The sequence below is a fragment of the Hyperoodon ampullatus genome, assembly GCF_949752795.1.
Source record: "Hyperoodon ampullatus genome assembly, chromosome: 15".
NCBI classification, from domain to species: Eukaryota; Metazoa; Chordata; class Mammalia; order Artiodactyla; family Ziphiidae; genus Hyperoodon; species Hyperoodon ampullatus.
This window is the reverse complement of record NC_136928.1, coordinates 9,807,748-9,948,791: the sequence shown is the minus strand read 5'-3', so window position 1 is coordinate 9,948,791 and position 141,044 is coordinate 9,807,748. Positions and strand designations below refer to the sequence as shown.

At 49.2% G+C, this 141,044-nt stretch overlaps 9 protein-coding genes across 13 annotated transcripts; 5 read left to right on the top strand and 4 right to left on the bottom strand.

Annotated features, from left to right (window-relative positions):
* Window positions 1-31,165: 31,165 nt before the first annotated feature.
* On the top strand, window positions 31,166-39,102 carry SFTPB (surfactant protein B; the record flags this gene model as incomplete). Its single annotated transcript, XM_079720375.1, has 10 exons — window positions 31,166-31,229; window positions 31,797-31,927; window positions 32,489-32,560; window positions 32,921-33,046; window positions 33,635-33,787; window positions 33,999-34,082; window positions 37,145-37,328; window positions 37,486-37,646; window positions 38,438-38,518; window positions 39,040-39,102. The coding sequence occupies 10 exons, from the start codon at window positions 31,166-31,168 to the stop codon at window positions 39,100-39,102; spliced, it is 1,119 nt and encodes a 372-aa protein (XP_079576501.1).
* A 14,717-nt stretch (window positions 39,103-53,819) lies between these two features.
* On the bottom strand, window positions 53,820-81,604 carry USP39 (ubiquitin specific peptidase 39; the record flags this gene model as incomplete). Its single annotated transcript, XM_079720598.1, has 13 exons — window positions 53,820-54,323; window positions 55,173-55,259; window positions 56,947-57,082; window positions 61,850-61,992; window positions 66,992-67,180; window positions 67,907-67,974; window positions 68,866-68,943; window positions 70,568-70,793; window positions 74,086-74,238; window positions 75,468-75,604; window positions 76,786-76,880; window positions 78,367-78,436; window positions 81,337-81,604. The coding sequence occupies 13 exons, from the start codon at window positions 81,602-81,604 to the stop codon at window positions 54,276-54,278; spliced, it is 1,698 nt and encodes a 565-aa protein (XP_079576724.1). The 3' UTR covers window positions 53,820-54,275.
* A 1,021-nt stretch (window positions 81,605-82,625) lies between these two features.
* On the top strand, window positions 82,626-85,395 carry LOC307063965 (UPF0561 protein C2orf68 homolog; the record flags this gene model as incomplete). Its single annotated transcript, XM_079720374.1, has 6 exons — window positions 82,626-82,874; window positions 82,937-83,025; window positions 83,068-83,262; window positions 83,567-83,685; window positions 84,576-84,727; window positions 85,094-85,395. 6 exons carry the CDS (start codon window positions 82,626-82,628, stop codon window positions 85,214-85,216), a joined length of 927 nt encoding a protein of 308 aa, XP_079576500.1. The 3' UTR covers window positions 85,217-85,395.
* A 7,017-nt stretch (window positions 85,396-92,412) lies between these two features.
* On the top strand, window positions 92,413-95,381 carry TMEM150A (transmembrane protein 150A; the record flags this gene model as incomplete). The annotated part of the gene is made up of 7 exons (XM_079721099.1): window positions 92,413-92,477; window positions 92,918-92,965; window positions 93,306-93,392; window positions 94,030-94,097; window positions 94,402-94,529; window positions 94,745-94,922; window positions 95,143-95,381. The coding sequence occupies 7 exons, from the start codon at window positions 92,413-92,415 to the stop codon at window positions 95,379-95,381; spliced, it is 813 nt and encodes a 270-aa protein (XP_079577225.1).
* A 1,182-nt stretch (window positions 95,382-96,563) lies between these two features.
* On the bottom strand, window positions 96,564-107,652 carry RNF181 (ring finger protein 181). Of its 4 annotated transcripts, XM_079720993.1 has the most exons (6): window positions 107,615-107,649; window positions 98,717-98,935; window positions 97,527-97,657; window positions 97,234-97,343; window positions 96,976-97,050; window positions 96,564-96,707 (listed from the first exon to the last, which is right to left on the bottom strand). In XM_079720993.1, the coding sequence occupies exons 2-6, from the start codon at window positions 98,899-98,901 to the stop codon at window positions 96,648-96,650; spliced, it is 561 nt and encodes a 186-aa protein (XP_079577119.1). In that variant the 5' UTR covers window positions 98,902-98,935; window positions 107,615-107,649; the 3' UTR covers window positions 96,564-96,647. The 4 variants fall into 4 exon arrangements, with proteins under 4 accessions (XP_079577119.1, XP_079577120.1, XP_079577121.1 ...); XM_079720994.1 differs by lacking the exon at window positions 96,976-97,050 and having other exon boundaries at window positions 107,615-107,652; XM_079720995.1 differs by lacking the exon at window positions 107,615-107,649 and having other exon boundaries at window positions 98,721-98,910.
* VAMP5 (vesicle associated membrane protein 5) lies at window positions 100,900-104,825 on the bottom strand. Its single transcript, XM_079720943.1, has 3 exons — window positions 104,813-104,825; window positions 101,723-101,860; window positions 100,900-101,243 (listed from the first exon to the last, which is right to left on the bottom strand). The coding sequence occupies exons 2-3, from the start codon at window positions 101,804-101,806 to the stop codon at window positions 101,034-101,036; spliced, it is 294 nt and encodes a 97-aa protein (XP_079577069.1). The 5' UTR covers window positions 101,807-101,860; window positions 104,813-104,825; the 3' UTR covers window positions 100,900-101,033.
* Window positions 107,653-110,250: 2,598 nt separating the features above from the next.
* On the bottom strand, window positions 110,251-113,798 carry VAMP8 (vesicle associated membrane protein 8). 2 transcript variants are annotated; one of them, XM_079720824.1, is made up of 3 exons: window positions 113,729-113,798; window positions 111,984-112,142; window positions 110,251-110,708 (listed from the first exon to the last, which is right to left on the bottom strand). In XM_079720824.1, exons 1-3 carry the CDS (start codon window positions 113,729-113,731, stop codon window positions 110,568-110,570), a joined length of 303 nt encoding a protein of 100 aa, XP_079576950.1. In that variant the 5' UTR covers window positions 113,732-113,798; the 3' UTR covers window positions 110,251-110,567. The 2 variants fall into 2 exon arrangements, with proteins under 2 accessions (XP_079576950.1, XP_079576949.1); XM_079720823.1 differs by lacking the exon at window positions 113,729-113,798 and adding an exon at window positions 112,986-113,563.
* Window positions 113,799-123,543: 9,745 nt separating this feature from the next.
* Window positions 123,544-125,949, top strand: LOC307063964 (vitamin K-dependent gamma-carboxylase-like; the record flags this gene model as incomplete). The annotated part of the gene is made up of 4 exons (XM_079720373.1): window positions 123,544-123,586; window positions 123,980-124,150; window positions 125,505-125,734; window positions 125,923-125,949. The coding sequence occupies 4 exons, from the start codon at window positions 123,544-123,546 to the stop codon at window positions 125,947-125,949; spliced, it is 471 nt and encodes a 156-aa protein (XP_079576499.1).
* Window positions 125,950-125,990: 41 nt separating this feature from the next.
* On the top strand, window positions 125,991-133,606 carry LOC307064108 (vitamin K-dependent gamma-carboxylase; the record flags this gene model as incomplete). The annotated part of the gene is made up of 12 exons (XM_079720597.1): window positions 125,991-126,156; window positions 127,816-127,894; window positions 128,322-128,428; window positions 129,296-129,459; window positions 129,809-130,074; window positions 130,223-130,354; window positions 130,745-130,896; window positions 131,339-131,508; window positions 131,724-131,854; window positions 132,477-132,624; window positions 132,808-133,003; window positions 133,414-133,606. The coding sequence occupies exons 1-12, from the start codon at window positions 126,002-126,004 to the stop codon at window positions 133,604-133,606; spliced, it is 1,893 nt and encodes a 630-aa protein (XP_079576723.1). The 5' UTR covers window positions 125,991-126,001.
* Window positions 133,607-141,044: the final 7,438 nt, after the last annotated feature.

Genomic DNA, 141,044 nt, shown 5'->3' with positions numbered 1-141,044 from the left:
ATGTAACACATTAATGTCACAAATTTTCATTCAGCCCCAGCTCCCACTTTTTTTTTTAATTAATTAATTAATTTATTTATATGCCTACAGGATCTCTTAGTTCCCTAACCAGGGATTGAACCCACGCCCCCAGCAGTGGAAGCACAGAGTCTCAACCACTGGACTCCCAGGGAAGTTCCCATCTCTCACTTCTTTAATTTCTAGTTCTAGAAAACCGGTGGAGTAGGAATCCATTAATGCCCCAGAGAAGACAACACAGGGAATTTCCTGGCAGTTTAGTGGTTAGGACTCCGTGCTTTCACTGCTGAGGGTCTGGGTTCAATCCCTAGTCAGGGAACTAAGATCCTACAAGCTGAGTGGCCAAAAAAAAAAAAAGAGAGAGAGCGAGAGAGACTATATAAAGGTAGAAAGACTGATCCATATTAATTATTAAATATTACTAAATATTTATGGATGAGATTATACTTTAGAACGATTTCTAACTCCAAAAGTCTAAAATTTTAAATGTATTAAGGGTGACCCTTATTTAACCAGAATGGCTTGGTTAACTGAACTCCAGCCCCTGGGCTGGTCCAAGCTCTTCTGCCATCCCTGGGGATGAAGGACTGTCGCTGCCATTGTAAACAAAGGGTGGCAGGAGAGGCTGGGTCTCTTCCCAGCTGGCTTTGCGGGGTCCTGGAGCCCAGTGACCTTGACCACGGACCCTATAACCACCTCCCAACTACCCTCCTCCACCCTCCCCCACCAGCTTCCTGAGCCCGGGTTAGGTCTGCTTCCACTGTCCCAACTCACACCCTGATGCAGGACTTAATAGATGCACACTTTATGATTTCTACAACACTTGACATTCTCATCGCATCTAATATGTTTCAACCTGGGACCCCTTACCCTTCTGGACCAGCATTCTCGGCCTCTTTCTCTGCTTCTACTCACGGGAAAGATGACTCCTACAGACGAACACACTCCCTTGGGTTACCTCCGAGCTAAATCCCTACGATATAATTCCACCTCTCTGTCTCCCACTGTGTGCTGACGCCACATCTCACGTGTATATGCATTATTGCAGTTTACACAGTGTACCTTGGTTATTTATTTCTGTGACAGTGTCCCCTGGGGGTAAGACCTGTTTGACGGGGTGTTTTTAAAATCCCAGCACCCAGCCCAGCATCACACATGCTGTCTGCAGGAAGTGTGTGTGTCCCTGAAGCCTTCTCCTCACCGGCCAAGATAGAACCTGTTTGAGGAAGATGGAAAAAGTGCTCTGTGAGCAGGATTGTGAAATGACAGGGATGACGTGAGGGGCTTTCGAAACCCTGGGAAGGAGCACCCACGTGAACTACAGCCCCTGGCTATTCTTGGCCACAGGCAGTTCAGGTTTTGAGTCAGGACAGCTGCCCGGAGCCTGCAGTCAACCGGGGACATGGCCGTCCTGGCCCGTGCAGGCCTCTGCTGCCCTCTGGTGGCCCCCAGGGCCTCAGCTGAGCAGGGTCCCCAAGGCCTCCAGCTTCTGCTCTCTGGGAGACTTCTCAACTCCAATGGAGAAGACAGAGGTGTTTCACTGGACACCCCCCCCCCAACTTCACAGCTGTCTGGGAAATGCCTCTTTGCAACATGGTGCCAGGCACAGCTAAGAATAGAGCCTTAGGTGTTGTTCAACTCAGAGCTTTGCAGTTTAACTCATGGTGTGATCTTCAGTGGCCTCCTTCACCTATCGGAGGCAGTTTTCTCATCTGTAAAATGGGAATGATAATACAGATCCTACCTTATGTGGGTTTTGTGCAGAGTAAAGAAAATAATCCATGAAAATCGTTTAGCACAGTACCTGGCACACAGGAAAGACCCAAGGCAGTAACTATTGCTATTATTATAACAGAGAATCTTGGTGGCTCTCTTGTCTCATTTCTCTACTCTCTCTGTCATCCCCTTTCTCCATGAAACCTTCTCTCCAGTAGTCTGTCTCCCCCAGCCCACCTCCTGCCTGCTACCGCCTCCCAGTGCTGGCAAAGAATCTGCAGCCAAGGAAATAATTAGGATGCCCGTGGTGGCCTAGACATCTGCAAGACCAAAATATGATGACAAGTGAAATGCACCAGGCCTGGCTCAGGGACTCCTGGCTTGGCTGGAGAAACTGAACAGAACTGCCACGCTCCCCCCAGCCCACCCAGGTCCGCCTACTCAGGGAAATAGGGCCAGGTGCCAGTGTTTTCTGCCTTGGATGGTCTGGAAGCCCCAAACCTGGCCAGTCTGGGGAGGTGGGGGTGAGGTGCTCGGTGGAAGGAGAATGAAGTCAATTTAGGAAAAGATGAATTTTTCTGCACCACCTCCTCCACTGTTTTCCCTTTTCTTTGTACTTTTCCTCATTAAAAAATTTTAACTTACTGGGCTTCCCTGGTAGGGCAGTGGTTAAGAATCCACCTGCCAGTGCAGTGGACACGGGTTCGAGCCCTGGTCTAGGAAATCCCACATGCTGCGGAGCAACTAAGCCCGTGAGCCACAACTACTGAACCTGCGCTCTAGAGCCCGTGAGCCACAACTACTGAAGCCTGCACGCCTAGAGCCTGTGCTCTGCAACAAGAGAAGCCACCGCAATGAGAAGCCAGCGCACTGCAACGAAGAGTAGCCCCCGCTCGCCACAACTAGAGAAAGCCCACGTGCAGCAACAAAGACCCAACGCAGCCAAAGATAAATAAATAAAATAAATAAATTTATTTTAAAAAATTTTAATGTACTGCGATAATGCCATTAAACATGTTATTGTAGAAATTTTGGAATATACAGGAAAGTATTGAGAAGAAAATCAAAACCACCTATAATACATTCACATATTCGGTAGATATTTGTAAGAAGTGACAAGATCCTGGGAATGGAAAGGTGAATAAGAGACCGCGTCTCAACCCTCCCAGAAATCACGCTTAGGTAAGGCAATCCCATCATCCTGAGACAACCAACTACAGTAAGTCCCCTACATATGAACGAGTTCCGTTCCAAGTGCACATTCGTAAGTCCAACAAAGTTAGCCTAGGTACCCAACTAATACAATCAGCTATATAGTACTGTACTGTTATAGGTTTATAATACTTTTCACACAAATAATACATTTAAAAAAAACCACAAAAAATAAGGAAAACATTTTTAATCTTACAGTACCTTGAAAAGTACAGTAGTACAGTACAACAGCTGGCATACATACAGGGCTGGCATCGAGTGAACAGGCAAGAAGAGTTACTGACTGGAGGAGGGAGGGGAGGTGGGAGATGGTAGAGCTGAAAGATCGTCAGCAACAGGAGACGGAGGGCAAGCTGCAATTCCACTCACGCCTAACGTGATTGGACAGGCGAACACACGTCCGCGTCTTTGAAAGTTCACAACTTGAAGGTTCGTATGTAGGGGACTTACTGTACTTATAATAGTCTGATGTGCTTCCTCAAGTCTTTTTCCTAAATATATGTAAATATATATCTAGTTATTTTAAACAACACAGAGATCATACTGTCTATATCTATACATACTATCTATCAAAAAAATTCTGGCATGAATTAATAGCTGTGTAGTCCAATGTATAAGTGTAATATAATCTAACCAATCTCAGTTTGTCAGTTATTAGCTCCTTTCCAATTTTTTTTTGTGGCAATTCTAAATAACACTATGTGAAAAGTTGTTTTAGTTAATTCTTCTGACCTGCTCTATTTCTCTAGGGTATTTTCGTAGGAAAGGAATCATTGGATCAAATGGAATAAATGTTAGAAACAAAAAAAAAAAAACAAAGAAACACTGAATTGGTTATAAAGTAATATGTGCATTTTGAAAAATAATTGACTAACTACAGAAAAATACAAAGAAGAAAATAACGCTCACCTGTAATTCCATACCTGCAGGTAATCTCTGCTAATATTCTTGAGATGTATTTTGCCAGATTTGTAACTGTATATAAACGTTTTTAAATTCAGTCAGACAGAATTCATCTGGTAGCTAGAGTAGTCCATTTTTCTGTGAACATATACATAATATTTTTTCCAGAATAGAATTTTACTGTAAATATTTTGATTCTGTACTGTAATCTTTCAGTGATATATTATGTTACTTTCCATTTGCATAAATACGTTTCTACCACATCATTTTTAACCGCTGCATGGTTGTATACTATGATTTATTATAGTTGTATACTATGATTTATTAAATTAGTCCTCTATTTTTAGACATCTAGGTTATATACATTTTCTGCTATTAGAAACCATGTGATAAATACTCGTACCTGTGCATTTTCATGTGTTTTTAAGATTTTAAAAGACTACTTGTCCCTAAAGTTCTCTAGTTATCTGTTTCAAGGGAAAAAAACCATACATACTGACTGTTCCACGTGGATATTATATTTTTTGAAGTTTTGCTCTATTTCCTGCATTGACTTTATTTCCCTTTGTAAGCCTGTTCTGCTTTTGTTTGCCTTGATTTTTCTTTCTTATTCATACAGAGCATTTCCTCAATCATTAGCTGATCTTTGGCTGTTCATGTATAAAAGGGTGATATTAAAAAGCTGATTGGGGCTTCCCTGGTGGCGCAGTGGTTGGGAGTCCGCCTACCGATGCAGGGGACACGGCTTCATGCCCCGGTCCGGGAAGATCCCACATGCCGCGGAGCGGCTGGGCCCGTGAGCCACGGCCGCTGAGCCTGCGCGTCCTGAGCATGCGCTCCGCCACGGGAGAGGCCACAGCAGTGAGAGGCCCGCGTACCGCAAAAAAAAAAAAAAAAAAGCTGATTGGAAGCTTCCAGGTTAAGAGACCAGGTTGAGCGCACACACACAATATTCCTCCTGAACCCCACCACCGTTATAGTAAAGAGATTAAAGGGGGCGGGAGAGAGAGACATCAAAAAGCATAGAAAACAGGAGACGGGACCATGGCAGCCAAACTTTGGAAGTTGGAAAACAGGTGGGTAAGGAGGGATTGATCGAACAGAGCACAGGAGGAGCTGATGCCAGAGGTGGGGAAAACTAAGAACCACTGCATCTCTGCTACGAGATTTTCAAGAGATCAGGAGATGGCAGCCCCCAGAAACTCTCGGAGGGAGGGCTCAGGGGCCTGAACCGAGGAGGATGAGGGGGAAGCTGTGTGAGAGGCAGCTGCTCCTTCCTTCCCTGCCCTGCAACACTGGGCAGCTCCTTTCCCTACTCGTTCAAGCCCGGAAGTGTCTTCTCTGGAAACGGGGATACTGAGGGTCTCAGGCCAGACAGAGGTCACTGGCACAGGCGAGGGTGGGAGCTGCAGGAGAGGAGAGAGTGGGTTTGCTGTGTGCTGAGAGCTGAGGCCCCCTGGCTCTCCTTCCCCACCGGCCCTGAGAACAGCCCAGCTAGACCTTTACCTCCAGGCGGGAGGTTTGAGAAAACTTCTCCAGGGAATCTGAGATCCCACAAGGAAAGACCTAAAGCCCTTCACACACACACACACACACACACACACACACACACACACACACAGAACAGTAAACAGCCCAGGAACAGACAATATATGTGTGTGTCAAGAGAGGACTATTATAATGTTAATATAGTAACATCTTCAGAGAGATGAGAAAAGGTACTGTATCCATCAAATATTCTATCAATAGGAATACGATGCTTTTTTTTTCAAAGTGCATTAAGAGAATTTTAAAAAGCTTTTAAAGGTGAAAATTGATAGCAGCATTGAAAACCTCAACAGAAAGAAAAAAACTGAGGAAATTTCCCAGAAGAAGAACAAAAAGAGAAAATTGGAGAACCCAGAAGAGGAAGCCCAACTTCCAAATCACTCTGAGTTCCAGAAGGCGAGATCAGGAAAAAACAAAAGGAAGGAACCAATAAAGAAACAAATTAAGAAAATTACCCAGAACTAAAGGGTGTACATTTCCAGATTGAAAGGGCTGGTATATACCCAGACAAACAGATTAAAATGGACCTACACCAAGGTATACTGTTGGGACACTTGAGAGTATGGGGGAATGAGAGGAGATCTGACAAGAGTCAGAGAGAAAAAAACAGAACGTGTGAAAAAGGATCAGAACCAGAATGGCTTCTGACTGCTTCATAGCTACCTTAAAAGCAAGAATGCATTGAGGCAATTTTACAAGGAAAATTATTTCCAATCTAGATATTTAAACCTCGAAAAATCTCAGTGAAGTAGGGAGAGGAAAAAAGACATTTTCAGACATGCAAAGTCCCAAAAAATTTACCTAGAATACAGCCTTTCTCCAAAAGCTACTGGAGGATATGCTGGACCACAGCAAGAAAGTCCAGAAGGGAGGAGGCAGGAAACCAGGAAACAAGGCAGGAAGAGGAGGGCATCCAGGATGACTAGAAGGGAGAGTGGGGAGGGAGCTGGGCACTTGATGTGGTGGGTGATAGGCACCAACGGGCACAGTGAAGGCTGCCATCCCCAAGGTGCCCGCTTCCTTACACCATCTGAGGACAGAAAGATGCCCGGGGCGTCTGGCCCAGGCTCCGCTGCTCATCTGGACTTGGCTGATGAAGTAAGGTCCTGTTCTCCACTCCAGGAGGGAGGTTCAGCTTCGCCCCACACGTGTTCTGCTCTGACCTGCTCCTGAGAGCGGGGGATGTGAGCGGCTGTCCTCTGACCGCATCTCGGCTGGAGATCCAGCCTGGTCCACACGAAGGCCCAGCCAAATCCCCCGCTCTGTGGTGGCCCTGATCTTTCAAGGTCCACTCGTGACCTCACCCAGTGACTTCTGCAAAGGGTCTCTGGGAAACTCCCAGGGAGGCTGAAGACAGACTTTGTTCAGCTTCTCCTCTCCTAGGAGCTTGTGTCCAGTGGTGCAAACTGCCCTTCCCTCACACAGAGAGCTCTGAGCTTGTCACTCCGTGATTCATAACTAAATCATACGCTGCTTAGATAGGAAGAGATTTACTGGGGATAAAACTATAGAGAAAGCAAGAGGATGATCAAGACAAAGGTCCAGATAGTGTTACAGGGAGAGCGGATGGGATGCCACACCAAGGGGACCAGGGGTCTCTCAGGTACCGGGTAATGTTCTATCCTTCTACCTGCTGCTGGGTCCCTGGTGGACTGGTGGTGCATCTTATTGTCACTCTTTTTTTTTTTTTTTTTTTTTTTTGGGCTGAGCGGCTTGCGGAATCTCAGTTCCCCAACCAGAAATTGAACCCAGGCCATGGCAGTGAGAGCCTGGAATCCTAACCACAAGGCCACCAGGGAACTCTTGTCACTCTTGAAACTGTACCTATACATTTTATGCTCTCCTCTGTGTATATGACATGTCACAATTTTAACAATTTAAAGCCGGCTGGAAGCTCTGTGCGGGGCAGCAGAGCTTGTAGACTCCACACTTCATTCCAGGGTTATTCAGCAGGACTCAGCCATTTCCTTCATTAATTTAATCATCCCGTTTTCAAGTTCCTGCCTCGCCCCTGCCTCTGCTGTGCCCGGTGTCCTCAAGTCCAGTATGCCTTGGCTCAGTTTCTCCAGAGCAGAAATGCCTTGCCTTCTGCTGGCGTCAGTACGGGGGTCTGCAGGATCAAATGCAGACTTTTAGCCAATCCACTTGTATTCAGCCCTACCCCTGACCCAACCCTACTTTTCACATTTAGAAAACCCAGGGCCTCTGATCCCTGAACTAGTCAGCAGCTCTATGGAGTGAATCAGCTTGCTTTTTTTTTTAATTGAAGTATAATTGACATATAATATTGTGTAAGTTTAAGGTGCACAAACGTTAAGGTGATACACCTATATTGCAATATGGTTACCTCCTGTGGTGTTAGCTAACACCTCTAGCACCTTACAAAAGTATATTTCTTTTCTGTGGTAGGAACAACTATGATCTAGTGTCCTAGCAACTCTGAAGTTTATAATACAGTGTTGTTGACTCTAATCACTACTCTATGCAATAGAATTCATCTGTTCTTCCTCTGAAGGCAGTTGGGTGTTTGCATTCCCCCATCACCGAGTTTTGTTTCATCCGTCAACACCGCATCTTCTGAATCTGTTGACATCTCTCACCTATGTTGTCTTTGCCTGTCTTCTCTTTGGCCGGCTGCTCAGCCTCCCCCAACCTCATGGCGACAGAGTTCCCAGGCTCATCCCCGCACTCTCCTATTTGTCTATAACTGTTCCCGAGGTAAGCCCATCTCTCCCAAGGTATTCATCTGTCCCCATGGGCACCTGATACAAGCTGAGTCCATCAGATTCTCCTTCCAAGAATTTGGAATACTGACCTGAGTGGCAAAGACTGGGGCTCCTTAGAAGTAACTGTATTTTAGCAGCTCTCGAGAGCAAGCAGTGATACCCAAAGTATTGTCTCAGGCCAGAGGAGGTCTGTCCATTGTTCTCAGGCCTCAACAAGGTAAGCACAGAAATTGAGTGAGCGTTGAAAAACTTTTATGGCAATTTAACAAAGTAACTTTATGTTTGTTAAACCCAAGAATTTAAAACAGGGTTAGGGGGCTTCCCTGGTGGCGCAGTGGTTGAGAGTCCGCCTGCCGATGCAGGGGACACAGGTTCGTGTCCCGGTCCGGGAGGATCCCACATGCCGCAGGGCAGCTGGGCCCGTGAGTTATGGCCACTGGGCCTGCACGTCCGAAGCCTGTGCTCCGCAAGCGGAGAGGCCACAACAGTGAGAGGCCCACGTATAGCAAAAAATAATTTAAAAAAATAAAATGGGGTTAGTATTATGTATATCTTTGAAAATTTCATTTTTCTAGTCATTTGCTTTTATTGCGTTTTTCAAAAGCATTGGAATGTGATGTTTGGAATTTTGAAAAACCTGATCCTTCAACCACAGAGAGTTTGAGCAACTCTTTTCTAAAAGGAAAGTTCGCAAACCCATTGCTAGCCATCCTGGATCTGGCTTTATCTGGCCCTGCCTGAGGTCAAGTGCTCCAGCTCTGCCCAGAAGCCGTGAGCCACTCCCAGTCTTACCAGTAAATTACCTATCAACTTAAGCTAACCAGAGGCAATTCTGATATTTGCTGCAAAAAGAGATTGTAATTAGTACAATCATTATCCCACTCTGCAGATATGAAAAACAAGGCTCAGAGATGTTAACTAACTCACCCACAGGCCCCAGACTAGTAGCTAGCAGGAGCTAGGATTCCAACTGAAGTCAGCCTGCTTCCAAGACTCAGCTTTTCCACTGCTGCCCTGAAACTTTGAAAGCGCCACACGGAGTCAGATACATTTGGTATTGGTGAGAGATGGGGAAGCAGGAGTCCTATATATCATTGGTGGAAATGTCGACTGGTAAAAAGAAAAAAAATTTTGGAAGGGAATCCTGACAACCCCTATGAGAATTTTAAATGCCCATACTCTTTAATTTTTGAAGGAATTTATCCTACATACATACTTGCACATGTGTGCAAAGGCGCCTGATCTAGGATAATCATTACAGGTTTGTTTTTCTAGCACAAAATTGGAAACAATCAATTTAATAGAGAACCAGTTAAAATAAATTATTGTACATCCATACAATAAAGTAATGCGGCCATTAAATACAATAAGGCAACTATATTTGTACTGAGATCGAACAATCACCAAGTAATATTAAGTAGAAACAAACAAGCACTATACAGAACAGTATATATAGAATACACTCATTTTGTTAAAAAAAAATAGAGAGAGAGGGAGGCAGGGGACATATACATGTTCCCACACGCACTAAAAATTTCTGAAATGATACATAAGGAACTGGTAATAAGTTTTGACTTTGGGAAGGTGACCCAGGAGACTGGGTTTGGGGTGGGACTGAGACTTACATTTCCACATACATCCTTCTCTACCTTTAAAATTTTTTTAAACTAAATTCTTTGAGCTGTTAGCTCTGTGACTTGGGTTCATTCCAGGGGTCCCTGTCTCTGGGAGCAGTGGCCAGGATATACTTCACTCCCCGTTGAGTTGGCACCTTCTGGGGTCAGGACATCTGCTCCCTGGGTTGGCCCAGGGCTCTCAGGTACCCCAAGCTCTGAAAGGGCAATGGCCTATCTGGACAGGCAATGATTCTGCGTGGGAGTGCAGGGTGGCCTGAGACAAAATGCTTTTGGCAATTCTTTCCCCTGGCAGCTCTTTCCCCTGGTTTTTATGTAAATGGTAAGGCAAACATCAACTTAGACGTGGAACATTTGGATATAACATGATTTAGGGAGCAGCTATTATTTTTACCACCCATATCAATTCATCCTTCTGGAATTTGTACGTTAACTTCCCTCTGGGATCAACCTCCTCTCCCATGGAATTTCTGGGGTCATGGACCCCAACCTTAAGCAGGGAATGAGCAGCACAGCCCAAGCTGGGACAGTCAGAGCCCTGAATTCCCCGGCTCTGGGATTAGTTCAGGCAAAAAAAGAAACATGACCCAATGCAAGCAGTGGTGATCCTGCTGAGATTCCTGGGCAAGAAACACACACTCTTCCTACCTGCACCAAGGAAGCAGGGCTCAAGCTGAGGCTGCCATCTTACCCTCCTGGGCCCAAAACTTGTTTCAGGGCTTCCCTGGTGGTGCAGTGGTTGAGAGTCTGCCTGCCGATGAAGGGGACACGGGTTCGTGCCCCGGTCCAGGAAGATCCCGCATGCCGCAGAGCGGCTGGGCACGTGAGCCATGGCCGCTGAGCCTGCGCGTCCGGAGCCTGTGCTCCTCAACGGGAGAGGACACGACAGTGAGAGGCCCGCGTACCGCAAAAAACAAAACAAAACAAAACAAAAAAACTTGTTTCACACCCAGTGTACTCCTTAGCAAACGGGACCACCAACTACGCAGATGCTTAAACCACGAACCTGGGAATCATCTAACCTCGTCCCTCAGCTCCACGATGCTCTACACATAACTCATCAGTAAGACCTGTTACTTTTACTTCCAAAACATATCTTGAATTTATTCACCTTCTCCATCTTCACTCTCATGGCCTGTGATGGTCATCAGTGTGGTCCAGCTTTTCTCCTCCTGGGGATATGGGAGGATGACACTTTCCCACCCCATTTGAAGTTAGGCATGCCTGTATGACTTACTTAGCCAATAACATGGAAAGGATGAGGCATCTGTCACTTCTGGTGGGGAATTTTAAGAGCCAGTACACTTCCCTTCCTCCTGCCATGGGGATTGTGGAAATTGTGTAGAGATGGGGACCCTGTCAACCTGAGTCCCTGAGCCATGAATACGAGCAGAGCCCATCTGCTGACTCGCAAAAAAACTGAAAATAAATATTTGTTCTGTTAAGCCATTGAGGTTAGGATCTGTTTGTTACTACAGTGCAACCTAGCCCATCCTGTCTGATATACTCTCTCGTCCAAGTCACCCAAACTCCTGCCGTAGCCTCCTACTATACTCTTCTCTCCTTCCACACAGCAGAGTAACCTCTTTACGACTTAAGTCAGATCCCATCACACCTTCCTTCAAACTTTTTGGCAGCTTCCCATTGTACTTGGAAGAAAATCCGCACTCCTTCCTACAGCCACAGGATTTGATCCCTGCCTGTCTCTCTGACCCGGTCTCCCACCCTGTCTTCCTCATTCATTACAGCCAGTCCCCCTCGACTCCTTGCTGTCTCTAAGGCAGGGAGCCCTATCCTGCCCCAGAGCTTTCACAGATTGCCGTTCCCTCTGCCTGGAATCCTTTCCCACACTATTCACATAGCTGACTCCTTCTCATCCTTCAAGCCTCAGCTTAAATGACACATCCTCAGGGAGGCTTCTACCCTGTTTGTTCATTTCCTTGTTAGCTTTTACCAAAAGTTGGAATTACATTTGTTTTTCACATGTATTTACTTGTTTATTCACTAAGTTGTAAGCTCTGTGGGGGCCGTGTCAGCTCTCAATACATATGTGTTGAGCAGAGGAATGAGTGAGAAGGAATTGCAAAGGCTAATGCATAAGCCGATCTAAGGCTGTGGTGGTCATGGGGCTAGTAAATACCAGGCTGACCAATTCAGCCTGCCCTACAGGGTGGCTTCTTTCAGGAGACAGGGGCCAAACCTCGCAAGTCCTTCTATTCCCCTCAGGAGCTAAAGTGCCTCTGAGATACTGGGGCTTCTTCAGAGGGCCCAGCTTGGGCTCTGTCTTCCCTGTCAGCTATGACAGCTCACCCAGTGACAGCCCAGCCTGGAGCAGGTCCAGCTGGGGCTGAGGAGCGGGCAGCCAGTCCCAGCAGGGAAACAGCCAGCTGCTGCCATCACAGAGAGCATTGGCCTGGCCAGCTCTCTAGAAATTGCCAAGGTCAAGGTCGGGTGCTTCCATCCCCTAGAGATGTAGAAATCTGGGGACAGGTCAGTCCAGTCCAGTATTTCCTTCCACCCCACTACTGGGATCACTGACCTTGGTCTGGAGCTCCCCGATTTCCAGCCACCCAACCCATAGGCCCCTCCGTGCATCACTGCTTTCAAAGGACCCTCAGGCCTCCAAACCCCTCTCCTCCCAACACACTTCTGAGTTGGACTGGGCGGGCCTTATCCTGTGTCAAAGACAAGGACACTGTGGCTCAGGAGGTCAAGGGTCTCTTCCCACTCAGCATGTGAGTTGACCAATGAACTGGATGCCAACGTAGAGCCCCATCCCAGAGTCAGTGCCTTATCCCAGTGGAACCTTCCTCACGAGCGACATGCCTGGCAGGGTCCATAGCCTCTGCCCTGGCATTGATCACATCTAAGTGTCACTTGCTCTCGGGGACCCTTTGCCCTGTGAACTCTGATCTCGTTCCCTGGTGTTGGGAGCAATTTAGCCTCTTCAGCTGCTGCCTCGGCTGATTTCCCTGGAACCCAGCTCTTTCCTGCCTGAATCCATGGTGGTCATTTTCACGTCGGGCCTTGGATACACTCCCTGCTGGTCCAGCTCACTCACCAGACCTCACAGATGGCCTGACCAAGCAAACCACTGTCCTCACACCCACAGAACACCCCTCATCCTCCAACAAGGAAGGCTGAGGCCCTGGGGGGTCCAACCACAAGCTTCATCAGCCACTTGTGGCAAGCAGGGCTCCAGATTCCCTTCCCTTAGAGGTTCCCACAGGCCTGGGAGGAAGGAACGGGGAGGTACCGCAGGGAGACCAGAAGGCTGGTCTGGAGCAGGTACAGGCAGGGAGACCAGAAGGCTGGTCTGGAGCAGATGCAGGCAGGGGAGCTGCCCGAGGAACCTGGGCAAGGCCGGGGACAGGGGAGGGTGGGGAGGAGCCCACAGAGGGGCTGGCTCTTCCCTTTGACTAGGGCAGGACAAGGTGGGCACCCGGTAGAGTTCTGCTAATCAGATTACAGCAGGCAGAGGAGACTCAGGAAGTAGGAGAGAATGAAAGCTGGGATTTTTTTTTTTTTTTGGCGAAATACAACATTTGTTTTTAAAGGACATTCAATAGGTCCAAGTGAAAGCTGGCAGAATGTCCTTTGGAACCTGAACGACCTGTACCTGTGAGCACACCAGGGTACCCTGTGCAGAGGCCCAGCAAGTGCACTGCACAACCCTAGGGCCCCCTTCACATGGCACGGATGGTGAACCTGAATACTTACTACAGTCCTCTGGCAGGTGGCAGGCAGGTGTCTTAAGGAAGGAAAGAAGGCGGTCTTTTCTGATCCTCTAGGGCTAGTGGCAGGGCTTCAAGTAAGTACTTCCAGGAGGCTTGAAATGAACTTCTCCTCTTCAGAAGTTAAAATCTCTCTAGTGTAAACATGCCTACTCTACTCATTTGCATGACAGCCCTTTCTTCCTGGAGTATGCAAAGGTGGCAATTAATTAGCATCCATTCTTAATTACAGAGGCCCAAATTCAGGAAGACAGATTTTTTCTTACATGCTTTGAGGTCGTGGGGGTCGAGTAGGGAGCGTATTCAACAACTTTGTGCCGTCAATAGCTCCAGTAATTCCTAGGCCTTATTTTAGGCAATACTTGAATTTGGGAATTATATGACAATTCACAGTTTGCATGCCTTCACATGGAGAGTGTTCACAAACTTTTCTGGAGTTGTTTTCTTAATTTATTTGTGTATTTATTTATTTTTGGCTGCCTTGGGTCTTCGTTGCTGCGTGCGCCTTTCTCTAGTTGTGTCAAGCGGGGGCTCCTGTTCGTTGCGGTGCGCTGGCTTCTCATTGCAGTGGCTTCTCTTGTTGCGGAGCACGGGCTCTAGAGCGCAGGCTCAGTAGTTGTGGTGCACGGGCTTAATTGCTCCACGGCATGTGGCATCTTCCCGGACCAGGGCTCGAACTTGTGTCCCCTGCATTGGCAGGCGGATTCTTAACCACTTCTCCACTGGGGAAGTCCCTGGAGTTGTTTTCTTCACTGGCTGCCCTCAGGAATCTTTATTCCCGATGTCCACACATTCTAAACCAGCATCCCTATTTCTCCAATTTAATGGAGCATTGACTACTCAGACCCAATTCACATTTAACACCACTGGTCATTAACAGACACGCTCTAAAAAGAGTGTTCTCAGAGTCATGAATACACTTGTGTGCTCTGAGAATCACCAAAAGAAGACCTAGCAGGCAATGTTTCCCCAACAAAGATAAGGGTCTCCAATGACCTGAAGAGATGCTTGCCACATAGACCAGACATCAAAGCATTAAATGAAGGCATGACCGAGGAAGAATTGTGGGCAGAGGCCAGTTGTCTACAGGCTGTCACCGGGGAGCCCTGTGTCACCAACTACAGTGACCATCCACTTATTTCCTGAGCAACAGTTTCTGATCGACATGAAGACCTCTCTCTGGATATTTCATGAAGATAACATTTGGCAAGTAAATAGCAAATAGGATTGTTTGCTTTCTTTATACTATGTAAGAGGGAACATCCCCCCGGTGACCCAGCCCTCAGTGGCAGCTCCCCAAGGGCTTGTCCATTGGGAAGTCCAATGTTGACCCCAATGTGTCACCTCACCACCTGGGCTGGAAGCTGGTTCCCACAGTCCCCTTCCTCATGTGCTCCCAGGTTAGACCTTGTCGATGAGAGAATCTTGCCCTGGACTTAGAATGCAAGAGTGAAGCAGAAGCCATTTTTCTCGGAGGCTTGGTCAGATGCAAGTGCATCACAGAACTTCAGGAGCTCCCACTTCCTGCCACTGTCTCCCCTCACACTCCAGGGCCACTGTCTCCCCTCACACTCCAGGGCTGCAAGCTGAGGTCCCCAAGACGCAGAACGGCTTCTGTTTTCCTGATGGCTTGACCGATGCCATGGCCTTCAAGATCTCTCTGCTCTCTGGCTCAACGATCAGCTTCACGCGGGCCCTCTCCTGACTCCCTTCCCACCCCTGCTCAGCACTGACCCACGCAGAGAGCTCAGAGTCCTTCCTCAAGCTCCCGGGGCCTCTGTGTGTGCAGCAGACCTCACAGGACGCTTAGAGTTTACCTCACATCAGCACCAATGGTATGATGAAACGTCAGACACCATGATTCTTATAAGTTGCTCCATCTCTTTTTTCCACCCCTATGCAGTTTCAGGCCTGCTTCGTGAGCCCTGTTAAAACAGAAGTCACCAACTCTAGGTTGTAAGCTTCAACAGACTGAAGAGCTGCCAGACACCTTGAAGCTTCCACCTTTCCTTTCTCCAGCCTCTGTCAATAGAAAGGATGAGTATACAGAGTGATTTCCCACCGCCCCAGCCTCATCCTCCCTTAGAAGGAAAATGTTGCTATACTTCCTATTCCTTTCATTCATTTTCTCCTACTGCACTAGAGTTCGTCCTCAAAATTGGATATTACTGACTCTGAAAGATTATATTTTAGGTTGGTGTGTGTATTTGCTATAATTGCTGTGTAACAAATTACCCCAAAACTTAGCTGCTTAAAACTTTTATTATCTCACTGTTTCTGTGGGTCAGGAGTTAGGAGTGGCTTAGTTGGATGGTTCTGCCTCATGGATTCCCAGGAGGTGGCAGATAAAATGTCAGTCAGGACCCCAGTCACCTGAGAGCTTGCCTGGAGCCAGAGGGTCTGCTTCCAAGATGGCACCTGCACAAAGCTGTTGGCAGGAGGCTTCAGATCTTCAACACATGGCCTTTTCATGAGGCTGCTTGAGTGTCTTCATGGGCATGTCAGCTAAATTTCCCCAGAGCGAGTGATCCAAGAGATAGAGCTTTCACGATCTAGTCTCAAAAGTCACCAACCATCAGTTCCTCCATATTCTGTTCATTAGAAATGAGTTACTAAGTCAGCCCACACTCAAAGGGAAGGGAATTAAGCTTCACTTTTTTTTTAAACATCTTTATTGGAGTATAATTGCTTCACAATGGTGTGCTAGTTTCTGCTTTATAACAAAGTGAATCAGCTATACATATACATATGTTCCCATATCTCTTCCCTCTTGCGTCTCCCTCCCTCCCACCCTCCCTATCGTACCCCTCTAGGTGGTCACAAAGCACCAAGCTGATCTCCCTGTGCTATGCAGCTTCTTCCCACTAGCTATCTATTTTACATTTGGTAGCGTATATATGTCTAAGCTTCACTTTTTAAAGAGCAGAATTTCAAGGAATTTGTGGGCATATCTTAAAACCACCAAAGTGTGAAAAGAATACAAGCATAAGGCGTTAAAATACCTATGTTCTAATTTTACATCTAAATGCTAAAGGACTTGGACACGTCCCTTCATCTCTCTAGATCTAGTTCCCCAAAATGAGAAGACTGACTTCAATGACCACTAAGGTTTTGTCTCCGGTTAGTCCGTGTCTCAGTGCTCCAGCGCTCAAGACCCTAGGCCTTGAACCCAGACCTCAGGCAACCTCTTCCTCCCCTCCCCGCCCCTCTCTTGCTGCAAGCTCTTGGCCCCAGGTGGAGCCTCCACTCATCGGCACCCAGTCCGAGTTCATCAGCATTTCTGGGTGGTACCCAGGCATCAGTAGGTTTCACGGCTCCCCAGTGGTTCCAGCGTGCCGCCATGATTAAGGAGCACCCCTCTAACTCTCAGTGGGAACCCCTACATAGGTATCTTTTCGACAAATCAAATAACATTGCATGTAACAAATTACTGATTTGTCTCTTCCCTTTGGTGTACATGTACTTTGAGAGATCTTACACTGCCCAGAGCACAGGTATTCAATGTCCAGTTAATTACTCTCGGGGTCTGATGTTTCTAAGAGAACATTTTGCTCCATGTTACCTCAGAGAACTACTTACAAAAGTTTAGAAAATTAAAGTTTTGTTCAGGGCCAGGATAGAACTTCTTATAGAAGTTTTCCCTGCTCAGGGTTTCTCATCGTGGTACTGCTTCTGTGGGAAAATTGATCCAATTTTTATCTTTTTGACTTACACCACCTTTTCCTAGAATATAAACTGCTATAAGTTTAAACAATGCCTGCCTTTTTTTTTTTTTTTTTTTTTTTGCTTGTGTATGTGCACGTGTGAGAAAAGTCAACATTCTCCAAGACGGCAGAGCCCGGCGCTGGGCTTTTCTGACCCTGAATTAGTATCTTTCCCACGTGTGCTCCACCTCAGTAAGTCACTGGGCCAGCTTGCCCAGGCCTGAGGGGTTTCCTGGGATACAGGACTTTCAGTGTGAAAACTGAGAAAGTTCCAGAAAACTAAGACAGTCAGCCCCCCTACAAGTGTTGGGGTCTTTAAGCACTGTCTCTATCTTTTAATAGTTCTGGAAGCTTCTCATGGACAGGATGTTTTACAGCCTCCTGAGCGTGGTGAATGCCTGCTGACTGCCTGAACACCTAGTGGAGAAGGAATCAGAGCTGCCTTGTTAAGAAGCAGGGCAGGGGCAGGGGCTTCGCTGACAGAAACAGGGGTATCAAAAGCACCCCTCTGCACCGTGAGGCTCTTAGATATCAGCTGGTAGAGCCCAAGGCCTAGGAAATGGAGCGAGCTGACTTCTATCAGCCATCTCCAAATACCTGGGTGCCTATCATGGAGGAAAGGAGCGTGACCTGTTGTCTGTCCGGGACCACTGAATGACACCCCTGGGTGCACATGGGAAACACAGAGGGGACTCAGCAACCTGCCTCCCAGAGATTCTGATTGCCTTGGTCTGGGGTGGGACCCAGATTTGCACACACATATACATTTCTTGACCTTTCCCCTTTCTGGGCAGGAAATTTCTCCCCTGGCTGTAAAAAAAATTGTGTCTTCTAAACTTCTCTACTTCTCTCTCTGAGGTTACCTTGAGCAAAAATGACCTCGATAAATCAGACCCTTTTGCTGTATCAGTGGCAATCAGGTTATAGATTCTCTTCCTAGGAGGTTCTAACACAAAAAGTTCAAACCACTCTTACTATCCTGGGATAAACCATAATGGAAAAGAATATTTAAAAAATATATTTAAAAATATTTTTTTAAAAAAAGAATGTCTCTATGCGTATAACTGAGTCACTGTGCTGTACAGCAGAGATGGGCATAGCACCGTAAATCAACTCTCCTTCAATTAAACAAAATATATTTTTTAAAAAGTTCACACCACTCTTCACCATCTGTGAATACATTGTCCGGGTCACGGATGTGGAAGCGTGTCCTGGATTCCCCTGCCCTCCCAGCTCTCTCCTGGGCTTCTCCTCACCTGGATCCCCAGCGTCAGGAGGTTTGCTTGGCCCCCGGCCTCCTGGTCCCACTCCCCCCTTGTTTCTGTCATTTCAGGGATGCAAGAATTTCCCACACACACACCTAAGCCCAAGTGGAGGCTCCCACGCTATCCTTGTGGAGCTGCCTCACCTGGCAAGCCCATTAGACGGTGATGAATCCTGGCCAGACTGGGCTGATCACTCTCTCTCTCTCTCTCTCTCTCTCTCGCTCGCTCTCAAATCTAGGGCTCAGCCCTAGGGCCTCTGGTCAGATGTATCTGGAAGGTTACAAATCTCAAGACCTGTGGTTGCCATGTAGGGAAAGACCATTTGAGGCCACGAGCAACAATGGTCCAACTGGGAGACCAAGTCTGCGGATGAATAACCAAGACAGGTGACCAGGCAGCCCGGGTGCGGGGGGCTGAGACAGTGACTTAGCGCCCACTCTGTTCCACAAGGTTCCCGGTGCCTGTTCTCATCCTCCCGCTACCCTCAGGTCCTGCGGGATCCTTGCCCTAACCTCCTCTTTAGCTGAGCCAGCTTCACAGATGTCTGTCGCTTGCCACCCCACAACCCCTGGGAGAGTCACCGACGTCCACCGCCCCCCACAGGTCCCTTCTTGGAACATAAATCTGGGCCTTTCCTGCTCCAACAAGATCCCCTGAGCCCGTTATTTTCTGGCTCGCTTTCAACTCCGAAGAGGGCCTGCACCCCGTTCCCCGTGGGTCTGCTCCCCGGGAGTTAGAGGAGAGGCGGCCTCCTAGCTGTGGCTTCTGCACAGCCCGGGGTCCTGGCCCACATCTCCGCTTCCTGGAGCGCGGGCCTCGCCCCGCCTCATCCTCCTCCCCCGGAGACATTTTAGAGCACATTTCGGTGGAACACTTGAAAAGAGTAAACAGTGGTTTCCGCGCATTCCTGTCAGGCTTTGTTTCTCGAGACTGAAGAGTCTTGAATCCAACGGCTGCCCACTCCCCACGCAGCATTCCCTGACTCTGGCCTGAACCTTTGCGGGTGGGCTGAGGACTGCTCAGGTCGCCCATTATTAGGCTTTCAGCGCCCACGTCCATCATCCCTCTCAAACCCTCTCTGGCCCTGGAGTGAGAATCCAAGTCCAGCAACAGGGAAGGGCACTCAGCACTCAGGCCCGGGCAGCCCTGACCACTGCACCACCCTGCCTCGTCCTGGCCGCAGCCCCAGATGGCCCCCCTGGACCTCATCCTCAGCAACGCCTCGGCTTTGTCCCAACCCTGTTAGGGCCCAGGGACCTGGCTTCTCCTCTTCTGGGATGTGGTGTGGGCCTCAGGGGAGACGGAGAACAATGCTGGGCCCTTATCAACAGCTAATCCCATCCTGGCTGGCTCCTGGACTTCCCTTCTCAGAAATGCCAACTCTTATTTTAACACATGGCGTGTTCCCTTCTGAGTCACCTCAGCCCTACTTGTGTGCGGCCAGAGCAGTGACAGTCCCTCCCTAACGCACACCTCGGCCAAGCTCTTCTGCTAGAGCGCAGAGCAAACACCTTCGAGTCCGTCCGGAACGGGCCTGGCTTCCTTCTGCTCTGTCACGAGCTCCTGGCGCCACACAATGCAGGAGCTGGAAGAGACCCTAGAAATCACCAGATCCCACCCCCTCATTTACAGCTAAGTTAACCAAAGCCCAGAGAGGGCAGGACTCTACTCAAGGTCACACAGCAAGGTCAGGATTCCTGGTCCAGACCCTTGCTTTCTATGTATGTTACTTCTCAGAGGACATGACGTGGGGAGAGAAAAACTGGGGGGAGTTTGTGGCTGTTCAAGTTTGTTCCTATTTAGGTTTCCATCCTGCACTTGCCCAGAAGGGGTGCTTGTCCCACCTCAGGGGTCAGCACTGGGGCTTCACTCAGCAGCAGGAAGTCTCAGGCACCCCAAGTATCAGAAAGGACTTTGACAAGAAGGGGGCGCGGGCCTCCCTGGTGGCGCAGTGGTTGAGAGTCCGCCTGCCGATGCAGGGGATACGGGTTCGTGCCCCGGTCTGGGAGGATCCCATATGCCGCGGAGCGGCTGGGCCCGTGAGCCATGGCTGCTGAGCCTGCGCATCCGGAGCCTGTGCTCCGCAACGGGAGAGGCCACAACAGTGAGAGGCCCGCATACCACAAAAAAAAAAAAAAAAAAAAAAAAAAAAAAGAAGGGGGCGTATCAGGAACCCCCATGAATCAGAACGTCCAAGCATCCTGACTGTGGTACTTAACAGGAGAAAGTGCTAAGTGGCCGGGTAAACGGCTAATAATACAAGAGTTGGTGTCATGGGGAAGTCCACGCACCAGCCCTTTGCAGGCACATCCACAGCCCTGGCAGATGAGAGCAGGTCCAGGACGACCTCCCAGAGGCCCTGCCGGTGCTTTACCATCACTGATCCCGTTCTGTTCTGAGACTCAGTGAGAAGGAGTTCTATCAAAGCGAAAAGGGGTTGGGGGTTAACGCCCAGTTACCTTGCATTCATCCCTGCACCCCCTTTTAACGCATCAGCATGTGGGCTCTGGAGGCGCTCTGCCTGGGTTCAGATCCTGGATCCACCAGCGACTAGCTGTGCATGAAAGAGAAAAGGACCCTGGTCAAGTCTGTCACCCTCTCCCTAAAGTGTGTATAGTAATAGACCCTTCCTCCCCGGGTAGGTTTAAGCATTAAAGCATTTGGATCACTGCCTGGCATGTGATCGCTTAGCTATCATCATCATTATTATTATTTTAAGCCTCAGCAGATATGATCTCTTTGCTTCAGCCCCCTTACGTGTGTCACCCAAGGGCCAGTATTGTGAAAGCAAGAAATGTAAGTCCTGGGAGATCTCTCTGGCGGTCCTATGGGTAAGACTCCACGATTCCACCGCAGACGGCACGGGTTCGATCCCTGCTTGGGGTACTAAGATCCTGCTGCGTGCAGCTCTGGGGATGTCTGTGAAACATAGGAACATAAACCAGAAGCTGTAGTCAGAACATTCCAAAACTGGAATAGAGGATTTGGTCAGTCTGATGTGTGTTCTACAATTCAGCTAAAACCTCTAAGGAACATTTACGTGTGTCTTGCTCAATATGTGCCCCAATACTTCCCTTCTTTCTACTTCTGTGTTGTGATAAACGTAGAGGTTTTTCTCTGACAGGTGAAAAGACCGAAGACCAAAGAGTTTGGGCTCTGGCCTGGGGGAGGTTTCAAATTTTGGATAATCAGAAACCTGACACATTTTGCAATACCCTTTTTTTTCAAACTGCAGTATAGTTGATTTACAATGTTGTGTTAATTTCTGCTTGTCAGAAAAGTGATTCAGTTATACACATATATACATTTTTTAATATTCTTTTCCATTACGGTTTATCACAGGACAGTGAATATAGTTCCCTGTGCTGTAGAGTAGGACCTTGCTGTTTATCCATTCTATCTATAACAGTTTGTGTAATGCCTTTCTAAAAGCATTTTTTACCTACGTATATTTCATTACAAACTTGTTTTTAATTTTTTTATTTTTCATTCTGAAATAATTTTAGACGTAAGAAACATTGCAAAAACAGTAGAAAAAATTTTCTGAGTCCGCTTCACCTAGCTTTCCCAAATGGTAACATCTTCTATAACCTCAGCATAATTATCAAGACCAGGATATGAACACTGATACGACACTACTAACTTATCTCCAGACGTTATTCCAACTTTGTCAATCGCCCCACTGGGATTCTGCCCAGGATCCAATACAGCCTCACACACAGCAGTGAGTGGTCATGTCCCCTCCATCTCCTCCAGTCGGGAACAGTTCCCTCAAGCTTTGTCCTTCCTGAGCATAACACTTTGGAAGAGCAGTGGCCAGTTGTTTTGTAGAATGTTCCTCACTCTGGGCGTGCCAGGTGCTTTCCCATGATTAGACTGAGGTTCCGCATTTTGGGCACAAACACCACAGAGGAGATGTTGTGTCCTTCTCAGCACATCACACCAGGAGCCACGTGAAGCTGATACGTCTCATTCCTGCTAATAGGAACTTTCACCCCTTGGATATGGTGGTGCCTATCAGATTTATCCACTGGAAATTTCCTCTCTTTCCCTTTGTAATTTATAAGTATTTTGTGGGGACATATCTTGAGACTATGCATGTAAGTCTGGTTTCTCATCATAATTTCCCCCACTAATTTTAACATTCATCGATGATTCTTTGTTATTTTTAGTTTTTAATTTTTTATTGAAGTATAGTTGATTTACAATGTTGTGTTAGTTTCAGGTGTACAGCACAGTGAAAATATATATGTATATATATATATATATATATATATAATCTTTTTCAGCTTCTTTTCCCTTATAGGTTCTTACAAAATATTGACTATAGTTTCCTATGCTATGCAGTAGGTCCTTGTTGGTTCTCTGTTTTATATATAGTCGTGCGCACATGTCAATCCCATCCTCCTAAATGATCCCTCCCCCGCTTCCCCTTCAGTCATCATAAGTCTGTTTTCTATGTCTGTGGGTCTGTTCGTCAACGATTCCTGTCTGCAACACTTACTGTGTTGTCGGCCAAATGGTGATGTCCTATCTCCATCATTCCTTCTGCGTTTATTCATTGGAATTCTTTTGTAAGGAAGAGCTTTCTCTTCTTCTTCATTTATTTATTTATGCAATTATTTGCATCGATGTGGAGTCATGGATATTTGCTTTATTCTAGGAGTTATAATATATTACTATCATTATTTCGTTACTAAAATCGTCTCCGATTTGGCCATTGGGAGTCCCTTCAGCGTGGCCCCTATGTCCTTTAGTCATAGCCTCATCATTTCTGAGCACTTTTTCTAGCACAGCAAAATCTTCCAAGGTCATTTTTATTTTCCCTGCTCCAGCCCTAGAATCAGCCATTTCTTCAAGGAGCCCTGAATTTTTTTTTTTCTCATTAGTGGATGGTACTTGGAAACTAAGATCTAGAGGCCAGTATATGCATAGCTACTGGGGTATCATTATTGTTAGTCCCTTCCAGAGGACAAACCTAGGGAATATACGTCTGTATGCAACACACACATACATATGCACCTACATCTATTTCTATTTCTATATCTAACCATCTATGTGTGTAAAAGCATGAGTTCACACCAATTCCCCTGATTCCAATCCAACACCACAGGGTACATTCTAACCCTCCCCCTTTCCATTTTTGTTACTCCTCTTTCAACAGTAAAAGACCTGGTTCTCACTATCTATTTACTTATTTTCTTAATCATGGAATACACTTGAAATATTTTCAGGATTTGTGATGCCTTTTTTTTTTTTGCGTGCGGTACGCGGGCCTCTCACTGTTGTGGACTCTCCCGTTGTGGAGCACAGGCTCCGGACGCCCAGGCTCAGCGGCCACGGCTCACGGGCCCAGCTGCTCCGCGGCATGTGGAATCTTCCCGGACCGGGGCACGAACTTGCGTCCCCTGCATCAGCAGGCGGACTCTCAACCACTGCGCCACCAGGGAAGCCCATCTTTTTTTTAAGTTTGTGTGATTTTAGTAAAATAATGAAATGCTAGTGCTACACTGTTACTGTTACAAGTGAGGCAAGACAGCCCAGTGTTTAGTTGGGTGGACTCTGGAAGCAAGCAGTCATTTAGTGTTTCCAAATCTCACCTTCCTTATATATAAAACAGGGATAATAGCAATATCTAGCTCATAGGATTGTGGTGAGAATAACAGAGATAATGCATGTAAAGTGCTCAGCACATAGGAAATCCTGGATAAACAGCACACATTTTTATTAGCTATTTATTAGGAAATAGAGGAAATTTTTCTATTGGAATCTAATTGTTTTTATGAAAAGTTGACCCAGAATAGTTAGAGTTAATATGCGGAAAATAAGAAAGAGGTTGGGAGCTTTGAGGCTTGCGCAAAATTTTTTCATAGAGTTGTGATGAAACTGTTAATTTTTGTCCAGCAGGTGGCAGCACTTGTGCCTTCGCCTTTGAGTGGGTTCCCAATGCGTCTAGATAATAGTGTCATCATAGCAGATCACCCAAGCCTGCTGGAGACAGGACGCAACTTCCGGATTCATATACTCATACGAGGGCTTCCCTGGTGGCACAGTGGTTGAGAGTCCGCCTGCCGATGCAGGGGACACGGGTTTGTGCCCCGGTCTGGGAAGATCCCACATGCTGCGGAGCGGCTGGGTCCGTGAGCCACGGCCGCTGAGCCTGTGCGTCTGGAGCCTGTGCTCCGCAACGGGAGAGACCACAACAGTGAGAGGCCCGCGTACCGCAAAAACAACAACAACAACAACAAAATATATATATATATATATATATATATATATATATATATATATATATATATATACTCATACGAACCACAACTTTAAAAAAGAAAAGGAAAAAAAGCCCACATCTAAGCAAGTCTGGGAAAGGAATTCAAGCAAGTCCGCCCAAACCCTGCCCAGGCCACAGGGCATCTGCTCCCTAGGTGGGCACAGCTCAGGTCCTCCAGTCTCGGAACATCATCCCTGGGTGAGACTGGGGGTGGAGAGCAAGCTGGACCAGACTTATTGAAGGTCCCAGCAAGGAGCTGGAGCAGGTTCTCAGGCCCCTGCCCTTTCATACTCTAGGGTCCCCAGAGACTTACAAAGGGCCGTGAATCCTCGTGTGCACCCTCACTGCCTCGGGTTACAGGTTAGAGTCTCCCTCTGAGGCAAGAAACAGAGACCCAGTCGACATGGTTAAAGAAGAGTTGAAGGAAGAGGATGGGGCCCCACGGGGGAATCCTGAGGCAATCCAACCACAGATCAAGACATTGACTCAGGGGACTTCCCTGGTGGTGCAGTGGTTAAGAATCCTCCTGCCAATGCAGGGGACATGGGTTCGAGCCCTGGTCTGGGAAGATCCTACATGCCTTGGAGTAACAAAGCCTGTGGACCACAACTACTGAGCCCACGCGACACAACTACTGAAGCCCACATGCTCTAGAGCCCATGCTCCGCAACGAGAGAAACCACCGCAATGAGAAGCCCACACACCACAACGAAGAGTAGCCCCCGCTCACTGCAACTAGAGAAAGCCCGCACACACAGCAACAAAGACCCAATGCAGCCAAAAATAAATAAAATTTTTTTTAAAAAAAGACATTGCCTCAGGAAATCAAAGTGGCTACACAGAGTCGCTGTCTCCCTTCACCACCTTAGGGCTACCAGTCCTGCTCCCTGGAGTGGCAGGAGAGGGCAAGAGGTGGCCTGGGCTCTAATCCCAGATCTGCCACCTCCTAGGCGTAGGCCTTGACCAAGGTATTTACCCTTTCTGAACTTTAATTTCCCCATCTGGAAATTCCATATGGCTTTGGAGTTTTCATGAGGACTGCGTGAGGTTATACTATAAAGTACTTAGAACTGAGCTGGGCATAAAGAAAATGCTCAACAAAACTTAGCTTTTATTTTTATTACCACAAATATTATGGTGGTATGAAATGAAAATAAGATGAAGAGAAATCATGAGCTGCTTCGTTATGCTTTCTGGCCCCCCTGCTTGCAACCATTAGAGCTGCCCAAGACTGTAGCTTTCAGCAGCCTCCTCCCTCCCCATGTGTTAATTCTAATTCTAGATCGAGGCCTCTGACTGGCCCAGCGCATCTCTGTGCACCAGGCCATAGGCTAGGCTCCACCCCTATGGACATCTCCTTGGTCCAATCAGACTAGGCCGGTGGGGATGGAGGTCGAAAGGCCACTGAGGGCACCCAGCACCTTGGAAAGACATTCCTTCCAAAAGGCGGACAGCCAGAAATAGACCGGTAAAGTCAACCCACACGTAAAACATTTTTCAAAGATATGCACATGCTGTTGTGAACAAATTATAAATGTATTTAAAGGGGTCATTGAACATAGTAACTTTCTTAATTATTCATATTATTAATAATAGCATTATATGTATCTATTATTATATTAATATTTTATATTAATATATATTAATGATCATCATTAACTCTCTCAATCAATATAACTTAAGGTTCAAATTGTACCATGTTTGTCTCCATAAAATGTCTTGATGGTAAAGTGTCTTCATCCTCAAAAATTTGGGTTACAGCCCCTCAATACTACATTGGGCTGCTTCAGGTCCACCTTCAAAGTAGCTGACTGAACCTTGAATCCCTGGACCAGCCCTCACTCCTACCTGGTCCCCTCACCTGGGGCTGCACAGAGGCGCTGGGGTCCCACTGGCCTGGGACCCAGGCCCCTCCCCACCCTAGGTCTCTGCCCGTGAGCATGCAGCCTGCATCCTGTGATTTTTAAGAGCACCTATAGGTGCTCCCCAGAGCATCCTCCCCACTCCCACTCTCCTTGGGTGGGAATGGCCTGGGCAGTAGGGGAAGGGCATTCAACAACGCTTCTGAGGACACCGTGATCCTCTGGTCCTCAGCAGGACGCTAAGGAGGGATTGTAGCATCTAAAACAGAAACACAAGGCAGGCGTGTGGGATGAGTCCTGTGCCTCGGGATAGGAGCCCACCTCCAGGCTCCAGGTTCCAGGGATGGGGCCGCTGCCCAGCTGCTGGAACAGGGGCTGAGTCTGCAGCAAGGCAAGTTGATGACTCCAACTTGTCCCTGGGGGTACAGCCTGCAGAGGAGAATTATCTCATTAACTATGGACAACTGCAATTCTGATCACCTCATCCTCTGCCTAAAATGTTTCACCGGCTCCCCAGCACCTTCCAGGTAACTCCCCCAACCTCTCAGCACAGCTTACACCATGCTAGGCACACACATGAGTTATCTTAACAGAACATTGCAAGTATTTTTGGTCCCATGTCAGATAAGGAAACCAAAGAGGCAAAGCGGCAGCCAAGATCAACTTCATCTGAAAGAAACCCACGCCCGTCTGGGCCCCTGCTCTCTGCCCACAGGCAATACTCTGGAAGTCTGTTGAGTAAACGCCAAGGTTCTCAGCCTGAGTGTATGGGAAAGCACATCTTTTGTTTTTGTTTTTTTTTTTTTTTGGTACACGGGCCTCTCACTGTTGTGGCCTCTCCCGTTGCGGAGCACAGGCTCCGGACACGCAGGCTCAGCGGCCATGGCTCACGGGCCCAGCCGCTCCGCGGCATGTGGGATCTTCCCGGACCGGGGCACGAACCCATGCCCCCTGCATCGGCAGGCGGACTCTCAACCACTGCGCCACCAGGGAAGCCCGGGAAAGCACATCTTACTTTGGGTCAGGCAAGCCCCTAGAACCAGGAATCCACAGTTCCTGATTCCCATCAGAGAAATGTCCTCATATTCTGAAATACCTCAGAGACAGGACTTCCCATCATTACAAGCTGGGTTGGATGTTTGACACTGTTTGGCCACACAGCATCTCTTCCTTCTTCCTAGTAATCACTCTAATTTCCTCTGGAGAATGATCTGACAGCTCCTGTGTCCAGTCTTGGTGGACAGTAATCCATCCAGGAATCCACCCTCCACTTCATAAGCCAAAAGAGTCACCCAAGTCTCCTGGTGCCAGACTTCCCTCTTACCATCTTAGAACAGCCAAAGGCAAGCATCGGATCTAAGCTTGGCCAGTTGAACTTGCTTTCCTAGGAATCTGGCTTTGAAACAAGAGACACAAAGACAGAGGAACGGTGGAAGTTCATTCATCCCAGTGACTGCACCTGGGCCAGACTGAAGTGCCATCCCTGCCTCCAAGACCCTCTGAGCTGCCTGGCTCCTGTCCAAGCTCTGTTCCAGGTCTTCCCTTCCACCCTGAGGCATCCGTGGACATCTAATCACTTCCCTTTTCTTACTTTAGCCTGAGTCAGTTTCTGTTGCTTGCCATCAGTGAACCTGGTGATACACCAGCTCATGCTAAGGAAGAAAGAATTCCCCATTTCCCTACCACATTTGGGATCCAAAGGCCAAATGTGACCCTTCTACTGCTGGGTAATGAACTTCCTGAGATTCTTGACCAAAAAAGGAAAGAAGTTTATAAAATTTGCTAGCCCTAACCATCCACCAACTGGCAACTTCTGATCAGAACATAGTAAACCTGAGTTCACTTGACAAAGTAGGTCACCTGGATGAAAAGGGAAGGGGGTTGGAATTTCAAGTGTTTATGCAACTCACAGGAAAAGCCCAGTGATTGCCTACTCTCTATTGCAACATTCCCCAGATTTGTGATGGGAACATAGCAGGGTCAAGCTCCCTGCATCATAGGATGGAGGAAATGGTCAACAGGGTCAGTTTCTTTGTTTCCCTGTCCCTAACCATTTCCAGTTGTATGCAGAGCATTCTGGTCCTGCAGTACCTCAGGGACACGTGCCTAGGTTATTTACTATGATGGACATTTATCCCACTTTCTACACAGGGTGGCTGGGGACAGTCAAGAGTAGGCGTGTGCAGTGTAGACTGTGGTGGGCTGTGGGCATAGTACTAGGCAGGAAGCATGAAGTGTGCAGCTTGGTCACAAGCAACTGGCCCTCAGAAATGTCACATTGTCCACACGCCAGGAGGGGAGCCTCTTATGGACAAACTCAAGTTAATAAACTCTCAGATCTTGGGGTGGCTAACAGAGTGTTTCTTTTTTTTGTTTCTTCAGGATGATTCTTTATTCATTTACAGTGGGAAATAGATGGGTCAGGAGGACAGCTGGCTGTACAGCAGATCTGTGCAGGCTCTCTCTGTAGCCACGCCCCGTGAGAAGAGCCAAATTTTATTGTCTTTCTTTTCCTTTTTTTAAATTTATTTTTTATTGAGGTATAGTTGATTTACTATGTTTTGTAAATTTCTGCTGTACAGTAAAGTGACTCAGTTATACGCATGTATACATTCTTTTTTATATTTTTTCCCTTATCGTTTATCCCAGGAGATTGAATATAGCTCCCTATTCTATACAGTAGGACCTTGTTGTTTACCCACCGTATATGTAATAGTTTGAATCTACTCACCCCAAACTGCCTGTCCATCTTTCTCCCACCTCACTAAGGAGCCACATTTTAATCAGAGAATGTGGTGCCACTGGCGTCAGAACAAGAGGAACCAAGGACCATGAGGCAGACGTCCTCACCCCTGCCCCAGGCCAGGGCAGCTTGGTCAACGGCTGGCTTTTTGTGTTTTCTTTACTTTTTCCCCGTGGATGGCAGCTCTCAAGGGTGTGGAGACACTGACCCCTCTTTGAGGATTTGATAGGAGCCATGGACCCACTATCCAGAAAACCCCACAGAACACACAGTTTTGTGTTCAGTGTGGTGGATCTGAGACAACGCCATGTGTCCAACTCCATGTCGCTTTCCCCTGGGCACACGGGCACATGACGTCCCCCAGCCCTCCCGCGGTTAAGTGGGACAGTGTGATGGAATCCTGGCCCATGAACTGGAGGCAGAAATGAAGGTCACTCCCAGGCCTGACCCCCAACCCTGCCCTCCCTATCTCCCCCTCTTTCTCTCCGTGCCCTGCTGGCCAGATGCAGAGGATCCAGGGGAGGACCCCGAGCCCTGGGGGACAGAACAGGCAGAGGGAGGGGCCTGGCTTCCTGAGTGACTGCGAGGACCAGAGCCTCACCTCCTGAACCAGCCTGCTCTGTGCTGTGAGAAGGAAGCAGGGGCCATGCGAAGCCCCCGTGACAGCGGTTAGACACCCTGACCGACGCCCCCAGAGGCAGCCATCCGCAGACCCCGCCCCCTGCAACTCGGGGCCGCGCTGAGTGTGCCCCGCGCGGCTCCTTTGTTCAACACTCCCGAAACTACGAGCGCGTCCTGTCCCACCTTCTTGGGCGGAATACAAGCCATGGGGTCCCCATCTTTGTCCCACGTTTACACACCGCACTCTTGGTCATACCGGCCAGGGCTTGAGGCCAACAGAAAGTGCCCGAGTCCTTTTGTGACCTTGAGGGAGTCACTGGGCCACCCTGAGTCCATCGGTGCCGATTCCCACCCTGCCCGGGCCCGTGAGCTTCCGCTGGAGAGGGCGCCCCAGGACTCAGCCACGCTGGTGGCCACGAGCCAGCGCCCGACTCCCTGCTCTCGCCCCTCACGTCTGCCCCTCAGGGGCGGTGAGCTTGTCCTTGGGTGTGCGCTGCCTTGGGGGGGGCGGGGCCCGACCTGGCAGCTGCAGAGGTTTCTTCCTCCTGAACAAGCTGTGCCCCTTGGCTCAGACTCTTGGGACACTTCGGCTTTTTTTCTTTGGTTCATGTAAATGCTCTTCTGACTAATGCCAGCCATGTTCTCATAGAACCAGAGGAGTTTTCTGGAGGAAAGGACAAGGGGATGGGGGCGGGGTGGGTGGCCTTGGAGGGTCCCCAGTCTGCCCCTCCGGTGCTTGCCCTGGGTCAAGAGGCAGGCAGGAAGCTCTTAAGAGCAATTGCTCAAGAACAGAGGAGGGTTGAGAGGCCCGGGGTAGAGACGGGAGTTGGGGGGAATCACCCTGGCTGCCCCGGTCCTGCCTCAGTTTCCCTTCCATAACCCAGAGAGATGGGACCAGATGTGAAGGCTCAAGAGCCCCCTGGTTAGAGTGAGTCCAGGCCCATGGGGGGTAGGACGTGGCTGTGCAGGGGTTCCCAGGGGAGCAGGACGGGCATTAGGCAGGAACCGGGGGTTGGGTGGCGGCGTGCAGCTGGCAGGAGTGTCACTGCTGGGAAGAGGCGGGGATCAAAGCCAAGCACCTGGGGGGCCCCGCAGGGCAAAGGCAAACACTGAGGCCACGGCTGCTCCCACGGGGCTCTGATCCCACGCCCCAGCCCCCAGCTATAAGGGCCCCACCCCAGGCAGGGTGTCCAGGCTGTGGAGAAGACATGGCCAAGTCGCACCTGCTGCCGTGGCTGTTCCTGCTGCCTGCGCTCTGTGGGCCGGGCACCGGTGAGTCTCCGCAGCCTCTCCCACCCCCCTCGTCACCCCGGGGCAGATGTGGAGGGGGCATCACGACCTCCTCCACCACTTACTGAGCCCTGGCCCTGTCCCGCGCGTTATCCTCAGTCTGTACCTTGGCCTCGTTTTAAAGATGAGGGTTTTTTGTTTTTTTTTTTTCTTTGCGGTACCCGGGCCTCTCAGTGCTGTGGCCTCTCCTATTGCGGAGCACAGGCTCCGGACGCACAGGCTCAGCGGCCATGGCTTACGGGCCCAGCCGCTCCACAGCATGTGGGATCTTCCCGGACCGGGGCACGAACCCACGTCCCCTGCATCGGCAGGCGGACTCTCAACCACTGCGCCACCAGGGAAGCCCGATGAGGGGGTTTTGACTCAGAGAAACTCCAGGGCTTGTCCAAGGTCGCACAGCGGGCAGGTACTATAGCAGGTAGAACCCAGAGCCGTCCGGCTCCAGCATGTTTAACGGTCATGCGTCCCAGTAAAATTGGGTTTGGAGGTTGGGTGAGGCCAGGGTGCCAGGTGTGGCTTGGATCCCAAGGTTGCTCTGGCCCCAAACAGCAGCTGTCGGGACCCCCTCATCCCTGGCCTGCGCCCAGGGCCCTGAGTTCTGGTGCCAAAGCCTGGAGCAAGCATTGCAGTGCAGAGCCCTAGGACACTGCCTGCAGGAAGTCTGGGGACATGTGGAAGCTGTGAGTACCACCCAAGGATGCACCGAGACCAAAGGTCTTGGGATAGAGGGTCCTGGGGAGGCTCTGGATGGGCCTGAGGGATTGGAGGCCCTGTAGGGGATGGGATGGGATGGGATGGGTTGGGATGGGATCGGGGGAAGGGATGGAATTGATGGGATGGGTTGGGATGGAATGGGATGGGATGGGTTGGGATGGGATGGGGGGAAGGGATGGAATTGATGGGATGGGTTGGGATGGGTTGGGATGGGATGGGGTGGGATGGGATGGTTTGGGATGGGATGGGGGGAAGGGATGGAATTGATGGGATGGGTTGGGATGGGATGGGATGGGATGGGTTGGGATGGGATGGGATGGGTTGGGATGGGATGGGATGGGATGGGATGGGATGAGATGGGATGGGATAGGATGGGATGGGATGGGATGGGATAGGTTGGGATGGGATGGGATGGGATGGGATCATGGGCAGTCGCCTGTGTCTTGGAGCACCCCGTCAGCCTCAGCCACCTGAGCTGGGAGCATGGCCTCCACTCACATGCCCCAAATTGGGGCCCTCTTCCTCAGCATGACCTGTGCCAGGAATGTGAGAACATCACCCACATTCTCACCAAGATGGTCATGGAGGTCATTTCCCAGGTAATGAGGCCCAGACCCTGGACTGAAGCTTGGGGGTTAAGAGATAGGGAAGAGGTTAGCCCCTTAAAGGAGCCATCTCCAGCTCGGGGGTGATGCCTGGGTTTCCCTGGGGGACTCTAGGCACCTCCTGGCTGGGAGAGGGCTCTGAAAGTGAGCTCAGTAGCACAGCCAGAGACGGCCTTTCCTGAGGGGAGCAGCCACAGCTGTGCCCAAGTATGCGGCTCAATAGCACCCTCCCAACTCCAGGGCCCTGGGTGACGGTGGCCAGTCAGGTGGGTGATGGCCCCGTGTCCAGGGGCTCAGGCGGGGCAGACCTCAGAGAGGCCAGGCTGACGGTTCCCTCTCCCGCCTGCCTCCCAGGGCATGATACGGGAATTGCTGGAGCACGAGTGCGACGTCTTCCCGCTGAAGCTGCTGGGGTCCCAGTGCCACGACATGCTGGACACCTACTTGCCACTGGTCATCCACCACTTCCAGAGCCAGATGGTGAGGCCCTCCCGCCTCGCCTCCACCCTGCCTCTTGCACAGCTTTCATGCCCACCCTGTCCCTGAGTTACCCCCGCACGTGGCAGCCCACCCCCTGCCCACACGGGGTGCAGGAAACTCAGTGCCCCTCGGCCTGTACCCAGGTGACAGCGCCTCCCACTCAGCTGTACACGGTGGGCCTGCATGCTCTCAGGTGCCGGCACACACCCTCACACCCTTCGCACAGACAAACACTCGGTCACACACTCACTGCGCACAGTCTCACGCGACACCTACACCGTCTCCACGCTCACACGACAAACACACTCTCACGTACTTACACTCACTCATTCTCACAAACATCCACACTCACCCTCGTTCACACACATTCCCAGACACGTGCCCCAAAGTCCCCACTTGACCCCCTCTCTGCCTTTGGTCTCCTCTCCCACCCCGACAGAGTCCTAAACCACAGCCCCAAACCAGCCTGCTTCCCCCATTCCAGGCCTAAAGGCAGTTACCTGGTGCCTGAGTCCTTGAGCCAGACGGAGGGGGAGTGTGGTCCCCTCCCCCGCCCCAATCACCTTCTCACCCTGCGTTGTGCCCTAGAACCCGAAGGCTGCCTGCGAGCAATTGGGCCTGTGCAAATGCAGGCATCCAGAGCCAGGGCAGGAGCCAGAGCCGTCAGGCCCCCTGCAGGACAAGCTGGTCCTCTCTGTGCTGCCTGGGGCCCTCCGGGTGAGGCCCGGGCCGCAGACACAGGTGAGATGGAGATCCAGGGAGCGAGGGTCATGGCTGAGGCCCTGCATCACTTGGCCTGGGAGGGGCAGCGTTGGGAAGGGGACCAGCAGCTCCAGGCAGGGCCTCCTGCAGGACCAGGAGGCGGGGACCCGGAAGGGGAGGAGAGTCGGGCGAGGCAGGGCCCTGAGGAGCCTTCTGTCCAGCTTGCCTCCAGCGTGCTTCTCTCCCCCAGGGTCTCTCCGAGCAGCGGCTCCCCCTTCCCACCTGCTGGATCTGCAGGACTATGATGAAGCGGATCCAAGCTATGATTCCCAAGGTGAGACATCTGGGGCCACGAGGCCACCCACCCCTCCGCTTCCCCCCACACCTCCTCATACACCCACCAGGGGCCAGCTGGCTGCATTGACCCCACCCAAGGGACCCTGGCACTCAGGCTGGGCCTGGTAGGTGCCAGGCCTAGAGCCTGTTCAACGACTGCGGGGGATTTCTTGGCGGTCCAGTGGTTAGGACTTGGCACTTTCACTGCCGTGACGCCGGTTCAATCCCTGGTCCGGGAAACTAACCTCCCTCAAGCCACGGGGGAGAAAAAAACAAACAGAAATAAAACCACTGTGAAGCCCCGACCGTGTGCCAGGTAGTATGCCAGGTGTCAAAGTACAGAAAAGAATCTCAGTCGTCTTTGTAGAAAAGGTTCTTTCATTTTACAAAAGGAGAATTTCCGCAGGTGGACACTCCATCCCTGCCTGCCCCAAACTTGGGGTCTTCCAGACCTGTAGTGACCATCACCCAACGGCCCTGCCCTGAAATGGGGCCCAAGTGAGGAGAGGCCCTGCCCTGTCGGCCCTTCCAGAGGAGGGCCTGCACGGCCGCCTGGTCACTGAGGGCGTCCCCACCCTCCTGAGTTTGCATTGCGGTGGGAGAGATTTTTTTCAGGTAATGGTTAGTTCAGAGCAGAGAGTTAAAACAGATGAGGGGAGGAACAGTGATGGGGGAGGAGATTTAGGATGGTCGTCAGGGGGCATCTCTGAGGAGGTGATGGCTAAGCTGAGGCCTGGAGGATGACAAGGACCGACAGGCAAAGGGCCTCGAGCAGAACGAGCTTGGTCAGCTGTGTGGCTGCCTCAGGTGGGCTCGGGGACAGTGGTCGGCGGGCCCGGGAGAAACACCGGAGCCGAGTGAAGGAACGCTGGGCCGCCTTCTGAACGCAGTTCACAGCTGTGGACGGGTTTCAGGCAGGGGGAGGCCATGACTGCATTTACACTTCAGCAAGATCGAGCTCCTGCTGTTTGAAAAATGAATTGGGTGGATGGGAGTGAAAAATGAGACGCAGGAGCTGATTGCAGAAATGGGGGGGTGGAGCTAGGAGGGGGACTGGGGACGTGTCTGGGACGGGGGCTCTGCAGGACTCGGCAATGGACGGGACCTGGGGAGTGGGGACGAGAGAGGAATCGGCAATGACGCTATGGACTTTGGCTTGAGCAGTGGGTTCTCTGGAAGGCCCCCAGCTGAGGTGAGTAGATTTGAGAAGTAACAGGTCTGGGCAGAAAAATCATGAGCTCTCTCCTGGCCATGCTGAGTTCAAGACTCCTGTGCAATATGCAAGAGGAGGTGACAAGTAGGCAGCCGGATCCCCCAGCCAGGTCCAGAGACATCAGTCTGAGAGTCGAGGCTACAGACAAGATTTAAATCCAAGGGAACGGCTGGGATCATCCAGGGACGTGGTGTGGACCAGGTCGAGGAGAAGGAGGCCCGGTCCAAGGAAAGGGAAACACCAGAGAAAGAACCTGAGGAGGGATGGCCAGGGAGGTGGGGACACCACGGCATGAGGGTCACAGAGGCTGAGAGAAGAAAACATTTCAGCAAGGAGGAAGAAGTCATTGGGCCCCAGAGCTGCTGAGAGATCGACAACACATGTCCAGGGGGATGCTGGTGACCTTGAGAACTGTTTTGGAGGAGTTATGGGGACCAAAGTGTAGCATTAAGTATTGACAACTCTTTCATGAAGTTTTTCTGGGAAGGGGAGGGGAGATGGGTGAGGCTCTTTTTAAAAAATATTTAGTTAGTTACTTAGTTACTTAGTTAGTTAGTTATTTGGCTGCTCTGGGTCTTAGTTGCGGCTCGCGGGATCTTCGTTGCCGCATGCAGGATCTTCGTTGCGGTATGCAGGAAATTTAGTTGTGGCATGCGGACTCTTAGCTGCAGCATGTGGGATCTAGTTCCCTGACCAGAGATGGAACCCAGGCCCCCTGCATTGGGAGCACAGAGACTTAGTCACTGGGCCACCAGGGAAGTCCTGGAGTGAGGCTTTTTAATGGGAGAAGCTATTTTAGCGTGTTCACATGCTAAGAGACCAATGGGCAGGAGGGAATAGCAATGAGGCAGGACAGAGAGGGGGATGCAGAGGTGAAGCACGTGTGCAGGTGGGGGCAGGGTGGACCCAATGCACAAGGAGATGGGCCAGCTTTTGACAGAGCAGGGATACCTCGTCATAGCAGGAGGGGAGGCCGAGTGTGGGATCTGATGCAAGCAAATGGGTACATTTGGTGAGATGTGCCATTTGGAATGTGTCACATCCCAGAGAAGTACACGTCCCTCTGGCCTACTCCTTCCTCGGCCTTTCTGGTGCTGGGGGACAGCAGAGGCTTGCAAGCACGAGCAGGGCCCAGGCCAGCCTGCCGCATATAGGTTCTTTTTTTTTTAATTGAAGTATAGTTGATGTATAGTATTATATGTTACAGGTGTACAATACAGTGATTCACAAAACTTTAAAAGGTTATATGCCATTTATAGTTATTGTAAAATATTGGCTATATTCCCTGAGATGTGCAATATGTCCTTGTAGCTTATTTCATGCATGTAAGTTCTCGGCTGAATGAATAAGGGAGCGGAGGGATGAGCGTGCCTGCCGCCTCTCTCCTTGCCCCTCAGCTGGCAGGTTGTGTTTGGAATCAAGGGTGAGGTGGGGAAACTCCTGGCTTCCCCCAGGGACTCCTGAAACCGCAGGCTCTGGAGCACAGAGAGGAGCGGGGAAGCACAGCACAGCCGGGTCAGGAGGGAGAAGACTCAGGTCTGGTTCTCCCACTGCCCCAGGCTGCCATGTGGCCTTGGCCATGCCCACCTCTCTGGGCAACTCTGGAATTTCAGCAATTCCAGACTCTTTGAAGTCAAAGGTGGGTCCATGGCCTGATTCTTGCACCAGCTCAGTGATTCTGGGCAAGTCCCCTGGACTCTGTGATGCTCAGGGTCCTTATCTGTAAACAGCATAATAATTCTCCAAGGGAACAAGGTAAGGTCTACAAAGTACCCAGCTAGTGCTGGGCACTGACTAGGTCTTTCAAGAGAAGGTCCGACCCTGCCTTCTCTCGGCCCCCGCCCCAGGGTACTCTGGCCAGTACTGTGGCCCACGTGTGCCACTTGGTACCCTTGGTGGTGGGCGGCATCTGCCAGTGCCTGTCCAAGCACTATGTTGTCATCCTGCTAAACACACTGTTGGACCGCGTGCTGCCCCATCTGGTCTGCGGCCTCATCCTCCAGTGCTCCAGCGAGGACGGCGCTGGCCCAGGTGAGCCTGCAGTCCCAGCCCCTGCCCATCGCCCACTCTCAGCCCTCCCCACCCTGGCGCTGCACGACCCTCTCCCTCCCAGGTGCCCCTGCACTGCGCCAGTGAGGACAGGAACTGAATACTCCGCAGGGCATCCTTGACTGTTTTTTCTCTCTAGCCCTCACCGCTCTGGGGTCCCTGCCAGGAGAATGGCTACCGCAAGACACTGAGTGCCAGCTCTGCATGTCTGTGACCACCCAGGCAGGGAAGAGCAGTGAGCAGGCCATGCCACAGGCAATGCGCCAGGCCTGCCTGGGCTCCTGGCTGGATAGGCAAAAGGTGAGGGGCAGGCACATCAGGGGCTGCCGGTGGTGGAGGGTTGAGCCCAGGAAAGGCTTCCCAGCCAGAGATACACTGAGATACTTCCCCCGCTCTTAAGGAGCTCAGACAGGCAGACAGGACGTGGGTCAAACAGTGGTGGCGCTGTAACTTAGGGCAAAACCCGCTGAGGTCAGGAGTTGTCTCTGGACAAAGGGCGTGGGCTCTGGAGGACCAGCAGGCCTCCCTCATGGACCAGGAGATGAGTAATGCCAGGGCTGGCTGGAGCCCGAGAGGGCCTGGCCGTCTCTCCAGGGTCCCAGTCCTGTCCCAGCACCAACCCTCCTTCCGGTGTGACTCAGTGGGGACCAACCCCCCTGCAGGAGAGGGCTGGGCCTGAAGTCCTGGAGTCCCGGTACTCAGAGTGGGCGACAAGCCCGCTGACTCCCGTCCCAGGAGTCTGCTTTCCACATGGTACTCCCTACGGCCCATCACGTCAGGTCTCCAAGACCAGATGAGCTTTGGGATTCTTCCAGAACTGAAATTTAGGGGGAGGGGGAAAAGGGCGATGAGATTCTGCCCCTGTGCCTCCACCTCCAATGTCCCTGGCTTTCCTGGTAGAAACCCCCATTTCAGCCCACGGCGGCTTGTTCAGTCTTACAGCCATAGCTGCTCAGTGGGGACCGAGGGCTGGACCTACACGAGGTCCGGGGAAGCCCTGGAGTGATCCATCTAAGTGGGGAGGCCTGGACAGCCAGGCAGGAGAGCCCTGCCCTGGGTCCACCCCACCCTGTGTCCGTCTCCTTCCTCAGTGTCAGCAGTTCGTGGAGCAGCATGCACCCCAGCTGCAGACCCTAGTGGCCGGGGGCTGGGATGCCCGCACCGCCTGCCAGGTACACCCACCCTTCCCAGCTGATCCCGGGACTTTCCTCAGCTCCCAGGACCCCCACCCTCTCTGGTCCACGATCCTCAAGGGCCCCATTCCCCCGGGTGCAGGGCAGCCTCAGGAGCGCAGGCCCCCAACTGGGACACGTCCTCGCATGTTTTACTATAGAAAAGGCAGTCTCCGAGAAGTCAAGAGAACGCCACAAAAGAATGAAAAAGAGGAGTATGGGAAGGGAGAGTGTGGTTTGATGTGCATTCTGGGACGGGGGGCATTCACTGAGCAGTGTGCGCTTGACGGGAGGGTAGCAAGTGAGAGCCTTGGGGCAAGCATCCCACCTCCTCCAGCTCTAAACCCAGAAGGCCTGTGGCTCAGGGAGTGGCCCAAGGAGTGCTCGAGGTCACATCCAGAGCTCCCACCAGGTGGCAGTTGGAATGAGAGTCCCCCCTTCCAGGAGGAGGTTCCCTAACATCCTCAGGGCTGGGAATGGGGGGTGCAAGGCCTCAGGCCCTAATGCTGTCCCTGTGGCAGGCCCTGGGGATGTGCATGACCCCGTTGAGTCCTCTCCAGTGTGTCCACAGACCCCACTTCTGATGAGAACTCAACGCCATGCCAGGTGAGTCCAGGCCCCCAGCTGACGGGAGTGTGGGCAGGTCCTCCTCCCATCAGGAGGGGAGCCTCTCTGTCCCCAAGCGGGAAAAGACAGCCACTGACTCTGGCTGCTCCATCCTCCTCCTCACAGGCCAAACTCGAGGCTCCGGAGGGACCCTGGCTGCACCGTCCCCGGAAGGACCTCTCTCGACCCTGCTCACCCCTCTGCCCTGAATCCCTGTGGCGCTCAGCGCCAGGCCCAGCTCCCAGCTCCCTCGCCCCGGCCCAGCCCTCAGGGGAGCTTCCGTGCCTGCCAGAGGCTTCCCCCGAACAGCTCACCCTCTGCACTCTGCAGTCTTGGATGTGTTTAGACCAAGGCCAGCCTTTCCTGAAACTCAGGGGAAATCAGACTTTGCTGCCCGAAGATGACACCCCCTCAGAGGCCAGGAACTCCGCCATCACCTGTCTCCCCACTCCTGAGACACATCCCTCTCTCCCTCCCCGTCATTCGGTCAGAGGTCGCACCTTAGGACGGAGGGGTGGGTCAGATGCAGCCTCTGTGCCAGGGAAGTGCCCCTGACGGCAAACTTGGTCAACGTTACCATTCTCCCCAGAGCAAGACCCCAACACAAAGGTCATTTATTCATTTCTTCGCTCATTTTTTAAAAATGCAGTGAGTGCCTGTGGCCAGGCCACATTCTAGGGTCAAGGGCCAGAGCTGTGAATAAAAGAGTGAGCCCACTGCCCTCTTGGAGCTCACACCCCAGGGCCAGCCTCTTCCATCTGCAGGTCAGGGGGAAGCCCGGCCTGTTCCCCAAATCCTCAGCCTGGTATATTCTATCTCTAACCACAGCCTGAAACCAGAGCCACTTCCGTCCACTCTGGGTGTGAGGCACAGCCAAGGCTGCATCTCCTGGAGGGGGTCTGCAGAGGGGGTTTCCAGGCCGGGGCCACCTTCACACACTACCTGAGCCAGCCTCACTCTCACAGGGTAGAGATCTCCCCAGGGCTGGGCCGAGGGGCTCTGGTTGTGGGCCCCCAGCGCTTCTCCAAGTCCTGGCTGCAGGAGCACAGCAAGGGAAAAGCTGGGCCCCGCCTCACTCCGATCTCCACGTGCACAAGATCCTAGCTTTTCTAATTATTCTGCTAACACTTTCACAAAATTCGAGATTCAGAAGAATAAAAAATGGGAACATAAAGTACCAGAAAAGATAGACATGTGAAATCCTTTAACTTTCTTTAAACATCAGGAAATCCCTGGCGTGGTCAAAGGTGAGCACAGCAGTGCTCAAGCCTGGTGGAAGGTGATTGGGCATTTTCAATATTTGAACGTTTTCCTGCTTAAGAGCTGTTGTTGCTTTTTGTAAGGTTGAACTCCCAATTTTCGTTTGAAATGCCAGGGTGACTCGATTCCTGCTGCGATTTATCTCCTCAAAGCTCACTTGGGGCTGGTCATGCTGGGGGATCAGTTCCCATGTAATGCAGCAACCATAAGGATGCTAACAAAGTGCCATCTCCTTGTCCTAAAAGAAAAGACACTGCCCTTTAAGATGCTGCAGAAGCTGCAGCCTCACCCTGAAGGTAGCCGGGTGGGGGGCCTGCCCCACGCTCCTTCATGATGGAGAAATACACACCGACGTCACCTCTCCCTCCTGTAACTGCTTCCAGGCTGGCCCCACCTGTTACCCTCCCCCCTCCCAAAGAGCCCACCCACTGTGATGAAGTGAGGGTTGTTAGGGTACCCCAAATCCAAAATACACACACACACACACACACACACACACACACACACACAACACCAAATTAATTAACCTTTAGCATTAAAGACCTAAATGCCTGGAAGTGTCCCTTCACTTAATAAAAGAACCTTTATTATATTTCCTATTATAAATGTAATACATGTTTATTGTAGAAAATTCAGAAATTGCAGACCAAAAACAGTTGAAATCGCCCACAATCCTACCAATCCCAGGAGAGAGCTATAGTGGATGTAGATTGTGACCCTGAACTACAGACTTTTTCAATCCATTTGCCCACCCTTTGGCTCCACCCTGAATGGCTCCACCACTGAAGAGCTTTTTTTTTTTTTTTTTTTTGCGGTACGCGGGCCTCTCACTGTTGTGGCCTCTCCCGTTGTGGAGCACAGGCTCCTGACATGCAAGCTCAGCGGCCATGGCTCACGGGCCCAGCCGCTCTGCGGCAGGTGGGATCTTCCCGGACCGGGGCACGAACCCGTGTCCCCTGCATCGGCAGGCGGACTCTCAACCACTGCGCCACCGGGGAAACCCAGGAAGAGCTTTTTATACAACCTGCGCTTGGGGTAGGGAAGATTGACACAAACCCTTGGCCTCTGAATTTGAACTTTTAAGTAAATCTTTTTGTAAATCTATACCAGACTATTGTCTTGAAAGCCATTATTTCAATTACAAGACTAAGGTCCCTGAGAGAAGAGAGTGTTTGAAATTTTGAAAAAAGCTTGGTTGGGAAGATGAGCGACAGCCTGGAGGACGGGAGGCATTAACAGTTTATCCCAAAAGCACGTGTGGGAATGAGCTCCTGATAAAGGAAGAGGAGGCTTCACTCAAAAGGTCAGGAGTTGGGCTTCCCTGGTGGCGCAGTGGTTGAGAGTCCGCCTGCCGATGCAGGAGACACGGGTTCGTGCCCCGGTCCGGGAAGATCCCACATGCCGCGGAGCGGCTGGGCCCGTGAGCCATGGCCGCTGAGCCTGCACGTCCGGAGCCTGTGCTCCGCAATGGGAGAGGCCACAACAGTGAGAGGCCCGCATACCGCAAAAAAAAAAAAAAAAAGGTCAGGAGTCAACCAGCTATGGGAGGAGAGAAGTGGCTACAGCTGAGACTCAGGATGGGGGTCCCTGAGACATTCCCAGCACCCTGCACCCCAGAGGAAAGAAAGAAGGAAAAGCCCCAAGAGGGGTTAGTGTCCCACAGCAGTAGAGGGGCTCGTTCTTCAGTTGCCGGGGTGCAGCCGGAGGAGGACACATCAGAAAGAGTGAAGAGAATGGCCTCAGGGAGGCGCCTGGGCAGACAGGCCTGGGGGCTGCCTCAGGGGAGCCCACCCACATGATGCGGGAGAGCAAGCACACCTCACAGCCCAGAGGCCATCAGGATGGGCTCTGGACAAGATGGTGGGCCCACAAGAGCCCATGGTTGGCGACAAAGCAGTGACAGTTTCATGGACCTTGAGAGGATGAGAAGTCAGACATGTGTAGCCAACACAAGACGGTGAAGATCAGGTAAGATGAGTGACGCTTGGGTGGAGACCTGGAGTGCCCAGGAGAGCACAGTCACCAACATCTCTCCTCACAACAGGGTAATGTGTAAATCAATCCCAGGGTAAGGGAAGGAGGGTTCAGTGGTTAGTTGCCCAAGATGGGCCAGCTGTGCATTAAACAAGAAGGGACTGAGTGTTTTTCTAATGGCAATATTAAGTATGGGGGGCTTATGAGCCAAAATGAGTTCAGTTATAGACAAATACAATTATATTTATGTCCTGCAATTAATGACTGAAGTTTTAAATCCAATACACAATCAATATAACATTTATAACATATATAACATTATTCCAAACCTTCCTCTGCACATGTACAAAAAATGGGAACACCCTATACATGCTGTTTTGTAAACTGCTTTGTTCATTTAAAATAATCTTTCCTATAAAATAGATAAACAACAAGAACCTACTGTATAGCACAGGGAACTATACTCAATATCTTGTAATAACCTATAATGGAAAAGAAACTGAAAAAGAATTCTTATGTATATATATAAATAACTATATATATTTATATATGTAAGTAACTATATATATTTATATATAAATAACTATATATATTTATATATGTAACTATATATATTTATATATATAAATAACTATATTTATATATGTAACTATATATATTTATATATATAAATAACTATATATATGTAAATAACTATATTTATATATGTATATAACTGAATCACTTTGCTGTACACCTGAAACTAACACAACATTGTAAATCAACTATACATCAATCAAGGAAAGTAAAAAATTAAAAAATATTTTTTTAACTTTTCCATGTCAATAAATATAGATACCTATCATCACTGCTAATTGCTGCATGCTTTTTTTCTTGATAAAAACTCTTTACTTTTTTTTTTAAAGATTGACTGATGGATTGATTGATTTTGGCTGCACTGGGTCCGAGTTGCGGCACGTGGGATCTTTTAGTTGCAGCATGCAGACGCCTAGTTGCGTCATGTGAACTCTTAGTTGCAGCATGCGTGTGAGATCTAGTTCCCCGACCAGGGATCGAACCCAGGCCCCCTGCACTGGGAGCGTGGAGTCTTACCCACTGACAACCAGGGAAGTCCCAAAACTCTTTACTTTTTAAAACAACTATTATCAACAATGTTGTGAAGAATAAAAATCCTGGCAGTAACATCTTTGCTTACTAGTCTGATTATTTCCTTAGAATCAATTCTAAGACATGAAATTTTGGGGACAAAAACCATGTACATCTTTACTTCTGACATAGTCTATATTATCAAACTGGCCCTTTACCAGCCGTACCAATTTCTATCTCAGTAGTAAACAAGTGCCTCTTTTTCACTCTCTCCAACCCTGGATATTAGCAATCTTTCAAACCTTTGCTGAACTATAAAATAACCTCCGGTTATTCTAATTTGCATTTCTTTGGTTACTAAGTAAACTTTTTTTAACATGTTTATTGGCCATTTATATTTCATCTTTCGTGAAATGCCTATTTGGGGTTTTTGCCTGATTTTCTGCTGGGGTGTTCTTTTTATTGTCTTACCAGTAAAAATATATCAGGTATATTTATTTATTTACTGTCCTATATGGTGCAGATTTTCCCCTAGCATAAGTCTCTCAAACTTAGGATGTTTTCCACATATCTATCTTTTCCTTTGTGACATCCAGTTAAGAAAGCATAAATTTCACTTCTTTCGCATCTGTGATTCAGACTGGCCAGAGCCTGAGGCCTCCAAAGAGGAAGCATATGCTGGAATCACAGCTATAAAGACACGTGGGCCAGGCCCCCAGCTCAGAGAGCAATGGTGGAAGCCACCCACATGTCACCCACAGAGGACCTCAAGCTACACACACAGGACATGACAGTCAGCCTGAGCAGTGGTACCCAAACTTTCAGGCAACTGCATCTATCGTCAACACCTTGGGAGGGTGTAAGGAGACAAAATCATCTCTGCAAAAGAAGGATACAGAGAACACAGACTCAGCACTATGCCATTTGCTTAACAAACATTATTAGTCACTGACTCCTAAGTGCCAAGCATTTCCCTAGGGCTGGGCACAAAAGAAACAGTTGCTGTCTGCCCTTTTGGAACTTAGAATCTAGTTGAGAAGATGGACATTGATTAATCAGAGAATCACAGAAAAACATGGCATACTTCAGGTGGGGTAAGTGCCATCAATTAGACCAATGCATGGTACTGACTGAGCAGATACGAGAGTCAGAGAGGTGAAAGAAGAGCAGGTAAAAGAAAAAGAGCAGCCCAACAACAGGAAGTGGATGGCACAAAGGCCTGGCGCCTTGTGGCATATCTGAGCAACAGAAGAAAAGCCAGTGAGTCTGGGAATCAGGATCAGGAGAAACATCCCGAGAGGTGAGACTAGAGAGGCTAATTTCAGGCTTTATTCTAAGAGCCAATGAAGGGTCTTAAGCGGGAGATCAGGGTGTGAGGGAGAAATGATTTGGTTAGACTTGTGCCTTCAAAGATTACTCTGGGGCTTCCCTGGTGGCGCAGTGGTTGGGAGTCCGCCTGCCGATGCGGAGGATACGGGTTCGTGCCCCGGTCCGGGAAGATCCCACATGCCGCAGAGCGGCTGGGCCGGTGAGCCATGGCCGTTGAGCCTGCTAGTCCGGAGCCTGTGCTCCGCAGCGGGAGAGGCCACAACGGTGGGAGGCCTGCGTACTGCAAAAAAAAAAAGATTACTCTGGATGGGACTTCCTTGGTGGTCCACTGGTTAACACTCTGCCCTCCCGCCTCCCATCAGGAAGCTTGCACAATCCTCTTAGATAGCCTCATCCACCAGCAAGAACTACAGTTCTGCAGCCTGTGGAAGGAAAACCACATTCACAGAAAGATACGACAAAATGAAAAGGCGGAGGACTTTGTACCAGATGAAGGAACAAGAAAAAAACCCAGAAAAACAACTAAATGAAGTGGAGATAGGCAACCTTCCAGAAAAAAAATCAGAATAATGATAGTGAAGATGATCCAGGACCTCGGAAAAAGAATGGAGGCAAAGATTGAGAAGATGCAAGAAATGTTTAACAAAGACCTAGAAGAATTAAAGAACAAACAAACAGAGATGAACAATACAATAACTGAAATGAAAAATACACTAGAAGGAATCAATAGCAGAATAACTGAGGCAGAAGAACGGATAAGTGACCTGGAAGACAGAATGGTGGAATTCACTGCCACCAAACAGAATAAAGAAAAAAGAATGAAAAGAAATGAAGACAGCCTAAGAGACCTCTGGGACAACATTAAACGCAACAACATTTGCATTATAGGGGTCCCAGAAGGAGAAGAGAGAAAGGACCCAAGAAAATATTTGAAGAGATTATAGTTGAAAACTTCCCTAACATGGGAAAGGAAATAGCCACCCAAGTCCAGGAAGCGCAGAGAGTCCCAGGCAGGATAAACCAAAGGAGAGACACGCCAGACACACAGTAATAAAACTGACAAAAATTAAAGACAAAGAAAAATTATTGAAAGCAGCAAGGGAAAAATGACAAATAACATACAAGGGAACTTCCATAAGGTTAACAGCTGATTTCTCAGCAGAAACTCTACAAGCCAGAAGGGAGTGGCACGATATATTTAAAGTGATGAAAGGGAAGAGCCTACAACCAAGATGACTCTACCCGGCAAGGATCTCATTCAGATTCGATGGAGAAATCAAAAGTTTTACAGACAGGCAAAAGCTAAGAGAATTCAGCACCACCAAACCAGCTCTACAACAAATGCTAAAGGAACTTCCCTAAGTGGGAAACACAAGAGAAGAAAAGGACCTACAAAAACAAAACCATAACAATTAAGAAAATGGTCATAGGAACATACATATCGATAACTACCTTAAACGGGAATGGATTAAATGCTCCAACCAAAAGACACAGGCGGGCTGAACGGATACAAAAACAAGACCCTCATATATGCTGTCTACAAGAGACCCACTTCAGACCTAGGGACACACACAGACTGAAAGTGAGGGGATGGAGAAAGATATTCCATGCAAATGGAAATCAAAAGAAAGCTGGAGTTGCAATACTCATAGCAGATAAAGTAGACTTTATTTTTTTTAATTTTTTTATTTTTTTGCGGTACGCGGGCCTCTCACTGCCGTGGCCTCTCCCGTTGCGGAGCACAGACTCCAGACGCGCAGGCTCAGTGGCCATGGCTCACGGGCCTAGCCGCTCCGCAGCAGGTGGGATCTTCCCAGACCAGGGCGCAAACCCGTGTCCCCTGCATCAGCAGGCGGACTCTCAACCACTGCGCCACCAGGGAAGCCCAAAATAGACTTTAAAATAAAGAATGTTACAAGAGACAAGGAAGGACACTACATAATGATCAAGGGATCAATCCAAGAAGAAGATATAACAATTATAAATATATATGCACCCAACATAGGAGCGCCTCAGTACATAAGGCAACTGCTAACAGCTATAAAAGAGGAAATGGACAGTAACGCAATAATAGTGGGGGAACTTAACAGCTCACTTACATCAATGGACAGACAGAAAATTAATAAGGAAACACAAGCTTTAAATGACACAATAGACCACAGAGATTTAATTGATATTTATAGGACATTCCATCCAAAAACAGCAGATTACACTTTCTTCTCAAGTGCGCACAGAACATTTTCCAAGATAGACCACACCCTGGGTCACATATCAAGGCTCAGTAAACTTAAGAAAACTGAAATCATATCAAGCATCTTTTCTGACCACAACACTATGAGATTAGAAATCAATTACAGGGAAAAAATGTAAAAAACACAAACACATGGAGGCTAAACATTATGTTACTAAATAACCAAGAGATCACTGAAGAAATCAAAAAATACCTAGAGACAAATGACAATGAAAACACGACGATCCAAAACCTATGGGATGCAGCAAAAGCAGGTCTAAGAGGGAAGTTTATAGCAATACAAGCCTACCTCAAGAAACAAGAAAAATCTCAAATAAACAATCTAACCTTACACCTAAATGAACTAGAGAAAGAAGAACAAAAAAACCCCAAGGTTAGTAGAAGGAAAGAAATCATAAAGACTAGAGCAGAAATAAATGAAATGGAAACAAAGAAAACATAGCAAAGATCAATACTAAAAGCTGGTTCTTTGAGAAGATAAGCAAAATTGATAAACCTTTAGCCAGACTCCTCAAGAAATAGAGGAAGAGGACTCAAATCAATAAAATTAGAAATGAAAAAGGAGAAGTTACAACAGACACCACAGAAATACAGAGCATAAGACACTACTACAAGCAACTCTATGCCAATAAAATGGACAACCTGGAAGAAATGGACAAATTCTTAGAAAGGTACAACCTTCCAAGACTGAAAGAGAAAGAAATAGAAAATATGAACAGACAAATCACAGAGTAATGAAATTGAAACTGTGATTAAAAATCTTCCAACAGAGCAGCCGCAGAGCACAGGGAGATCAGCTCGGTGCTTTGTGACCGCCTGGAGGGGTGGGATGGGGAGGGTGGGAGGGAGGGAGATGCATGAGGGAGGGGATGTGGGAACAGATGTATATGTATGACTGATTCACTTTGTTATAAAGCAGAAACTAATAAAAAAAAAAAAAAAAAAAATCTTCCAACAGGGCTTCCCTGGTGGCACAGTGGTTGAGAGTCCGCCTGCCGATGCAGGAGACACAGGTTCGTGCCCCGGTCTGGGAAGATCCCACATGCTGCAGAGCAGCTGGGTCCATGAGCCATGGCCGCTGAGCCTGTGCGTCCGGAGCCTGTGCTCCGCAACGGGAGAGGCCACAACAGTGAGAGGCCTGCGTACCACAAAATAAAATAAAATAAAATAAAAGATTACTCTGGCTAAAGTGTGAATGAATTGGGGGGAGGGAACAAGGGAATGTGGGGATAAACTGTCAGTAGCGTAGACTAGAATGATCGTGGCAGAGGGCCTGTGCAGAAGTCACATGGGTCTTGGAGAGTGACTTCAGACAATCATAAACTTAGATGTTGACTCCGATGGAAGCTGTTGTCCCAGTCGTAGCATTTTTACTGATACAGCACAGCCTCTGGCCTTTTGTATGCCTCGTTCTCCATGCCAATTTAGAAAGGTCACCAGAAGTCGTTTGCTTTCACCTGGCAGGGCCAACAGTGTACCTTCACATTTTTGCATGAAGACAACATCAGTTCTTCCACTCTCTACTGTCAACAGTCCACAGCCATCTTGATCATCTTGACATTCCACAACACATAACAGTAGTCCTCTATATTGATGCCACTGGATGTCATCAATGTCCAATAAGCAGGAAGTACCAAGTATTTTAAATGTCTTAGTAAGATATACACAAACGAGAGGGTGGGAGTTAACCCCAATACAATTCAGGGACCAGTCACCTCAGTGAAGTTTCTCGGGGTCAACAGTTGAAAGTATGTCAAAGCATCACCACCAAGTTGCTGTACCTCATGTCACCACACACACACACACACACACACACACAGAGGCAGGACAATGTTTAGTAGGCTTTTTTGACTTTTGAAGACAACATAGATCACATTTGAGTGTGCTAATTTTAACCTATCTAGAGAGTCACTTACAGCTGTATAACTACTAGTTTCATGGAGACCAGAATAAGAGAAGATTCTGCAGCGAGTTTAGGTTGCACAATGGACTGTTCTACTACTTGGGCCTTATGATCCGGGTGAGCCAACGATATTTCGAAGCGACCAGGGCAAACAGGAATGCTGTATGGAGCCTCCAGCAAGGACCAGTGGGAGAATCACAGTGCCGAACTCCAGGATTTTGGAGCAAGGCTATGCCCTCTTCTGCAAATACCTATTCTCCTTTTGAGAAACAGCTTCTGGCTAGCTATGGGGCCATGGCAGGATCAGAGCACCTAACAATGGGACATCAGGTGATCATGCAGCCTGATCCTCCTCTCATGAACTGGTTGTCGTCTGACACCTTGCCATGTTGGGCAGGTACAGCTGCAACCTACCATTAAACGGAATGCCAAGCTCAGGCAGGTCCAAAAGGCACAAGTTACCATGAGCAGATTCCTTTGACACAACTCCTGTTGCATTGCCTCCTGGGGTGTTCCTTCAGACCAGCTGACCAAAAAAGACAAAACTCAAGCCCAGTTTATAGATGGATTTGTATAATATGCTGGCACAACCAGTGAGTGGACAGTTGCACTTCATCCCCACTCAGGGTGACACTGAAAGACAGAACTAAAGGAAAATCCTCCAGTGGCCATAGCTTCAAGCAGTATATTTGGCTGTTCACCATTTGGAGTGTGAGATGGCCAGAACTACAGATCTAGACTAACTCAGGGGCAGTTGCCAATGATCTGGCTGGATGGTTAGGGATTCAGAAGGAACAGGATTGCAACACTGGTGAAAAAGAAGTTTGGGGAACAGGTATATGGGTGGACAACTTGAGTAAGACTATACTATGAAAATAGCTGTGTTCCACATGAATGCCCACCAAAAGGTACCCACCGCATTAGAGACCCTTAATAGTCAGGGCAAATGACATGCTCTGTGGATGTAGTAAGCAGCCTCTTCCTCCAGCCTCCCCCAGCACTTGCTCAATGAGCTCATGAGCCATGGTGGTAGGGATGGAGGTTATGCATGGGCTCAACAACAGACTTCCCCTGACCCGAGTAGGACTTCTGCTGAGTTATCTAATTTGCCAATGCAGGGATTTTCACTGAGTCCCCAGTATGGACACTATACCTTGTGGGGATTGGCCAGCCACCTAGTTCCAGGTGGATTACTTTCTTCTATTATGGAAGGAGCATAGATCCAACCTCAGAGGACTAGAAACGTGTTCTGGATATGGATCTGCCTTCCCTGCCCACAAGGTTTCTACCAGCACCACCATCCATGGACTCTCAGAATGCCTTATCAATCATGATGACATTCCACACAGCATTGCATCTGATCAAGGAATTCTTCACAGCAAAGCAAGTGCAGCAGTGGGCTCATGCCCATAGGATTAACTGGACTTACCACGTACACACACCATCATCTGGAAGTGGGTAGCCTAACTGAAAGGTGGAATGGCTTACTGAAAACACAGTTACAGGGAAGCCCCTGGCAGTCCAGTGGTTAGGACTCGGTGCTTTCACTGCCGAGGGCCTGGGTTCGATCCCTGGTCACAGACCTAAGATCCCGCAAGCCGTGCAGCACAGCCAATTATAAATAAATAACACATATGTCTTAAAACAAAAAAAAAAACAGTCGCAGTACCATTTGGTGCTCTTGTTTTACAGGATGTAGTACATGCTTTGAATCAGAGACCATTGTATGGTGCTCTCTTCAAAATATATGGGTCTAGAAAACAGGTGGATGTCAGAGTGACTCCCCTATTACTAAGATTTCTTGCAGAATTTTTGCTTCCCGTCCCAGCAATTTTAAGCCCTGCTGGTTTGGAGATTTTAGTTCCCAAAGAAAGAATGCTTCCACCAAAGGACACAACAATGGTTCCGCTAAACTGTAAGATGAGACGCGGCCACCTGGACATTTGGGACTCCTATGCCAGTGAACCAGCAGGTGTGGAGGAGGGCAGCATGGCGGAGGAGTGTCATCTGTTACACTTGCCTGAGTGACTGACCCTGATTACCAAAGGCCAGTTGGGTTGCTTCTACACAACGGAGGCAAGTAGGTCCAACAGCAAAAGTTAATGAAAACCCACAGCAGCCAAAAAAGGGGGCGTGGGGGCAGGATGATTAAGGAGCCAGCATCTTAAGAGATTGAAGATCTGGGTCACTGTACCAGGTAAAGAACCCTGAACAGCTGTGGCTTGAGCTGAGGGCAGAGAACACAGGGAGGGGTAGGGAAATGGAAGAAACAAGCACAGGTATCAGTCACAGTATGGTGACCAGTTACAGAAATGAGGACTCTAAGTAGTTTTGCTCATATTTTCTATTTGCCTGTTACATGTACATGATAATTTGTCTATGCTAACCATTTTTTCTTCTTCCTATTTTTGGGTTGACTTGTTGGAAGTTACCCTTGCAACCTAGTCTTTTTAGGTAACATAGTATTCAGTGTGGCTCTGACTGGATTTGAGGAGTAATACATATAACTATCAGTGGATACATGACTCTTGGGACTGCATCTCATTTTGAGAAAGGTTGAAAACTTGTTCTCTCATAGGAAGGGTGGCTGTTTCTGTCAGGCATAAGGAGTTGTCTTCTTCGTTTTGGTGGCTGCTGTATGGGAGTCTGTGTGTGTGAAAGAGCACACAGGGCAGGGACTTCCCTGGCGGTCTAGCAGTTAAGACTTCACCTTCCAATGCAGGGGGTGTGGGTTCCATCCCTGGTCGGCGGAGCTAAGATCCCACATGCCTCTTGGCCAAATAACCAAAACATAAAACAAAAGCAATATTGTAACAAATTCAAAAGACTTAAAAAAAAAAAGAGCACACAGGGCAGGTGAGTCATCAAACGGGTGGACTGGGCAGGTTGTCAATTTAGTGACCCTCAGCTCCAAATTCACCCCTTCTGCCTGTTCTCTGAATGGATTGGAGCCCTTTAGATTTTTCCTGCCAGCTGCCACTGAGGCTCGGCAGAAGAGGGTGCTGGAGACACACCACAGGGAGAAAGGGCTTTGCTTCCCGGTTCCCGTGGGCTCCCTTGAAGGCAACGTGTGCAGCTTTCTCAGCATCAGGCTCTTGCCGTGCCTGAAGACTCTGCAGTACACAGCCTCCAGCAGCAGCCAGCAGCTTCACCAGGCACCTCCCTCCTCCCCAGGCAGTTTGGTAGCAGAGTGAGAAGCCTCCCTGTAAACAGCTTTCCTTAGTGCACTAGGGAGCAGATTTCTGACGGGTTCCAGCAGGACAGATTTTCAGCAAGGTCTAGACTACAGCCATGGACACCCCAAAGAGCAGTGGCTGCTCCTTCCGTCTGCTGTTCTTACATTCTCTTATTACTAGCCATTTCCTCATTACTCCAGCCCCGTTATAGCTATTAATTCCTGAAGTTAAACTTTCCCCGATCATACTTTTGTATGGTTTCTCTCTCCTGATTGGACCTGGATTAAGCTGGCACTAGCGTAGAGGAGACAGTGGCAGAGAACAAAAGCAAGTGGGGAGGTTCAACAGACATAAAGTAAAAGACAGGACTTGGTAATAGATTAGACAACGGAAGTAGGGGTGAGGGGACGATGACACCTGGAAAACTATCCAGCCTTTGTAACTAGATGAACAGGGGAACCCTTCACCTACACGGAAACTTCCAGAAGGGGGCGACGATTGAGGAGAAAACTCAGAAGCCCAGCTGTGAACAATGTTGAGCTTGAGTTGACTTTAAGGGACCCAAAACATATCGAGTGGGCAGCTGGCTCTCAAGTTCAAGAATTTAGAGGAGGCTGGGATGAAGACTGGAGTCATCTCCCTTAAACTGGTACGTAAAGCCACAGGCATAGTTGAAATGGCCTAGGGAAAAAGTAAACAGTGAGAAGAGACTGCCTGGCACTGAGTCTTGAGGGATCCCAACTCTTCATGGCTGGAGAGAGGAAGATGAGCCCGCAAAGGAATGCTGAGGCTGTAAGAGAGGCAGCGGACAATAAGGACCGTCCAGCCGGCCCTCCACACCCGCAGGTGTTGTAGCCACAGAGTCAACCAACCTCAGATGGAAAATATTCCGGAAAAAAAATTCCAGAAAATTCCAAAAAGCAAAACTTGCATTTGCCACATGCCTGGCGACTACTTACATAGCATTTACGTTGTATCAGGCATCGTAAGTAATCTAGAGATGATTTAAAGTATACGCGAGGATGTGCGTAGGTGACACGCAAACACTGTGCCATTTTATGTAAGGGACTTGAGCCTCCTCAGAATTTGGTGTCCACGAGGGTCCTGGAACCAATCCCCTGAGGATACCGAGGGATGGCTGTATTGTGTCCCAGAAGCAAAGGGTGGCAGCCAGAGGTGCATGGCTCCTACCTCCCATTAAGAGAACTTGCTTCAGCTGACCGATGGCCACCAACGGCTGTATCTTCCGATCTCCCACATCTTCAGGTCTGCCACAGTGCCCAGGCCAAGGTCACTCTTCCTCCAGGCAGCTCCTAATCAATGAGCTTGCCGAAAACCACTTCTGCTTGATTCTTCCGTGCTCTAGGCTTCCCACCGGCCTGGCTGAGAGGTTCTCAGAATTGCACTGCAGTCAGATGCTCTTCCTACCTCCTTCCCTCCCTCTTTCCTCGCACAGCCCTGCACCGCAGGTTGAAACCACCCACCTCCAGACTTCTAGTTAAGCCCAATAATAATTTATCTCTTTCAGTCAGACATTTTGTTACTTAGAGATAAATGCATCCTAAACTGACACACCACCCACAGGCTGACAGGAAGAGACAAGCATGATGTCCACCAGATAACAGACTATAGGGTAGACAGTTTGCGAGGATTTTTTTTTTTTAAATCCTCCCCTTAGGCAGAAGCCTAAGGGAAGGATATGAAACAAGAGGCTGGTTTAAAAACAGGAAAATATTTAATCCATCCCAAAACACAAAGAAATGAAGAGAACTACAGGAAAATTATCTACCTATGATGGAAGAAGGGTGTTACTGGTTTCAAGCTCTAATTCCTATCATCTTGAGGCTTTGATGCTTAGAAGAAAACTATCTTGTCCTTCAGCTACTCCCAGCTATTCAGAAATAAATTACATACATCTGTAAAAGAGTCCTGGCCTTCTAGAAGGGAGATAGACAGGAAGGAGAAAGGAGCATCCATCTACAATAAATTGATCAAAGACCAGCTGAGTGACAGCACAGAGCCATCCCAGGCAGAAGGACCGGGATGCTCTAGTGTGAACCAGGACACATAAAACCTGGGCTGGCTCAGGGGCTGGGCCATCAGCCTGTGCTCAGTATTCGTATTTCCATCTTCAGCCAAAGCCCCCTGGGAGCAAAGCTCTAGATGCCTCCTTCAAGCCCCCTGCTGGTTGGTTTCATCATTATCTCGCCTCTTCCAAATCTGTAAGAAATGAATATAATAGATATTTAGGAGCTGGCATTCAATCCACAAATATTTATTTATCAAGTACCTAAATCTGCGCTAGGCAATGGACAAACTATCACCCCACTTGCGTATTTGCTAAGTCCCCTGAAACTAACTCATAATGTTTCAGAAAATTCCTTCACTCAGCTGTCACTTTTCTACCCATCCTTCTCTTCCCGTTCCAAACTCCTTTTCTAAAAAGTGACTCATAGGCAGACCTGCAACGTGAGACAAGAGTCACCAAGGAAAGAGTTAGCTCTGGAACGAGCAGCGTCTCCCTCCTTTTTTACAAAGCTGTAGCATCTTCTTAGCGTCAGTCCTCCTTCTCTGCAGGTGCTAGGACAGTTAGAAACAGAAGACAGAGACACCCTACTCCATGACCTCCCAACCCAGTGGAGAGGACAGTTAAACTAGTCCAGCTGGTGCTCCACGAAGACAGCAGACGGTGCGGTGGGGTCACGAAGAGCGCTGACTTTGCCTGGGGGACTGGGGAAGCTTCAGAGACAACTCCTAGCTGGCGGCCCGGATGGCTCTGGGCTCTTCCTCCTTGAAACCAGACCACACACTCGCGAAACTAACCTGGCTCACTGTAAGCAGAACCTCCTTGCTCACTCGTCACTCTTCCATGCTTCTCCACCCTTCTCTTCCCTGAAGATCACTCCTGGGCTTTAAGGGCCATACAATCTGGTCCCACCACACTCCCCGGTGCACGTCAAAAGGCACCCAACCTGACTCAATCCCATTCCGTGCCTTTGCCCACATCACTGCCCGCACTGGACCCACACTCCATCTCCTCCGTGCTCGTGGAGTCTGCGGCCAACCCACCTGAATGTAAGCCTCCGACAGCGTGATCATCTGGGGAAGGATGTCAGTCACCTGGAGGTCTTGTAATTCATACCATTTGCCTGTCCCCTGCAGAGAGTACCAAGGGCTGGGTTAGTCTGCTCTCTGAAACTGAAAGGGTATAAGAGGGAAGGGATCACAGCTGAAGGCTAGAAAAGTCAGAATAGTCACTAGACCATCACCCAGCAAGAGCTGTATGTAAAAGGGTGCATGGCCTCTGCTGGGCATCATTCAATTTGAAGACTTTTTGGGTGTTCATCTTGGCAAACTCAATTCCTGCTGAGGACTCCTTGAAGGAGTCTCAAACACTGTACGCCTTTTAAGGACAATAGAGAGAGAGAAGAGGAAGCCCTCTACTCCTCACCTAAGATGTCTCCCTGCTGCTCAGAAGTGACGCAATAGACACACTGACTCGGGAGGTGCAGTGTTAACCAAAAGTGGACACTCCCACCCCCGTCCCAGAGGACACGGCAAGTTAGTCAAGAAAAAGTGTCCTTGGTGGACACTGTCCACCATACTAACCTGTTTCCTTTGGCCTAAAACAACAGTGCTGCAAATACAGCAAAATCTACCTTACTTCATGCTTCCATAAACAAGGGGGAAAAGAGGTTTCTGGATTATGGCAGAAGCACTTCTGGAAGCTCACCAGCCTCACCCATCCCAACTTCTAAGAAATGCCAAAGACAGATACACTCCAGATATTCTGGATATTCCAGTAGTTCAGAACAGGAAACACAACAAAAGCTCAGGATCACATAATCAAGTCCCTATTTCTGGTAAAACCAAATATCTAGGTTCAAATCCCAATTCTACTGACTTCAGATAAATTATTCAAACTCTGAGCCTACGTCCCTCACTCGTAAAAAGACGGTATTAACACCTGTCTTCAAAGTGTGTTTTAAGGATATAAACGAGATGAACATCCATGAGCACGTGGCATACTGTCTAGCACACAGGAAAGCGCTTGATAGACAGAGCTAGTTATTATTAAATCCACGGCCCCAGAAGACTAATCAAATTAGAACAATCTGTGTTAGTAATCTGTGTGATACCAAATATATCTTAAGCACATTTCAGCCATTTTCAGCAAATTCACAAAATTTTTTTAGCTGAAAGGGAACCTACACACCAGTGCTTTGTAAACTTTCATACCAATCAGAGGGTCTTGTTAACATGTAGACTGTGATTCAGGAAGTGTGGGAGGGGTCTGAGATTCTGCGATTTGTAACAAGTTCTTATATGATGTCAGTGCTGCTGGTCCAAGGATTCCACTTTAGGTGGTAAGGCTCTAGTCTAGGACAGTGCTTCTCAATCTTGGCTGCACACTGGAAATCTCCTGGGAACTTTAAAACATCATGATGCCTGGTTCCCACCTCCAGATAATCTAATGCAGTCTTAACTGACACTTTGCGCCAGAAAATTCTTTGCTGCGCAGGCAGCCTGTGCACTGTAAGATATTTAGCAGCATTCCTGGCCTCTGCCCAGTTGAAAACCAACAGGCACAAATTATGTTGTTCTTGCGTAACTGGCCTGGGGTGGCCCAGGTGTCAGGAGTCTAAAATCTGCCCACAGGGGAGTGCCACGTGCAGGCAAAATTGAGAACCGTTGCCTTAAACTGACCACTGTCAGCTCCATTACTTGCAGAATCCCAAAGTCAAGGATAAGAAAGAGCAAACTGAAAGGAGCGCCCTCTGAAATGCCAAAGGAACACCACCTGCTCCCGCCACTGCCACCATGAGAAGTCAGCCCCACTCACATGATGGAGCACGTGAATCCGGTAGGAGCCCTCAGAGGGCTTGCCGTCGTGTACAATGTTGGCGATGAGGTCGTAGGTGGTGTTCTTGTGCACCGCCTGTACTTCTTCAGACAAGTACTCTCTCAGGTCCACATTTCTGAGGATGATGACAATAAAGTGAGGATCAGACAAAGCCTACTAGGTTAGCCCTGTAGAGGTTAACTGTCTTACCCAAATGCACCATGAAGCTCTGGAACCCTATTTCAGGACCCTGGATCTAGGTGGGCTTGAAGAGCCATGGGAGCCCAGGTTTGTGGAAATTCATATAATCTGCCATAAAAATGAGTCAAGCTGGAAAGACTGGCTCTATGGGAAAAGCACACTTTAAAAGCATGCTCAGGACAGGGAGATCAGCTCAGTGCTTTGTGACCACCTAGAAGGGTGGGATAGGGAGGGTGGGAGGGAGATGCAAGAGGGAGGAGATATGTGGATATACGTATGCGTATAGCTCATTCACTTTGTTGTAAGGCAGAAACTAACACACCACTGTAAAGCAACTATACTCCAATAAAGATGTTAAAAAAATAAATAAATAAAAAGTAAAAAATAAAAGCATGCTTAGGGACTTCTCTGGCGGTCCAGTGGGTAAGACTCCACACTCCCAATGCAGGGGGCCCAGGTTCGATCCCTGGTTGGGGAGCTAGATCCTGCATGCATGCTGCAGCTAAGAGCTCGCATGCCGCAACAAAGATCCCATGTGCCGCAATTAAGACTCGGTGCAGCCAAAATAAACAAATAAACCAATCAATAAATAACAAAATTTTTTAAAAATCTAAAACAAAAGCATGCCTAGCAGTCAAAAGTGCAGGGCCTGGAGTCACTCAGATCTGATCTGGAATCAGGGCTCTGCCACCTCAGAGCAGGTGACATAACCTAGGGCTCCTCCGTGAGAGTGAGTGCCACCTTCTCCCCTGAGATGAGAACACGTGTAACCGCCCCACCCTCTGCCCTATCTGGGAATCAGCTGCAGCGGCAGTGTCAAGGGGACACCTGGTCTCTGGCCTTAGGCTACGAAAGTCTGATCACATGATCATGTGGGTTGCCACTGGATATAATCACTGTAACAATTTCAATATGGCAAACCAGGCAGATCAATCCGACTCATTTTTTTCTTTGATCTTCTGGAACCTTGCTTCTTTATTGGTTTTTCTTTTAGTTAAATAAGCAAAAGGTTACAAGTAACAAAAATCCACCCTCGGTAGCTTAAGCACAAAACGGGTATTTATTCAAGGGTTTCAGACTAGGAAATGCAGCTGAAACCAAGCACTGGAGAGGCAGCAAGATCCGAGAGCTACCTGCCCTCTTTTCTGCTTTGACATCAGCTTTACTCTTTCCCCACCCAGCTTTCTTTCCTTTATGGAACCCACACTGGCTACCCCACAGCTTCCAAATTTCTCAGTTCTGGTTGCCAAAAGAAACTACTGACTAGGTTCCTTCAACTGGGACTTAGAAATATAAAATTTATTTTTAATACCTGAACATTCATTTTTTAAAATATAGAGAAGCATTCTTGATGTACTTAGAATAAAACCTGCTTTTGTGTTTTATTTGTTGAATTCTGTCAGTTGAAGTATATACATGTACACCAGTTATTACGAAGTCAAGAGCTATAATAAATGTTTACTGTGAAGACTACGATGACAATTACTAAGATCTTTCGAATAGCTAAATAGGGAAGTAGATCGACAGTTAACATGAATATTAAGAGAATGCTAACTACACTATTTTCAGGAAAAATATAACCTTCTGTAGCCTACAAATATTTATAAAAATTTAAATACAATATAGAATAAGAGAGATTATATCCTATTTCTAATCTCTGTAGAACTGTCTGATGTGCTACCAATGAAAACACAAAACACAGTAATATCATCTCTGGAAGGATTTACAATAAATGCTAATAGCGGTCACATCCAGTGGTCACTTCCAGATATGTATCTCCTTTTGAATTTTAGACTGTGAATATATTATCTCTCCAAAAATACAAAAAGTTTTCAATGCAAACCATGTATTAATAAACAACTTTGTTCTAACTATATTATGTAACTTTCTATGTGTTCATGATAGCTATTTATTTCTACAGACTGACAGTGTCCCATACAGATCAAAGAGTCGTTGTTGCTTTTTGTCGGGTGTTTTGTTTTGTTTTGGCCACGCAGCTTGCGGGATGCTGGCTCCCCCACCAGGGGTCAAACCCGGGCCCCGGCAGTGAAAGCGCTGAGTCCTAACCACTGGACCACCACGGAATTCCCTAAACAGTCACTGGTAAAAGAAAATTTAGATATGAGTCCGAGGAAACCCATGTGAGCTCTAGAAATGCCTCCCGGCTGCCAAAAACTGACTTCTTGTATGGTCTTCTCAGCTTTAACAACAGCTGTTCAGATTTCTCTGAATGAGTCCTAGAGAAATCTTCAGAAGTATTTATACTCAAGTTTCCATGACAGAAACGAAACTGTTGAAGTGACAAAAGGAAATAAATACATGTTAAATCATTTTGTTTTAGAAAACAGTCAACGGAGCAAACCGTACTCATCCGCCAATCAGAACAGTCCAATTTTGAGACCACCTAACTAGCTGGAAGTGAAACTTGAAACCTGTGCTCCAGCAAACCTATCTCCAAATGAGTAGAGGGTCCCTAATCCCTGAAAGTCTGATCAATCTCTGGTAAAAAGAAGATGTGTTATGAAGAAAACACAGGAGAAGAATTAGGTCTGGTAAGGGTCCTCTTCAAGAAGCGGGGACCTTGGCTAACCTAGAACCATATTAGTCTAAAAGTAATGACAGTGCACAAAGTAATTAAAGTACAGGTTTCCAGAATCAGTCACCCAGTTTGATGTTCTCTAAAAGGCTGACTGGTTGAGAAGTAACCTTTTTCTCAACTTCTCTAAAGCTTTCTGAAAGACAAACTACTGAAGTCACAGTTACCAAAAATCCAAATGCAACTGGCGGTAAAATAAACATACTACAGGTCCAATATAAAAGAAACTGCCAGAGTAAGGAAATTTCTGCGGTGACTGGGCAGGAACTACCACCAACACATAGTCCTTCCTCTGGAGCTGCCCTGGAGTCAAGGGCGCTCCTTCCTTCCAGGAACAAACTGGTGACTGTGGCAATTCACAGAAGCCCAGTTCTGAACTAAAACCCTGATACACAGACTTTCAAGGAAAGCCCCTCTGTGGTCCTACACAAGTTGGCAGAGAGATGGCCTTCATGTCCCCCGATTTCATTCTACTTGTCACACAAACACGATACTAGAGAAGAACAGGATGAAAAGTGTGTGAAAAGAGAAAAAGAAGTTCTCCTGTAATCCTAACTACAAAGGTTTTCTCTCCTCAACCCCCACTGTTCTCAGAGTCCTGGTGATGATGGAACCAGAAACAATAAAATGTTACACCTGGAAGGACCCCTAGGGCTCATCTAGTCCAAGCTTCTCATTTAATCCAGGAGAGAATATGCAAGTGACCTGCCCAAGGCCACATGGCTAGGACAGCACAGAACTCTGACTTCTTTAATTTGAGTTGCTACCCTCTTAAACACTACACAGAATTAAGAATTGGTACTGGGACTTCGCTGGTGGAGCAATGGTTAAGAATCCACCTGCCAATGCAGGGGACACAGGTTCGATCCCTGGTCCGGGAAGATTCCACATGCCACGGAGCAACTAAGCCCAAGCGCCAGAACTAATGAAGCGTGCGCGCCTAGAGCCCATGCTCCACAACAAGAGAAGCCACCGCAATGAGAAGCCTGAGATGGCAAAGAAGAGTAGCCCCTGCTCGCTGCAACTGGAGAAAGCCTGCGCGCAGCAACGAAGACCCAATGCAGCCAAAAATAAATAAATAAATAAAATAAATTTATTTAAAAAAAAAAATAACCAGTACTATTTTCAAAGGAGAACACTGGCAGTCCTGGAGCAGTCTGGGCATCTGGAAAATGGAGGCAATGGAGGTAGAAAGACAAGAGAAGAAGATGAACATTTGCCCCTTATAGCTCCCAGCTACTTTCTAAGGTTTAAAAACACCACACTCCTGAGCTATTACAGCACGGTAATCCTATCATCCATCCATCCAAATCGTTCTCAGTAAGGAACCACCTTAGGGCGCCACTCTTACCTTATCTAAACGCCCACACACAGACCCACATTTCTTCCTGCCAGCCCTGCCACCAGGCTTCTCCGTGTTCTCAGAAAGATCACCTTCAGAGTGTGAAAAACCATGTCTCTTGAGAACTGGAAACCAACTGTCTACCTCCAAAAGGGTCTTGCAGGAGCCTTCTGCAACTCCTCCAAATTTCCCATTAGAACACTCATAAATGTTTGCAAAAAGACAACTGCATGGTCAATTAAAAATAAGACTATACATCAAAATGTATAACTTCCTCATCAATAAGGGAGAAACTGAACACATTTCAGACTTTATCCTCTAGGGAAGAAATAAGGTAGTAGGGCCCCAAGAAAGCAAGACAAATCTAGAGTCATCCCCACTGTCCATCCTTAACTACAGCATACAAGATGCAATGACCAGAAAACAGATGGACAGACTAACTGCTCAGGATTATCTTCAAAGCCAGGAGAATCCTACCTGTCCTACCCTACTTTTACCAACCGTTTTTCCCTTTACTGAAAGACTACAATTCCCAGCAAGCAACAGGAGAGAAGATAAAAGAGGAACTGCCTGCAGGGAAACATCCACCTTTGAGGCCCCTGAAATATCTCTATCCTTCCAATAAACACCCTTAACTTATGTAGTGTAGGTAGGTGCCTTGCAATCTCCAACTAAGACAGTCCAAAACTAAGAGTGGCACAAAGATATAAAAAGAAATTCAAGCTCATGCCCCCTAAGAGGAAGTGAAGGAGGGCAACACTCACGTAATAGGGAAGTTGACAATAGTCGGATTCTTCTCCACAAAGAAGTTGTTCTTAGTGAATCTCTTAATACAAAAGATTAAATATGGAGGCAGCTTGGTGAGCTGGAAGCGCTTCAGAAAGTTCTCCTTGTAAGTCTTATATTCCTAGAGAGAGAAAAGAAAATTATCAAATTAGAGCAGGGACATGAGTTTTGTTTTGGCTTGTTTTGGGTTAATATAATTTTGCCTTACATGTAGAATTCAGAAGACACCTGATACCAGAAACCACCTACAAGGCTGAGGAACAGCTGTTTAGCTACGGCTAAAATACCTCAACTGTGGGCTGCATTTCAGCCAGCACACAATCATACTGTTGAACTCCAACCACAGTATGGATATTCCTTTCTATAAGGAAAACAAAAATGTCAAGTAAAAAAGAGGATTTGTTAAAAGCTCAGAATTTAAAAACCATGAGAGTCTCACTTAATTCAAAATAAAGAAGAGCTTCCTGACCACTAGATGCATGCACCGTGAACAGGCACTTAGGAGGCAGCGAGGAGCCCCTCATCACTGAGGGTTTTCCAGCAGAGCTGTCAACTGACATCCCACGTTCCTTCCTCCTCAAAGGCCCCGAGACTGGTGGGTCAAGTGCAATCTGTCGGGCAACACTTACTGAGGCCTCACTCAGCACGTTTGAGGGGATGGAGTGGTGGGGGCCCAGGACATTCTCCTCAGCCCAAGAGGCTTAAAAGCTAGTGAACATATATTTACTTTTCCTTAACACAAACACAATGTAGTACAGTAAAAACTAAGAGATAGGGGCTTCCCTGGTGGCGCAGTGGTTGAGAGTCCACCTGCCAATGCAGGGGACACGGGTTCGAGCCCTGGTCCAGGAAGATCCCACATGCCGCGGAGCGACTAGACCCGTGCGCCACAACTACTGAGTCTGCGCTCTAGAGCCCGTGCTCCGCAATACGAGAAGCCACCGCAATGAGAAGCCCGCGCAACGCAACAAAGAGTGGCCCCCGCTCTCCACAACTAGGGAAAGGCCACGCACAGCAACGAAGACCCAATGCAGCCAAAAATAAATAAATTAAAAAAAAAAAAAACTAAGAGATAGGAATGAAAGACTAATCATAATCAGAGAGGAAATACCAATGAGACCATCACTCTCTGGAGTGTCACATCACAAGAAAAGACAACAACAGATCAATATTTCTATGAATATGGACGCCAAAATCCTCAACAAAATACTAGCAAACCAATTCCAACATAAACAACAACAAAGAATTATACACCAACTATACAAGACCAAGTATGGTTTATCCAGGAATACAAAGGTAGCTTAACATCCAAAAATCAATTAATGTAATGTACCATTTCATATTAATAAAATAAATAAGGCAATAAATAGGAATAACCGAAAACCATACAATCATCTCATTAGACACAAAAAAGCATTTGACAAAATCCAACGCCTTATCATGAGAAAAACACTCAATAAACTACAGATAGAAAGAACTTCCTCAACCTGATAAAGGGTATCTATGAAAAATCCACAGCTAACATCATACTTACTGGTGAAAGCCTGGATGCGCTCCCTTAAGATCAGGTACGACATAAGGATGTCTGCATTTACCACTTCTATTCAACACTGTACTAGAGGTTCCAGCCAGAGCAATCAGGCAATAAAACGTAAATAAGTAAATAAGAAGCATCCAGATCGGAAAGGAAGAAATAAAACTATCTCTGTTTGCAGATAACATGATCTTGTATGTGGAAAATCCTAAGAAATCCACTTTAAAAGTCCAGCAAGGTTGCAGGCTACAAAATCAATATACAAAAATCAACTGCATTTCTACACACATGCAATTAACAATCCAAAACTAAACTTAAGAAGACAACTCCATTTATAATGGCATTAAAAAGAATAAAATATTTAGGAATAAACTTAAAAGAAGTTCAAAACATACTCTGAAAACTATAAAACATTGTTGAAAGAAATTAAAGATAAATAAATAAATAAACATCCCATGTTTATGCATCAGAAGACTTCTATCATTAAGATGGCAATAATTGCCAAACTAATCTACAGATTCAACACAATCCCTGTCAGAATACCAGCTAGCTTCTTTGTAGAAATCCACAAGCTGATCCTCAAATTTGAATGTGCAAGGAATTGCAAGGAACCCAAAACAGCCAGAACTATCTTGAAAAAGAACAAAGTCAGAGGATTCACAGTTTCTGATTTCAAAACTAACTACAAAGCCGTAATAACCAAGACTGTGGTCTTAACATATACGTCAATGGAATAAAATTGAGAGTCCGGAAATAAACCCATGTGTCTATGGTCAAATGATTTTTCAACAAGGGTGCCAAGACCATTCAATGCGAAAAGAATAGTCTTTTCAACAAATAGTACTAGGACAACTAGACGGTCAGTCATATGCAAAAGAATAAAGTTGGACCTTGTACTTTATACCATATACTAAACTTTCCTTAAAATGAATTAAAGGCCTGAAATGTAAGAGCTAAAACTACAAAAGTCTTAGATGAAAACACAAGAGTAAATCTTCATGACCTGGGATTTAACAATGGATTCTTACATATGACAACAAAAGCACACACTATAAAAGAAAAACTAGACAGTATTTCAACAAAATTAAAACTTTTATGCCTCAAATGATACTATCAAGAGGGTGAAAATGCAAGCCACAGAATGGGAGAAAATATTTGCAAATCATACATTTGATAAGGGACTGGTATCTAGATTATATACAGAATTCTTACAACTCAATAATAATAAATAGATAAATAACCTAATTTTTAAAATGCACAAAGGATCTAAATAAACATTTCTCCAAAGATGATAAGCAAATGTCCAATGAGCACATGAAAAAATGGTTAACATCATTAGCCATCAGGGAAATACAAATCCAAACCATAATGAGATACCACTTCACACGTACTAGGATGCCTATAATCTAGAAGATGAACAATAACAAACATTGGTGAAGATGTAGAGAAACTGGAACACTCATACACTGGGGGTAGGAATATAACATAGTGCAGCCACTTTGGAAGACAGTCTGGCAGTTCTTCAAATGGCTAACCTTAAGAGTTACCATATGACTCAGCAATGCCACTCCCCAATACCCACCCAAGAGAAGTGAAAACATGTCCACACAAAAACTTGTAGACTGGTATTTATAGTAGCGTTATTCATAACAGCAGAAAGGTGAAAACAACTCCAAATGTCCATCAGCTGATGAATGAATAAACAAAACGTGGTGTATTCATACAATGGGATATTATCTGGCTGCAAAAAGGAATGAAGTACTGATAGATGCTACCACGTGAACGAACCCTGAAAACGCTTTATACTAAGTGAAAGAAGCACATCACAAAAGACCACATATTATATGAAATGTCCAGAAGAGGCAAATCTACAGAGGCAGAAAGTAGATTAGCAGTTGTCTGGGGCTGGGGGAGACAAGAGGGTTGGAATGACAACTAAAGGGCGATAAAAAACATCGATGATGAAAATGTTCCAAAGCTGACTCTGGTGGTGGTTGCAAAGATCTGTGAATGTAGGAAAAAACCACTGAACTGTAAACTTTAAATAGCTTAATTATATGGTACTGAGAATTGTATCTCCATAGAACTGCTACTTTTTAAAAAACTAAGTTCCCTTGCCACATGATGAGTAACCTCACAGCGCTGGAGAAATAAAAACTTTCCAGCTCTGGCACACATACCACAGCCACGCCTTCTCTTAAGTAAATTTCTGATCATCTAAGGGTATAAGCACTATTGGAAAAAATGTCTTTTTGGTGATATGAAGTAACTCATCTCTGCGTGACTGAAATAAAATACTGTGCTAAAAGCAAAGAAAAATTTTTAATCAAGTAAATGCCAAGCGATTTCACTGCCCACATCTGTGTCTATGAACACGTTGACATCAAGAAGCACTATTTTTAATTATCTCAGAGTCGTGAAGGATAGACAGATTTAACACCTAAATGATGTCACAGCCTAACTTGAAAAGGTTTCTCTGGAATTTATGAGAAAATACTGAGGGGAAGGATTTCACCCTGGACATCAGTACCATATTCACACAGCAAGGTTTTAGCTAAACTCGCATTACAGGAGCCCTATTAACCAATTTTATTGGTTTCAAAGTTTTGTTTGTATAAAAGTTTGTTATAATTTAATACGTGCTTAAAAGCTGTAGGTATAAAAAGCTTACACCAACATTGATGTTTATACTAATTTAAGTAATATTATAATAACAATAAATTTAAATCAATACTGAGGGTCCACGGGAATCTTAATATTACTTAAATTTGAACAAACAGTAATAATAAGGACCATGTGGCATAGCTGAAAAAGTCAGATGAAAAAATCCCCAGCTCTGTCATTTAAAACCAATATAAACCAAAACCAAATAAAATAAACTGAACTAGATGAGCCCCAAGGTCTTTTGCCTCCCCAAAATAAAATGAGCCTAAGAAACAGGCTAGATATTTTAGGTTACCTATCTCTATGCGTGTGCGTGTGCGTGTGCATGTGTGAGAGAGAGTGACAGAAGGGGATGGGGGTAGGGGGGAGAAATGGACATTTACTATCTGAAAACCACTGAACCTTAGCTAAAAAAGAGAGCAGAAAGGGTCTGGAATGAGGCATCAAGTTAAAAAAAAAGAACCAAAGTTAAAAAGTTTAAAAGAATCAAAAAGGATTAAATTTGTCTAGGATGAAGAAGGGAATTAAACCAAGACGGTTAACTCAGCAGATAAAAGGAAACCTTTAACTTGATGCAGAGCAATGGTAGAACAAGAATAAATTGTTTCATTGTATTTGTATCTTAATTCTGTTTTTTTTCCACTTTAATACTGATGTCATGTTTTTTAAAAGGCGGGAGTTTTTCGTACTTTTGTGAGTTCCTACTATCCTAAATACCCACTTCCTTTCTCCATACTACCCAGAGGCACTGTAACTCAAGTTAAGAGTTGGGGGTGAAACATCAGGAAGTCTGGGAGGCTCAATAAACACAATATACTTTAAAATAAACGCATTACATACACGTGGCAATTTCCGAGTATAAAAAGAAAAATGTCAAGAGAGAGAATGAGGTATCAGCAGGGCAGGTGTGTTAATGGCCTACCTTCTCAGTGATGCCGTTGAACTTGGCCAAGATGTTGAAGAGCGGCACCTGGGGGATAATGAGCTGCTCCTTCTCATCCTTGTAGAGGGGGGCAGTAGGAAGGTCCAGCGTCAGGTACATAAACGTGGACTCCACCATCGTCTCTTGGTACTCGTCATTGTGGAGCAGCTGCTCTTTTTCTTCTGCTGGCTAGCAATGAGGGAGAAGCAAAAGGAGGGAGGGAGTGTGAGCGGAGTGGAGAACACCACAGATGGAAAGAAACGATGTTTCTGTTACATTTACCTCATTTAATATTGAAGTGAACCAAGAGGGGTGCCCAAGAGACTGGGCAGTTTCACATGCAGTTGTACCTGTTTAGATTAATGCAAAAACCGTGCTTCCATCTTCAGAGAGATTTTATTTAAATACCAGACTCTTTTAAAAGTTTTTAGATGATCTAGAAAGCTTATCTGAGCTTTCTGGAAAAAACACGCCAGCACCCCCCAGTGGCCAGAACACTGAAATCAGTCATCCCTCGGTAGCTATGGTTGGTTCCAGGAGCTGCCTTGGATACCAAAATCCACGGATGCTCAAGTCCTATAGTTGGCACGCCATATCCACAGACTCTGCATCCTCGGATTCAACCAACTGCTAAACGTAAACGTAGTAGTTTTATGTATTAAAAAAAATCCATGTACAAGTGAACCAGTGCAGTTCAAACCTGTGTTGTTCAAAGGTCAACTGTTCTATCCAACCACTACCTCCCAAACTTAAGCACGCTGGTGCAACAGGAACCTAGGGGAAGTGCCACTTGGCAGGTGTACTGTAGAACCTCTTCCTGGAGCAAAAGGCTGTACCAGCTTATCTAAGCATCTGTCAACCCTAAATCCCCTCAGGCGATATAAATCGGTCCAATACTCGGTTCAAGCCACTCACCAAATCAGGATGAGGAAGCTTTTTAGTGAAGATCCTCATGGACCCCTGGAAAACATCAGTCACAATAGCTGTACAAACAGAAATCAAAATGCAAATTCTGTCAGTTTGGAAAGCATTTCCAAAATACAGTCCTAACTCCTAAATTTCTGAAATAAACAAGCATCTTCCAGCATAAGACCCAAAGCTCTCACTAAGCACAGAAGAACCTTTGTAACATATACCACTAAATTATACCTTTGTAAGTATTTGTGTAAATAATTATTTTATGTCTATCTTCTTCCCAAGAGAGATGGGGCGCACAGGCTGAAGATACCTGAAGAGGTGGCAGGGCTATGTGACAGAAAAAGAACGAGGCCACAATCCCACATGAAGAAACCAACACCATCAGAACACAGAAAGAAGAAAACCGCATTTGGTCTCCAAAATTATTCACCTGGTTCAGCGGTCTCTAAGCTAAGAGTTATTTTTGGCATTCATGAAAAATGTCTAGCTACTGCTAAGCCAACCTGGATGCTAAGAAACACAGGGACTCAAGGTCTGAAAATGAACAGAGCGGCCAGCCTCATCTCGCCAAGTACATGCTCAGGGCGAGGCACGAGCTTTTAGTTTGTTTCATTACAAGCCAGGCAATCCGCCCACCAAGCCCTCACTCTGGCACCACTAGCATGTCTACAGCATGCTGCCCAGCCCCCAAGCTTGAAACTGGGTCAGGACTTCTAGAGCACAATTATATACCCATTTCCACTTATTTAAAATGCCATTAGATATAACCATATTCTAATAAAGAAAAATGGAGAGGAAACCATTCAGGAACAAGATTTAGCCCATATATACAGAGACACTACCCTAACACAAAAAGATAAACAGGTAAGAAGAAAAGGATGGGAAGCTGCAAAGTGTTTTTTAAAAGAAGCAACAAAACAAAAAAGTGCTCCCTTTCACAAAATAACATGACTTACTCTTTTTTTTCTTCTTTGTGCCCCCCAGAGCTGAGTGTAGAGCATTCAAAAACCAGGAGAGAAAGTCAACTCCATCCCCTGGAAAAGAAAGAAAGATGGTATGTCAAAGCTGGGAGACAGTACGATAGTCCAAACCACGGGCAGGCTGGCATTTCTGTTTCTCCTTCCTCTCCGGCCACGCCATCCCATCCCCTGGGCATCCTCCTCTACCTGGCCACTACACGCTGGCGCTCCTGAAGGACAAACTCTCGGTCTTCTGATCTTTACTCTCCCCCTTGGTCTCTGGTTCAACCAAAATCTTCGATTATCACCTCTATTTCAAACCCGAGTCTCATCACCCATCAAGAGCCATCACTGGGAGTTCCCCGGTAGTCTAGTGCAGGGGTCCCCAACCCCTGGGCCGAGGACCGCTGTCCGGAACCAGGCCGCATGGCAGGAGGTGAGCGGCGGGCGAGCGAGGGAAGCTTCATCTGCCGCTCCCCATCGCTCCCAGTACAGCCTGAACCCTCCCCCACCACCCTCCCACCCCCGGCCCGGGGACAAACTGTCTTCCATGAAACCTTCCCTGGTGCCAAAAAGGTTGCGGACTGCTGGTCTAGTGGTTAGGACTTGACGCTTTCACTGCTGAGGCCCAGGTTCAATCCCTGGTCGGGTAACTGAGCTCCCGCAAGCCATGAGGCATGGCCAAATATTAAAAAAAAAAAAAAAAAAAAATTAAATTTAAATAAAAATGTAAAAAGCCATTACTGAACTTCCCTTCTAAGTCACTCCTCAGCCAGAATGTTCTCAAAACAAAAACGTGAAGGCATATCTTTACTTAAAAGTGTTCACGGACTCCCCACTGTTACCAGGATGTAATCCAGCCTCCTTATAGTGGCATATAAACCCAACACCTGGTCCACCTCGGCTCTCATCATTGGATCCAAGGGTCCAGCCACATGCAGTCTTCTCTCTGCACCAGGCAGCTCCATGCTCCTGTCCGGTGTCCTCTCTACCTGGAATGCCCAACCCCACCCTGTCTCCCCACTACCTAAAACTTAGGTGTCTCTTCCTTCACTCTTGACCCCCAGCCCACCTCCCATGTGCTCGACGGGCGTCCTTACTCTGTGCTCTCTCTCATAGCATGTTGTGCTTCCTCTATCACAGCACTTAACATCCTGTAATCATCTTTCTACATAACTATTTTCCCCACTAGAATAGGAGCTCCTGGAAGAAAAAACTGTGTTTCTTATCCTGGTAGCATTAAAACCTACTAGCACCATGAGTGAACGGTGAATCAACTGACCTGGATGCTAGAGAATATCATATCAGATACAGGTATTAAGAGATACTCATGTGGCAATAACTAATTGAGTTTAGAGAGATAAAAATACTCAAAATAAAATATTCTAGTCTGCAACATGGCAAAATGAGAACCAAAAGTGGCAGGAGCTTAATAAGGGTTGGTGCCTTTCCCAGCCTCCTGGTTTTCCTGAGTCGTAGAGTTTAGTTCACCAAAGCAGACAGACTTTCTATCCAGCTGAAATCGCTCGGGACTCTGGGCAGGGCACGCTGAGGAAGGAAGAGTGAAGAACCTAACCACACTATGCACTGGACACTCGCTCCGGCTACTGTAAGGTTCACAGCAAAGTGGAAGTAAATGTGTTCATCAAACTAGTTGTGTTGCCCTAAAGTCAGAAAACATGAATTACTCCTTCCTTACCTTGCTTGGTGATCTGAAAAGTCTTCTTGCTGCAAAGGACGACAGCTTGAAGCATCTCATGGGGAGAGACATGTGCCTTGAAATTTCGAGGGTTCCAGAGCTTTCTCATCAGCTCTCCAAAACGCTGGACCAACAAGAACATGATATCCCCAGGAGGACGCTTGATGTTCTTATAATTGTCTTCTTCCAGGAAGTAGTTTCGGAGAGGAGGAACGTTAGACAGAGCCTGGAAATCAGACAAACACTCCAATTAATCCACAGCCTTTCTTCAGGACCCCTGGGAGCCAAGCTCGACCACCTAAAGTTCTTCTAATAGAACTGTGCCTGTGATGCCTTAAAGAATCAGAAGCAAATGCACTACCAGAGAATCCCCCCCCCGAGTTCACATTAGAGAAACATCCTTTATAGTGAGTTTTATAGAAAGTTCAGTTCTGCAGACACTCTGCTAACGTGGGTATAACAAAGGAGTTTTAAAATAAAGGTATTCGGGCTTCCCTGGTGGCGCAGTGGTTGAGAGTCCGCCTGCCGATGCAGGGAACACGGGTTAGTGCCCTGGTCCGGGAAGATCCCACATGCCGCGGAGCGGCTGGGCCCGTGAGCCATGGCCGCTGAGCTTGCGCGTCTGGAGCCTGTGCTCCGCAACGGGAGAGGCTACAACAGTGAGAGGCCCGCGTACCCAAAAAAAAAAAAAAAGGTATTCAAATCCCTATCTGCTGACCAACTTAATTAAAAATTTCCTTTGTTTACTCTAATTAGACCTATGACTATGTTTGGATTCACAGGAACTGAAGGCTAGAAACCCAGATACTCTTTCTTCACCATGTATTTGGCTGGGGCAGAGAGAACTATCTGGAGACCACAGTTCCCCCATCTCTCAACTGTACATTAAAACAAAATGAAAAACATCTTAGTAAAACCCGGTGTCTTCCCCAAATGTGGTAATAAAATGATACAGGGACTTCCCTGGTCCAGTGGTTAAGACTCTGCACTTCCACTGCAGGGGGCACAGGTTTGATCCCTGGTTGGGAAACTAAGATCCTGCATGTTGTGTGGCACGGCCAAAAAAAAAAAGAAAACAAAACAAAACGATACAATTGTATATAAAAATGAATGTACTCTGTTATGATGGAAAATAGTTAAAAGGTTTAAGAGAACAAGAATTAATTTTATCTCATTAAGCAAAAAGATAAAGACCTGCCACTAAAGACACAGACCTACTAGAGAATGGACTTGAGGATATGGGGAGGGGAAGGGTAAGCTGTGATGTTAGTTCAAGAAAAACAAATGCTTATTAGTGTGAGTTATGAAACTGGGAAGGAGACCACAACTACTGGGCCCGCGTGCCACAACTACTGAAACCCGCGCACCACAACTACTGAAGCCCGCACGCCTAGAGCCCGTGCTCTGCAACAAGAGAAGCCACCACAATGAGAAGCCCACGCACCACAACGAAGAGTAGCCCCCGCTCGCCGCAACTAGAGAAAGTCCGCACACAGCAACCAAGACCCAATGCAGCCAAAAATCAATAAATAAAATTCATTAAAAAAAAATGGGAAAAGTTTTTTTCAATGGTAACAGTGACAATGCAAGATGAAGAACACCCTTTTGGGAACCTTCCTACACCGTCGGTAGGAATGTAAATTGGTGCAGTCACTATGGAGAACAGTATGGCGGTTCCTTAAAAAGCTAAAAACAGAGCTACTGTATGATGCAGCAATCCCACTCCTAAGCATATATCCGGAGATAACTATAATTCGAAAAAACACATGTACCCCAATATTCATAGAAGCACTATTTACAACAGCCAAGACATGGAAACAAGCTAAATGTCCATCAACAGATGAATGGATAAAGAAGATGTGACACACACACACACACACACACACACACACACACACACACACACACACACACACACACACACACACACACACACACACTCTGGAATGTTACTCAGCCACAAAAAGAATGAGATAATGCCTTTTACAGAAACATGGATGGACCTAAAGATTATCATACTAAGCCGGAAAGAGAAAGACAAATACCGTATGATATCACTTACATGTGGAATCTAAAACATGACACAAATGAACTTATCCATGAAACAGAAACAGACTCACTGACATAGAACACTTATGGTTACCAAAGGGAAAAGGGTGGGGGAGGGGATAAATTAGGAGTTTGGGATTAGCAGATACAAACCACTACATATAAAATAGATAAACAAGGTCCTACTGTAGAGCACAGGGAACTATATTCAATATCCTGTAATAAACCATGATGGAAAAGAGTATGAAAAAGAATATATATATGTGTATGCATAACCGAATCACTTTGCTGTATACCAGAAACTAACACAACACTGTAAATCAACTATACTTCAATTAAAAAAAAAAAAGAAAAACACCCTTTTGTGTTGCTGGTGGGTTTGTAAATTGCTACAAACCCCCTACAGCCTAGAATCTAGGCCCAAGGTGCATTAATACAAGAAGAGAAGGTTAAATAAATTAAATTCAACAAAATGGACTGACATGTAAACATTAAGGATGCTGCACAAGAACATTTATTGATTTCATAATATGCTTTTAAGTTAAAATACATACAAAGATACATATACATACTACATTACTTTATAGATAAAAAATACAAGTATTTTTCAAGTCTAGAAAAGAAATATAACAAAATGTAACTGTCACAAGAAGTGCAAGACTATATATATATAGAAGAATACTCACTGCAACACTGGTAACAGAAATAAAAATGTGAGACAAGTGAAACTTTATGTATCAATTGGGAAATAACAAAATAAACCATAATATTGCCACATGACAGGATATAATGCATTTGTGTACATGTGTTTAGAATAAAGTTCTGGAGGTCTCTCTATACTGCTAACTACCCCAGGACAGAGTACTAGGGAAAGGAATGAAGCTTTTATTTTATACTTTCTATATCTGCCCCCTACACAAGTGCTTGTTTATAGTTTTTTTTAACCAATTTTTTTTGAGTGAAGTAGGATGATTATTTATTTTCTTATGCTTAGCAACGTTTTCTACTTTTTCTACAATATGCGCATATTACTTGTGTAATTTTTTTAAAAAGCAAAACAATTGCAAACAGGACAACTTTGGCTTTCTGCCTTTCCCACTGCAGGACTTCAGCACAGGGGCAGGACAGAGACATCACAGAGCCAACACAATGAACATCTGCACCATGAAAAGAAAAAGCATCATCTAGCTCACGTGTCTCTTACTTGGTACTGCAGGCCCCACGAAGCTCCACCCCCCCATTCCCTGGAAGCTCCAGAGGCTGGAACAGGCCCACCATGTGCTGGCAGCCCCTCAAGCAGACAGGAATGTCCTGCTTGGTGCAGAACAAACACCCAAGAAGAGTCCTTGGCAAGACTCCGGGTGTGAGGACCACCTGACTGCACTCCACCAGAAGGCAGCTGTTTCTCAGCCAAGCTTCACAGTGTTGCCGGGTTACCCCCTCCCTCATGGCTCCCACCTCCAACCTACCTGAAGGACGGCATTGGCATAGTCGTTGGCCTTTATGTTATTCAGGCCCACGATACCAGGCAGGTAAGTGGTGCCATCATATGCCCGGGACAACTTGGCTTGCTTGTCCAAGTTAGCGATCTGCTGCTTTGTGAAAGTGGGCTTCAACACATACTGCAAAGCAAAAGAAAATCCTAGGCTGTTTTAGGGCAGTCTACAGAGTTCACAAGATATATCCGCAACAGCAATTTCTGCCAAAAGAAAAGATACTTTGGTCGTGAACGTCTCACCACCCACACAAAGGGCTCCCGACAGTAGGTCAAAGGACTGAGGTAACATGGAATGGGCCCGGCTCCACGTTGCTCATCTAGAAGGTGATCTCTGTGTTTAACCCAAAGTCACTGAATCCCAGGCCTGTCCTCAGACCGCAGGTCCAGGCAAACCCATGACAAACAACAGGGAGAAGCTGCAGGACACTCAAGTCTGCAGGAGGCAGGAGTCTGTGTCCCAGGTGGGACCTCACACAGAGCCAGCGCATGGGCCCGGTGCAGGAACAGGAGTGTCACCTCCTATCTGTGCAGGACAGATCTCAGGACTCCCTGTGGCTGGAGGGGCAGGATCAGAACCTTCCCTGTCCTAGACCTATGAGGGTCATCATGTCACACACTGGTCAGAGGTCGCCACTCACTCACTTTGAAAGCTTGAATTCCTTTCAGTTTCTCCATCTGTAAATACTGTCCTTAACCACTTTAACTTCAACTTTAATAGACTGTTATAAAACTTATGGAAGTGGAGTAAGTAGTGTTTCAAATACTCTGAAAACCAAGCTTTCCTTAACAAATAGAGCATTCAACTCTATTGAACATGCAGCCACTGCTGAAAAGGAAAGCAATAATCAACAGTTCCAACAGTAATCAAAGCCCAAGAGGACTTTCCATACTCCCCACTTAAGTGCAGTGACTCTTGGCACAGGTCACAAACCAGAGCCCACAGATGGACATGTTGGCCATTCTGGCAGCATCATGTCAAAAGTAGCCGGAAGCTGGTATACCTCTTGGCATCCACTGTCCTACAGCAGGCCCAATTCACATCCCTACTCCAAAATATGGAAGGATAATTTATTTCACAAAAATGCTTTCACCCTAATTGAAAAGTAGCAGTATTTCTTCAGTCCTAACCCTCAACATTAAAAGCAGAAATGAGAGCTAGGCTGTAGACCACGGGCCAAAATTATGGATGGTGACCTCCTTGCTCTGTTTCCCTGGTTCCTCCCAAGGCGAAAGGAGCCCCTCGAAGCCCAAGGGACTGAGACTCTTCCCTGACCTTGGGTGGGGCAGATCCTCAGGAGCCCTCGGGTGGCTCCCAGGATAACTAGTTCCAAAGCAACCCTCTTGGACACGCACCGTGATATCCTCCAGCGAGGAATCGATGATCTCATAGTTGTCTGGGAGGCAGTAAAACTTGAGGGTGTGGAGGTTGAGGAAGACGTGGTGACTAAACTGGACACTGTGAATGTAGGCATGAGACTTCAAACCCCGGCCTGTAGGGAAGAGTGAGAGGCTATGAGAGGAGGGCAGACTCCATAGCACACAGATGAGGGGTAATTGTCCCTTCATTATTTTGTACCAGAACATGCTAGTATCAGCAAAAACCAAGTACTACGCCATCCACGAAAGGAATCTCCCACTTGAACTCCTCTCATCACGAAAATTAGCAAGAAAGAATAGCGCGTTATCTTTATTCCCTAGATGGCACAAGACATAAGGGAACTAATTTCATATACATGAACGTAGAAAATATGTGTGGGTGTATTTGTGCGTGTGTGTGTGTCTGTGTGTGTGTATATATGCATGTGTTTATGTATATGAGCTAGTTTCATGTATTAGAAACTAGGAATATCCATGTATATATTACATACAGTAAATGTACATACATGCATACGCAGATTTGCACATACACACGTACGTATCTGTGACAGTCCATCATCACTTAGTCCTGAGTTTTCAACTGTCTACATTCACGACAATCCTGTACCTACATACTTTTGTTCACGTTGCCACTCCTTTCTAGAGCACCTCACCCTTAACCTATTCAAACTCTATGTCCTGCATACAGAGTACAGGTTCCACCTCCTCCATAACTCTACACAAACACTACAGCTAACAATGATCTTTGCATATTTCAACTCCTATCATCCTTATTTATACTCAGCGCCACACAGTCCAGCAGTAATCTTTATGGTCTTAAGAGAGTTTGTTGATTGTTTTACATGTTAACCTTGACAGTTTATAAGATCCTTATTAGAGCAAAGAATGTAGTTTATAATTCTTTTGAATCCTCCACTATACTGTGTACAAAGCATTTGCTTGCTCTGAATGAACTGAAATAATAAATTTCCAGAAAAGAACAGAATGTAAAAGTCCTTAGAGTAAAAGGATTCTCAGAAAAAGACATAAGTATAGAAAACATCAGAGATTCAAATACCCAGAGTCTCTGATACTTCCTTCATAGTCTCTCATATGGCTAGTTCTTTCTCCCTTTCCCATGTATTCAGGTTCTGACCAATAAGAGAACCTCTCGTGGATTTTCTAAGAGTATTCCTGGGAACAAAGATAGGGCTTATTAGACATGACTCCTAACAGCAGCTTACTTAAAAAAAAAAAAAATCCCTGAATAGAACCGTGGCTAGTGCTGAAAATGTGATGCAAAACATTTATTTACCCTGAAAGTACTTGCCACACACCAGACAGGCATATGCATTGATATGCGAGAGGGAGATGGAACACAGTTTCTCAAAGTCAAAGTCCAGCACACTCCTAAGAGAACCAAAACAAAACAGAAACAATTAATAGGGATGGTTGCCTAGGTGAGCACCTGAGCGAAGCAGTGTCCCTGGCTCCCTGTTCTGCAGTCACACAGCCGCCTTCAGAGAACAGTTCAACAATCACATACAAACCGTGGGGAACATTAACGCTTCCTTACTTAGGCATTTAATATAGCACCGCCACCCACCAAGCCCCAAAGCAGTGCAAAGGTATCTCCACCAACGACCCTCTTTCTTTTGAGTATTCACAACCAGTTGAGAATCTTCCATTACTTTCTCTGGAGGAAAAGCCACAGGTAGGACTAAAGTAACAGGGCCCCAACAGCATTCCAAATTAAAAGACATTAAAGGAAGGACATAAAAAGAGTGAATAAACCCTTTCATAAAAGAAAATTTTATTTTTGTCCATAAAAATAAATGGGAAGCCTGAAGAACTTTAGGGGAATACCGACAAACAGATCTATCTATTCAAGTGCAAAGTAATGGTATATGAGTACTGGGCGGGTTCAGTGATAAAAGAAAATTTACCTCCACTGAATTCACAGGTGGCAAGGCGATTCATTCTCAAGCATTACCTCTAATTAATTGGTAATGGTCCCAGGAAAGCTGCACTGTCAGTTAAAGGGGCCACTAGCCACACACGGCTATTGGTGTTTAAAAGTAAAATAATTAAAATTAAATAAAATTTAAAATTCAGTTCCTCAAGCCACATTTCAAGTGCTCAATATCCACAAGTAGCTTGTCCCTACCACAACGGACAGCCCTTAAAGAGCAATTCCATTGCTGCAAAAAAGTCTCTTAGACAGTGCCACCCTAGGGCATAAATGAAAAACCATCCTAAAATGCATCTGGGATCAAAGAGTACCAAGACGGGGTAAACACCTCTGCTTCAGGATATATTTTTGTCTGATTTTCCTCTGCTGAACCCCAGGCACCTAGAGTAGTACCTAGCACACAGTCAGTGCTCAATAATATTTAAATTTGCTCTTGTCATTGACACCACATTTCCCTTTATTTCCTCATACAAATTAAAAGGAGCTAAAAGCTCTTTCTGCATATGCCCACCCTAAAACAACATGCTCTCTGACACTTTAAATTGAAGGGCAAAGATTAAAAAAAAGGCAAGAAGCACAGTTTTCTGGGCAGAAAGCTTTAAAAGAGATAAAGTTTTGGAACTTTTTTTTTTTTTTTTTTTTTGCGGTACGTGGGCCTCTCACTGCTGTGGTCTCTCCCGTTGCGGAGCACAGGCTCCGGACGCGCAGGCCCAGCGGCCATGGCTCACGGGCCCAGCCGCTCCGCAGCACGTGGGATCTTCCCGGACCGGGGCACGAACCCGTGTCCCCTGCATCGGCAGGTGGACTCTCAACCACTGCGCCCCCAGGGAAGCCTGGGAAGGTATTTCTAACGTACGGTCCAAAGAACTTTCTGCAGAGACTCCACCGTTCTTTTGCTGCCCTAGGCATTCCTGTGCTACCGACCTGTTAATGGTATCCAGGTAGGGGCAGTGGCGGCTCCTCCGATCCTCAGAATCCATGCGGCCATTCTTTGCTGAAAGGAAAAGCATCCAAAGCTCTGAAAATGGGAAACCCATACTAAGGGTCAACTACCAGTACAAACAAACACGGAAATGGGAAAAATTAATCAGGATGAGCTCCTGTACAGGTAGCCTGACAACACCAAAAAAGCCCACTTAACGGAACAGGCCACAAACTGAGAGAATATACTTGAAACACATATAACCAACAAAGGAACTGCTTGCAGTTACATAAAGAAATCTGGTGAAGAGATTAAAAAAAAAAAAAAAAAAAAAAAAAAAGACAACCCAAAAGAAAATGAGGAAGGCAGCCCTCAAACGTATGAAAAAATGCTGGGAATTCCCTGGCCATCCAATGGTTAGGACCCTGTGCTTCCACTGCAGGGGGCTGGGGTTCGTCCCTGGTTGGGGAACTAAGATCCTGCAAGCTTCACAGCATGGCCAAAAAAAAAAAAGAAAGAAAGAAAGGAAAAGAAAAGATGCTCAACCTCACCAGTAATCAAGAACATGCAAATTTCCTTGCACAATGAATGATATACCACTTCACACCTACCGGAGAGGAAAAAATAAAATCAGGCAATTCCAAGTGTTGGCAAATATGAGGAACAATGAGAATGCTCATGTAACTGCTGGTGGGAGTATAAACTGTTACAACCTCTGAGAAAATAGTACAGCAAGATCAAAGCTGAAAATACACAGACCGTTTGGCCCAGCAATCTCTCTTCTATTTATATACCCTAGAGAACTTTTGCACATGTGCCATCAGGAATGCTTTACTAAAGAATATATATAGCAGCAATATTTGAAAGAGACCAAACTGGAAACAACCCAAATGTCTACAACATATAAAAATGGGAGGAACACATTTTGGCATATCATCAATAGAACACTGTGCTGCCATGAACATCTACCCGGATAAACCTCAACAATATGGCTAACCAAAAAAAAAGACAACATATAGTATGATTCCATTTATAACAAATACAAAATAAAATACAGTTCTACTTAGGGATGTATATGTGAGGTAAAACTATAAATGATAAAATAATAAAAGTAGAAATGATTAGAAAAAATTCAGTGATTACCCAAGCAAGCAAGGAAAGCAGATGCAACTGGGAAGGGGCCTATGGGAGCTTCTACGGTACTGGTTAAGTACCACTTCTTAAGCTGAACAGCGTCGGGAGGCAACTCTCCATGGGTCTCTCAAACTTCTGCACATATTAGGACCAGAGGCACGGACTACCTCCAGACTATCTTGTCAAAGTTGTTTGTATAGTGAAGTTTGTTTCTAGAGCTTTGGAAGTAGGAGACAGTGTGTCCCTACAGAGCAAAGGGGAGACAAGCTCACAGCCTATTATAGAAGATTTGGGTTCTCTAAGCTCAGAGTTCTTGTCCTGTGAGGCCACCCACTGTGTGTATGGGTTCTCATCGTGTTGCGCTGTGGGAACTAACTCAGGGAAGTGACAATGCTATATTCTGGCTACTGTTATTGTTGCAATAAGCTGTCTCAAGCCCAGTAGCTCCATGACTTCCATCAGCATCCGTGAAACCATGGCAGGCTAACTTGGTAGCGTACAAAAAGGGTAAAATCTCAGACCCTTCACAATTCTTGACAAGTGGTAGATTTAAGGATACATAGCCACACTCTTCTTTAAACTATACACGTGCATGACATTTAGCTCATCTTAGTATCTATAATCTATTTCATGAAAAAAATAAAAGGGAAAAGAAAAAAATGGCAGTAACCTCAACTGGGATCCCAGTGTGTCCCAGAGAAAACAATCTCCTTACCACAACTATACAAAATATCTAAGAAACAATTTCTCTTCCAAAGAAAGGGAAACGTGAGGCTGACAGAATATTTAAGTAAAGGAAATCAAAGAATACCCTGAAATTATGAACTAGATTATTCAAAGAACATTTATCAAGCACTTTCCACGAGCAAGGTGCTATTCTGGACCCTGAGCGTAATATAAAAACATGTCAAACGCAGGACCCTGAACTACAAATTTAAGAGTTAGCATAAGAGTATAATCTTATATAGACAACCAGGTGCAGAGACAGAATTATAAAATCCTGGAGAATGAAGACCCTCCCCCCAATGAACACTGCCCCTAACATGTAGCCCTGTGATATGTTCACCTGCTAACTCACCAGAAAACAAGTACATAGGAACATGTTCAAAGCAGAAGTTCCAAGTTCAAAGAAGGAAAAGATGTAATTGAGGTAAACCGGAAAAGCTTCAGAAGTGATAGAAACCTACTTAATGATTGGTAAGATATCAACAAGTTGGAAAAGAGCGTACACACTACAGAGTACCATGGCTTGGCCAAGAAGTCTCCAGAAATTACTAAGAGAAGCAGAATGAGTCCAGCAGAAAGAGGCAGAGGGTACAGTCATGGATGGGAACTGACAGACTCACTGGCTTATTAGGGCTCTCAAAGGTCATGGGTTCCAGGACTCCTTCCGTTAACCTAGAGAGGGACAGACACGTGAAAATCACTTTCCCAAACCACCGTGACTCAGTCTCAGAGGCAGGACTAGAATCCATATCTCCTGGCTGCTACAACCCTGGATAACAGGACAGTGTGGTCCAAGTGCACAGCGTTCAGGCTCTCCGCTCAGAAATTACGGCAGGACTCATTCCTCAGGTATTTTGTAAAAAACTAAAAAGAAGGAACATCTGTAAAACAATTAGCACAGCGCCTGGCCCGCATTAGACATCCGATAAAGGAAAGCTACCTGTTCTTATTACTGTTAGAAATGCTATAGCTACGATCCTGATCAAGACTAGTACTATCCTCATTAAAACGCAGTCGGGTCGCCAGTGGAGTGTGACTTCCCCGTGGGGAGAGAAGGTTGGAAAAAGAAAAAGAAGAACGCGAAAGTGGAACCCGCGCCCGGCCCCGCGCACCTCGCACCTCCCGCTCAGGCTCCGAGTCCTCGTCGGCCTCGCGCTCCCGCTTCACCCGCACCGCCGGGACCACAGGCGCCAGGGCCTCGCGCGCGCTCGCCGGCTCGACCTCCCGCTTCACGCGCACCGGACTGCCCCGGAAGCTGGGAGCCTCGGTCTCCCGCTCCCGATCTCGCTCCCGTCTGACACGAGCCGAGCTGCTCCGCGACTCGGACTCGCGCTTCCCGCGGGTGGAACCACGAGACTCCCGCTTGGACCGGCCGGACATCGCCACTACCGGCCGAGTCGCCCGGCGCAGACTCCAGGGAAGACCGAGCACGCGGCAAGCGGCCAATCAGAAACGGAGCTGCTATCAAGCCCAAGGTTTTCTACGAGTCGCCGATGGGGACAAATCACGCCGCAGAGAACTTCTGGGAAGTACTACGCCTCGGGGGCGGGGTGGGGGGGGAGGGGCGGGTCTTTGCGGATGCGCGCGCACCTGAGACCGATAGGCGGGCCTACTGCCACTTTACTCATTATTACCAGCTTAAAGAGGCAGGAACCTTTCACTGGCTGCGGATATTCTGGATAAAAAAAGTTATCATTGGGCCCCAGATGTCTTCAAGATACTCTGTGTCCCCAAACCAGAATTGGCAGGTCGTCTCCAGTCTCCGCGCCTCGGAGACCGACGGCCCCGCACAGAACTAGGCGACATCCCCAAGTCATCGCCTTCGTGGAGCAATACGACGGCTCTAATTCCACATTTAGAGGATTGTTCTTGGTATCACAGAAAAATGCAAACGACGAGCAGAAGGAGACTAGTGACGCTAATAAAGCTCAAGCTTCAGGGTCTGTGACTTTCACGACCCCTTCCACAACCCTGAACTATTCAATACTTTGTACAGTTCTACTGAGGTGTGATTGACATACAATAAAATTCACGTTTAAAGTGTGCAATTTGCTGAATACTGATAGGGGTATGTATACACTCTGAAACCACCACCACGATCAAGATAATGAACCTAACCACCATCCACCAAAAGTGTTCCCCTGCCCCGACCATTGATCTGCTTTCTGTCGCTAGAGATCAGTGTCACTTTCTAGAGTCTTATATAAATGGAAGCACCCAGAGAGTCCTCTTTTTATCCCCGGCCTCTTTCACTCGGCGTATTTGTTTTGAGATTCATCCAAGTTGTTGAGTGCTCGTTCCTTTTGATTGCTCAGCGGCATCCCACTGTGTGGATGTACCAGTCTGTCCCTGTTCTAATCACGGATTCCTACTTTTGTCTCTTTTTAAAGAGGATTCAAAAATGGCACAGGCTCAGACGCCTGAAAGGCCCTGGGTCCTCCCACGCCGAGAGTTAAGACATCGGTCCGGTGGGCGCCGAGACGAGCTGGGCAGCGGGAAAGTCCGCAGAGCTCTGGTGCTGGGCGGGCTGGAAGGGGCGTCCCCGCCGGCGGCGGCGCGGAGCCCCGGGCGGGCCGCGGGCTGGGCTGGGCGGCCGGGGCGCCGCTGTGTGCCCTGCCCTGGCACTCGCCTCCTCACGATCTCTTTGGAGGTAGGTGATCTCAGTGCCCCCATTTACAAATGAGTAAACTGAGACACATTGGGGCTCAACAGTCAGCCAAGGTCACGCAGCTGGTGATGGAGTTTCACAGCATCCAAGCACAGGAAAAAGGACGAGAAGGCTCCACACCGAACGCTGAATGGTGTGATGGGTGCTTTGTGTTTTTCTGGATTTTCTGATGTAGCAGCACTAAGCCTAAATCCTGGTTTCCTACTGATAATGTCCCAACGAAAGAAAAGCCCCGCCCGGGAGTGGAAGTTGCGCATGCCCCATTGCCCCCCGCCCCGCCCCGCCCCGCCCCGCCGCGCCCGCTCCAGGAACTCCGCGCGCTGGGACATTCGGCCCGGCTGGCCGTTTCCCGACCGACGTCAAGGCGCAGGTTCGAAAGTCGAGCAAGGAGGGGCGCGGAGCTCTCGGGGCAGGAGGGTGGCAGTTGAGGCCATTGAGGAGGCGGCGGCGGCGGTGGCCACGGCTCCGCGCACAGGGGCTCCAGATGGAAGCGGCGCCGGGGCCCGGGCCCGGGCTCTGCTGCAAGCCTGGCGGGCGGCTGGACATGAGCCACGGCTTCGTGCACCACATCCGACGGAACCAGCTCGCCCGGTACCGCCCCGCCCCGCGCCACGGCTGCCAGCCCCAGCCTGGCCTGGCCCGGCCGTCCCTGACTCCCGCTCGGCTCCCCGCAGGGACGACTACGACAAGAAGGTGAAGCAGGCGGCCAAGGAGAAGGCGAGGAGGCGGCACACGCCCGCGCCCACTCGGCCCCGAAAGCCCGACCTGCAGGTGTACCTGCCGCGACATCGAGGTGAGGCCGCACGCCCCGCGCGCTCTTCTGCCCCCGGGCCCTCTCCACGCGCTCTTCTTTTCTCTCTGGGAAAAAACTACGTCCTATCTCCCAAGGCTCATTTCATTTCCAACGTCTATCTCGACGCTCCCCAATCGCGGCTCAGTGATCCTGCCCGCAGCACAGGGAGGGCTCAAGGCCCGCAGTTAAGCATCACTAGTACCGGACGTCCCTGAGAGTCGGCAACTTGTCCGCCGCTTTGCCCCCAGCGTACTATATTTTCGCACTCCCACCAGCTAACAGGAAAAAAGTTTGGCGCAGCTCCAAGACACGAGGACATCATTGTGGAATGAAGCCCAAACCCAGTTAATGGGCTTTTCCCCAGCTTACTTGCGATCTAGAGATTACAATAGTTAACGTACGATGCTAAATTTGCTGAGCTTCCCTTATGAGTGTTTTTAGAGTTTATGTGCAGTCATTCATTTAGCTTTCAGAGGACCCGGTAAGATGGGAACTGTTATCATTTCTGTTTCGCAGTCAGGGAAATGGGCAGAGAGAGGTTTCGTAACTTGATGGAGATCTCAGAGAAGTAAATGGCAGAGCCTGGATTTGAACCCAGGCAGAGCCCTATTCACCTTTCCACTACCTTCCAACCGTGTAGACAGATGTGCATTGTATACCGACTGTGTGGTAGGACTGTGCTGGTCCTGGGGCAGGGATACAAAGGTGAATAAAATTCCTGATAGGCGGCTGATTTCACACACACACACACACACACACACACACACACACACGTACATTCTGGGTCCATGAGAAGATTGGGGCTTTACAATATGTTTTCCTGTATCATCTCTGGGCAGGGGTTCCAGCAGCCTTCCTCCCTTCCCTCTCACTCTGGTTCATCCTTCCAGATGGCTCTACCCACCCAGGCAGCCCAGGCTGTGAGGAGTCTGGTGAAAGCAGCAGTAGTGGCAGCTCTGAGCCAGAGCCCCCTGGCCATCAGCTCTTCTGCTTAGAATATGAGGCGGACAGCGGAGACGTCACTTCAGTTATCGTGTATCAGGTATGCCCGATGGAAACAGCTGCAGCCTGAAGGTCCTGGGCCGTGATGGAAATCACTGCCAGACCTGGAGCCACTGTTTTCCTCAGGGCCCGTGGGAAGTGTTTGTTCCACATGACAGCACAGACTGCTGGGCGATGCTTTTGAGCACAAGTCACTCCCGTCACACAGTGATTCTCAGCAGGCAACAGGGAGGGCTCATGGCCCCCAGTTGAGAGTCCCTGTTACAGGGGACACCTGGGAAATGACAGGCACTTGCCAGAAGTTGTGAGTCAAACAGAGTTCTGTGAGAGTGTTGTCTAGGGACAGGGCAGGTCGCCTTTTCAGAAGAGGCCAGGCCCTGAGCTTCCTGACTCTTCCTCCACGTAGGATGATGATCCAGGAAGGGTGAGCGAGGAGGTGTCAGCACACACGCCTCTGGAGCCACCCATGCGAGAGGCCCTCAAGTTGCGCATACAGGAGGAGATTGCAAAGCGCCAGGACCGACACTGACCAGACTGGAGTCGCTGTCCAGGGAGCCGCCCCTAGTTTGCGGGTGCCAGGACCAGTCTGAGCTGATCTTGAGGACCGGCCCCCCCGCCCCAGAACTGCCACATCCACAGGAAAAGGGTGTCACAGGGACTACGCCTGGCCACCTCCCTTGTAGCCATTCTTTCTCGAATATTGGCCCATTTGACCAGCCTAATGTTCTGGACGTTTTTGAGAATTTTGTATGGTTAGCTTGGTGTTCTGGAAGCAGAGATTTCGGGGAGAGATGAGGCTTATGAGACCTTCTGCCAACGTGCTGCTTTCTCACCAAGGTCACGTGCCCCAGGGCATCTGACCACGCTGCTCCGCCCAGCTCCATAAGCCCAGTTTGTTATTTACGGTTCCTTCCTTCTGTGTTTCTGTTCACTTCCATCCGTGCTTTCCTAGATCATCTCTTCAGCTCTGTTCCTTTGTTCTTTTCTTTCCTTCATCTTTTTTGTCTCCCAATCCATCAGTTCCACCCCGCCCCTCACCTCCCAGTGTGACTGCTCACCTACGGATGCTCAGGACTTCGGAGATGGGGTTCTGGGGTCTACCTTTCTGACAAGCTCTCCCAGTAATTCTGATACCAGTCGAGGGAGATGATCCTCTTTGACACCTACTTGTGAGCATGTCTTCCTCCCCTTTCATGGTTTTTGCAGGTTTCTCCCATGCTCCACCGCTTCACACGGTCTAGGTAAGGAGATGTAGAAAGATGATGCCAGGACTAAACTGTGAGGATTTCTTGCAGCAAAACCTGCCGGGGTTTGGACTACAGAATTCCAGCTTCCAGCCTCATCCCTAGCTGTGAACAGACCCTCCTCTGCTCAGGCTAAAAGGGAATTATCAAAACAAGCCTGAAACTGTGTTTCCAAATGTGATTTAACAGCCTTGAATGTACATACAAAGGGAAATTCAACATTAGCAATAATTACCTGTTTCAAGCCCTAGTTAGGAAAAAGAAAAAAAAAAAAAAGCCTGAAGAGAGCCCTGGAGGGAGCGAAACGAGCCTCTTTCATCTGCGCTTCCCCTGCTCTGTGCTTTCTCCTTTCCTACCTCCCAAGAGAATAGAGTATATAAAGCTCCCAATAGATCCTGAGAATAAAGATCCCAGGAATATCACTGCTTTCACCTAAGTGAACATTTTTCCTAATGCAGAGTTGGGCCACAGTCTGAGAAATGCACAAGCAATCGCACGCACTGCAGTTCCAAGCCACTTCAGTTTTCCAGCAAATGGGCCTAACCTCAGTGACTTGAAGTATGGGGTTTAAGTGAGCCCGTGAGCACTGAGACTTCTTCAAACCAAAGCCCCCTGCCCCAGAGGTTTTTCCTCATCAGGGTCTCAAGATCAGTCTGGCTGGTCCCTCTCAGCAGCTTTTCTCTTAAAGGACACCTGAGAGCACTTTTGGTTCATGCCCTACACCCCTGCAAATCTACCCTCTCTGAAATGGGGCAAGGCAGCTACTTCGGCTCCATCATTAAAATGCAGCAAGTCCCAGCTCGCGGGGAAGGTGAGTGAGGTGGGTAAATGAGAAGGGCCTGGCTGTGAAGGCAGCCAGGGACCAGCACGCTCCTGAGCCCCAGGGCTGGCCCAAGGTTCAGTGCCTTAAACTGGCCAGTCCTGGGCTCAGTTCTACTTTCAAAGGAGAAAGTCTGTCCTCATTCAGCCAGGCTGCAAGTGCCTTTCGACTTTTAACTTTAACTACCCTCCAGAGCCCCCCGGGTCAAGGAGACTATGCCGTACTCTATCCCCAATCTTCCTGCAGCTCAGAGCACCAGTCATTTTAGTCTTCCAGCTCTTCAGCTGATCTTCTGACTTGGACGTAGGATTTCACTGGAACTTTTAGGCTTCCTAGTCTGGAAATACTTTGAGGTTCATCTTCTCACGGCTGGATGGCCCGTTTCCTGGATTTATTATAGAATTTAGAAACAAGTCCAGAAGAGGAGGTTGGGGGCATGGCACCTGACATTTTAGCCTCCAATCCTGTGAGAACTGTGTACCTATCCTGTCCTTCTGTGTGTTTGTCGTGTAATGCTAACAGTCTCAGGTAAGAGAATGATGGTAATATCTTGCTTGTAAGCTTTTTCTCGATGCCCTTTGCTTTTATCAAGTGCACATCAAATATTTTCCACCCAAGAAAACATTCTAATTTGTAGCTAATTTGTGCCGCGAGGCTATATAAAGTGCTACGCCTGGTACTTAAGTGAGGCATTGCCCTTCACAGCAGGCCTGTCGGTGGTGGTGGTGCCATCCCTCCAGGTATGCCTGAGATGCTTCTCTGGTGATGGCCCTCAGCCCACTGACAGCCTGACGGCTCCGCTCGTTGCTTCTGGCACACCTCATCCCGGTCCAAGGTAGTACTACCCAGTGTGGTTACCGGCCTTGCCTCTCGATGTCTTCCAGCTGTTTTCAACTATCAGTGCTTTGCCCTCAAGGAGCATGTTCCAGAGCATTTCCCAGAGGCTCTAGAGATGTCCCACAGAGGACTGTCCTGTGCTGTTTGGCGCAGTGGCAACAGCATTAGACTAGCTGGGGCTTTCCGGCAGACGGCTTCAGAATCAACACTCATTTGACTAGGTATGTTCTCAGCCGCCTTAAAAAACAAAGTCTTGTAGCCTGACAAGCGTATTTCACGTTCATCCAAAATGAAGTGGTCTTCACTTACTAAGGCTGCGCCTTGGATTTTAAGGCTTTGTGTTTCCTGGGCCACAGTGGGTGGTGACTAATAGAAGGAAACGGGGGCCTGCAGGGGCTTTGGGCTGTGCGAGAGTAAACACTAAAGCTTGAGTTCCAGCCAGCTGGCAAGTGTGGAAGTCTTTGAAGAAGGTAACGCAAGAAGGGAAAAGGAGAATGCAAAGCTTTTTGTACTGAGTGAGAGTAGGAGCCCGGCCAGCCAGTGGGACCAACGTGGGCGATAAGAAATGCTTGTTCCTGGACTTCCCTGGCAGTCCAGTGGTTAAGACTCAGCGCTTCCAATGCAGGGGACGTGGGTTTGATTGCTGGTCGGGGAACTAATATGCCACATGCCTCACGACGTGGCCAAAAAAAAAATGCTTCTCCCTGTGGATGAGCCTGTGAAAGGGACATTCCGTCTCCATTGTTCCACTCTGAGGGGCACTGCCATCTAGAGATGAGCCCACGAAACTGGGAGAAACCCTTTGGGGTGGTGGGTATCCAGTTTGCTGTGCATCTGGCAGGATCTGTGGATGGTAGGGTAGGGATCCCCCAGCTGGTCACAAATATAAATGAGGTGTATAGAAAGAAAACGAAGGACAGATAACTTTCCTACCTCTGAGCCTTCTTTGGGAAGAAGAACCATGGAATGGAGACAATTATCTGAAACATTTTAAGCTCCCTCCTTCCTTGAACTCCTGTCCCTGAGGAATCAAATGACCAAACCACCCCAGATTTCCCCAGGAGGTGGAGTGATGCCAGAAGGGAAGAGAGTGAATGGCCCCGCTGCCTTCCCAGAGCCACCAGAATGAGACTGGTTGCACTGGCTGTGTCGTTGAGTGTGTAAAAAGCTATACATTCTTCTCTTTTCTCATTTCCAACGTTTCTGCCTATGGGTGAATAAAGTGACGTGGAAATTATTTGAAAATCCTGGAAGGAAGGTACTTTTCCAATACAGTATTTTTTTCAACCAATAAACTTACTATTTTTATAGCACTGTTTTTGCCAAGAGTTGTGAAATCACTTGTGTACATAAGGAAGTGAAGATTACATGCTGCCCTAAAGTCATTCAGCAGCACAGAATCAGCACTCGAAATCTCATCTCTTGTTCTGCCTGTTTTAAGAACTGTCCTGGTTGGAGCATAACAAGTAGACTCACGTGGCATTAGAGCTGGAAGGGCCTTTTAAAGACATCTGGTCCTACTTTTTACCTGATACACAACTCCTCCCTACGGACTACCCATGAAGAGCCCTTCTGTCTTGGGCTAAGTCTCTATTTTAGGGATGACTCCGATTGTCATGTTAAACCAAAATCTGCCTCCTTGTCAAGGCTCTGGAGTGCTTGCCTCACCCCTACTTTAGGATAGAACAGCCAGTTTAGAACCTGAGTAGCTCTCTCAGGCCTTCCCTGTGATCGTGGTTGGAGAGGAACTGAAACCCAGCTCAACAGGTGATAGTAAATGTTGACTAAGAATCGCAAAGCGGACTTCCCTGGTGGCACAGTGGTTGAGAGTCCGCCTGTCGATTCAGGGGACACGGGTTCGTGCCCCGGTCTGGGAAGATCCCACATGCCGCGGAGCAGCTGGGCCCGTGAGCTATGGCCACTGGGCCTGCGCGTCCAGAGCCTGTGCTCCACAACAGGAGAGGCCACAACAGTGAGAGGCCCGCGTACCGCAAAAAAAAAAAAGAGAAAGAATTGCAAAGCTTCCAGGGGCCTTCTCTGGTGGTCCAGTGGTTAAGACTTTGCCTTCCAATGCAGGGGGTGCAGGTTCCATTCCTGGTCAGGGATCTAAGATCCCACATGCTTCCCCGCCAAAAAACCAAAGCATAAAAACCAGAAGCAATATTGTAACAAATTCAATAAAGACTTTAAAAATGGTCCACAAAAAAAAAAGAAAATATTAAAAAAAAATTGCAAAGCTTCCAAAGCAGTAGGAAATGCTGAGCATTCACGGCACCATTGGGCAGATGAGAAAAAGGTGCCTGCTCCAAGGAGAACACCCCTGGGCAGGAAGTTGGTGCTTCTTGGTAAATTAGAAAGAGGCACTCCCTTGTCCTGGGGCACAGCATGGCCAGCAGATGGACTGGATTTTACACCCCGCTGGTCCTTCAGCCAGGTATTCTCGTACAGTGATCGCCGTGCACTGCCATACTTCTTGACCCTGATTTAACTACTTGTGCTGATGCAATTTGGAAGAGGGCCCTCCAACAGGTTTCCTGTTTCCATTTTTACCTTCCACTGGGTCCAGAAAGGTTTCTCCTTCCTCAAGCTGTCGTCCAGTTAGTTTATCTTCTCCATTTCCCCCATGGTACAGGGCCCTGTTTCTGCCTATTACATTTGCTTCACCAGTGCTGCCGAACTTAAGCTCCCTGGTTCCCGGCAGCCTGGGCCCACGCTCCCTTCAGGTAAAGGTCTGTCAGCCCCAGTGTTGTCTCACAAGGGCTCCAACAGATGCTGGGCTGCCGTTTAGAGTGCCAGGTACACTTCCGGTGTGTGAAAGGAAGATTTCCTGCCCTTTTAATCATGAAAAGAATGTCTAGGAGGGCACCCTTGGCCTGTTAAGTGTGGACGAAGAATGTCTCCTGCCATATTAGGAAAAAAGATGTGACCATCAAGCCTGCAGCCATCCCCAGCTGTGCACCCTGAGGGGATTCAGGGTGGAGAAAAGCAGGATACTGGCCCTAGATAGTTAAGGTGCATATCAAAGGAATGATTTCAATGAGCCCAGACTCTTAGCAAAGTGCTAACTCATTAACTTGAGGTGTCTGTTTACTGGTCTTTAACTAAGCTTTTGATACTACAAATACCTGGGTTTTGCAAAAACTCCCATCCTGGCTTCTCCCCCGCTTCTTTGGAGCGGTCCCTCAGAGGTATCCGAGAGGCTGCCTCCAGGGCGTGAGTCCTCAGAAAGTCTACCGAATAAAACAATTCTCAACTTTTAGGTTGTGCATTTTTTTCATTCAACATAAATTTTGGTGAAGCTGTTGGGTAATTTATCCTCACAGTATCCTGTTTGCTTTTCCCCAGATTTCTCTGGGTCTCCTGCCTTCCTCTCTCTTGCCTCCCAACACCTGGCCAAGTGTGTCTACTTAGAATGGATATTGTTTCAAGTGAGTGTTCAGCAGTCAGGAAACACATTTTGGACACTGACTTCTCGACGGTACACTGTGTACTCGTACCCTTGAAAATAAAATGTATCTGATGAAAGTAGCCCTCCTCCAGAGTTTGCTGAGCCGAGGGAAGCAAAAGCCAAATCCAGAGCGCTAGAGTTTCCTAAGGAACAGCCAAGGCTTTGCGCTTGCTTCCCTGCAGACCCGCCTCGCCTTGGACAGCGGCAGGCACGGGGTGCCACATGGAGGGAGGCTACCCGAAGTCACTGTCGGCCAGTCCAGGTGCAAAATGTGCGCGGCGGCTGAGGGAGGCTTCCTGCAGCCACGTGCGCAGTGACAATCACACGTTCAGCGGGAAGGCGGTGCACACCAGGAGCTCCCCGCCTCCCGAAGCTTTCCCCGCAGGAGTAGGGTAGACGGGGCTTTCCTCTTGGCATCGGTGTCAGAGCCTCCGCTGGGGTCCCACGCCACCGCCCTCGGCGTCCAGGTCCCCAGAAGTCGGGGCACCGCCCACCCCTCCAGCGTGACTCGGGCGCGGGGGCTCGGGAGTTGTAGTTTCCGGCTGGGCGCGAGCGCCAGGGCTGGGGCGGCGCGGACTCCACGTCCCGGCGGGCGGCGCGGCTCGGCCCGGGGCGCCGGGGGAGGGGCTGCTCGGCCCTTTAAACCATTCAGGGCAGCTCCGAGGGCCGCAGCCGGGTACGGCGCCACGCGGGGGCCGAGCAGGCGCGGCGGCGGCGGCGGCGGGGCGCTCCGGGGAGGTGCGTACTGGGCCCCTTCGTCCCCCGGACCTGCGGAGGCGCGGGCCCCCGGATCGCGGGGCCTCGCGGACCGTGGGCTCAGGGCGCCCACGCGGGCGGGAGCGGGCCGGGCTGAGCTTCCCGCGTGAACCCGCCCCTTCCCCGCTGCGCTGATGGTCAGGTGGCTGCCTGCCCCCGGCCGCCTCTCCACCCAGCCCCGGATCCCCTCCCAGGCTTTCCTTGGCGTGGCCCCCTGAACTGTCCTGACTCCAGCCCCTCTCCCAGCCCGGGACCCTCAGGCCAGGGAGAGTGGCTCCCTTTCCAGATGTTAGGGCCCCGCGGCGTTTCTGAACATCTGGGTGGAACGCGGAGGCCCCCTGTGGATGCCGGAGGGTGTCCACGTTGCGGCGGGGGCTCAGCCCGAAGTGTGGGCGCGCAGAGCCGCAGCGGGAGCCCTGCATCTGGTGTTGACCACCTTCCTCTCCCCCACACCGGCTTTGGCCAGTCACTAGACCCTGGACTTTGACCTGTCTCTCTCCACCAGGCCCGGGCAGCTGATGGTTTTGGCGAAGTACCTTAAGGTAGCTGGGCCCACGCCCTCTTCCCCACCTACCTCTTGTCCTCCCCCCACACCACCACCACCCTGGCTCCCCTCCCTCATGACCGCCTGGATCCTCCTTCCTGTCAGCCTGTCAGCATTCTCCATCACTGGCCTATGGACTGTGTGAGTAAAGAGGGGGATGGGGGACGCAACTAGGGGACAAACCGGACCCAGGCTGAGGAGGGACAGCCCCCAGCGGGAGCCTGATGTCACACACAAGGTCCCTTGTCCTGCTGCGGGCTCCAGGGTGGTACCCAGGGCCACACTGGCTGTCTGCAAAGCCTGGCCCGGTGCCTGGGCACACAGCCCCTTGGGACAAGCTGGCACCGCTGCTGTCCAGCAGGGTGGCCCCGACAGACACACGTCTAGCCAGGGCACCTTCCAGAGGTCCTCTAGTTTGGGGCTAGGCTGTGGGTCCTAGAGTAGCACCAAGCCCCAGGGCCGCCCCAACTTGAGTCCCCGGAAAGGACGATGAGGCTGACTGGGGGCAGAATCAAAGGAGAAGAGTCAGTGGGAGAAGGCTGGGTGCACCGTGGGGCAGGGTGACCGTTGTGCTCCCGCAGGTATGCCATGGCCGTGATGAACCACCACGTGTGCCCCGTGGAGAACTGGTATGGCGCACTCTGCAGACAGCCTCACTCTAAAGCTCCCTTCATCTCTGTTCCCTCTGGGGCCGGGGCTGCCTCGAGCCAGATGGAGACACTGGGCCTCACTGCTCTGCTCTGACACTGGCAGCGCCTGCCCCGCCCCAGGCATGGCTTCGTGCCCACCTCCCTGCTTCCCACCGCCATTTGCCCCTTTGGCTTCTGTCTCAGGGGGGCCCTGGGAAGTGGGCTCTCCTGCCCCTGCCAAGGGAGGTCTGGGAGGGTGGTCTCCGAGAGGCCTGAGGCTACAGGCCGAGGGCCTGGGGGAACCCCTTTCCCCCAGGCTACTCCCTGTCCTGCCTGCCAGGTCCTACAACGAATCCTGCTCTCCTGACCCCACTGAGCACGGGGGCCCCAAGACCTGCTGCACCCCGGACGATGTCCCCCTCATCAGGTAAGGCCTGGAGACCGCGCGGGTCACTGAGACCCAAGGCCCTGCCAGCCTCCCAACGAAGCACCCCCAGCAAAGGCCTGTCCCTGGGTCTCAGGAATAATCATCCCATTAAGAGCACTTACTTCCAAGATTACGTACCAATTACTAGGTACCGGACCCTGTGCTGAATACTTGACACGCGTAGCGGCGTTTAATTCTCCTAGCACTAAGGCAGCTGTTGTTCTCACCACTTTATAGGCAAGGAAAGTGAGACAGAGCTGTGTCATCCATCCAGGTCCCTCAGCTAGTAAGTGGAGGCGCCTGGATTTCAGTTCAAGCTCTCCGTTTGCCCAGCCCAAGTTCTGGCCTAAGGGAAGCCAGACCCCCTGCAGGCCTTGACCGTCTCAGGGAGTCCCAGAGCCTCGGGGTCTGCCCAGCAATCCCGGGCACCGCCTACCCCAGCACGCACACCAGCTCTGCCTTGCGGGGAGGTGCGGCCAGCCTAGGGCCCAATGTCGGTGAGGGACCCCGGCCCTTCTCGTCGGTCGGGCTTGCCGGCTAAGGAACAGGCACAGATAAGGCGAGGGAGAGCCGGCGGGCCGGGCCGGGCCTTCCGGTGCTCCTGACCCCCCTCACTGTCCTCGCCTCCTCCTCGCAGCAAGTGCGGCACGTACCCCCCCGAGAGCTGCCTCTTCAGCCTCATTGGCAACGTGGGTGCTTTCATGGGTGAGTTGTGCCCTCGGCCCGACCACCAACCCGCTCAGTCCCGCCCGCCCTCACACCCGCCCCCCACAGAGGCCCAGGAAGCCCTGGCCTCGCACCGCCCACCCCGCCACAGGCTAAGGCCAGCGGGGTCACTTCTCTTCCGTTCCTTGAAGGCCCAAGGCTGGCTTGCACACGGCCACGCTGGTAGGGCACACCACCCGCCTGTCCGTTCCCTTCCTGCCCTCAGAGTATCTGGGGGAAGCTGGTGGGCTCGCTGGGCTGGGCCAGGGCCAGCGCCGGCCCCACCTGTGCTCTCCTCCCCCAGTGGCCCTGATCTGCCTCCTGCGCTACGGGCAGCTCCTGGAGCACAGCCGCCATTCCTGGGTCAACACCACCACGCTCATCACAGGCTGCACCAACGCTGCGGGCCTGGTGGTGGTGGGCAACTTCCAGGTGCGCCCGCCTGCGCGCCTCCTGCGCTCCCCCAAAGGGGGCCAGGCTTTCGGCAGGGGCCCTCAGTTCCCTGAGGGTTGACCCAGGCTGCGGGTCTGCCCCTCAAGGCTGGGGGTGAGAAGAACAGGGCCCGGGAGGGGAAAAGCCCGGGAGGAAGGGACGGAGGCGGGTGGCGGGGCGCTGCGTCACGGGTCAGCCCCTCTCTCCGGGCCCAGGTGGATCACGCCAAGTCTCTGCACTACGTCGGAACCGGCGTGGCCTTCACTGCCGGGCTGCTCTTTGTCTGCCTGCACTGTGCCCTCTCCTACCACGGGGCCACTGCCCCCCAGGACCTGGCTGTGGCCTACCTGCGGATTGTGCTGGCAGCCATCGCCTTTGTCTCTCTGATCCTCAGTATCCTTCCAGGACAGGGCGGCCAGGAGCGCCTCCTGTAGGCCAGGCCCTCTCCCGCCCAAGATGGGGACCCGCCCCACCCAGGGTGGTCTTCTGGCCCCGTCTCCTGGGAGGGGAGGCCTGGTCCTCGGCCCCAGCCTCGCCGCATGTCCGGGAAGGCAGAAAGGGTGTCGCCAGGCTGCCGCCCGTCCCACTGAACGTTTCCTTAGCCCCATCCCAGGCGGGGTCTTCTTCATCCACGAGAGCTCTCAGCTGCAGCACGGGGCGGCCCTGTGCGAGTGGGTGTTTGTCATCGACATCCTCATCTTCTACGGCACCTTCAGCTATGAGTTCGGGGCGGTCTCCTCGGAGACACTGGTGGCCGCACTGCAGCCTGCCCCCGGCCGGGCCTGCAAGTCCGGGAGCAGCAGCACCTCCACACACCTCAACTGTGCCCCTGAGAGCGTCGCCATGATCTGAGGGCCGGGGAGGGTGGCTGGCCCGGCCTCCGCAGCTCCCCACCCGGTATCTCCTTTGCATTTATTTTGTACCAAAAAACGATTCTGAGCAAGTATTCTGTTGGGACCGAGGCTTCCTCGCTCCTGGAGGAGTGGCCATCCCACACCCACCTGTGCCATACAGGAGTGGGCCCGGGCAGCTGCCCAAGCTGCACACAGCCTGCTCCCTACACCGCAGTGTTATTTTTATGTTTTAAAGGTCACGTATCCTCATTCACCCAGCCAGCCCTTCAGGTGCCTTCTACTCCCCCAGTGCCACTGGGGTTTCCTGCTGCAGGAATTGGGGGCTGGGAACAGCAAGAGGGACAGCCGTCTGGGGGCGGGGGTGAGTACTCCTTTAGTCTGTGAGAAGGCCCACTTCTGGGCCCACTGAGCTGCACTGGGATTCTTCACCCTTTCTTTAGGGCAAATAACACAGCAGAACCACGTGGGTATTTTAGTACTTTTTTTTATATATATATCTATTAAAAGAATTCTAATTTGCATGTTTGTAGTCTGTTCTGGAGAGTCGGAGAGGGCCTGATCCTGGCTTTCCCTAGGCAAAGGATGGGAGAAAGCCTCTGCCCCCAGGGAGGGTCCTGAGTGCCCACTGGTGTTTGAGAGCAGGACTGCCAAAAACAAAGGATGCCAAGTGCTACCCAAATACCCCGCAAGGGCCTGAAGCCCTTTCTGGGCCTTGAAACAGTCTAAAGAGCCGACCCGATCCTTTCACACTTCCTGTCCTGCTCAGAGTCTGGTTTGAAGCTCGATTCCACACTAAGGGGTATGGGGAAGGGAGGATACAGAGAATAACTTGAAAATGTCTGTTAGAAGCCCCTGGGATTCTAAGGTTGACTACAGATTGCAGGGGGAGGGAGAGAGATGATGGGCTAGTTTTTCTTCACCATTTTTAAGTAACTACTGGCTGCCAGACCCTGACACATTTTGCTTTCCAACCACAGACACAGAGGCCCAAGCCCTGGCTGGTCCGGTTGGTGGCCAAGTTCCTGACCTGGGCCCTACTGCCCTGAGGCCAGCAGGCTTGGCAGAGAGGGATACGCAGCCTTGTACCTTCTACGGTTCAGGACCACCTTCCCCCATAGCAGTAGAGGCCCACTGGAGAGTACAGGGTCCCTGCCCAGGCCTGTGAGCAATGGAGCGGCAGGACGGGTAAAGAAGCTTTTAATGAGAATTCAAGGCAGAAGAGGAAGGTGTTGTGGAGGAGGACTGGCGTGCCGTCCCAGCCACCTCATGTGTACATGGCTCCGTGGAGGTTCTCGAGTCGGTGCTTCTGCTGCTGCTTGCGAGCCTGAAGGAAAGAGGGCATGCTGGGCAGGGGCCGTACCCCAAGGCCTGTGGGTGAACGGACAGAGCAGCCACCGTGGGGCTGGCTCGCTGTTTTCAGGCCCTGGGCACCTGCGATGCCAAGGCTCTTGCCCCTCGCTAAAATCACTGGGAAGGCCGCCAGGGTCAGGGACCATGAGGCCTCCTCAGGCCTGCTGAGGTGGGGAACGAGAGCATCAAGGACGGACTCAGGGAGCCCCGTTACCACCCACTCCACTTACCCAGCCCCCTACCTTATCTCGTCTATACTCTTCATAAGTGTCATCATCAGTGGGCAGCTCGTGGCGGCACAGGGGGCAGGAATTTGTCTGGGAAAAGCAGTGCAGTGTACGAGCCCACGTCTGGTCTTGATAAGCTAAAAACCGTCTCCAGCTCCCAAATCCCACCCCTATCCCTCTCCCATCTCTGATCCCCCCAGTAGTCCATAAACAGAAAGCGGCTTGAGAACTGGGCCCAGGGCAGGGTGAGGGCTGGGAAAAAGGAAGCAGTACCTTGCTCAGCCAGGGCAGAATGCAGTTGGAGTGGAAGAGGTGACGGCAAGGCATCTCAATGGCAGTCTCCTCCTCCTCAAATTCCAAAAGACACACGGGGCACTTGAGCTCTTGAGGAGGGAGTGCTAATCAGGAGAGCTGCTATAGGTCCTACCTCCCAGCTCCCATTCCTGAAGGACACTTCTTGCCCCAACCTGGCCTGGAAAACTGAAGGGCCAGACCATAGTCTGGCTTCCAGAGGGGGTGGGTCTGGCAGACCTGACCCAAATAGTGGAAAGAATTAGTGTTCTCACCAGGCTGAGAGCCCCTGATGACTGTCCTGGGGAGGTTCTCAACTGCAGTCTTGGCAGCAGGTGGAGGCAGGTGGTGATCCCAATCTACTACCAACCCCAAGTCTTCGAAGTCCATCCTATTGAAAAGGGACCTGGGAAGAAGAATCCAAGGTCAGAACCAAAGAAAAATCATACTTTCGGGGCTTCCCTGGTGGTCCAGTGCTTAAGAATCCACCTGCCAATGCAGGGGACACGGGTTTGATCCCTGGTCCAGGGAGATCCCGCATGCTAAGCCCGTGCACCACAACTACTGAGCCCGCGCTCTAGAGCCCACGAGCTGCAACTACTGAGCCTGTGCACCACAACTACTGAAGCCCGTGCGCTCTAGAGCCCGCGTGCCGCAACTAGTAAGCCCACGTGCCACAACTACTGAGCCCGCGTGCTGCAACTACTGAAGCCCTTGTGCCTAGAGCCCATGCTCCGCAACAAGAGATGCCACCGCAATGAGAAGCCCGCGCACCGCAACGAAGAGTAGCCCCCACTTGCTGCAACTAGAGAAAGCCCGTGTGAAGCAACGAAGACCCAGCATAGCCAAAACACAAAAAACAAAAAAACCCCATACTTTCTCATTACCCCCGCAGTCCACTAAGCATTAACAGATAAATACTCTGCCCAGCTACTAGTACTAACAGCTGCCCCTCAGTAGTGCTCACTACATAAAAAGCACAGCGGGAAATGGCTTACAGCTGCCATCAGACAACCCCAAGCACGCAGGCTGTTTATTCCCATTTTACACATGAGGCAACAGCTCAGAGAAGTTACCCAGGCCACGCAGGAATGACCTGGTAAAGCCAGATTCCAAGTGGCAGTGTGGCTTCCATGCGTGGAGTTCCTAACGAATATGTCTACTCACAGCCACACGGCCCCTACCCCGATCCCATGACGCGCCTACTCCGGTACCTTCTAGAACCCACTGCCCTCCGGCCCCGACTCCCCCGACTCTCCAGCTCGTCTTTTCCAGAACCCCTTTGCCCGGGCCCCTCCAAGGACGATCCAAATTATCGACCTCCCCCGAATCTCACTGTGGAACTAACTCTCCAGATTATTTATCCGTCCTCCTCTGAATCTACTGCCCCCAGATAATCCGCCTTCTCCAGCCAGCTTCAGCCCAGAAACCTGCTGCGTGAGCCCTACCTCCCAGCCCCACGCACCCACCTTGCGAGCTCCAGCAGCATGTTGGTTCGGGCATCCTGCTCGGGGTGCAACGGTTCGCAGTCGTGTTCATCAAAATAAGACGCCATGGCAGCGGGCCTGCCACAGCCCTCAGACCCCGCTGCACCTCAGCCTCGCGGGGCTGGCCAATAAACTGGCGAGTTGAGGGAGTGTGACCAATCATAGCATCCGAAAGGCGGGCACAGTGGCTCTTTCGCCTGAGGGAAAGCGGAAGTATTAATTTTATCACCTTTCATTGGCTCGATTATGTCAGGTGACCAAAGGCTGAAACCAATGGCAGGGGCCGGGGCTGGTCAGAAAACTTCCGTCTTGCAGTCCCAGCCTAGGGTAGGTTCGTGGGAGTGACGTGTGGATCGCGTCCCTAGAGCCCTGAAAAACCAAGGGTCTGGGCTGTAGGGGTCCAACATCCGCTCTGCGGCTCAGAGAGTCTCGGCAGGACAGATGTCAGAGGTCTCTGAGAGAGAGAGGGAGGCCCTGGCCCAGGGATCACGGTTCTGCGAGCCTAGGGAGCCCTGGTGTCAGGGTGCTTCCCGCTGCTCTGTCGCGGCCTCGCCGGGCACTTCTGCACTCTAGTTTGTTCGGGACTTGGCGCTTCATGACTCCCGCAAAACAAACAAAAATTCCCTGCTCATTTCTTCTGTGTTAGGCCCAATAATAAAGGTTGGGGCAGCCTCCCCAACCGAGAGGAGGACGATCCCTGAAGGGGAATCTGGGGCCTTACCAGCTCATGGAACTATCTGTGTGACCTTTAGCCCATTGCTCAACGTCTCCCCCAGCTTCTGTAAAACCAGTGGCTTGAATTAAACAAGTGGTTTGCATCCCTGGCTACCCATGAATCTCCTGGAGAGAGAAGAGGGGTTGCAGCTTTAGGGAGAAAAACCAAAAAAAACTTGTCTGATATTCAGCCTCAAAGATTCTGATTTAACTGATCTAGGCCTGGGAGTGGTATTTTTTTAATAAGCTCTACCGGTGATTCTGATGTGAGGCAAGGTTGAGAATGACTGCACTAAATGATTTGGATGATAGCTACCATTTAGTTGGCATCTAGAACCATAACATTGAGAGAGATTGTACATAGGGTATACTCTTCACGGTCATCCTGGGAACTAGTATCATTATCCCTTGTTACATATGTAAAACCCAAGTCTACATTCACAGGGCCTCTTAGTGGTGTTCCACACCTAAGTGCAGCACCGGGTGCTTGCCTCCATCTTCCCCAGGAAAGGCAGATGGTGGTGAGCCTAGCGAAAGTAACACGCTCTGTGCGGGTACAGCTCCGCACAACTCGATGGTTTGTTCTTGTTTCTCCGTCAGTAGCCCTCACTCCACCTAACAAGGAACTGTTTCTGTTGCACCCTGAATTCCCCTTCCCACCCACTCTTGAGTTTGACATGCAGTTAAGGAGTTCAGGCAGTGGCTGCCCTGTTTCCCAGGTCTTGGTAGGGCCTTTCCTTCTTCCCTGGCCTTTACCCAACGATCTTACTTGGTGCCCTGAAGGCACTGCCTCCCTGGCCCTTTGAAAAGCCCCAATTCTTTCCCACAGGGCAAACTTTGTGACTCTTCATTACAGCACCATAGAAGGAAGCCCTTTCCCTTTCCTGCCACCTACCCCACCTGTGATCTGGTGTAAAGCTTGAGGGAGAAATTGCAGCAGAGGTGCTCAAAGGGAAAAGTCTCTCTGAAGGTGAGAGCCTTGTGATATAAAGATCTGCAAGTGCTTTCCTCTTTGTCATCCTATCTGGAGTCCCATGGGTCCTCTGAACATCCCAAGACTCAGAAAAATAACAGATTTCATTCTCAGGGAAACAGACTTGGAGGGCACTGGTTGAAGGGTCTGGCTTGGGGGCTGCTGTGTCTTTACACATGCACCCCAGAAGGATCTGTCTGTAGGGTTGGATCAAGTTGAGAAGGGAGAAGGGCCACCTCCCAAGGCTGAAGTCCTTTGGGACTTTCTGTTTTCCAAGCAGCCCCAGGGGTGGAGGCGGAGCAGGATGAACCAATGTGAAGACCTTCAAACACACACATACACACATACACCAGCTTTTAACCCAACAGCAGCTTTTAACCCAACAGCAGCTTTTACTAAGCTCCATGTGGGGCTGCCCTGGCATGGCCAGCGCAGCAGGTTGCCCTCAAGGCCAGTCTCTGGTGTGATAGGAAGGAACAAAGGTGCACAAACTGGTGCTGCGCCTCCACGCTCACTGGGGTGGCTCAGAAGGGAGCAAACTCCAGGGTTCTCTGAAGACCAGAACCGACCAGTGTGGCTATTCGGCCTCTTTTCCAGGCCCAGCTGTGTCATTCCCCAGTCCCTGAGGCAGCGCCTGCATCCTGGGCCTGTGGGGCGCTGCTGCCCTTGCTGCTTTGTGGGAGAAACATGGCCAACAACACAATCAGGAGGATGAGCAGACCACCGCCTACTACCAGCCCCAAGTAGATCCGGCAACGGACATTCTCCCAGCGCTTCTTCTGGGCCAGGGTCTTGGTTGTCTTGCTGAAGGCGGAGCTCTGTGGACACCCCCAGACACAGGGTAGGAGTTAGTGGTTTCCCCAGAGCCCTGGACCAGCTCCTTCCAACCCAGCCCTGACAAGGCCTAGACTCCTCCCGCAGCCTCCCCACCCTGTCAGCTCCCTTTCTCTACGCAGCCTGCCCTGGGACCCTCCCAGCCTGACTCCTGGTCTCCCACACTGGTGTAGCCCCTGACTCACAGACCTACAGGCTCACCCCCAGTTAACAATGCCAGTCTTCAACCTTTAGGAAGATCCACAGCTTCAAACCAAGGCCTTCATACTTCATAAGACCTCCCACCCATTGCATAGCTAGGCTAGGGATGCTTCAAGAAACCCACAGTCCCCACACTGGCCCTTGGGTGAGCCTCAGGCCCTACCAACGGCCAGCCGGGAGACCCTGAGCACAGCCTGAGAGCTCCCTCTGAGGGCCCCTCCTAGCCTCCCCCTCCCCCTCCCTGCTTCTCCAGGCCTCACACCATGTCCAGGAGTTGGTCTGAACGCTGTTCCAGCTCCGCCAGCTTCCCGTCGCGCTCCAGGACCTTGTCGAAGTTGTTGAGCATGATTTCTGTCACCTCATCCGCCTGCCGCTGGCACCGCTCCAACTCTTTCCCTGCCTGGACACCAAGCCCAAGGTCAGGGCTACATGAGGCCCCCGCCTGGCCCTCATCTGGTCCTGAGACTTAGAGGCCTCCTTGCCCCACTGTGCGTGTGCGCGCGCGCGTGTGTGTGTGTGTGTGTGCGTGTGCGTGCGCACTTGCACAGTGTATGAGTACGGGGAACAGCGCCTTTCATGTAAGGGTCTGGTATGTGCGAAAGGAAGGGCTGGCCTCTTGGGTGTGTACGGCTCACCTCTGGCTCCTTCCCTTGCCCATCAAGGCAGGTCCTAGGTCAGCCTTGACTTCCAGCATCTCAGCTTCCTCTAAGATGCCTGAGGATGGGACCTTCCCAGGACCCACCGTCCCACAAAGCAGACACTTGGCTCACCCGCTCTAGGATGGCCTCAACCTACTGTGCACCTGCCCTGTGGCTTCCCACTGGCCTAAGGAGGCAGCAAAGAACACAGAACCAAGCTACTCGGCCAGAGCCAGACAGGAAGGAGATCCAGCCCACTGAGCTAGAGAGATAATTTTGGATCACCACACGTTATAGCCTCTGCCCAACCCCACAGACACACACACACACACACACACACACACACACACACACACACACACACACACACACACACACACACACACACACACACACACACACACACACACACACACACACACACACACACACACACACTGAGATCAGATCTCGCTCCCCTCCCTCCTCCAGCCTCTGACTGGTCAGGCCAGTTCTGCCTCCTGGCCTGACCCCGCTCCCACATCAATGCTCAAAGTCGATTCGCTGTCTGCCTGGGAGCCTCGGCCTTCCTGGCCTCTGGCCTCCAGCTTTCCAGCTAGCCAGGACCTTCACTGGGATCCAACTCACACAGGAGAGACCAGCTCTTGGAGTTCCCAGCCTGGGCAGCAGCCTCACCTGACAAAAGAACGCAGCTCATTTCAGAGGACTGGGAAGGGAGATGCAGGGTCCAAGCTGGGGGAGAGGCCAGGAAGAGGGAGAACACATGGATCACAAGCAAGAAAGAAACTGGGCTTTGGATACATGCAACTGGGAGAGACCCAGGGCAGGAGGCCCTGGTAAGAGCTGGAGGTCCAGGGACATGTCGGGAGATGAATCCCAGAGGATTAACAAACCACAGGAACCCCCTCCCCCAGCCCTGTCCCCCAGAGCCCTACCCTGTTCTCATCTCCTCCCCACAGAGCATGGGCCAAGCTCCCTTTCCTGCCAGACTATATTGCCCATTGTCTGCGGCAGACATTTTGGCACTTGACTGAATTCCACTTAAAACCAGAGAAAGGGAAGGGATCTGGTGGTCACAGAGGGCCACCTCCTACTCAGCCAAGAATCCCCGTTCAGGATCCCTGCAGCTGCCTTGCATGTAACCTCCAAGCATTCCCAGTATATGAATCCTACCTCCCCAACTGGACCACAAGCTCCCAGGGGGAGGGCAGGGGCCAGTACACTGCCTTTGTCTGCCACCAGCCTGGAGGCCCAGGAGGCCAGCACAATGCTGACCATCCGCAAGGACTCAACGAGTGAGCCAATTGCATTATAACTTATCCAAATGCAACTGTCATTCTCAAGTTTGTTATCCCAGTGTGTTTATCTAGCCCAGCAGGAGTTTCGAGGGGCAGGCATCTGAAACCCAAGTAGGTCAATATTTACTCATGAGCTAGAAAAGCAACCCATTTCGAAAGGGGGCTGGCAAACCACGACAGAGCGGTACACTCATGGGCTGGGGGAAGCAGTAGCTGGGGAACAAGGAAGCATTATGAAGAAAGCAGGGAAGGTGTACTCATCTCCTGAGTTTTCCCGAGTCAACCACCATCACCACTCTTATTATGACTAAATTATTCAACACGTCTCCACTACTTGGAGTCGCTCACATTCAAATAGTCCAAGGCAAAAACCTGGGACTGGACCAAGCTTCAAAAATGAGAATCACTGCTAGAGATTGGTGGGATGTTACATCTCATTTTTTCTAATCCAAGTGCTCCAGCTGTTGTCATCTTATTCTCCAACATGGGGTGATGTCGGGTCACATTCTTCAGGAGAGCTGGCTGTGCCTCCCACTGCAAGCTGTAGCCTCCTTCCCCCACTGCGAAGCCAGGCCTGTCCGGAGCCCAGATGGGCCCAGGCCTAAAAGAACACATTCGCTCCAGGGAACACAGAGGCCTGAGGCTCAAGTCTCTAGCCCTCCTTAGCCCCCCTCAACCAGAGGAAAAAGGACACTGTATGCACAGGTCTCTGCTGGCACGGTGATTCAAATAAAGAACTGCGAGGTGTGGAAGGAGGTAAGAGACCGGAGGACGGCCACGCTGCATCCGGCCACATAGAATTCAGCATAGTGCCTGGCACACCGTGGATGCGTGGAAAATATTTTCTGAATGAGTTGGGCCGGTTCTTGAAAAGATCGCTATAGGCCGGGGAAAGAAGCGTGTACGATACAGTTAGAGAAGAGTAATGAGTTCACCCCATGAGATACAAAGAGCGAGTGTTGAGCCGCCCACAGACAGGTGATTCCTGGGAACCGAGATAGACTGGGGCGGCGGCGGGGCATGTGGTGGAGACTACTGCCACGGGCGAACAGAGACACACTCTGGACAGTGACGGATCTGGCAGAGGGTGAAAGTCAAGATGAGGAAGCTCCCGTGCAGGGAGGGATGCATCAAGCGCTTGTGTAGGTTTCTGAGCCTGGAGGGGCTTCAGGAGACTTTCTCTGTTGGTGGTAGACTGGCATGAAAGAAAGTGAGATAACTCAGGCCAGAGGCCACCAGGAGGCATGTAGAAATGCTATCAGCAAGGGTATGTGGAGAGGTCCCCGGGCCGGGGGGCCGGGAGGAAGGGTGGGTGAGGGAGGAAGGGAGGGTGAGAGGCACTTCCAAGCCTGGGTAGGGGCAGCATTGTCGGCAGACGGAGGACGGTAGTTACACAGGAAATCGACAGACTGTTACCCGGCGTGCAGAATATCCCTCCTTCAATTCTCAAATCTCTCCTCGGGTTTCTCCAGGCCAAATACAGCTGGTTCCTCTGAAAAGAAAGCTCTTAAAAACCTCCCCGTCCAAACTCTCCTGTCTCCTCTCTTTCCTGATTAGTGCCTACGAAACCCTATCTCAGCTGTCACTGTTGTCATCTTCAGAGGAACCCGGGCAGCGACCTGGTGTATCACCTCCTTCCTGGGTCAGCGCTCGCCTGAGCTCAGAGCCTAAGAGCCGGGCTCTGCGTTACAGCCCTGGATTCCTTCAAATCCTGCCTCTGCCACTCACCCACCAGCTGAGTGACTAAAGACTGGGGATATGACCTTTCTGACCCCTCCGCTTCCTCATCTATAAAGTGGTGACAATAATATCTCCCATAACATTAGCTAAGGCATGTGGCATGTTATAAATAAAGTGCTTAGCACAGGTCCTGACACATACTAAATGCTCAATAAATAATAGCTATTACTGCGGTAGCCCAAGTTTCCCTAGGTTTTTTTTTAGCTGTCAGATCCCAAGAACCACACCTGTGGTCAGTAAAACCTCTTAACTATTTTTACAAAATACACAGCCAAGCAAGCTCTTCCCTGTTGCCACCTTGTGCACTTAATCGTTTCTAACCTAAATATAAAACTTGACATGGGCCTTTGATAACCTGTAACGATTTTATTTCCACCAGGCGCTGCAGGCTGTTGAGAAGCTTTTACCTCTTGACAGTAATAATAGCTCCCACTCAATGAGCACATGTTCTGAGCTGAGAACTGTGCTGCTAGCGCTTTGTTCACTTCCTCTCATTTAAGCCTCACAACAATCCACTGAGGAAAGTACTCTCATCCCAGTTTTATACGAAACTGAGGCTCGGAGGGGTTAAATCACCCACCCAAGGTCACAGAGCCAGTGAGCAGAAGATCTGGGAGTTGAACAAACTTAGTCTCCGAGGATCACGTTCTTAACCCCTGTGTGAAACTGGATGCGGGTAAAGGGAGGTCAAATGCTTTAGCTGGCTGGCTAAAGACTCACCAAGTTTGATGCTGCCAACTCAACTTGTGTGCCTATGAGGGAGGCCTGTGGCTCAAAACCCAAATTCTTTGCACAGAGCATGAGTGAGGACCATCTACAAGATGAGTGAATTCATTACCCATTCAATTTCTATCTTTCCCATCACTATTTTGTTCCTACTCTATCCCCTGTACCAGTCACCAGGACTGGCACGAAGGAAATGCCCAAGAAACACCTGTTAACTGAATGAATCAGAAAAGAGGAGAAAAGAAGGAAAAGCAAGAAGGACCAGGTAGGGAAGGCGGATGGGAAGAAGGAAGGGAAAGTGCTGGGGGTGGACAAAGGGGCAGGAATAAGAGAAAAAAAAAAACAGAGGGAAGGGGCTAGGAGATGGCTGGGGGAGAGAGATCAATCCCCAGGCTCAGATCCACTATCTGCCTCAGATGAACCTGTGAGAGTCCCAGAGTTTCCCAGTCACCCCCAGTAAATTATCACAGCCTCAGCCTTCATTTCAAGTTTCCTCTTCTCACCAAGGGCCAAGGGCCAGCCGCAAGCCCATCCTAACCCTGCCTGATTCCTTGCTCTGCACGCTGGGAAGTGGGCTCTGGGCTCCGTCCCATTCCCTGGGCCTCCCTCAGTTTCCTGGCCTGGCCTTAGAGCTCAGTGCTACCTTCCTGCCCCGCTTCCTCTTCCTGCCTCCAGTTCCCTGGAGATGAGGCCATCCAGGCATCTCGACCCCCAGCCAGGCCACATCCACATCCATCACACCTCTGCTGCCTTCTCCATGGCGGAATCTTTTTTCTTTTTTATGGCAGTATCTTTTTTTTTTTTTTTTTTCTTTTTGGCCTTGCCATGTGGGATCTTAGTTCCCTGACCAAGGATCGAACCTGTGTCCCCTGCACTGGGAGGGCAGAGTTTTAACCACTGGATCCCCAGCAAAGTCCCTCCATGGCAGACTCTTAAAGCACCAAGCCTGCTTCCTGCCTGGCACAACTTCCCAGGAGTTCCAGGGGAGGGGAGAAGCAACTGGCACCAACTGCTCCTGACACCTTTGCCTTGGAAATGACAAGTGGGGACAGAGGCCAGAGTCTACAGCAGGAGTGGGGGATGACTCAACTCAAGAATGGTACGGCTTAGAAGGGAGTCAGGCTATGCCACACTCTGATAACTTCAGTGGAACTTTTATAGTAAACATCTTACTTTCTCTGTCTCCAGGGGAAGGAGTTTGCCCTCCAACACCCTGCCACAGTATCGGCTCAGGTTTCCAACCCCTGGGCCAGACTTGTGTCCTCACAGCTCCAGGAAGGGCTGAAGAGATCACCATATTACCCACCACTTCTCAGGAGCAGGTTCTGAGGGCCAGGCAGGTCTCTGCCACTGTATCTCCTCTAACCTCCTAAGGACCCAGCAAGGCGGGTATCGCTGACCCCACTTCACGATGCGGAAAAAGAGGCTCAGGGGAAGCTAAGTGACTTGCCCTGGGTCACAGAGCGGGTAAGTGGCCACCACCGGGATCTCGGCCCGGAGTCTGACTCCGAAGCCGGTGCTCGTAACCGCTTGGCCCCGGCAAGTGGGAAGCCGGAGTCCCGCTCACTCGGCGCTGGGCAGCCGGGACCCTCGCACGCCGCCCTGTCCCTCCCGCGATGCGCGCGACGAGCCGAGGGTCCGGCCACGGTCCTGCTTCCGGGCGCCGTCCCGAAGGACGCCCCCGCCCTTGGACTTCGGACTCCCGCCTCGCACCCCCCACGCTCGCCCTCTGCCCCGGCCCCGGGCCCTCACCATCGCCGCCGCCGCTGCCTCGCCGCTCCGGCTTCTCTGCCCGAGCGGCCGCAGTGCCAGGGATCTGGGAGGAAGCGGAGGGCGGGGCGGGGCCTGCCTGGCGGGGGCGGGGGGCGAGCCTTCTGGGAGCGGCGACCGAAACCAAGTCAAATCAGTCAAATCGGAAGCGGCCGGCGATGGCTCCTGGGATACCGGTTCGGCACCTCTCCCCGGGCCGCCGGCGCCCGGCTCGGGATGACTCCCCAGCCTGGTGAAGTGGGGCCTCCGCCCAATCGGCCTGGTGCCTGGTCTACAGCTCGGGACCCCAGTCTATGAAATGGTCCCAGCGGAGTGGGCTCTGGAACGGGCTCAGGGAATCCTCTCTGGAACTGCATGCCAGCTCAGGTAGACCGGGTTGATCTGGGGAGGAATCATTTATTCATTCAACAAGCACCTGTAGGAGCGCCATTGTCCTGCACTGTGCTAGGCGCAGGAAACGCAGTGAACAGCCGGACAGGGTCTTTGCCACCTTGGTGAGTGCAACTCACCCATAACCAAAAACCGACCACGCCAAAGTTCTGAAACTAAATAAAGTTTATTCACAATAAATATCATGAGTGCACTACCTGCCACTGGAGGGTACATTTTAAAACGGTCAATTGTATGTTTTGCGAATTTCACCTCAATTAAAAGGGAAAACAGGGCTTCCCTGGTGGCGCAGTGGTTGAGAGTCCGCCTGCCAATGCAGGGGACACGGGTTCGTGCCCCGGTCCGGGAAGAACCCACATGCCGCGGAGCGGCTGGGCCCGTGAGCCATGGCCGCTGAGCCTGCGCGTCCGGACCCTGTGCTCCGCAACGGGAGAGGCCACAAGAGTGAGAGGCCCGCGTACCGCAAAAAAAAAAAAAAAAAGAGAGAAAACAGACCCCCCATGGAGAAGGTGCTAGCTCTAGGTTTTTCTTTCTTTCCCCTTCACCACGTGGGCAAGTGCAGCGCTGTCCTGATGTGACCCCCTTCCTCAGCTGGAGGATGAGGGAGGCTGGTGTGTCTAACCTGTCCAGAGCCTTCCTGAGCTGAATCTATCTATCCTCAGCCTGCCCTTTCACTGCTGCAGAGAAGCCACCAGCCACCTGTTCTCTATCTCACCCCATACCATCCCAGCATCTCAAAGGTGGCCCCTCTTGAGGAAGGGGGTTGGGGCCTTCCCTCTCCCACATTAAGCCCCATGTGAGCACGGACCCCACCCCCAGCCTGGACAGACTAGGTCCCAATCACCCCAGTTGCTTGGACCTCAAGTCCAGGAGTGGACTGAGAAGAGAGAGGATGGACAGGGTCCTGACAAAGTCTGCCCCCAGGGTCTCTTCTGTGCCTTCCTCCCTTCCTAGTTTGCGGGGTATGATTCTATTTTTTTTTTGGGGGGGGGCTGCACTGTGCGGCATGTGGGATCCTAATTCCCCAACCAGGGATCAAACCCACGCCCCCTGCATTGGAAGTGTGGAGTCTTAACCACTGGACCGCCAGGGAAGTCCCCGGAGCATGATTCTAGAACCTGACTTGGCAGCACTAGTCCCCAGTCCTGTTTCCCAACCCCGCCCCTTCCAGACTCCCTCCCCAAATCAGGTTCTTTTCAATTCTGGAAAGCCTATGGGGGAGATAGGGACAGAGATGACGTGAACCCTTCCCCCAAACCAAGGCGCACTGGGCACTGGGAAGAGTGACAATGATGGTGGAACCTGGTGGAGAGCAGGGAGGCCCAAGACAGAGAGGCCCATTGTCCACGGAGGGGAAGGAAGGCCATAGGCCCTGTCCTGTGACACTGACTGTGCCCAGCCACGAGACACGGGTGAGAGATGCTCACCCGCTCAGGACAGCTGAGACCCAGAGGCCCTGCTGAGTTCCAGAAGGACAGGAGCAGACAAAAGCAAACAGAACGCGCAGACCCACAAGAGAAGGAAAAGCAGCTCAGTTCCTCTAACTCCCTCACCCTGAGACTACAACAGGGCCACCAAAGAGAAATGGCAATGATGGGAGGGGTGGGAGGCCCTTAACCAGATTCCTAAATGCTCTGCCCAGGTGGGCTTCATGTCTCGGCTAACACTTCCAGCAGAAAACTAATCAAGGAAATGGTAAGACCCAGAGGGGACACTTAAGAGTCTTACATCCTGGGCTTCCCTGGTGGCGCGGTGGTTGAGAGTCTGCCTGCCGACGCAGGGGACACGGGTTCGAGCCCTGGTCCTGGAAGATCCCACATGCGGCGGAGCGGCTGGGCCCGTGAGCCATGGCCGCTGGGCCTGCACGTCCGGAGCCTGTGCTCCTCAACGGGAGAGGCCGCAGCAGTGAGAGGCCCGCGTACCGAAAAAGAAAAAAAAAAAAAAAAAAAGAGTCTTACATACTACCCTAAAATGCTGGGAAGGTTTTGAATTTTCCATACGCCAAGACCTCCAGAAAATTCCTGTTCTTGAGACCAGTGACAATGATGGAACAAGGGGAGATAAAGAAAGACAGCGAGTTTCCATCTTTCTTCTCCAAACATATGCTCTCCACCCCTCCAACAGCTTGGGCCTCCAATGGGAGGATCTCTGCCAGAGGACGTCCTTGGGGAGAAAAGAAATGGAAGGGCCAAAGGCAAAATGGAAAGGGAGAAAGTACCTCACATGCATAGGGATACTGAAAGGTCTTTATTGCCCACTGGCCACCCTCAGTTCCATCAGTTTCCCAGCCATGTGCTGGCCCTTCTGGGTCTCTCCAACCAACTCTGAGGACCCCTGAAACACAGCCACAGTCCAGCTCTCTCCTTCTGGGGACCAAGGTGCTCCCTGGGGCAGACAGTGTGGTAGAGGGGCCCCAGAATGAGGGTTGGGAGGATGGAGCAGCATTCCCTGTGGAGAAGGACAGGAGAGAGGGCCCCACTTGGCACCCACTATGGAAGGCTGCCCCCGAAGAAGAGGGCAGGGTGGGAGGGGTTCCCTAAGTTACTTAAGGGATGGCACCCGTGGCAAAGAGCACGATGAAGAGGACGATGATAAAAACAATCACGCAGATGAGGACGATCATCTTCACGTTCTTCCACCAGAACTTCCGAGCCACCTTCTGCGATGTGGTCTTGAAGTGCTCGGACTGTTGGGAATAAGGCAGAATCACCCAGTGCCTCCTGCCACTGGGATGAGCACACCGAGACCCACACGCCATACATCTAAACATTGAAGTGCTACGTTGAGGTAACAGACTGCTAAATAAAGTAGTTAGTTCTGTGCTCCTACCTTGACAGATGTACCTTCACAACCATCTGGTGAACCAATTCAAATTTAGAATTCTTGGGCTCCCTCTGGTCCCCTGCCTGCCCCCTTCTCTTCTTACCCCCGCACGGCCATGCACCCTGAGGGGCCACTGACGCACGCTCACACCCAGGGTTGTGACACTGGCAGCACAACCCACCCTTGGGAGGGCAGACGCTGGGGCTGAGGGGTGCAGGCTCCGGGTGGACACATCCCCCTGCTTCCATAACTTCTGGCCACATGAGGACCGCTGAGGAGGGGCCAGAGCAGTCCAGGGGTTGGAACTGAGGGAAAATGCTCTTCCTCTCCCAACTGGAATTGCAGAAATTGTTTCCCTGGGCCATGCTTCCCAGCTTGGGCCGTGGAAAGAAACACTAAGTCCCAGGGAGTCAAAGGAGCTGTGCTCAAGATTACACACAGGACTCAGAAAGCCATGGCCAGTCTCTCCCCGTGGACATGGAATCTTAGTCTCCAGCCCTCTGTTGAACTTTAGAGTTACTCCCTCCCTGAGCAGCTGGCTTCAGCCTCTGGCTGCAGGAGGAAGAGAAGAATGAGATCTAGCAAGATGTGTGGGAGATATTATTCCAGCCTTCAGCCAGCAGAGGATCCTGGGATCAAAGACTTTTACTCCTCTTCCCAGCTTCTTTTTAAAGCTGGCTCAGCAAGACTCTAACAGTTTTCCACCCCGTGCCTAATAACTCCTGGGGAAGGCCAGAGGCCCTAAGAGGATTTTCTGGAGCCAATATTTTTGTCCTGGGGAGGCCGGGTCCAAATGATTGTCAAGGGCAGCCTTCAAAGGGAAAGTCGATTTCATAGGAGAGAAGCCTAAGACAGCACAGGCTGACTGAGCCATCTATCTGTCTCACAAAATGCCTCCACGGGTCCACCCCCGCATCCCCAGCCCCAGTCCTTGAGCCCATTCCCTGGACCCCAGTACCAATCAGTGGCATAGAGCAGAATCAGAAGTGGGGATTCAGCTCACATCAATTCCCAACACAGGTAAAAAGGCAGGCTTCCCTCCGGATCATTCTGCCACCAAGACCACCAAGCCTCAAGCCCCCACTAATCCTCCTTCCCTCTCCTCCCCTGGCCCCCACTGGGCTCCCCATCATCTCACTGTGGCTTCCAGATCCTCTGTCTTGTTACGGAGATGGTCCAAGTTTTCTCCCCGGGCCAGGATCCGCTCCACATTCTGGGTCATAATATTCTTGACTCCCTCCACTTCACTCTGCAGGTTTCGCACACGGTCATCTCCTCCACCACCACTCGCCTCCTCCTGGCAAGCCACACAGGGGTTAATTAGGCCGAGTGCTGGAGGGACTGAGACGCAGCCTCAGAGGCCAGAGGAGGGCGAGGCCTAGGGTGGACTTCAGCTTTTTGTAATGCTTGAACTGTTTGCAAAGAGAATGTTTTCCTGTAGTACTTGTGTAATCAAAAACAAATGCAAAAAAAAAAAAAAAAGTGCTCTTTGGGGCTTCCCTGGTGGCGCAGTGGTTGAGAGTCCGCCTGCCGTTGCAGGGGACACGGGTTCGTGCCCGGGTCCGGGAGGATCCCACGTGCCGCGGAGCGACTGGGCCCGTGAGCCATGGCCGCTGAGCCTGCGCGTCCGGAGCCTGTGCTCCGCAACGGGAGAGGCCACAACAGTGAGAGGCCCGTGTACCGCAAACAAACAAACAAACAAACAAAAAACAAATGCATTTTTAAGCCCCAGATGGTGAGAGCCACGCTAGGAGACAGACTGGATCCAACTTCTTTGTGGGTTCTCAGGGCACGTGAGAGGACAAGAAGCACACCCCCAAAGCCCTCTCCACTGCTTCCTTGTTCCTCAGAGAGGGTCAGAGGAGACTGCTGAGCCAGCACCTCACAAGGCACAGCCCCACCATTAACCTGTGAATTCCCAGATCCCACGGGTCCTCATTAAAAATGCCTGTCTGTGCCCCTCCCCCCGCAGACCACCCTCCCCTAGCCTAACCCGCCCTCTCTTCAAGACACCAGCTGGAGAGCTGCTCCGGCCTCCTGGGCAGCCTGAGCCACGGCAACCAGGCTCCAAGTCCCTCACAAGGCCCCACGAGAGACAGCCGTTGGGCCACAAACTTCTGCTTTCCCCACCACTAAGCACCTCGCGCAGGCACCACGCCATTGCCTGCTTAGGCGAGTATGAAGCATACAAACAGCAGCCTGGGTGTTGGGGGAAATGGAGGGCAAGTCCTCCCTGGCTGATGCCTCATCCTCAGGCTTTCTGATAAGGTTTTTGAACAGGGAGGGGAAAACACGACTAAGCTCCTCCCTCCCTGACCCACTAGACTTCCAGACCCAAGCCAGGGGCGTGGGTCCAAACTAGATGATCACAGAGAACCAACTTCTGACTTTTTTTTTTTTTTTTTTTTTTTACAAACCCGCAGCTCTCTTCCTCAGGTTTATGGAGACGGGGGAGATTCCCTGGACTCGATGGAGAGACAAATTCTTTGGGTTTCTGTACGGGGATAAAGTGACAGGCAGAGCGGGATTCCTGCCGCTGGGCTGGAATCCGCGCTGGGAACGGCAGAGGCACTGCCCAGGAATGTCACGACACCCGAAGGCCGGAGGGCTGGAGGAGGAGATGAATTAGGATCTCCCACTCCCACCGAAGCTCCACTCCAGGCCAGCTCAGGGCTCAGGGGAGGGAGGGAGCAAAGAAGAGCAGGAACACCCGCCCAGGCAGCTCAGACCTATTTGCAGCCCAGCTGTCAAAGAAGAGAGGTCACAGTCAGCGCGGGCCCAGCCCTCAGATTTTGCCACCAGCTTTCCTTTGCTGATCCCCAGGCCCCAGCCCGCTCTGGCTGCTCGTGAAATCAGCCCCTTCTTAGTTTCCCGCTCTCTCACCATGTTTCCGAGCGGCTCGGGCCTGTCGGCAGCAGGACGCTCGCCTAGTCTGTTTCCTCTCGGGCAGCCGTCGGTTCACTTCCTGCTTGTCCAACTTTCAGCCTGCCCCCGCCCACCTCGCATCCCAAGCCTCTCCGGCCACACCTCGCGCAGGTTCCCCAGGTAGGCGGGCACTCTCCACCTCCCTCCCAAGTCTCCTGGGACACCAGGGCTTAGGCTTAAAGCGGCAGGGCTCCCCGGCACCACATTTCTTCTAACTTGTCAGGAACAAGAAAAGTAAGATCAAGCAGTCCTCCTAGGTTTCCTGATATAGAAAGGGCAGCCGTCTCCTTTATTTTTATTTTTATTATTTTTTGGCTGCACCACGAGGCATGCCGGGGATCTTAGTTCCCTGACCAGGGATGGAACCCGTGGCCCCTGCAGTGGAAGCGCAGAGACTTAACCACTAGACCGCCAGGGAAGTCCCCCATCTCCTTTGTTTTATGTTCTGAGTATCTCATCCCCAATTCTTAGAGACTGAAATCAACCCTAAGCACCCTGCCAGACCTTGTTCACATGGAAACAGAACGCAGATATGAACATTTCTTGCTGGACAACCCTTGTTCCCATGTCTGTTTTAGTGCAGAAAGCATTGAAACCCCCAAAGTCTGGAATGCTGTAATCCTGAGCCGGTGTCGGAAAGCTGCACACCCTGAGTGGACCTCTTCACCTGCCTGGGTTTTGCAAGTGCGGATGCTTACCTCCTAGGGTGGTGCTGAGGGGTAAAAGGATAGCACATGCCATGTGCCTAGTACCGTGCCTGGATCGAAGGGCTGCCCGCTGCTCAAACCAGGGGATGATGGCTCACCAACCCTCCTTCCCTTCCAGAGTTCAACAGTCCTGCACGTCCCTTCCGAGGCCACCATGTCGGTGGGTGAGCCCCGTCAGAAACGGTCATGCGACTGCCCTAGGGACAAGACAGACGGCCCAGGGCAAAGGATTTTTCCACCCACCTGGCTCCAGGCCAGAGAAAATCCACTTTTCCTGGACAGTGTTTATGGAGATAAAAGAACAATAACAGGGATGCGCAGAAAGGAACAAACATTCCTGTCCCATCGCAGAAGAAGCAAAGGTTCCAAGAGGGAAATGGCAGCTTCTCTGACAAAGGCTTTTTTTTTTTTTTTTTTTTTTTGCGGTACGCGGGCCTCTCACTGTTGTGGCCTCTCCCGTTGCGGAGCACAGGCTCCGGACGCCCAGGCTCAGCGGCCATGGCTCACAGCCCTAGCCGCTCCGCGGCATGTGGGATCTTCCCGGACCAGGGCACGAACCCGCGTCCCCTGCATCGGCAGGCGGACTCTCAACCACTGTGCCACCAGGGAAGCCCTGACAAATGCTTTTTTAAAGAGTCTAATACATTTTGGACTTCTGTAACATTTGGAGACCCTTTATTCTCATTTATAATGAAATCTTAGTCCCAATTAGATAAGATTATTATCTTTTTCAGACCTGAATGTGGGGGACAGGATCAGCCTGCTTTCACAGAGAATGTGGCTGCCCCACTCCTCACCGTCCTTAGAAAGGCGACAGTGCAGCCAAGCGGAGGTGGCTCAGAATCCTTGATCTATACTTTCACTGTTCAATACAGTAGCCACTGACCACAAATGGCTGTGGAACATTTGATATGTGGCTAGTCTAAACTGAGATGAGATGTAAGAGTAAAACACACAGCAGATCTCAAAGACTTATGATGAGAGAAAGACTATAAATATCTCTTTGGTAATTTTATATATTGATGACATGTTGGAAGAAGGTTTTGCGACTGGGGAGGGTTTGCCGCTCGGCACCAGATTGACCTGTAGCCACCGGGTTTGCCGCGGGGCTGGGTTTGCGACTCAGGGGTGTTGTCTCTGGGCCCCAGGTTTACATCTAGGGCTGGCTTACGACTGGGGGTGGTTTACTTCTGGGCCGCAGGTTTTCGTCTGCCCCAGCTTATGGCTGGGGGCGGTTTTCGTCCGGGCCCCAGCTTTATGGCAGGGCTGGTTTTAAGACTGAGGTGGTATATGCCTAGTAGTGGGATAGCGGTGTCATATGGTAGTTCTATTTTTAGTTTTTAAGGAACCTCCATACTGTTCCCCATAGTGGCGGTACCAATTCACATTCCCACCAGCAGTGCAAGAGTGTTCCCTTTTCTCCACACCCTGAGAAAACCATAATTCAACTAGTGTCATGTACCAAAGTGTTCATTGCAGGTCTATTCACAATAGCCCGGAGATGGAAACAACCTAAGTGTCCATCATCGGATGAATGGATAAAGAAGACGTGGCATATATATACAATGGAATATTACTCAGCCATAAAAAGAAATGAAACTGAACTATTTGTAATGAGGTGGATAGACCTAGAGTCTGTTATACAGAGTGAAGTAAGTCACAAAGAGAAAGAGAAATGTCGTATGCTAACACATATATATGGAATTAAAAAAAAAATGTCATGAAGAACCTAGGAGTAAAAAAAAAAAAAAAAAATGGCCACACGGCATGCGGGATCTTAGTTGCCCACCAGGGATCGAATCTGTGCCCCCTGCCGTGGAAGTGCGGAGCCCTAATCGCTGGACTGCCAGGGAATTCCCAAGTGCCTTATTTTTTTATTGAGTTATAGTTGATGTACAATATTATATAAGTTACAGGTGTACACTATGGTGATTCACAAGTTTTAAAGGTTATACTCCATTTATAGCTATTATAAAATACTGGCTATATTCCCTGGGTTGCATGATATATCCTTTTAGCTTATTTTATACATAGTAGCTTGCACCTCTTACTCCCCTACCCCTAAATTGCCACTCCGCCTCGCCTCCCCACTGGTAACCACTAGCTTGTCCTCTATACCTGTGAGTCTGCTTTTTTGTTATATTCAGTAGTTTGTTGTATTTTTCAGATTCCACATGTAAGGGATATCATACAGCAGGGGTCCCCAGCCTTTTTGGCACCAGGGATGGGTTTCGTGGAAGACAATTTTTCCACGGACGGGGGTGGGGGGGTGGGAGGGATGGTTCAGGCGGTAATGCAAGCGGTGGGGAGCAGCAGATGAAGCTTCACTCACTTGTCTGCCGCTTACCTCCTGCTGTGCAGCCCGGGTCCTAACAGGATGTGGACTGGTACCAGTCCGAGGACCGGGGCCTGGGGACCCCTGTCATACAGTATTTGTCTTCCTCTGTCTGACTTATTTCACTAAGCGTAATACCCTTGAGGTCCACTCATGTTGTTGCAAAAGGCAAAATTTCACTCTATTTTATGGCTGAGTAGTATTCCATTGTATATATATATACCACATCTTCTTTATCCATTGGACTGTTGATAGACACTTAGGATATATTGTTAAATAAAAAATATTGATAAAATTAATTTCACCTGTTTCTTTTCTTTTTTTTTTTTTTAATAGTACGCGGGCCTCTCACTGTTGTGGCCTCTCCCGTTGCGGAGCACAGGCTCCGGACGCGCAGGCTCAGCGGCCATGGCTCAGGGGCCCAGCCGCTCCACGGCATGTGGGATCTTCCCGGACCGGGGCATGAACCCGTGTCCCCGGCATGGGCAGGTGGACTCTCAACCACTGCGCCACCAGGGAAGCCCCTCTTTTCTCTTGTAATTTGGCTAATAGAAAATTTTAATTACCAACGTGGCTCAAATTACATGTCTATTAGATATGCTGATCTGTACCTTAATATTTATGTGACATTGGACAGATTTATGTAACATCTCTAAGCCTCAGTTACCTCCATTGTCTATGCCTGGTACTTTAAAAACCCTCAGTAAATGGTGGCTTTTGTGATGACTATTACTAAGAATTCCAGATGCTAAGTGAATTGGTGGTTAAGGGAACATGAGGGGTGCCAAGAAACAAAGGGTCAGAGTAGGAAGTTTGTGGGCAGCAGGAGGAAATGACAGAGGATTCCCAGGGAGGGAAGGAGAGTTACAACAGTTGAGGAGTTACTGGGGTCTGGTACGCCACTGCAAGCCTTGGACATACACTGGTGTTCCTGAGGGAGATGACCCTTGGCCTAGACCCAGCAACCATCAGGGAGATTCCGAAGTGCCCACAGTTGGGCCTGTGACCTGTCTGTCCTCATCCTCACCATACAGAATTGCCACAGACTTGGCCTCACCTGTACAAAGATTACAATGTTACCCTTTGTCAGAAGACCATCTGGGAGTTCCCTGTTGGCCTAGTGGTTAGGATTCATGGCCCAGGTTCAAACCCTGGTCAGGGAACGGAGATCCCACAAGCCGCAAGGTGTGGCCAAAAAAAGAAGAAAATGATGAAGGGAAAAAGACCATCTGGCTAACACCCTCACAAGGTGAGACATTCAGTAAGGCACCAAACAATACTCTGTGAGCAGAAATGGTGCTGTGGTTAGGGAACAAGAGAACAGAATTCACTGATTCCTTCACAGTCGAGGAAGGCTCCATCCCAGGAGAAGGGGCATGTCAGTCACTTTGTAAGGAAAAGATGCTACATGGTAGGCGTTGCAACCAAAGAAGCAACTGGGGTGTGATGAAGAGTGTTCTCAGTCCCTGCGTGATCAGAAGATTTGGGCATCAGCTCTATGGCTCCCTTGTTGTGCTGTCTTAGGCAAGGTTCCCTCTGGGAGTTTTGGTTTCCTCATCTGCGAAATGGGAATAAGAATGAAAGCTATTTTGCGGGGTTATTATCAGGGTTGAATGGTATGGGTATATATTTCTATATTTCTGCTAAAGCACATTACAAATGAAAAAGGAGACTAATAGAGCAAATGGAATGAGAAAATCGGGGAAGAGGAACATGAACAGCTTGCAAAGCAACCAGGCAAAACTTTGTGGTACACTGGCATATATCCCAGTCTCATTTATGGCCCAAGGGGGCAGTTGACTCCTGTAGGTCTCAGGGAAAAGGCTAGCGAACAAGAAGAAAGCATGTTCAGGAGGCTCAGTTGGAATTGCTCCCTGAAAGATCATAAAGCTCTACCCGGGCTTCCCTGGTGGTGCAGTGGTTGAGAGTCCGCCTGCCGATGCAGGGGACACGGGTTCGTGCCCCGGTCGGGGAAGATCCCACATACCGCGGAGCGGCTGGGCCCATGAGCCATGGCCGCTGAGCCTGCGCGTCCAGAGCCTGTGCCCCAATGGGAGAGGTCACAACAGTGAGAGGCCCGCGTACCGCAAAAAAAAAAAAAGCTCTCCCCACTGCCAAGGCCTCTTTTGTCTCCAAAACCCTCTTTATAGACTGTTACACCACTGGCCACCCCATCTGTGACACAGTCACCCCCATCTCTCCCAGTGTGCTCTTCCTTTCTGACCGTGACCTTAGAACCCAAAGGTTCTGCCCTTGGCCATCTTTTGACTCCGCACTCTCTCCTAGAGCAATCGTTCTCTATGGGGTTGAGTTTGCCCTCCAGGGGATATTTGACAATATTTGGAGATATTTCTGTTGGACACAACTGGTGGCGGAGGTGTGCTACTGGCATCTAGTGGGTAGAGGCCAAGGATGCTAAACTTCCTACAATGCCAAGGACAGCCCCTCCCCCCACCTCACCCATCCCCCCAACGACAAAGAACATGCAGACCACATGTCAATACTGCCAAGGTTGAGAAACCCTGCTCTCCCTCTGGAAGTGCAATCAATGCCTTTACAGTTTCAACAGCCATTTATGGACGATCCCCAAATCTGTACATCTCTGTCAATTGCCACTGCTTCCTCTCCAATACCCTGGTCAGTCCACAGACACATCCGACAGCCAACCCAAACCCTTTATCTTTTCCCCATGTTCCTCCTCCTGGATCGTACTCCCATTCTATCAGTGTCCCAAGTTAGGAACCCCTAAGCCATCCTACACACACAGCGGGACATCACTAAGTCTTGGTCATGTCTCTCAAATCCACCCCCTCCTTTCCGTATCAGCTTGTGCTTCCTAGGTAATGCGGGGCATTATCTCTTCTCTGAACAATTCCAGCCACCCCCAAACTGACCTTTCTTTTCCCATCCATTCCTCCTGGGGTTACTTGTTATCTTCCCAAAACACTGATTTGAGTATGCTGCACCTCCAGGGTAGAGCCCAAACTCCTTAGCTTGGCATTCCAAGATTGCTGTCAACCTGCTTTTTGAAGCTTATCTCTCATGAGACTCACCTCCCAGCCCCCCAGTCATACTAAATTACCTGCCCTTCCCAAAACACACCATCCCCTTTTATACCTTTGCTCAAGTGGACTTGTCTCATGATGAGTGAATATCCTCCTTCATTCATCACCGCCTATGGCAAGTCTATTCATATTTGAGACATTGCTTCCATGAAGTCTTCCAGATTTCCCCACTGAAGTTAACGTGTTCCTCTTCTGATCGCCATCACATTGTATCTTTTATAGAGCCTATAATATGCTTTGCCATTAACTACATACACATTTGACTCCTCTGAGACTCTAAGCTCTGTGAAGGCAGGGGCTGTGTTTTTACTTTGGTACCCCTTGTAGAAAATAACATATATCCTGCACACAGTAGGCACTCACTAAATGTTTAGGGTTTTGAATTGAGAGATCTGAAAGAGGGCTTCTTTCTCCACAGTGCAGACAGAAAGAGAATTTTTATTAGAAAAGAACCATGAAGAAATTCCTTTTGTAAATTTTGGACTATTTTATGGATAAATGAATGTGTGATGCCATGAGTCTCTGTATATTGGTCCTGAAAGGATAAACTGGAAATCAACGCCTTGAACAAAAACAAGTTCAAATCATGGGATGGAAAGGTGAAGAGTTAGCACAGCTCATTTACTAGCTGTAGTTCTCTTACACAGAATGCTCTCAGTTCACCCAAGGCTGTTGAGAACTTTTGATTTCCCTCTCCCCTCTCAAAATTTTACTCATCCTTTAAGGCCCAAGTTTTCAAAAAAACTTTCCTGATTTCTCCAGTCATAATTCATTTTTTCCTCAGTGCTCCCGTAGCACTTTGAACCTCACTTAATACTTATGACTTCCATTCTATTATTATTTTATTATTTCTATATATTTTCATTATTATACTTCTATAGGACAGAGGCCACAACTTAATCATTTCTGTTTCCTCCTCTGTAACTTGTCCAGTTCTTGGCACATAACAGACCATCAACACTGAACTTAATGGAACCATCTAATTTTGAGTGATCCTGGAAGATCTAGCCCAAACTTCCCAACCCACACTGTACTCATTTGGACTGGGATTTGACAGTGGATTAAGAGATCCGTCCCCTAAATAGATCTATGGCTTCCAAAGTGACTTGGCCTCCCTTGCCTATTAGGATGACCTAGAAGTGGGCCAGACCCTCAACAGCAGGAACACTTGTTAGCCCGGTGATTCCACCTGCCAAACACAACTTGTGCCCAATCATCTCTACTTTTACACCTACCCCTGCCGCTTTTTCCCTTTAGGATAGCGGTTCTCAGCACACAGTCCATGAACCCCTCGAGTCTTTAGGGACAAAACTACTATAACAATACTGAGATGTTATTTGCCTTTTAAACTGTGTTGACATTTGCACTGATGATGCAAAAAGCAATGGTGGCAAAACTGCTGACAACTTAGCAGGAGTGAGACAGTGGCACCAAATTTTAGTAGTAGTCATTGCATTCCTTCCTGCCATGCGTTTGCATTTTATCACTGAATATTCCATCATATGGATGTGCTAGTTTATTTTACCCATTCACCTACTGAAGGACATTTTGGTTGCTTTCAAGTTCGGGCAATTATAAATAATGCTGCTGTACATCCACGTGCAGATTTGGTGTGGGCATCAGTTTTCAACTCATTTGGGTAAATAACCAAGGAGCACAATTGCTGGATCATATGGTAAGAGTATGTGGAGTCTTGTAAGAAACTGCCAAAACTGTCTTCCAATGTGGCTGTACCATTTTGCAGTCCCACAAGTAATGGAAGCAGAGTTCTTGTTGCTCCACATCCTTGCCAGCATTTGTTGTTGTCAGTGCCTTGGATTTCAACTATTCTAATAGTATCTCACTGCTGTTTTATTTTACTGTATTGTATTTTTTGGCCATGCCAAGCGGCTTTCGGGATCTTAGTTCCCCAACCAGGGACTCAACCCGGGCCACAGCAATGAAAGCGCCTAGTCCACTGGATTGTCCGGGAATTCCCAAATTTGCAATTTCCTAATGATATAAGATGTTGAGTATCTTTGCTTTTGTCTTTTTTTTCTTTTTAAACAAAGTACCATTTTACTTGAAAGGACATTGGACAAACTATGGTTATTCAAACTGGTGCATTTAGCAAATATTTTCTCAAAAATGAAAGGAGCCGGTTCGTTCAAGGAAAACAATAAATAGTATTTGTTGCCAATGGTAAATTTGAGCTTTCAAGCGAAAATTAAAATTTTGAAAACTTGTATCTGCCACTGTGAGCCTGGCAGCTTCCCAACGTTTAAGAGGCTCTACATTTAAAAGAGCTGTGTAACTCAGTGAACCAATGTTTTCCAAATGACCGTGCATATTTTACAAAATCATGCGTGAGTAAAAGGTCCATTCAAAGTGCAAGATATACCAGTGATTTTAATGTAATAGAGCATAAAGTTCATTATATGATTTCCAATTTCACATCGGACTAACCTTTAAAAAACGACTACTTGTAAGTTTTGATGTGGTACAAAAGAGTATCCACAGTTATCTAAACAGGCTATTAAAATGCTTCTCTTTTTTCCAACTGAGTACCGGTAAGGCCAGGTTTCCTTCACATACTTCAATCAACACCATTTCACAACAGATGGAATGCAGAAGCAGATATGAGAATCCAGCTTTCTTCAATGAAGCCAAACATTAAAGAGATTTGCATGTAAAATAATACTATTCTCATGTATTTTCTTGGTGTGGAAAATATACTTTTTCTCTTAAAAAGGTTATTTATATAAACATGTAATGGGTTTATTACTTTTTTCTTTAGTGAATCAATACATATTTTAAACATTTCTCAGTGTAAATTTCCAATACGGTAAATACGGGAAAATATAACCCTTTATAAACAAAAGCTCTTTAGGGTTCTCCATAACGTGTGTAGCAGTGTAGAGGGGTTCTGAGACTAAAAAATGTGAGAACCCCTGGTCTAAGATGCCTTCCTCTGATCCTGCTGGTCAATCCCAGTGCAGAGAATTAGATGTTACAATGCTGTTCGAGACTCACCTCTCTAAGACTTTCCCTGATCGACCACTCTATTCATTGCCCCTACTCTGCATACCCTCTGCAGCTATGTTGTTCCGGTTTCCCCTGCTGCTTTCAAACCTCTGGTTCATGGCAGGTACTGGAAGAGAGAATAAAGAAACTTGCACAGTCTCTAGACCGGGGCAGCCCTTCCAGGTGCGTCCTAATTCGGCGGGAACCTCTCTGGGAAGACTCTGACATTTGCGCCCGCGCTGCTCACGTCTGGAGAGGCCTAATGGCTGCGGGGAGTGACCCAGGGAAGCTGCGGGCTCTCGGAGTCTTCTTAGGCTGAAAGCGCGGAGAGGGATCGGGAGGCCTCAGGGAAGACACTGGTCATTCGGCGGAAGAGAGGCAGGTCCGATGACATCTTCGCTCCTCCTGGGTCACCGGGGAAGGCGGGGCCTGACCACGCCCCTTCGCGGCCGCTTCGCCCCGCCCCAAGGCTCCTCGCTCCGCCCTCTGCCGCCAAGCAGGGAGCCCGGCGCGGCCGACTAGGGCTCTTCACGACAGTCCCGGCACTTTCCGGTCGGCCTCGCGGGTGCTGATGTGTCTGGGAGGCGGGACTTAGGGGAGTTTTCCCTCGCTACGCCACCCACTCGCACGCTGTCGCTGTGGCCGACGTACCTCCCCGAGGCCATGGTGGTGTCTGGTCGGTCTGCGCGGTCCCCGCCCGACTCAGGTAGGGTCAGAGCCCCGCCTTGTGGCGGATAGAGAGGGGCGCGGGTTTCAGAGGGGTGGGGGCCGGAGGACTTCCCTGTGGGGCCTGGGGAAGGGAGCCTCCGATGGGAAGGAGCCATAGAGAGAGATTGCAGTCTTCGGCTTCGGGGTGGTGATGACATTCAGGACGCTTTGCGGCTAGGGGACTGCTGTCTGAGAAAGGTTCTGGGGCATTGGGGGATCCTGGAGGAGGGGCTGTACTGCAGGGATGTTTCGGGTAGTCAGAGATCAGTGGGAGAATCCAGGTAGGCAGAAGCCCTGGGCCTGTGATTTCTGTGATTTGGGGAGGAGCCTATTTTAAAGCATCTCCCTTCCCATACGCGCACCCACAACTTTCTCCATTTATCGGTTGCAGATAAAGTACAGAAAGATAAGGCTGGACAGACCTCAGGGCGCCATCAGGGCAGCCGAATGGGGAGGCTCTTGGGTTTTGAGTGGACAGATGTGTCCAGCTGGGGGAAGCTGGTGACCCTGCTGAATAGACCAACGGATCCTGCAAGCCTGGCAGTCTTCCGTTTTCTCTTTGGTAAGTCCAGTTTCTGGGAGGGGCCAGCGTGGTTGGGGGTGGGAAAATGACAATCGTCCCTTGTCCATTTCTTGGATACTTACTTGCTTAGTGGACTTACCTTCCTTTTCCTAAGAGCTGAAGTTACTGATATCCTGGAAGAGGTCGTTGTGACCCAGTTTTGTCTCCGATTAGGGTTTGGAGACCAGAAATGCTTTGATCTGAGGCTATAGGAAATATAGAGGTAGAGGAACAGGATCCCATTTTATTTGTGGCATGAAGTTGCCCGGTAAGTATGCTAAGGACTGGAGTTTAGAGAAGTGGCAGGGGTGACAGGGCAGACATTTAGGCTGTGACTCCCTAATCCAGATCTTTCTCATAGGCCACAGCATGTATGTTTGGAATGGGTTACAGATATGCTGAGATATTACTCCCCTTAACCCAGTGCTTCTCAACGGGGAGTGAGTTTGCTCTCCAGGGGACATTTGGCAATGTCTGTAGACATTTGTGTTTGTCCCATCTTGGGGGTGGGAGGGAAGGGGAATAGGTGGTTACTGGCATCTACACAGAAGCCAGGGATGCTGCTGCATGACCTATGAACCACACGATAGCCCTCCCAGGAAATAATTAACCAGGCCAAACTGAATAGTCCTGGGGTTGAGAAATCTTGCTTTAACTGGAGATGCCTTCCTGGCCTGAGTACCCCTCTTGTTTACCCCAGTGTGCTGGCCAGATACTGCTTTGCCAGGTGTGCCAGGAAGTAAAAGAGGTTGAGGAGCACCACCCCAGAGCACTTTCTGTAGCCAGTAGGGCAGACCTTTACACATATTACTATCAAAACCTGAACAGGGGCTTCCCTGGTGGCGCAGTGGTTGAGAGTCCGCCTGCAGATTCAGGGGACACGGGTTTGTGCCCCGGTCCTGGAAGATCCCACATGCCACAGAGCGGCTGGGCCCATGAGCCGTGGCACCTGAGCCTGCGCGTCCGGAGCCTGTGCTCCGCAACGGGAGAGGCCACAACAGTGAGAGGCCCGCGTACCGCAAAAAAAAAAAACAACAAAAAACGAACCTGAACAGCTTTGATCGCATCTTGTACACTTCTTTCATTTAATCTTCTCTGAAACCCTGCAAAATATTATGAGCCCCCTTTCACAAATGGGGAATTGGCTCAGTGAGGTGCAGTGGCTGTCTGAGATGACACAACTGGCATAATGCCTAGCACAGAGTAGGCGCTCCGTGATTATTGTTGAATGAATTCTTTCCGGGGTTAGGAAAGAAGTCTGACCCTGGAGCTGGGTGTGCTCGACTGTATTCCAGCGTGTTCCACGGCTCGCTTTGCTAAGGCCTAACAGCCCCCTCCCCCTCTGCCTTCTCAGGGCTGATGATGGTGCTGGACATTCCCCAGGAGCGGGGGCTCAGCTCCCTGGACCGAAGATACCTGGATGGGCTGGAGGTGTGCCGCTTCCCGTTGCTGGACGCCCTGCAGCCACTGCCACTTGACTGGATGTATCTGGTCTACACCATCATGTTTCTGGGTGAGGGAAACTGTAGGAGAGATGGGAGTATTGACTGGCCTACCCAAAACCCAGAAATACAAAGCATGCTGGTGAATGACCAAGGTCTTGCGTTTCTTATTTCACTTCCTCTGTGACTTATAATTTCATCCTGCTGACCTGTGTGTCCTCTGAGCTGTGACCCCGTAACTCTGTTTAAAATGTTGAAATAACATTTAATTGAAATTTATTTTCACCTGGTTGTAAAATGTCTGATGACCTTTCCTAATCCTACCCACAGTCTGTCCCAGGGGAGCTGGGCCTGTAGTGCCCCTCTGACCTCTTAATCCTCTCCCCCACAAATCCCAGGGGCACTGGGCATGATGCTGGGCCTGTGCTACCGGATAAGCTGTGTGTTATTCCTGCTGCCATACTGGTATGTGTTTCTTCTGGACAAGACATCGTGGAACAACCACTCCTATCTGTATGGCTTGTTGGCCTTTCAGCTGACGTTCGTGGATGCTAACCGCTACTGGTATGAGTCTGGGGAGAAGAGGGAGGGGTTGGCGGCGTCAGGATGGTTACCAGAGACAGGGGCCCGGTGAGGTCCTAGAATTTGTCCCAGCAAACGTATTTTCAGCCATGCGTTGCAGAGTGTGGCTACAGGGTGACACTTTGATTTGGGTGGATTTGGGAGAGGGAAGGGTCCGTGAGGTTGGGGCTCTTGGGGTGACAAAAAAGCAAAATGGCTCCATTCGCACCCCTTCACGCTTTCCCTATCTCCCCAGGTGCCTTGATCTATCCACTTCCTGTAATCCTCTTAGAGAGAAGAAGAGAAGACTAAAGCCACACATAGCTGTTCTCAGATACTACAAGGGTGGTCATGTGGAAGAGGGAGCAGACTTTCTGTGTGTGTGAGCCCCGAGGGCAGAGTTAGAGCCAAGCGTAGAAGTTGCTGTGGGGCAGTCATGTCAGAAGGAGCGGGCCCACCGGGGCTGCTGAGCAGTGCTGTCCCGGGAGGAGGGAGCCCTCCTCGACCTCTGGCTCAGGTGACCGTCTCTCAGGGGAGATGGAGACAGGGTGGCAGCGCAGATGACCTTTAAGGATTCTCCCATTATTAAGTGAAAAGCGAGTATGAGCTGTCAGTAACATGAGTATAGGGGGGAAAAATCTCAGTATTGGATTTGTTGGTGATTTATCAGTCATTAATTAAACTTCTTTCATCAGCACACACGTGCAGATACCCCTTTTGTAAACCTTTACATTCATTCAGAGTGGCCAGCTGTCATCACAAAGAGGCACTGTTGACAGAATACTCCTGAAAAGTCTCATTTTTATGACTCTTACACAGTTTGAAAAAATATCCATCACTTACTGAAGGCTTTCCACATGCCAGGCACTATGCTAAACACTTTAAATTTTTCCACATTATAACCCCATGCGGTCCATAGTGCTGTTCCCATTTTATAGATGAAGAAACTAAGGCTTAGAGAAGTAAAGGACTTGCCTAGGGTCACATAGCATGTAAGAGGCGTAAGTGAGACTCCAGGTCTCCTTAACTACAGACTCCCATGCTCTTGACCACAAGTGTAAGCTGCCCCTTTCCTGGCTTCTCTGCTCATTCCTTGTCTTCCTGAAAACCTACTTTGCTTCTGCCTCCCCAGAATACATCTAATCTTAGTAGCTGGTTTTATCAGTTCTTAGCCTAGGTAAGCTGTTAGCAGGTACCCTCTGGTACTAGATCCTAGCATCCAGGTCTATGAAGTGTCAGTTTGTCTTGGAAATTGAAACTTTTTTTTAAATGCACTATATATATTTTCACACACCTTTAGCTTTTCAAACGTTGCCTCAAATTCGTTCTTTTTCATATTCAGCCGTATTCTAGCATTGTCGTCTTGTTCCCAATCTATTTCTTTAGGAGAAACTAATTTGCTAACTAAACGAATGGTAAACACTGAACTTTCTGTTGTTATAACTCACTAGTAATATTTCTGTTATGACTTAAAATAGTCGTTGTTGCAGTATGCTCATATAATTCTAAAGGACCTCAGAATAGCCCAGAGGACCAGAGAAGGTGTGGGAGACGTCCTGGGATAGAGAGAGCATTACACTTAGAAAGCGTTTCTGCCAGTCCCAAGGTAGAAATGGGACTGGACTAAGAAGCTGTCCTCCATCCTTCTCCCCGTCGCTGCAGGTCCGTGGACGGCCTGCTGAATGCCCGGAAGCGGAACGCCCACGTGCCCCTTTGGAACTATGCTGTGCTGCGTGGCCAGGTACAGGATTTCAGGAGAGGGGGAGGTGTTCTCAACAGCCATTGTCAGCACGGCCGTCCCACTGCCGGACTGCGCTCTGCTGTGCCTCCCTGGCTCTTCTCTTTTTCCCCTTTTGCTGGAAAGCTGGGCTGGCTTCCCCCTTGTTTCCAACCCCCTGATCTCTGGGGTCTCTCACCTTGTCGTACAAGGAGTCGAGCTTTGTTCCCGCTGGATTAGAATCCTCGTGAAAGTAACATTAGGCCTTTCCTTGGTGCCTGGTACTGTGCCTGGCATCTGTAGGATGTCGGGTGAGTGAGTATATGAGACGAGTGAATAGAAGAACGGATCTAGCCTCCCTTGGGCCCTGAACTGGCATCAGAACTGATTTGTGACTGTCTGTAGGGGACAGGGTTCTGACTTTGTGTGAACATTCGTTTTGTGTTTGCAGATCTTCATCGTGTACTTCATTGCGGGCGTGAAAAAGCTGGACGCAGACTGGGTGGAAGGCTACTCCATGGACTACCTGTCCCGGCACTGGCTCTTCAGTCCCTTCAAGTGAGTGGCAGGGCAGAGGCCTCATGTGGCCCAGGTGCAGGGGTGGGGCTTGCCTCCCTCAGGTCTGCGGTCACGGCTGCTCTTCCCACTTTGCCCGAATTTGCACGTGTTTCCCTGTGTCCACTCGTCTCCCTGTTCAGCGGAAGGCAGAGTTGATGGTATCAGAAGATCTAGGCCTTGCTGCCCCTGGGAGACTTACAGTGTGGGCGGAAGCAAAGGGAAAAGCAGTAAAGGAAAGGAAAGCGCCAGTGCCGGGTGGCTTGGTGAGTGAGGCGGTGGCCCCAGCAGTTGCTGGGGTGGTGCCTCTGCCCTCGGGTCGCCGCTCCAGCCTCTCGCCGGGACTCCTCGGCCGGCATGCGGAGCAGATGGACGGTCGGCGCCCCTTACCCCGCCAACACCGTTGTTGGCAGCTCCTTCCAAACAGAGCTGCTCCTCTCTGGTCTCCCTCTTCGTCCCGTTTCTTCTTTCCTCTTGTTTTACTTCGTTCTTTTCCCTCCTTCCTGTCATCTCCCAGTTCCTAAAGTTTGACACCATGATGGCGTTAGCCAAGCGTTCCCCTATTAAAGATTCTTCTCATGTATAACCTCCACGGAGAACCTGCCCGCCACAGCACACACTGCCCAATCAAACTGTGCCCTCGGAGATGCACTCTTGCTTATTACGTAGGGTATGTTGAGAAAAGATGGCCGCCTAACGTATGTGGAGGTGAAGAGGGGCTGGAGAACCCTACCAGAGGATGTCTTTGTGCGGAGTTCTTCCACCCACCTGCGGGGGTGGATCCTGCAGCAAGGACAGGGTAGCAGAGGTACGCCTGCTGTGAGCGCGCCGTGAGGGCCGGTGCCTGACCTGTGACCCTGGTGTCCGCAGATGTGTGCTGTCGGAGGAGATGACTAGTCTGCTGGTGGTGCACTGGTGCGGACTGCTGCTTGACCTCTCTGCCGGCTTCCTGCTCTTCTTTGATGCCTCAAGATCCGTTGGCCTCCTCTTCGTGTCCTACTTCCACTGCATGAATTCCCAGCTCTTCAACATTGGTCAGTTCCCGTAGTCTGGTGGGAAATAGGAAACCACAGGTGTGCAGGGGAGGGATGAGCCAGCGGCATGTGTGGCAGGGGGAGGTGGTGACAGGGACGGGCGCCGAGCCGAGACGGATGCGGTCTCTGTGAGATGGAAACAAACAGGGAGGCGGCTGGCGGCTTCCGGGCTCAGCAGGTGCGTTGTGTAGTAAGTTTCTCTGGGGAGAAGTAGACTGGAGGTGAGAACTTCTTTCCTCACCAGCGGAGTACCTGGGAAAGGCTGCCCAGGGGAAGGGGGTTGAGGCGATGACCCACGTTTTCCTCCGGCCAAACTCGCGACGTGCTGGTTTTCTCGCTGCTTCTCTAGGTATGTTCCCCTATGTCATGCTGGCCAGCAGCCCTCTCTTCTGCTCTCCCGAGTGGCCGCGGAAGCTGGTGGCTCGCTGCCCGAAAAGGCTGCAAGACCTGCTGCCCCTCGGGACTGCCCCCCAGCCCAGTGCTTCCTGCGTGTATAAGAGGAGCCGGGCCAAAGGTGGTCAGAAGCCAGGGCTGCGCCATCGGCTGGGTGCCGCCTTCACCCTGCTCTACCTCCTGGAGCAGCTCTTCCTGCCCTATTCCCATTTCCTCACCCAGGTACGTGTGGGCTGGGGCTTAACTTTGGATAGCGGTGGAGGCGACGGCAGCCGGGAGAGAGCGGGGCTGGTCTTGCAGACCTCGCTCGGCGGAGGATGGTGTCAGCGTGAGGACCATCGAGCTGACTGCGGCTGCCCTGCCTCCTCAGGGCTATAACAACTGGACAAACGGGCTGTACGGCTATTCCTGGGACATGATGGTGCACTCCCGCTCCCACCAGCACGTGAAGATCACCTACCGTGATAGCCGCACCGGCGAGCTGGGCTACCTCAACCCTGGGGTGAGATGTCTGATGCTGACGATTTACTGGCCTTCAGAGCCCCGCCTTGAGCTTTGGGGTCTGGTTTGGTCGTAAACACAATTATGAAGTAAAACACATTTGGGCCCACTCTGCCCTTTCTCTGGAGCCCCGTGGAGCGCTTCTTTGGTGGGGGTTGAAATAGGGCGATGTCGTTCACTTCCCTGAACTGAGATGAGATTTAGGAGAGGTGAGTACCACTAGCCCTGCAATGAGAAATTCTTCCAGCGAGTTTCGTGGGGTTTTGGTGTTGTTGCGGTTTCTCTGTCAGAACTGGCAGCAGGCAGGGGTCTCTCTGTGCCGTTGGCATTGCATGACCTGTCCGGAGGCTCCAGAACAATGAGGTGGGACTAACGTGGGGGTTTGGGGCAGGTATTCACACAGAGCCGGCGCTGGAAGGATCATGCGGACATGCTGAAGCAATATGCCACTTGCCTGAGCCGCCTGCTTCCCAAGTACAATGTCACTGAGCCCCAGATCTACTTTGATATTTGGGTCTCCATCAATGACCGCTTCCAGCAGAGGTGGGCATGGGGAGCAGAGAAGGGGGAGAGATGAAGTCCAGCTCTTTCTGCCGAGATGAATAGCCCACGCTCCCCAGTGTTGTCTTGCTTGAAAGGCTGTCTTCTGGTGCATGTCCCTGTTGACCTGGGTGTGGGCATAGCAGATTGCTTCCAGCAGGGGGCACCATCCTCCTGAAGAAAAGGTAACACACTTATTCTTTTAGAAGCTGTTATCACAGCTCTTGTCAGGTGGCCACTAACTCCCACTCTTCCCAGGGCTCCAGAATCTCTTTCCCCTCCTCTCTCTGTCCCAAACTGGCAGTAACATGCTGACGTAGGCCATTTTCTTCTTTCTGAAAAACCCTCTTTCCTCTATCTGGGAACAGTGATGAAAAGAACAGAACCGGAAATGCCAGTGCATAGGTGGCTGTGGCCTCCTTAGAACATGGTTTTCTTTCCTAAGGATTTTTGACCCTCGTGTGGACATCGTGCAGGCTACCTGGTCCCCCTTCCAGCGTACACCTTGGCTGCAGCCGCTACTGATGGACCTGTCTCCCTGGAGAACCAAATTACAGGAAATCAAGAGCAGCCTGGACAACCACACCGAAGTGGTCTTCATCGCGGATTTCCCTGGTACGGAGGAGAGCAAGGAGGCTGTGCTGTCTCCCTCCTGGCTTCGTTGGCCAGGGATATGGCGTGTGATGGAGTGGGGAGGGGCCTCTCCTGGTGGGAGGAAGGTTTTTGAAACCCGAGGTGTGGGGTGGTGGTGAAGGTGTGATTTCTCTGTTCCGGCTGGGGGTGAGTTCACTCCACCATGGGGTGGGTTGGGGAACTCTTGCCCCTGGCAGGGCTGCACCTGGAGAACTTTGTGAGCGAAGACCTGGGCAACACTAGCATCCAGCTGCTGCAGGGGGAGGTGACCGTGGAGCTGGTGGCAGAACAGAAGAACCAGACTCTTCAAGAGGGGGAAAAAATGCAGGTATTCTGCTTGAATTAACAATGGTAGAGGGACCACCACTTCCCTGGTGGTCCAGTGGTTAAGGATCCACCTTCCAATGCAGGGGACGTGGGTACGATCCCTGGTTGGGGAACTAAGATCCCCCATGCTGTGGGGCAACTAAGCCCGCCCGCGCCACAACTACTGAGCCCACGCCACAACTAGAGAGCCCACGTGCCGCAACTCCTGAGCCCATGCACCCTGGAGCCCGTGCGCCACAACTAGAGAGAAGCCTGTGTGCCACAATGAAGGTCCCGCATGCTGCAGCTAAGACCCGATGCAGCCAAATAAATACATGTTAGAAAAACAAAACAAAAACGACAGAAAAAAACAATGGTAGAAAAGTTTAGACGAGTAGAGTTGATTTATTACAGACTCAAAATACTTTAACATAACAATAACACAGTGGGAGCTCAAAAAGCAAGGGCCCCGGGGGGGTGGTGGTGGCTGTGAATAGCCTCATTCAGGGTTCTAGAGGTCAGTTCCTTTGGACTCCCAAAACACAAGAAAAAAGATGTGTGGGGCCGGGTACAGTGTAGGGAGGCCATAGGCTGGCTAGGGAAAGCTAGAGGGTGAAAGAGATCTGTTTCTTCCCTCTTTTCAGTTGCCTGCTGGTGAGTACCACAAGGTGTATACAGTGTCGTCCAGTCCTTCCTGCTACATGTACATCTATGTCAACACTACAGAGCTTGCACTGGAGCAAGACCTGGCACACCTGCAAGAATTGAAGGAGAAGGTGGAGAATGGAAGTGGTGAGTATATGAAGATTTGGGCTGAGATGGCGGCTTTACAAGAAGTCAGGGTTGTGAGTGAGGATCTAGCCGTTAAAGAATGAACTTGAAGCGTCTAGCCCGGGAAAGGGGAGCTCTAGGAGAGAGAACGCTCTCTCTCTCTCTCTGCCTCAGTGATTCCTCTTTTTGCCCTCTTTCGGGCAGAAACAGAGCCTCTGCCTCCAGAGCTGCAACCTCTGCTGGAAGGGGAAGTCAAAGGGGGCCCTGAGCCAACACCGCTGGTTCAGACCTTTCTTAGACGCCAGCAAAGGCTCCAGGAGATCGAACGCCGGCGAAATGCCCCTTTCCACGAGCGACTCCTCCGCTTCTTGCTGCGAAAGCTCTATGTCTTTCGCCGCAGGTAAGTTTTACCCACAGCAGTACGTGTCTTTGCCATCAGATGTCTGCAGGCTGAGTAACTTTTCTCTGGTGAGGGTAACAGTAGGGACTGTTCCCAGGAAAGGACAATCCGGTGCTAAATTCCTCCCTTTTGTCCTCTCCATTCTCCTCTCCCTGATTGAACGGGAGAGTAAGCGGTGTCTGATGGCCGCCGTCTTGTTCTGCCTCAGCTTTTCTCCCGCCTCCCTGTGGGTTATTCCTGCCCCACTCCGGAGTCCTCTACCAGACTGTATAAGGAGTGGGGTGCCCTTCCAACTGGGATGTTAGGGTGCCTGGGTGAGGGGGTAGGACCAGGTGTCCCCTAAGGGCTTTGGCAGGAATGCCTGTGTTGAAACAGGAGTTTGCATTGCTGGCTTCTTCCCTCTTTTTCAGCTTTCTGATGACTTGTATCTCACTTCGAAATCTGGTATTAGGCCGCCCTTCCCTGGAGCAGCTGGCCCAAGAGGTGACTTTTGCGAACTTGCGACCCTTTGAGCCAGTTGGAGAGCCGAGTTCTTCAAACGCAGATTCTTCAAATCCTAATCCTTCTGAGCCAAATGCTGACGCTGTCCACTCAGAGTTCTGAGGGAGGCCAGATGTTGGGTACAGATGTAGGAGCAGCCAGTCACAAGACGCTTACCTATGCAGTGGACATCTGAAAAAATGACTTCAGATTTTTTTAATATTTTTCTTCCTTATCCATAGCTCTGATAAATTCAGAGATGATAGATTAGAGGAACCAAGGAAGTAAAGCAAGGATAAGATTTATCAATCCAAGGTTGAGGGGCTTGGGGAGTTAAAAAACAACGTGAAACTGTCTTTGTAGGATGAAAGGGTAAGGATCAGGTTTAAAGTGACTGGCTCCTTGGTGAAAGAGATTTAATGTTCCATGATGAAAATAATAGCTGGCTGTCCTCAAGTGCTTGCCATATGCTAGGCACTGTGCGAAGCACTGCGCCAGCATTATTACATTTAGTCCTTAACGGCCATAAGCCCTATTTTATGGTTGGGGAAACTGAGGCTGAGAGGTAATACAATTTGCTCATAAGACATATACCTAATAAGGGATGGACTGATGGTTTGAACCTCAAGTCTGTTTGACTTAAAAAGTCCTGCACCCTGATGCTTGTAATTTTCAGAATCCTTGACAATAATTCTGAAACAACGTAGCTTAAAACTTGTCCAATTATAAAGTATGATTAGGATGGTGATCAGGTTTCAAAGGCACAGAGAATAATTTTCTCTTCACTGCAATTTTGGTTCCTTCTTTCTTCCTGTTATTTATACAGCCAGTACGTTTTTCAGTAGCAGTCACGAGCACAGTTAGAAGAGCACAGAGTTAAACTAATAACGAAATTTAGGTGATTAGTAGTGGTATTTATCTACAAATAAGCTTAGTATTTAGCATTATTCTAGCCTTTAATGAGCAGGAGGTGATGTAAAGATTTAACCAAACGTGGTGAGGGATCAGGGAATGTTTACAGTCACTTTGTAGACTTCGGGTGTAGAAAGTTAGGAGGATCCTCAATTCTGTGAAAATTCAAAGGCCTGGTCCTGGGCTAGGAAGTTAGAATCCATAGAGTAATTAAAGAGAAAAAGACAAACAAACTGAAAAACAGGCCCTGCTTGGGAGCTCATGGTCTTCCAGGCAGAGACTGTCAGCAGACGGGCAGTCCCAGTAACTCTGATAAAGGATCGCATCTGTTTTCAGGCTTCTCTTCTCTTCCCAGCTCCACTCCACCCAGTCTCAGCGTTCTTTCCTAGGCAGCTGCCTTTTCACTGTACACACTTGGGATGATTATGTCTTCTCCATGGTTTCCAGTGTTGCTGCTGCTTAGGTTTCTTTCCTGTGCCCTAGACCTGTATACCTAGCTAGCTCCAGCTGGATATCCTACAGAGCTTTCAAACTCTGTCATAAACAGAACTTGCATTCATCCCCAACTCAGACTTGCGTCTCCTTTATTAGTGAACGGCAACTGTTGTTTTTTTTTTAACCAAACCATCTGTGAGTCATCAGCCTTGACTCTTCCCTTTTCCTCACATTTCTGAAGATTTCAAGTCCCATTAACTCTACCTCGTACTTCTTGGACCTATTGAATTCATCTCTACCACCTCTGTTCTTTCAGCCTTTATACTGGAATCCAGTTAGGGGTAGACCAGAGCAGGGCTGCCATGTAGTTGTGCAGGTTGGGCCTGAATAAGGGCACCCAGCTGTGGCCAGGTGGGGCCTGGCAGTAGGTCCCTCGGATTCATCCAAGGCGTTCTGTGGGTCAGTGATGGCTGTGCCACAGGGCATCTTGCACCGATGTGGGGGAAACACTGGTTTTCAGTCCTTTTGCAGATCTCAGTGACACGATACACCTTGGCACCATGTCCTTCCCCGCGCAGCTGCTGCCCACACCCTCCTTTTTACTTGGTTCAAAACAAAACAACTCTTCTTCACTTCAGAAGGAAACTCCTGCAAAAAGTATCTTTCTTAATACAGGCAAGGATGCTGCTTTCCTCCAACCTGTCTCATTTTCCAAATGAAAAGGTTGGGGTGGGATGAAGAAAGGTGCTAGTCTCATACTGGTTAAGAAAAGCTGTTCACTGGTGAAAACCTGGGTTATTCAGGTTTCAGTATTCAGGCCCTGGTAATTAATGTCCTTTTCGCCGGAAGGCTTTGCATCCTACCCCGAGCATTTAGATCTTCTGTCCCTGACCAGTGTCACCCCCCTTGAACTCTGTAAAGTATGATTTTCAACTTAAACATGAAATAGGCCATTTCCTATTAACACTTCATGCTTTTGATTCTCAGCTGTAATCACCTCCACCCCTTGCTGTTTCACGCCTTTGCTTCTACTCTCCTCCCTCAGCTGGTTAATCCCCACCTCCACCCCGGGGCTAGGCAGAGGACAAGCCACCTTGAAGGTCACTCTCTTTAGTCTGCAAGCTCCTTGAGAGCAGAGGTCACCCTAGTAAATAAATATTGAACCGAACCTCAAAGCAGTTCTCTCTGGTGTCACTTCACCAGCCTACAGGCATGTACTCATCTTCATCCCCCCATTTGGTCAAGATGGTTAATTTATCTTCAGATAGCAATGCAGTGGCATCTGAAGACTTCTTGAAACTTTTTCTGGAGTTTTTCAATGTCATGCAAAGTTGAACTTCTCAAGTTTCAGAGCAGGTCAGAAGATTTAACCTTGCCTTCCCTCCCAAATGTTTCTGAACTTCTAAGCCTCCAGGCAACCAGGTATAAGCATTCCTTGGGCCTCACGTCTGCAACAGCAGAGCACAGTGAAGTGTTTGAACCACTTGATCTCATACGTGCTGGTATGAACATGTGCCAGGTGGCTGCTAGGCTCAAGGAAGGATGGTCCAAGCTCTGGCTGGTGAACCTTCTACAATTTTAGAATAAGCCTTTGGGAACTTGTTTAAATTTCATTTCGGCTCATTCATTGTATGAGATATATTGGAAACTAGTCCCTCTCACCACTGTTTAAAAACCCTTTTCAAACTGTAGTATGTACTGAACATGTAACTTGCAGCCTTTAACACCTCTTTATATAAATGGGAAACTTAAGGCATTAAATAAACTTTCTACATTTTCAAAAAGATGAAAATTGGTTTAAATTTTCTAGAGTGAACATGATCACTCCTTCCACATTACACTCACAATAATGGTTTTTATGCCCTTAACCTTAGATAATTTAAAACACTGCTGATGGTATAGAACTGGCTGCTGTAATAAGGAGCTGTGAATTTTGCCCAGTGCACTGGCCAGAAAAGGCAGTGCTGGACCAACTGAGATCAAACCTTGAACTTCCTTAGTGCAAGGGGTATGATTTACAAACCGTTTAAATGCCTGCAGTCAGGATTGAAGTGATTTCCCTAAAGCATGGGTGGGATTACAATTACTCAGGGTTAAAAAGTATGTTCAATTCATATTCATACCGAAACACTTTAAAAGAATAATGGACACAGGTTAAGGTAGAACCTAGCATTTTATTTAGATCTTCATTAAACTGTTGGAATTGAGAACCAGACATACGTAATAAACCTCCAAAAATAGATGCTGAAAGGCACTTTCTGCTTAGGGCAAGCAGTCATGGAATAAGCATGTAAACAAGCTGGCTTCTCTGTACCACACCAGCCAAGTCAGCTTTCTCCATGGCCAGCTGCACCAGCTCTGCCCTCCCTTCTGTTAACACCAGCCAGAACCCCTGTAGGTCTAACCCAAGGTTTTTCTGTAGGACACCTTGGCCTACCTGGGAATGCTGGAAACATGTTAAAGGAATCATGGTGTTGAAGAAAAAAAAAAAGAAAAAAAAAAAAAAACTTTTAAAAGCTGCCATCTGAGGTGATGGCTTCTCTGTACTTACGCCATACCCCAGAATACAATAAATAAGCAATCAGAAAATGTTCAAGTATGAAGGGATTTCCTCCTCCCCGCCAAAAGCACTGCTCTCTGAAGGAAGCTGGTTTCTCTGTAGCTACACCAGCTGTTCACAGAAAGCTCATTGGACCTGGTTTTGAAAACAAAACAAAGTTAAAACCCTGGGAGGACTTATTGTGCAGTGTGGAGTGCTTAGTCTTTCTTATAAAGAAAACAAAAAGTTATCTGGTACCAAAGTGTGCAACCTACAGACCCTCAGGTACAGCCCTGTGACTTCTTTGTATGACATCACAAGGGTGCCAAGTGCCTGTTTTTCTAGAGCTAGGAGTTGGTGGTTTGGCTAGTGCTGAAACCATGCATAGGATTGATTTACTAAATAAAAACCTTATTACGTACGTCCTCCAAAAGACAGCTGAAAAGTGGAGAGATTTTGATTTGGTGCTGTTTAAGAGATGGCAATTAAGAGCATAAGCACCAGGGAGATGGTTTAATGGTAACTGCCTTTTTTTTTTTTTTTTTTTCCTTTCTCATGTCAGGCTAGAGCTCCAACTGGAACTTGCGTTACATGCAAGAATGATTGGATAGAGAACACTCCCTGACAAAAGAGCTACATAATTAGAAATGGATCAAGTTAAAGGGGGGATATAAGGGAAGGCTTCACATTCATAATAGAGCTCAAGACATTACAAATTCATGCTGACAGGGCTGTGGCATTGCCAGACAGAGGCGATAATGGAACTACAAGTACTTTACGTGCACATTACAAGGACATTTTCAGCATTTGGTGGGAAAGTCAATGCAATTAGGATTTTAGAAGGTTGGGTGATAGGGCACAAAGGTTCAATTTCAAAGCATTGTTTACTACAGTGCTGTTGGTTTGTTTCTAGGCAGTTACATGGATCACCTATGCTCACTAAATTCATTATATTGGTGAACAAAACACCTAGGGACAAAATAGCAAGCCCGACTTACAGTCCCCCCCACAAGCTAAAATTCATGTCATTGACTAGAGTGACTGCAACGGATCAGGAGCTGAGAGAGGACAGGAGAATTTAGGAAGAAGGCCCTTTCCCTCAGAGCTCGAAGGCTTCTCTGTAGCCTACGCCAACAAGTCTGGGGAAAAAAGGCTAACACTTTCAGTATTTAAGCTTTTTGGGCACTTCCCATGGGAAGCTGTCCCTACCAAAGTGGCCATAGGCTGCAGTCCTCTGATAAATTGGCTTCTTCAGATCCAGATCCCTGGAATATACAAGTCCGTAACTTAATATGTAGCATTCAATTCAAATAAAGCAAAACAATCAGCAAGACTCATTTTCAAGACTTCTGGCAAATGAGTTCAGTTCTCTGGGGTATGCTAGGAAAGAAGTTTGTGGCAAAAGTGTTTGTTACTTCCCTCGTGTCCAAACTCCTTGCACAGTCCTTATTAGTAACTATAGTTCTTGTTTTTCCGTCCCTGGCTCAACAAATATGAAAACTTGTCATTATTCTGAGACATTTCAAGTGTCAAAAGCTCATCTAAAATCACGGAATACTTACCAAGGTCCCAGGCCCACACCCTACCATGGTTATTTTCTTTGTAACAGCCACGCCCATTCATCTGTACTAAAATTTCTTTTAAGTAAACATCCCTTAGGTAACAGGAGCACAAAGCCTACATCAAATGTGGAGGACTTTCTAGGGTGGTTAGTCTAAGCCATGCAGCACTGTAATTAGTTTTCCTAATAATTTAAGCCTTTACTGACGGCGATGTAAAGATGACATCAACACATTCTAGGAATTACCATGTTTCCCCACTCCAGTCTTCCTTCACGCCTTCACTTTCTCAGATTTGAATCAAGGATATATACATACACACCCACACCCTCAATGTTTTTCACTAGCAATAGTCTTTACCATCTTTACCTGACAATGACCCCAGGGCGGAGGTCAAAATTCTTCTTCACAATCTCTAATAGCTCTCTCTCACTCTTCTGAGAGGTGCCATAATGGAAAATGGAGATAGACAATGGATGAGATACTCCAATAGCATAAGAGACCTAAAAGAATTTAAATGTCGTAAGAGTCAGTGATCAAAAGACCCACATACTTGTGTAATACACTGGTATCAAAAAAAGACAAGTAGATAACTGCTAAATGCCCTCCCGCTTACATGCCTTTAGTCAACCCAGTTATATAGAAGTATATACCTGAACAAGAACCCTTCTGCACAGACCTCCTTTAACAAGGGATTTTGCCACCCAACGAGCAGCATAAGCAGCTGAACGGTCCACCTTGGTATAATCCTTTCCTGAAAAGGCACCTCCTCCATGAGCTCCCCAACCACCGTAAGTGTCCACAATGATTTTCCGGCCAGTCAAACCAGCATCACCCTGAAATTATAGGATTTAAGTTACTTTATGCCTAATCCTTTCCAGTGGTTCTAGATCAGGCTTGTTAAATGGTTATTCAATATCACTTGGCAAATATCCTCGGAAGAGGCACACGTAGGCTTCAAAAACCCTAGGGAAAAGGTGGAAGTAGCCAAGTTTTAGCAAGTAACAGAAGATCCAAAAAAGCAACTGAATTGACATTGTAAGACCTTACCTGAGGCCCACCAATAACAAATCTGCCACTTGGCTGTAGATGATAAATTGTATCCTCATCAAGATACTTTGCAGGTACAACGGCTTTGATGACTTTCTCCTTTAGGGCATCCCTCATCTCATCTAGACAAACTTCTTCATCATGCTGAACAGATATAACAATTGTGTGGACTCTGATGGGAAGCACAGCACCTCGGTCCTGCATATACTGCACAGTCACCTTGAAAGCGAAACAGATCATCAGAACATCAGTCTATTAAACAATAGCTTTGTTCCTGATTCTCTACCCTACATTACAATACAGAGAACAAACCATATTCTTCTCTTAGCTTTAATCAAAACACCTTACTGAAGTCCTGTGCCAATGTAATGTGTGTAGTTTTGACACTCGTCACTTACTTGAGTTTTAGAATCTGGGCGTAACCAAGGCAAAGTGCCATTCCGGCGTAGTTCAGCCAGTTTGGCATTGAGCTTGTGTGCTAAGACAATGGTTAAAGGCATACATTCCTCTGTTTCATCAGTGGCATAACCAAACATCAAACCCTAAAAAAGGAAAAGTTATCAATGCAATCAATCCAAGCTTTAGAATTTAATGTTAGAAGAGATGCAAATAGATGTCTACCAAGATACCTGGTCTCCTGCACCAATGTCTTCCTCATTCCGATCAAGATGAACACCTTGAGCTATATCTGGTGACTGCTGCTCCAAGGCCACTAGCACGTTACAAGTCTTGTAGTCAAACCCTATAGACAAAACGATGTTTTTCTGGTTTGTTTGTTTGTTTGTTTGTTTTTTGCGGTACGCAGGCCTCTCACTGTTGTGGCCTCCCCCATTGCGGAGCACAGGCTCCGGACGCGCAGGCCCCGCGGCCACGGCTCATGGGCCCAGCCGCTCCATGGCATGTGGGATCTTCCCGGACCGGGGCACGAACCCGCGTCCCCTGCATCGGCAGGCGGACTCTCAACCACTGCGCCACCAGGGAAGCCCTCTGGTTTGTTTTTAAAGGGCCATAGCAATACTTTGTATTTACGACAAAGTAAATTTGTCATTTTAAAATTACCTGGAAT

Coding starts and splice junctions, on each gene's coding strand:
- RNF181 (XM_079720993.1), bottom strand. CDS start 98,901: ATGATTGGTCACACTCCCTCAACTCGCCAGTTTATTGGCCAGCCCCGC. Junction 97,658..98,716: donor TGCTGGAGCTCGCAAGGTGG/GTGCGTGGGGCT, acceptor TCTTCTTCCCAG/GTCCCTTTTCAATAGGATGG. Junction 96,708..96,975: donor AAGAGTATAGACGAGATAAG/GTAGGGGGCTGG, acceptor TCTTTCCTTCAG/GCTCGCAAGCAGCAGCAGAA.
- VAMP5 (XM_079720943.1), bottom strand. CDS start 101,806: ATGCTCAACAACTTCGACAAGGTCCTGGAGCGCGACGGGAAGCTGGCG. Junction 101,244..101,722: donor CAGACCAACTCCTGGACATG/GTGTGAGGCCTG, acceptor GGGTGTCCACAG/AGCTCCGCCTTCAGCAAGAC.
- VAMP8 (XM_079720823.1), bottom strand. CDS start 113,006: ATGGCGTGGTGCCTGCGCGAG. Junction 112,143..112,985: donor TGGCGTGGTGCCTGCGCGAG/GTGCTTAGTGGT, acceptor GTGGCTTGCCAG/GAGGAGGCGAGTGGTGGTGG. Junction 110,709..111,983: donor CAGAGGATCTGGAAGCCACA/GTGAGATGATGG, acceptor TATTCCCAACAG/TCCGAGCACTTCAAGACCAC.